A 144179-nucleotide genomic window follows, 5' to 3' on the forward strand; every position below is an offset into this window, starting at 1 on the left:
ATATATATGGTTTTAACCTCCTAAGCACTATGTCATGGCACCACCACATTGATTTTTCTTTAGGTGAAGAATGAGAATGTGTTGTTGTGTTATCCTGCTTTAATGAATGTGATTAGGAGATAATAAATGTGTATATTGGTCTGCACGAAGTCCCCTGTGAGTCTCATCGTTTATGCAGCGGCCTTTAAAGTCATGTCACTTCATTTACAGCCTCCCACTCCAGAACTGCCAACGTTTGCGTGCGAGTGCTAGAGACATCAGTAATGAAATGATTAATGGATATTCGTACTATCTCAGATTTCTTGCAACTTTACATAATTGTGTGAGCATTTGTGTTTAACACACACAAAACATAATCTAATGAATTTTGAATATAATCATAGGACGATTTAATTTTTTGTTAGTTTTTTGATATGTGATAACATTTTAGCTGAATGTGTGATAAAAGGTTGGATCATACTATTTGTTCAAAAGAAATGTTTCCAAGAGTTTATTTTGTGGGGGGGGTATGGTTCTATAAAGAACCTTTAAAGGAATATTCCATTTTCTTAAAAGAAAAATCCAGATAATTTACTCACCACCATGTCATCCAAAATGTTGATGTCTTTCTTTGTTCAGTCGAGATTAAATTATGTTTTTTGAGGAAAACATTGCAGGATTTTTCTAATTTTAATAGACTTTAATAGAGCCCAAAAATTAACACTTAACTCAACACGTAACAGTTTTTTCAACGGAGTTTCGAAAGACTATAAACGATCCCAAACGAGGCATAAGGGTCTTATCTAGCAAAACAATTGTCATTTTTGACAATAAAAATAAAAAATATACACTTTTAAAGCACAACTTCTCGTTTAAATCCGGTCGTGATGCACCAACGTGACCCCATGCAATACGTCATGACGTCAAGAGGTCACAGAGGACGAACGCGAAACTCCGCCCCAGTGTTTACAAGTGTTGAGAACGAGGACCGTTCCTACGTTGTTGTATGTCAACTGATACTAATTAATGTCTTTGTGTCAGTTTATTGTTTACAATGGTCCGCAAATATGCCTTTTATATATGTAACACGTGACCTCCCTACGTCACTACGCATTTACGTTAGGTCGCGCTGGACCGGATTTAGACGAGAAGTTGTGCTTTAAAAGTGTATATTTGTTATTTTTATTGTCAAAAATGACAATCGTTTTGCTAGATAAGACCCTTATGCCTCGTTTGGGATCGTTTATAATTCTTTTGAAACTCCGTTGAAAAAAACTGTTACGTGTTGCGTTAAGTGTTAATTGTTGGGCTCTATTAAAGTCCATTAAAATGAGAAAAATCCTGCAATGTTTTCCTCAAAAAACATAATTTCTTCTCGACTGAACAAAGAAAGACATCAACATTTTGGATGACATGGTGGTGAGTAAATTATCTGGATTTTTCTTTTAAGAAAATTGAATATTCCTTTAACTTTGTACACACAACCTTTCTTTTTCAACAAAAGGTTTCAAACAAACGGCTTTTGTGGTCATGTGTGTGGTTTGTAATTTCAAAATATGTGTTTTGCGCGTCAAGGGATCCTTTGTGCATCATGTGTGTTGTCAAAATACGTGCAAGCTGCAGACACGTCTAAAGGGTTTATGATAAAAGGGACGCTCGCGTTTGCCAGATACTCGCATAATCTCATGCGTAATCAGAGTTTACTGTTAAGTTCGTGTCTTGCATGTATTTTGTGAACGTGAGCGTCTCTTTCATCATTTACGGTTTTGACGCGTGTGTAGCCAGCACTTATATTGACAAAACACGTGATGCACATGATTCACATGACGCAACAAACACATATTTTAAAAAACACAAGCAACACACACATGACATTGCGAACACATATTTTGAAATTGCGCCACTCGAATGAGCAGTCAAGAGCCGCCCTTTCGAAAAGGTATTTGTTCCTGTGGCCTCATTTATAAAATGCTGCATAGTAATCATCCAAAATTTGATCTCACAATCAAGTGTGCAAGTGTGATTCATAAAACAAACGTAGGCACAGAAAACGCGCGTACCCCTTTTTTTAAGATGTGAAATTTATAAATGGCAAATGATCTTGAACTTGTGCGCAGCTGAGCAGTTTCAGATCTCTCCCTTAACGATGCCCAATAAATGTCATCAACATATGAAGAGCGATTGTCAAAGTACAAATCCTTTTCAAGCTGCAAGAATGGCTTGTATTCCCAAAAACCTGCAGCAATCAGACATACACAAAAGTGTGTATGTCTGCTCAGATCATGATGTGGCTTCACTTTTCCACGTCGAAGACAGTTAAATATGCACTTGATAAATGAGGCCCCAGATGTCCATTTAGCCACCACCCAGACCAAATAACCGGAAGTTAACTTCGGCAAGGTGCGTAACTGTGACAACACACGGCAATAATAGATTGCCGCAGGATGACATAGTTTTGTAGGCCAACCCGGAAGTTAGTGGGACACTAGTAGTCTCGCGTAGCCAGACCTTCAATACATTCTGTAGGCGTGACGTCTAAGGCTGAGACTAGCGGGACACTGGTTCCCTCATCAAAAAGACCATTGATTTTGGTTTATTTCAAAAAATAAGTTCTGTGTTTAACAAAGGTTTATGATACTTACATGTTTTGTCCGACAAAATAAACTTCACAGATTTTAAGACTAAATCTGTTTACTAGAAATAGAAAGCTAAACTATGTCAGCTGTCTCTCCAGATCAAAATCATCACCAGCAAGCTACTGATAGCTCTTTCAAATTTTATTAAAACATGTTCCCTGATAAGGAAATACTCTGTGGATAAATCTTTGTTGGGAATTGTGCCCATGATGTATGGTTTTGAGATCTTCATTCGTGATGACATTTAGTCCCATGTTGTTAGCCACTGCCCTTTTAAAGACACTTTAAAGCTTTAAAATGTCACATTTTATTTCTGGTGTGGTTTATGTTGTAAAATACAACATAAAAATATCTTGAGCTGATGCTAACCCAACATTTTATTTAAGGAGTTTGACCAAAACCCCTATTAAAAAAAACCCATTGATTTCTAGACAATGGAACTGGAATTGTGACCATGCTAATTCGCTTCCGGATTTGGCATACAAAAATACATCATCCCTTTGGCTTTCTATTCAAGAAATTGGTAGCTAACATTGTATACATTAATTTTACACAGTAATGTTAGCTTATTGTAGTAGTTGATACACTTTATTTATGATTTGAACTAAATTTACTTGTTGTTGGTTTTTTAGCTTGGTATCAGAAAGAATCTATTTCCACATTATTGAGGTCGCTTTAACTGGTGGACATGACAAACAGCCATGGGAACAGTGTTAAAGTAGCCCAATTCCGAGGGAAAACTACAGACTTGGCAACCCTGGCCCGAAAGCCGTATGTTTCCATATGCCAAAAAAATACATTTCTCTAGTCAAAAATATATTTTAAATATATGCTAAATACATTTTTAGAATGTTATGCTAATTCGAATATATTTTTATATTTAGTTTTAACCTATATATCAACATCTAAATGTATTTCAAGGGGAGGCAATAGAAGTTTTAAATAGAAGTTAATTTTATAAAGTATATATTTGCAGTTGAAATTATATTTAATTTTAACCTTTTTAAAACTGTTATGTTTACAGGTTCAAAACAGTTTTTCTTCCTTAGATTGAAATATATGGAGTTCTAAATATATTTTGAATGCTTTAAAATATATTTACTTTTAAAATATATTTCAAAATATGCAAAAAAGTGCCAAAAAATATATGGGTAAAAAATATATTTTGTAAACATATTCCAAAATATATTTTTAAAATTTTATTTTATTTTGAAACATATTTAGAAACATCTATTTTTTGCTGTATGGGTAACAGGTATGTTGTGTCTGCTGAAACTGTCTATACAAAGTATAAAAAACCTAACAAACCCTTGAATAAAGGTAGCATGAAGAAACAAAACAAAACAAAAAATTGGATCTTCTATGCCATCGTTGCAAGGAACCCTTTAAAGCAGATTCATTTTTAAGAGTGCCAATCAGTCAGAATGAAAACAAACAGTTGTCATCAAAATTTTCTGAATTTTGCCATCCAAACAAATTTTATAGCCACCATAAAACCGTATTGTATGTTAAACAACTTTCTTTAAAATTTTAGCTTTTTTAAATGAGTTATTGAATAAAGTTCAATCAAATAGAGAGAACAAAAACTATTGTTCTCTGAGTTATTAAAGAGTAACCCCAGGGCAATATAATTGTTCTCCACTGGATTGAGTTTTGCTTCATTTCTAAGAACATATTCAAACGTGCCTATAATTTCAACTTAAGTGAACTTTAAATGAATCCTTTTATTCTATTTAAATGGGTAATTTAGTGGAATAATAGCCTCATAAAGCCTTTGTAGACTACTTATCAGACATTTAAACACCAGTCACAGACGATCAATTCCTTAATGTCTGTTTGGAAATTGGTGGTCCATACTGTAGCAATGAGAATGAGATGCTTGCCTTTGGGCCTCTACTGCCTCCTTGTGTCACTAAAAGGTAATTAGAGACACACTAGAAAAAGGGATATCTGGTATCCAATTTCTAATTCGATAAAGCCTTACCCAATAAAATCTCATTGAACTATAAACTATAAATAACTGATTATTATTGTTATTAATAATAACAACTAATAGGCAAAGTAAGTTAAAGGTTTTTAAAGGTCCCGTTCTTTCTGTGTTTTTGAAGCTTTGATTGTGTTTACAGTGCGCAGTATAACGTGTTCATGTTTCACGTGTAAAAAACGCTGTATTTTTCACACAGTTTACTTATCTGTATACCGCTGTTTTCACTGTCCAAAAAACTGGCTGATGTCTTCCTTGTCCCTCCTTCTGAAATACAAAACAAGTTCTGATTGTGTAGTTTGTTTAGTCTGTTGTGATTCGATAGCAGCTTAGCTTGCCGTTATCTAAACTGGCGACTGACGTATTCATGTGGGCGGAGTTTAGTCAAAAAACTGTTCTAGTGACGTCATTAAAGTAGGAAGTAGAGGGCTGTAATCCAAACCTTGCTTTGATAGGCGAATTATGTAAAAGAAAATATATCGCCTGGCAGTGAACTTTGAACTTTATAATTTTACAGGTATTATTAATGCTATTATATCAACATTACAGTGCTGTTTCTATTTAATGTAGCATGTAAATACCATTTTATTTAATAAATACCACGTCCATGTCCCATGCTACCAAGCACAGTGGTAGAGTATTACGTCAGCAGTAAAAAAGGTTGTAGGTTTGGGGGGAAAAAAGTATACTTTGCAGTACACTGTAAGTCGCTTTGCCTTCACACTATCACCTTAAAAACTGAGTTGTCAGACGTCTATAAAAACATAAAAACTGCACATGTAGTTCTCCATTTTTATTCACTCAATCACATTTAGTAGAAAATAAAGCTCATTTAGGGCCAGCAAACTCTTAAACATTTATCCAGTTGCATAAACAATGCCGACTGAGACAACAGGAATACTGCTCATGATATTGTCAATAAAAACAATAAGAATAGGTTAGTCGTACACTACAAAACTTCACACGGTAACGTTAGACATGAGAGAAAATCAATTCCACCGAAAATAATGAACATAATTCAAGCGCTGATTAGTGCAAATATTTGTTCTGTTTATATATTATACTTTACAAAATATCATTCTATCGTTTTTAAAGATAAATAGCAAAAGTTATTTAAAGTCAAAGATTGTCAGCAGACTCGGAGAGCGAGCGAGAGAAATAAAAGGAGGAATGATAGTGCAGAATGTTAAGTAAAAATGGATATAGCAGGAAGGAAAGCAAAACAGGTCACTTGAGTAAGCAAGAATATGTGTGTGTGTGTATGTGTATGTAAAATAACAATATGAAATTGATTGACAGCTGGAAACAAGAGTCTTTATGAATTTTCTTTGAGGTTCAAGTTCATCTATTCAGTAGATCAAATCTGTCTCCGCTCTCTCGCCTCTCAGCATCACAATGACTCTCTGTCTTCACAAAGCTTTGGCTCAAATGGTTGTCGTGATGTCTCAGCGTTGCTTGGCTCCGAACTCTGATGACCTGTAGAGATTGATAGAAAAGGAGAGAGAGAGAGAAGTGAATGATGGCCTACTTCCATTAACCGTTTACTGATCTGGCTTTGTTAAAGGTCAGCTTACAGCCATCTGTCTAAGACACACAGGCAGGTGTACACACAATCAGTGACCTAATACATTCACATGTAAGACAGGAAAAACCTCACTAATTACTAAAACAGTTTTCCAGTCAGGCCATGCAATAACACTGCCTGACTTCCAAACTTTTCCAAGATTAATGGAAGGCTTTTCACATTACACTTAACCCTGGGTTAATCATTTTAATTTTTTAATCATTTTAAACTTGGGTTATAAACATTTTGTTTGAATTATGGTGGAAAGAATAAACTGAAATGGACTTCGGAAATTGGACAGCATACAAAAAGTCATTTCAGATAAAGAGAAAATGATATTGTTTTACACTGCTCCATTCACAAAGTGTATTTCCAAATAGCCACATTATAAAACACCAATTCATGACGTCCTAGTAGGGCATAGGGATGTTCACTTCTGGTTGAAATTCGCCTGAAGTATAATACAATGTTGTGTCTTGAATTGTATATAGTTAGCAATACAATAGTGATCAATCATACAATGCCTCATAGCTTACAACATTAAATATTCATATGCCATGATAAAGCGGGAATATTATTTTTAGGGCTGTCAAAAGATTAATCGCGATTAATCGCATACAAAATAAAAGTTTGTTTTTGCATAATATATGTGTGTGCACTGTGTGTATTATTTTGTGTATATATAAATGTATGTATGCATGTATTTTCACTATGTATGTAGTGAAAATGTATGTATTTAAGACACATTTACATGTACAGTAAAAAGTTGATTTATTTCACTAATTCCATTCAAAAAGTGAAACTTGTATATTATATTCATTTAATACATACAGACTGATATATTTAAAATGTTATTTTTTATTTTGATGATTATAACTGACAACTAAGGAAAATCCCAAAGTCAGTATCTCCAAAAAAATTGAATATTGTAAAAAGGTTTAATATTGAAGCCACCTGGTGACACACTCTAATCAGCTAATGAACTCAAAACACCGGCAAAGGCCTTTAAATGGTTTCTCAGTCTAGTTCTGTAGGCTACACAATCATGGGGAAGACTGCTGACTTGACAGTTGTCCAAAAGACGACCATTGACACCTTGCACAAGGAGGACAAGACACAAAAGGACATTGCAAAAGAGGCTGGCTATACACAGAGCTCTGTGTCCAAGCACATTAATAGAGAGGCGAAGGGAAGGAAAAGATGTGGTAGAAAAAAGAGGATTGTGAAACAAAACCCATTCAAAAATGTGGGGGAGATTCACATAGAGTGGACCTAAATAAAAATGTTCTTACATTTATGAATGTGTGTATTGTGTGTACACACAAATACATTTTGCAAAAACAAACTTTTATTTTGTATGCGATTAATCACATACAGCCTTAATTATTTTGTATTAAAACTTTGAAGGTCAGTTCATCCAAAAAAAATTATTTTGTGATTATTAACCACACCCTTCATACCATTGCAAACTGATATGACTTTCTTCCTTTGAAAACCAAAGATTATGTACTTTTTGTACAATTTTCGAAACTGACCGTATTAGTTGTATTCACTATTCTTATAAGAAAAATAAAACAAAGCAAACAAAAAAATTTTCCAGGAAAGAGTCATACAAGTCATACAACATGAGGTATATGAATGACACATTTTATTTTTAATTTTGGCTGAACTAACCCTTCAAAGACCCTTACAAAGGTTTTACATGCCATCATTTCCACCAATGGGCAAAAAGTTGTATGCCAGTTGCTGTACATGTCCAGTCAAATGTTTAAAAATGTTAAACAAGCCCAGGATTAATTAAAAACTCAGGATAAACTCTGAATGGCATGAAACATGGATTGAAACTCAGGATTAGGAATTTCATATGTAAAAAGCCCAAAAGAAAAACACAATACCAGGAAAATCCAAAGATTTATTTCGTTTTGGAGGGAGTCTGGGTTTTTTCACGGGGGGTTTGCGATCTGAAGATCTTTCCAGATCACATCTGATATCCTGTTCCATACCTACAGAAGAATTTTAAGGAGGAAAAACACACAGGGAGAGGCGCTATAAGAGGAACACATGTAACAGTATACAGTACTGTACATGACAGAGCAATAAACAATGAAAGCACGCGACATGCTCAAAATTTTCTCATGCAAAACGTTTACCTGTGTCACATGAGTTTGCTTTCCTGTTTCGGTATGGTTTCATGGGACCCACGGGGCTGCTTTTTACTTCCTCACCTGTTCTCCCCATCATCACCATCATCACCATGGCAACAAACATGATACATTCTCACATCATTCATAATCAATACATACTCTAATCTCTATTGGAAGAAATGCAATATAAATTGTAACATTCAATAAAAATTGAATTAAAAACTTTACTAGTTTAAAAAAAACTTTTTACTCAATTGTCTTCAAATTACCTTGAAGTACAGCAACATCTACTGAAGTGGAATAAAATCCAAGCTTGGCAGAAATGGGCGGATCAGGCGGTGCCTTGTTCTCACTGTCCGCTTCATGTGGTGGGGAGCCATTGGAAGATGTGTGTGGTGAATAATAACATGGCTGTAAAGAATGATATAAACAAATGCTTTGATGATGATACATCTTTGGTTTAAGAAAAAGGGCACACAGCTACTAACTGTAACAAATTACTCATGCACTTACTCATTTATTTACATTTGTCAGACGCTTTCATCCCAAGCAACTTATCTGTACATTTTTATTTTGTCATTGGTACCACCATGCACTTTAATTTGAGCTAAATGCATGCTTAGATCCACACACCTTTTCAGGGATGGGTGGAGTTTGTCTTTCTGATCTGTGATCTTTCAGCTCTACACATCTTCTCTCCTCTTTTTCCTCATCTTTTTCTCTCAGTTCTCCAGAATCTTCGGTGGATTTATCTATGGACAGTTAATAATGCTTTACATTACAATTATCATCCATCATTGTCACATCCTCATGTTTCTCTTCTATAATGTACAATTGCAATGTACTGTACCTGTCATCTAGAAAACACAAATCATTGTCATTTAAAAGACGCAGTCTTGCTCAGGAGCTCAATGATGAGAGCTAATGGATCATAAAGGCTTTGGAGCAGAGGCAGATGTCAATGTAATTTGCTTACTAAGTACCCCCTTTACATCACTTTGGTTTAATGGTGTATGTTAAATGCTATTTAATACAGTGTCATTGATAGACGCATTGATATCTACTAAAAAAGACATTTAGGGGTGTAATTTCTGGTGAGGGAGTGGTGGTAGGTACCCCCAATAATTAAAACCAGCAATTAAAACCTTTTCACTATTTATACAATGATTAATGAGACATTGGGGGGACTTTAACCACCACAATGTTCACACCAAATCTATGCTATGGCATTAGTGCAATTTAATACGCATGCAGTACCAGAGCTCTCCTCCAGATGTCGCTGCCGTGTTTTAGCCAAGCTCGGCTTTAAGCTCTGAGGTGGCGGCTCAGGTCTCTTTCTGGTTTCCACCAGCTGAGAGTCCGTTATGCTGTTTAATTTTTTCTGGCTGTCTGATTGTGACTCCTGTCTCATTGGTTCTGTCTGTCTGTCTGTGGACCCTTTAGTCATGATATCTGAATGTCGGTCTGAATCGTGTTCCGCGTATGCGATCTCTTCAGAAGAGCCAAACACCTCGCTGTAATCGGGGGACTGCATGAAAAAGAAAGATTGAGTATTAGAAACTGTGATGAATTATTTAGTTTTTAATCAATTGATTTAATGTCTAGTTTGCTCTCCAGTGGATTATAAAGAAGGGATGCAAACATGTACATTTTGTGCATGAGGCAGACGCTCTATCCAAATGAACTTACAGTGGATTCAAGGTATGAAACCCACACCTTTTTCGCTACTAACCTAATGCACAGGAGCCATTATCTTTTAATTCACTAATAAATAAATAACATCACCGTTAACTTGCTTATTTATTCACCATTCAAAACTTTATTTCACTATAAAGTAATAGTTCACAGGCCTGCCGTTTAGGCGATTGGAGGATAATGTAATGTTTTGTAATGTACCTGTCTCTGTGAGAAGCAAGAGGGGCTCATTCCCATCATTCCAGGCAGGGGTATGCCCTGAACGACCCGTCCTGACAGCTGAGGAGTTCTCTGGAGACCGTGCCCTACCAGCCTCCCATTGGTGCCCTCAGGGTCTAATCTCCCACGATCCTTGGGATGCTGAATCAGGGAGTACACATTCTCAGTGGCAATGCTGAAAAAAGTGAGACAGAGAGAGAAAAGGGCAGGGTTTAACTTATATTATATATAAAAATGCCATTGTTCTATAAACAGAAAGCACAGAAAAGTATCCCATGCAAAATTTCTACCAAATTCATACATACGTTTAAAATCCTACCCTTGTTTTAATGTTTAATAAACCCCACAGTTAGTAATTAGCATTATACAAAGCCAAATGATTTTAATATACAGGTTTCCTGACTGCATATGTAGGTACAAACATTTCCTTATGCTCCCTAAATTAGTTGTGGACCATATGGGTTTTTAATGGCTGATATTGATCTTTAGTGTAAAAAGCAATGTGCTTAATTGGCTTAATATGAGGCAGATATAACACAAATGCTATTACAGTAAATAAGAGACGCACAGAAAATTGGTGAAACTAAATGAACATTTAGTTAGCAGTATGTAGTATCAAAACAGACTTAAACGCATGAATAAGATATGAATTTGGCATTGCTGCAAGCAGGAGTGTTTTATACGTTAACTATTTCCCCTCCGGCATTTTTAAAAAGAGTTGCCAGCCAGCGCCTGCATTTTTTATGATTTTCACAAAAGTTTAATGCCTTCCAGCAAAAAGTACTTCTTTAAATATATAAACAAACAATATATCAAATGAAAGAACAGACCCTTTGCTTTAAAAAAAAAAAACATTTCATCTTCATTTGTTCTCTTTTCATTACTTCTTAAATATGGGTAGGTTTCTTAAAAAATAAACTGAAATAATTGCATTTTTGTAAAGAACTTTTGTTAGAGATCAGATTTAGAACGATGATCAAAACATACATAGAGTTGTTTTTGGATCAGTGGATGCTTCAGTGTTTTATAAGTTGGGTAAGAGGACCACTTAGAATAATAGTAAAAAAAAATTCTTCTTTAAATATATAAACATACAAATCTGTTTCATTCTACCTTGATTAGTTCTCTTCTTATCACCTATGGGTAGGTTGAGTAGGTTTCTTCAAAAACACCACATTTTGAGCAAAAAGCTGAAATAATTCCATTTTTGTGAAGGACTTTTGATAGAGATCAGATTCAGAGCGATCCTCGAAGCATACATGGACATACAGCTGTTTGCTCTAGGACGATAATTCTGGGTTTTATAAGTTGCGGAAGAGCGGATATTTGACCAGTTAACTCGTCAATGGCGGGGAAAGAGTTAAAATGGTAATTGGTTATTATAGTGTCTGCCAGACACTGGCTTAACAGTATATCACAGTATTTCACTATATGGCTTTCCTTAAAGGGGACATATCATGAAAATCTGACTTTTTCCATGTTCAAGTGCTATAATTGGGTCTCCAGTGCTTCTATCAACCTAAAAAATGTGAAAAAGATCAACCCAGTAACTTAGTTTTGGTAAACCATTTTCTGAAAGCATGTGAAAAAATAGGTCATTGAAATGTTGATCCCCTTGTGATGTCAGAAGGGGATAATACTGCCCCTTAATCTACACCAGGGGTTCTCAAAGTTTACATTCAAAGGTCCAAATCTGAATTCTCATCATTTACATAGGTCCGGAAAAACTTTATGTTAATCATTTGTTTATATAACAAATCAAAACAAATAGTTTGGGAAAAACATAAGTGTATTTTGCATTTAAAGTAAAAATAATGTTTTAAACATAAACACAAGAAATATGCCAAAAGTAACCAGGTGCAAAATACAGAGCAACCTAATTAGAGAAATGGCACAGTTTGATCTCCATCAGATGCATAAACCATGGCAAATAAAAGTGTGGGTGGTAGGCAGAGACACAGACCTAAATTAGGGGTGCACTTATAAATTGGCTGATAATGCTTACTATCCTTTTCAATGAATTACTGTGAAATGCCGCTACATCCAAAAGCCAGGGGGCGTTCTCGGGCAGAAACTTAATATGCGCTGCAGACGAAGAACCAGACACACGGAGCTCCAGGAAATGTCTTAAGGATATATTTATATTACTGTTCTTCAAACCTTTTCAGGTATTTTCATGATAATAAAGAATATGTATAAGATTATGTTTGATGAGTGTTGCTTTTTAAATGCATGTTTTAAACGAATCAAACCAACAGTGATTGGTAAGGACTGATCAAAAGCCGTAGTACATGAAGTAGCTGTGCATAATATCTTCGTGTGATGACTACAGCGTCACACAGGAAATTTTTAAATAACTCGTTTTATTTTCGGACCAGGAATACTCTTAAATCTAAAAAGAAAAAAACGAAACGAATGTTTTACAAGTTTAATATGCATTTGTAAAGTAGCAAATGCACACATTTAGCAATCACATAGAAATTAATGCACTTGTAATATGAAGTGGACGCGGGTCCGGATCAAGTTCCCGTCGGGTCCGGATCCGGACCGGAGTCCGGACTTTGAGAACCCCTGATCTACACTATCCAACCACGGCACTGCCATTTAGTGCAGAGATCAGCTCATTTGCATTTAAAAGGACACAACCAAAAACTGTAAATTTTTGCTCAAACCTAAAAAGTGGCAATTTTATCATGTTATAATATTTTGAGCTAGAACAAACGCACTTGGGGACACCATAGATTTATTTTACATCTTAAAAAAAGTCTTGTGAAGTGCCCTCTTTAAAGAACAAACTGCTAATGTGTTATATGGTGGCCAAATGTAAAGATTTACAGGATGATGCCAACTAATAAATCATTTTAAAATTGTTAAATAATAAAAAAAATTAAATATCGGTCAATTGCTACTCTAAACATAGCAAGATCTTTAAGTAAAACCAAGTATGCAATAAAAAAAACACAACAAACATCTTTTTTTCCAGACCTAAATTACACATCAGACCTTTCCAGTTATGCATTTTTCTTCACAGGCTGCATTTGTTACACAGAATCATCTCAGATCAAACAATAATTCACATTTACATTTTTCCTTTAGTGTAACTCATTGCAGGGTCACTTTGTTCTCTAATTTCTAATGATAATAATAGAATTAATGTTTTTTTAAAACCAACTATAAGTGATTTTTGTAGATGTCTGATTTCAAGTTCAACATTTTAGTAAACTTTTAGTAAATATTTAATAAAGTTTTTTGCACAAACACATACTGGTTAATAAAACACAGTGGTTAATAAAAAATAAAAATGGCATACTTAGTGCGACATTCGTCCCCGCAGGCCCCGCCCCTTTCTGTGAGTTCTGGCTCCTGATAGGATATGGTAGAGTTACGGTTCTTCCTGAATCCTGAAAAGATGGATAGCACGCTACGTCTTTTCTTCCTCCTCAAAGCCTGAGCGTGATGGTGAGAAGAGAGCTGACTGCTGAAAGAAAGCGAGAGTGTCGGAGAGAAGATAACACCGTACCGAGAAGAGTATGCCCACATCCTTTTAACCTTTAAAACTGAAGCAACTGTGACATAAACGTCATTTTAAGAGTCATTATTTAACAAAAGCATTCAGCACCTGTCTGCTAAAACTCTCTTGGTGTAGAAATCAGGCAGTCCATCGTCCAATAGAGATACTCCTCCGTTCTCGGAGCAGTGCTACAAGATGACAAGAAATAGATAATGATGATTACGTTTTATTTTGAGGACTAGGGAGTTTGGAGGAGATCATCTCTCTAAATTTGCATTAGTGCATGATGCTTTTATGCTCCTTTATTTTGTCATCTGGGTTTTGTTCCAGTCAATTATGTCAATCCATTAGTTTGATCAACAAGGATGAGAAAACAAAGGCACAGCTTGCAGGCACTTAGAAGTGATTCACAAGAAGAGAGGCTTTGATATTTTATTTCTGAAGTCACGACAGAAAACATCTGGGTCCCTGTTTAGACTAAATTCTGTAAATTTGATATGGAACAAAGATACATAAAGTTAACAAAGAAAACAACCACAACCTTCCCCTACTCTAATTATTAGATTTTTGTTTCATTTAAATGCATTTTTGACAAATAACATAATAGTCATTACGAGGTTTTCGCTGAATGCAGCTCAACTCTGTAATTGATGGCTCCTCATTTCCTTTATCCTCCAGGCCGTGAATCACAAATCGATCACTGTCCACCATATTATGAGATCAATTCTTTAAATGCTTTGTGTGAAGGCGAAAACTGAAGAGAGCTACATACAGTATGAGTTTGGCCTATGCAGAATCATCTTTGTTGAAACACCTGACGTGTGCATACTTTTGCTGTATAAATAAACATTAATTCCCATAATTCAATAGTGCATCTTGCTATTAGTAAGATATTTAAGAATGTCATAAATAATCAAGCTCCAGTACCATTATGCCAATTCCCAACAAACGTAATGCCAGAGTAAGCAAGAACATGTGATTCTATTTTTTTTGCTTTGATATCTCGATCCTCATACTTTTCTTCCTAAAAACTAATTATGCGAGAAAAGGAAATGTTGCATAATAAAAAAAAGAAAAGCACCCACTGTCTCAAAGGGAGCGTGTGCTGTTCTGTGTTTCCGTGGTGGGCGGGGTCTGACGTGGGTCACGTGACGCAGAGGTGAGCCCTGGGTAGGCAGTGTGGAGAGACCTTCCCATGATGTCGAGCGTGAGATGGGAGCAGATGTCTGAGGAGTGGAGACTAATGGTGAGGAGTTAGGGTCGTCACCTAGACCTGGAGAAAAGTGAAAAATAAGTGTTAGTGGAAGAATAAATATATTTTTTTTTTATAAATGATGAACGGGTTGAGTTTGCTGGGGAAATTGAATAACTAAAGCTCATAATTAAGAATAAATGATTTAAAAGCACTGAATGAGCATCTGTTAAACAAATAAATGACAGCCCTGGTTTCATCCCGCAGAAGGTCTGCGTGTGACTCACTGAGTCTGTTGGACACGGGACGGATGCGTCTGGTCCTGGAGCTGCGTTTCTTAATGGCAATTGTGTCCTGCGAGCAGAATGACAGAAGCCAGTGAGAACATCGCATATGGAGCAGATGATGAAGACGCTGAGTTACGTGAGATGACAGATACTGTAAATACCAGCAAACACAGCGATGAGTCAGTCGTGAGTACAGCTGGGATGATTCAAGCAAACACACTCACTATGCTGATGCCGAAGTCGTCCTCCACCACGTCCAGTATGTCGACGTGTCTGTGCGCGCGCCTGGCCGTTCCGCCGTCTTCCAGCCTTCGCATCTGAGAAACTTGCCGGAGCTGTGACGTCGAGCAGATGGGTGAACAACGGCATTGCATGCACACGCTCAGAATGAATGAGATAAATGAGAGAAATTGCTTCGTAGTAGAGTAATGGTTGCATTACCGATAATCTCCGTTATTTTGATTTGTTAAAATTTGTATCATGTTGTGTAATCTATTATATTTTAAATTTTCAGATAATAATTGCATAACACCATTGCTTTGTGGAAAGCAAAATACGTTTGTTAATACGTTTTAACATTGGCACTTGGCTGAGAGCATCTTTCTCTCACACTTGCGCATGCACGCAAGAAAACAAAGCAGCACAGACCGACATGCCTCATTAAGGTAAATAAAATAGCAAAATGGTGACGTAAATTGACATAAAATGGGTGAACGCATTTGAAATTATCTGTCAATGTTTAGGTAAATGACAGACAATTTCTGGTTAACACAAATTCTGTTTTGACGTACCAGGGTTTTGTGCGTGGCATAGAGTTCCTGTAAGATCTGGTCCACTATAGAGTTGGTGAGATAGGACACCACAGATAACTTGACCTCCCTAAGATGAGAAAGATAAGAAACCATGTTAGAAAAAGATATGAGATTAGGCTTTTCTCTTAAACTCCCGGCCCGCTTAACAAATAAATCAAAACAGAAATAATAGGTGGCAAAAAGTATAATGGTTAATAAATGTATTCAGGAATTGAATTTGTCAATTTAGTGCAAGGTTTAAATAGAAAAAATTATTTAAGATAGAACAGTTTGTAAAACATGCCGGCACTACATGGTGAATTCCAAGTAAGGGGACCAGCGGTTTATGTAAATAAGACTACATAATGTTGTATTTTATATTGCAGTTCTGTCAAGAGATCCTTCTTACAGTAAAGTTACACAATGCACCTTTAATCCAAAATGATCTACAATAATTTGAAGGCATACATTTATCATTTCATTTTTTTTTGTTCAGCATATATAGTTAATAATATACAGATGACTTTAATGTTACTGGACATGAATAAGATAATAAAACCTCTAATTTTATAGAGTCAACCAATCACTTAGCAAAGGCATTAACTGCTCTTTATGACCTGGGTTTTACAGTAACTCCAGTATGTGTTTTTGGAGCCAAAAAAATTTGATGAGGAATTTGTCAGATTTATTAGTGATTTGATTTATGCTTTTCCATCATCAGCTTGCAAAACAGTTTTTAGAGTTTTTCTGCCTTTCCCATTTAGGTGTCACATTACTGGAAATTGCTGACGGGAGGCATAACAGATTAATATCAAAGTCTCTTTAGGAAAGTCGGGCCACTTGGCACCCAAGTTTGCAACACCTCCCGCCTCCTGGACTCCTAATTGATCTTAGCAATTAAAATGAATAACACTCTAAAAAATGCTGGGGGTTTTTCAACTCGGCGTTGGATCAGAGCCTAGCCATTGGGTTAAATTAACCAGAATTTTTTTATACTTGACCCAACAATGGGTGTAAACAACCCAGCATATGTTGTATTACAGGGGTCTTCAACTACTCTTCTGCGAGGGCCAGATTTTAAAATTGTAAATATAATGCGGGGCAAACTTTTACCCCTATTTTTACCTCTTATATATTTTTTACCTTTATATATATATATATATAAACTTATGTTGTTTTTGTTACGTTTTGTTATAAGTCATAAATTACAAAAAAACACGCATTTTCAAAAAAGATGCACACTTCTTGTATCCAGTATTTTTCCTTTTAATGACTGAAAACTCATCTTTTCTAATATTTTAAAAACAATTGCAGTTTAACATGGCAATTACCAAATTTTACTATAAACTATAAACTAGTGATGCACCGATGTATCGGCCGCCGATATTTATAGGCCGATTTTTGATGAATTTGAAACCATCGGCATATCGGCAATAGCACGAGAAAGGCAGATACCGATTGTTTATTAATTAAATGCATAAAGAAATACATTATATGTAAAAAATGAGTTAATGTTGTTAATAAAATAAATGCTGAATAGCAAAAACCACCTTTGAAGGTTGTCATGCTGTCTTATTATATTTGTTTTAGCTTAATTTGTGTCTCTCTTATTATGTTGGTCAGTTGAATGTTATTTAGATCCAATCCATGTTCAGTAAAAATAATTTGATGCAGAAATAAACTAGCTAATAGACCAACTGTATAGTATTGTATACAAGTGTTTAATATCGGTATCTGCATCGGTATCGGCCAGAAGTTGTCTGTTTAAATTCGTATCGGCCTAAAAAAATCCTGTCGGTGCATCCCTACTATAAACATTGCACAAAAAAGTGCAAGTGTAAATAAACAGTTATTTTTGTATAGCACTAACGGTAATGTAGAGCTCTTAAACTGCTTTTGTTTATAACTGTTTAACTTGTTACAGTTCAACATATAGTCAGTCTTCTCCTAATGACTAAATTGCACTTCATGTTTTCTTTATTAATATTTTAAGGATATATGGGCAAGACTGCCTTTCCATTGTTCACTACATCTGGACACAACTGTCGGAGTTCGCCCCCTAGTGGCAATCGTAATAAAATTTAAGTTTAGTCATAAATCCATGTCAAGGCAAGAGCCTTTAATATACGTAATATACATATTTATACTTATTCAATTACTTATCAGTAATCAGTCATTTTTAAATGATTCAAGTGTCAAAAAATATTAATTATTTTCACCTTGCACACAGTGTTTTGATTGGAACACACACTTATATACATCACTTCTGGTCAGCGTGTCATGCGCTTTAGTCGCACAAGTTAATAATTTTATGCATTCAAAGCTCATACTGGATCCGATAATTACGCACCCTCAGCTGGCATCCCACGCATTACGCCCATTTCGGACTCTCTTTCTGGTTTTCGGATTTTGTCATGTACGGTGGAAAGGTTAAAGTAACCACTATGATTTTAAATCAGACAAAGATGACTGGCGGGCCAGATAAAGATAATTGGTGGGCCGCATTTTGCCCGCGGGCCAAAGTTGACTAGCCCTGTTGTATTACATTGTGTTAACATACAAAACAGCGAGCAGCACATTTATTTTTTCTGCATACTACCAGCAAAGAAAATATATTAATATTCCTATTGTGCCAGTATATAAAGCTTTATGGGGTAACAGCAGGGTACAATAATATCTCAGTAAAGCGTAAATCACAACCAAATAGACTCATTAAGCTCAAAGCTTGTGGGATCTGAGTGATAAAGAGATTTTAAAATGAATACCATCAGGAAGACAAAAATTCAATTGCTCCTTTATTCCTCCTGAGTTTATTGGATTGCTCAGTAAGAAAGGTTTTTATCTGTAATTACTGTATGTGACAGTTTAATGTACCTCTGTTTGTCCTATGTGTAAGATATTGTCATTTGTCCTATAAACAATTTTGCACATATTTTAAATTCTGATTATGACAAACTGTTAATTAACGCATCTGATAAGCACTGCTCTCTTACTCCAGAGCCCTGTTGATGTCCTGGGCCGCTCTCTCCATCAGTGCGGTGCGGATGGACGATCGAGGGATGGACACACGCTCTGAGATGGAGGAGAGGGGGGGAGAGAGACACTCGGCTGCAGCACAGGAGAGCGGACACAGTTCACGGCACAAAGACACCATGGAGTCCACGATTACCTGCGAAAATCCACCATCAATCATCCATCAATCTGTTCTTCGGCCAAATACGTCCCACAGATATAAATCAGACTGAGTGATGAGAAAGAAATATCACCTGCAGTTCTTTATCAGCAGCCTTGGCTAGTTCTCCAGCCAGAGAGTCCAATTTCTGTCTCACGGGTCCATCTACTGACAGCACATGGGCCAGTTCACAAAGAGATGGGTATAGCTGGAGAATGGTACAGAAAATAAGTATTTGACACATCAGCATTTTTATCAGTAAGGGGATTTCTAAGTGGGCTATTGACACAAAATTTCCACCAGATGTAGCCATCAAGCCAAATATTGAATTCATACAAAGAACATTTAGGTATACAAGTTGAGTCATAATAAATAAAGTGAAATAAAAGCTTCCTCGCTGTATACATGTCATTTTACATGAGATATGTACTGTACATTACTATGGACAGATGTGTTGTACCAGTGCAATCTGAGCAGTATTTTTGCTAGTTAAGCCAGTTTTCACCAACCCAGTATTTTGGAAACCACATATGCATTATTTATAGGCATGTCCAGGGTTACAATTTTTTGTATATTGAATGTACTATGAGACACATCTAACCAACCAGTCAAATGTCTCGGCACACTTGAGTCAATTTATGCTTTTCAAAATCTTAAAGATTTAAAGGCTACTTGTATCTATACAGGAATTTCTGTGCAAAAGTGTAGATACATTTAATCTGAGGATTTAAAGTGAAGGCAGGCAACCAGGGTCTGGCATACATGAGCACTCATTTATTAAAGTCCCCCTGTGGGGAAAATTATGTTTGTATTGTTGTTTATATATCTAGGTGGTGTTTTTAATATGTTTTAAGACAAACAATGTGCAAATTCATCATTCAGATTTAGAGTTTTATTCAAGCTGTTTTAAAGCATGAAGAAATTACTGTCCCAGGTAAAACTTTTACATATGCTATTATGATGCTTAAATATGGTCCCAGGTGGTAAAAAAGAATGGAGGTGGAGACAAATTTACATATTCATATCTATTGGCTGAGGTGGTGCGAAAGAGTGGAGGTGGAGACTAATTCCCATATTCATATCTATGGTTAGAGGTGGTGCTAAAGAGTGTAGGTGGAGACTAATTTGCATATTCATATCTATGGTCCGAGGTGGAGCGAAAGAGTGGAGGTGGAGACTAATTCGCATATTCATATCTATGGTCCGAGGTGGTGTGAAAGAGTGTAGGTGGAGACTAATTCCCATATTCATATCTATGGTCCGAGGTGGTGCAAAAGAGTGGAGGTGGAGACTTAAGGGGATTGCACACCGGCCGCGCAGCTCAGCGCCGCGCCGTTCTAAAAAAAATCGAACACATTGTTTTCTATGAGTATACGCACACCGGCGCCGCCAGGTGGCGCCTGTCCACGCCGCCCAGTTGTGACTCAGGAAGTTGCTCAAATCCCTATCGCCCCACACAGCACCACTCACATAGTTTATATTTATATTTGTCCCAAATCAATAAGGATTAACATTCCCAATATCTATGGTCTGAGGTGGTGCGAAAGATTGGAGGTGGAGGCTAATTACCACGTTCATAAATCTGCGTATATTAAAGAGGCAAGAGTGTAGAGCAGGTTTAGGCAACGTCGTTCCTGGAGTGCCGGGTTCCAACTGTTATCAAGCAAACCTAAACAAATAATTAAGATCTAAAGAGTCACCTTAAAAAACTATAGGTAGGCAAGGTTGGAGCTAAAATCTGCAGGACGTTGGCACTCCAGGATCGACATCTCCTATCCATGGTGTAGAGTTTTATTCAAGATGTTTTAAATAAATGAAGAAATTACTGTCCCAGGTAAAACTTTTATATGTTATTATGATGCTTAAAGATTAATTTGAACTGATAAAATGTATCTAAAGAACCTAAAGCTGTATTGATAGTACACAACTGAACTGCACACACGACCTTTGCGCTGCTATCGCAATGCACTACCAATTGAGCTGCAAACACATTCGTCTTTATTTATCTCACTAAACATTCTATACTTTTCAGTTTTAACGACTTACTTATCCTACAATGTGTAAAAGAGTAAAGATGCTCACAGCTCGTGAATTCCTGGCCTCTTTCAGGACCTGTCTGGCAGCCTGTAGCTCCTCTCCTTCACCTGATCCTCTCAACACACACACCTGCTGCTGCACACGGACACACAGACGCTCCATCACCTGCAAGAGAGAAAGATTGATCTCAAATGCAAAGCAAAGATCAGCCAGAATTCACATTAGCATGTGAAAGAGTTCTGAAGCTGATGTGTTTTTTATGTTTTAATACTTTTTATTAATTATAAGTGAGCCTTTTTGGGCTGATTTCTCTAAAATGTCTAAATACTGCAGCTCTGTCAAACTTTTGCCTCAACCAATGCCGTGAATTTGTGGCATGACTGAAGGCTAAGACGGTTACAGACATTCAGAGACACATTTCAACATCAGCATGTTCATATTCGATGCATTGGTGGAGAAAAAAACAGGCGGACACATACAGTGCAGAATGGGAAACATGTTTGGGACGTGCACCTGTTCTGCAGTACTTGTGACCAGACCCTGATGTAACCGGAGGGCTTGTTTCTGAGAAAAGCGTTGGGTTTGGTTATTCCTTAACAGAGCCCGCTGGATCTAAGTGAGACAAAGAGAGAAACAGAGAGATAGAGAGGGAACAAAAAAAAAGAGTACTCAATAATGACAACGAACTGTGATATTCAGATATGCAATGCAGTCATATGGAAAGTATTGTAATTGAATTCCTGATTAACAAAAGATAAATGTATGATCTGCTGCGAGTGCGTCCCTGTCTCGGCAGTGACTTTGTTAACTTTGACTCCTTTCGGGCTCATTGACTGTGTGCATAAACATTAGCTGTGGGACTCTAAATCTCATGAAATCTGCACACACAGCATTACTGAGATTTAAAGGGGTCAAACCACAGAAAAGCAGATTTCGCTTGTTCTTTTAAAATAAATGAGCTCTATGTACCATAAAAACACACTTTTGGAACTCAAATCTTCACCGTCTGCATATTAAAACTACAGTACATAACCATCTTGTATACAAATCTTGGTCAGGATGAACAACCCATATTAACATCTAGTAAGCAACTTACTTGCCTATAAAGTCACAGTAAAGTAAAAGGGGGGGGGGCATATAGGGGAGAGCGGGGCACAACCTAACGATTTTTGGTTTTGGTTCAATCATTCAAAAAATATTTGAGTTTGATTAATTAAATTTTTACACAAGCAACACACACATCTCTGCTACAAATGAACATTTGAAGTTTGTTTCTAGTACTTACCATTCTTGGACAACTCCCCCAAACGTGACAGAAGTGCAAACGTTACAACTTACCCCATAGGTGGGGTTCATTGTAACAGGCAGGGGGTTAGTTGTAACACTTGCTAAAAATTAAGTTTGCAGGCAAAAATAACCATACTATGGTTTCAAAATCTGGCACTTTTATTTTGTTGGCAGCCAGCAATCATTCGTGTGTAGCCTATTTAAAACAACAGCAAGAATTACGCTAACGTTAGCGTTTTTTATATTCTAAGTGCTGAGGGGTTAGTTGTAACACAGCGTTACAATTAACCCGCTGGGTCAAAATATTTTCAAGGCCACCAAAAAAGTTGCTAGCTGCAGACATATTTCAAAACGATGCTATGTTTAAGTCAACAAGACACAGATTAATATGACATATCATTGGATTGCTTCGTACACACGCAACTTAGAAACCGAAAAAAACTTATGATGAAAAGATTTACTTACATGCCACCAAAACAGTCGTTCATCAATAACTCTCTAGAGAAACATTATACATTTACAATAATTTGCGGGAGATCGTCTTTTGGTAGCGTGAAAAAATATATGTAAATAATCTGACTTTTCTATGCTATAATTGGGTTCCCAGGGCTTTTTTCAACCTAGAAAATGTGAAAAAGATCAACCCAGTAACTTAGTTTTGGTGAACCATTCTCTGCAAGCATGTGAAAAAATAGGTCATTGAAATTCGGCTCTCCTTGTGATGTCAGAAGGGGATAATACCGCCCCATAATCTGCACTATCCAACCACGGCACTGCCATTTAGTGCAGAGATCAGCTCATTTGCATGTTAAAGGACAGACACAAAATGGCACACTTTTGCTCACACCTACAAAGTGTCAGTTTTAACATGCTATAATATATTATCTGTGGGGTATTTTGAGCTTAAACTTCACATATGTACTCTGGGGACACCAAAGATTTATTTAACATCTTAAAAAAGTCTTGCGAAATGTCCCCTTTAATAAATTAAAATAATCTATATCGTTTTCGTTTTAATGTACAGTGACACGTGATTGACTCGAACCCATTAACTCTTTCCCCGCCATTGACGAGATATCTCGTCAATTAAGAGAAAACGCTTCCCCGCCAATGACGAGATTTTCCGTCTTTCCGCAATACCGCTATTATCCACCAGGTGGCGCCCTTCCGCAACTTTTTAAAACCGGAAGTATTGCCCTATGGCAAGCTGCTGCATGTCCGTGTCTGTTTTAAAGATCGCTCTGAATGGGATCTCTATGAAAAGTCCGTCACAAAAATGGAATTATTTTTGCTTTTTGCTCAAAATATGGTGTTTTTGCAAAAACCTACCCATATTCAAAAGCTGATTGCAAAAGAACCACTAAAGGCAGGATGAAACGATTTTTTTTGTTTGAAAGCAGAGGGTCTGTTCTTTCATTTGGTATATGTATGTTTATTTATTTAAAGAAGAACATTTTCTGGAAGGCATTAAACTTAGGTGAAAATCATGAAAAACGCTGGCGCTGGCAACTTTTTTTAAAAACGCTGGCGGTGAAAGAGTTAAGATCGTAAGTAGAACATAATAACCGAAATTCGAGTTGTCTGGAACCTGAGTTGTACTTAATGGTGCCTTTAAAGAGCTTCGTTTTTTTCCGTTTTTTGACAGCCTGTGTTTAACTATGAACTTATTTTTGCTTCATGGAAATAAAATAACAGCATACAGGTATGGAATGACACTGTGTAGTATCACAACTGTCACACAACGTAGCACTAACATTATTAAAAAAATAGTAACGGGGTGTTGGATATGTATGAGCCCTTAAAATAAAGATACAGCATTCTTACCTTAGTTAAAGCCTGTTCGGTCTTTTCGGGGGCACTACGGTACGCCTGTGTGACATCACTGAGAGGGATGGGCATGTATTGCAGAGTGAAGTTACTGAAGAGACAGAAAAAACTTAGATAAAAGCTAAGAATAAAAGCTTTCCCTTAACGCCCGAACACAACAGAGAAGCAGATCAATTCGTAAAACTGTGCTTTTGTGTCACAAAAAACAAGTGGTTTTGTGTTAATTCTTCTTTTTTATGTTATTTAAAGTGTTTTCAAAGCATTTTGTACTCAAAACAACTTTCTCAAGATTACAATTCTCCAAGTTCACGTTTGCTGAAAAGTTTCAACATTTAATAGCAAAAAGCATAGATCTCCAGGGAACAAGGGTGCGTTTTGAACAATAGTCTAATTGTGCATCACTGGCAGGTCAGGTAGGTGATGAAAGACTGTGCAATCACAAGCACACAGTTTTACGTAGACAAGGATTGGAAAGTTTACTGTATGAGTAAAGTTTGGGGTATGACTCATTTGGGGTATGAGTCAAATGCGTGTGTATACTCTGAGAAGTATGCATGACATAAATATGGAAGCGTGTGAGCCATACTGTTCTAGGGCTCGGGCCACATCTTGGAAACCTGTAGCAGTTGTGTTATTTCGATCCCATGTTACGCTTCTGTAAGAGAGAAACCAAGAAAATTTTGTTAATTTGCATTTTTTTGTATTTAGTGTGACCTTCCTTTATACTTGAGCAATAGCAAGAACCAGCAGGTACCTGAGTGTGGTGTTGATCTGGATGGCTTTGCTGAGCATCCTTGCTCCTGTGTCCTCCAGTCCATTTCCGCTCAGATCCACCTTCTTCAGGCAAGCGTTGCTGCCGAGAGCGTTCACAAGCACCGTCCCACGTGAACGCAGCCGGGAGTCAACCAGAGAAAGGCTCTGCAGGGCCTGGAAGAGAAACAAGAAAGTGTGTATGTGCGACCTGTAAGAACAGCACTTAATAATTGATCAAGCACTTGATGATATCTGCAGTGAGAAATAGCCTGTGTGCCCAAAAGAAGAGAGATAAAAAGAGAAAGAGAGAGAGAGATGGGTGGATAAATCACTGGTGCTGTAAAGCACACCTGTGTAGGTGCAGTAGGAACAACGTTTGGGTGTGTGTTTGAACTTAGGATAAAGGGGGACGAAAATGTTTATTCATGTAATATCACTTTATTATCATTATAAAAAAAAATTGTCTAGTCTTTTTTCATTGACCAATCAAAACCTTTGTGAACAATAAAAAAGATGCATTGTTTATTTGTGACCCTACCTGTTAAAGAGCCCCTATTTTTGTTTTTCATGATTTTACATTTCTTTTGGTGTGCAAGTGTGTGTACATGTTACAAATCCAAAAGTCTACAATAATGCCAGTTATCGTCTCCAACGGAAATCTCTTTTCTTTTCTAGGACTACAATGAACACAAGAATCGTAGACAACGGTTACTTCTGCAGCGGGTTGACGTGGACTCGATGCATATCATCATAATTCCACCTGCTTTTTACTCACAGCTTGTAAGTAGCTGTATGTTTTAGCCTGAAAATGTAAAGAATTTGCTACTAACTATTCAAAACACGAGTTTTGAGCAGTGTAGAGTAGCACTTGTAGTTTGTCGTTTCTACGATCACAAATGCAGATTTTAAGCCCGGGATACACTGCACGATTTTCGGCTGTCCTAGACGAAAGATTACTATTGTGAAACAATCATGCTGATTTCTGTGATCGTGGCTCTTTATCGGTGGTCTTATGTAGTACGTGAGAGAGGTGTCCAAAAGATAGCCTACGATAGTTTTCTGACAGTGTCAGAAATTCAGGATGATCAACGCAGTGTTTGCTGCTACGACCTGCGTACTAGTATCTGGTGACATTGCGCTAATGTGTGTAGCAGCCGCCGAAGCCTCCGATTCAATAGGTGTCCTCAATGGACAGTCTACATGCTTGTCGTACGCAAGTTTATAGGTCATGTTCTTCCTGATCCCATTTTTCAAACTTAAGTTAGTGTGTAATGTTGCTTTAAAAGAATAAATAATACCTGCAAAATGATAAAGCTCAAAGTTCACTGCCAGACGATATATTTTCTTTAACAGAATTCCCTTTTCAAAGCCTACAGTGAATGGCCAGTTTGGACTACAGCCCTCTACTTCCCGGTAAATGATGTCAAAGTAAGAGTGTTCGACTAAACTCCGCCCACAGGAATATGTCTGTCGCCAGCTAAGCTCAATCAGCTCAGGCTAAGCTAAGCTGCTGTTGAATCACAACACACTAAACAAAACTACACAATCAGAACACTTTATGTATTTCTGAAGGAGGGACTTCATAAAACAAGGAAGACATCAGCCCGTTTTTAGGACAGTGAAAACAGTGGCATACAGATAAGTAAACTGTGTGAAAAATACCGTGTTTTTTAACATGAACACATGTTACTTTGCGCACTGTAAACACAATCCAAAACACATAAAGAACAGGCCCTTCAAACGATCCATGTCTCACAGTGTGATAAGGTACTCAAGCCGCGCTGGCAAAGTTGATTGATCAGCTTTATCACCTGCTTTTCTGGATCAGATTCGTCTCATATTGATAAGGTAGTAAGGTCCTGTTGGAAGCTGATCTTCCAGATAAGGTTATTAAGAGTGCCACATTTCCACCAGACACTTGTGGTATTCGGCCAATCACAATGCACTGGATAGCTGGCCAATTGGAGCATTTCAGAACGATGATTTTCGTACAAATTGACGCGTTTTAGAAATGCAGGGCATAGAGAAGCAACAATAATGTCTGGAATGTGGAAAAACAATGTGTTTTTGAACCATAAACCACATTGCATTACACCAAATACACAAAATTTGTTTTTTTAAAGGGGACAGAGAATGAAAAACCATTTTTACCTTGTCTTTGTTGAATAATGGTAGTCTACTCTTTTGTAAAACTGAAATTCCTCTTTTAGAAATGTCAGCCAGAAAACGGCCCAATCTGAAAAACTGATGCTTATGACTTCACAGGCATCTAACTGCCCCTCCACTTTAAAATAATTGGCTACATTTTTTGAGTGGCAGCAAAGTCAGCCAATCAGTAATGAGATTGCAAGTTAAACCAGTAGGGGGAGCCAAATAGGTGCAAAACCACTTGTTTAAAATCCCCCACCCTAATAGAGCTATCTGAGAGAGGTTTTTAGGAAGCTTCTAAGGCATTACAGACCCAAACAAAAATTTTTTTGTCTACATGTCACATCACAGAACAAGAATAAATACCCTGTTCAATCATTCTATGTCACCTTTAAATTTTAGAGACGTACCTGTAAAAAGGTAAACCCAGCTAAAATGATTTAGTGATTATTTGCATAAAGTCCATCTTTGAAAAATAACCTCTATATCTTATATATAACCTTGGCATTAAATTTTTTAACTCAAAATTTGTTTATAAGACTTTAACCTGGATTTCACAGGCAGGGCCACATTTGACAATTTTAATAAAAGCAAAAGAAATACTCAAACGTACTTCATGGTATTTTGAGTGTTGCCTCACTTAACCTGCACAGTTAAACACTTAAACACAGTTAACTGAACTTTAGTTTTACTAGCAGGTTAATAAACTCAATCAAACACATTTTGTTCAATATTTAGTTTGTTACATGTATATCAAATACTTATTATTCATTATCTGGAATTTTTTATAGTTCCAAGCAATGTAATGGTAACCAAAACTGGGAAATGGCCAAAACTGGATAAAATGGGATTCTAATGAAAAATATCCTAAGTCTATTTTTATCAAAAGAAAAAAACTTTGAATTAAATTAAAACTGTGTACTGTATTTTCTGGACTATAAGTCCCTTTCACACATGCAGTTTTTACTGGTAATTTACTGGTAAATTGCAGTTAACATGTCATGTGTGAACAGAACCTTTCCGGTAAATCAGTGCTCTCAATTTAGCAGTAAGACAGGTTGTAAGATTACCAGTAATTTACCGGTAAGCGCTATGTGTGAACGAAAAATATAGAATTACCGGCATTTAGAACGGACGACGTCAGACCGCGCTGACAGATCGGGCCAATCAGAACGTTTTTAAACAGATGACGCGTTTACCACCGCACTGTTTATGTTCGTTTCCACACCCATGCTGCTTAAAAGTCAAGCACAACTGAAGTTAACATCCACATTTCTTCAAAGTTGTTTAAAACAGCTTACCATATATTTGCCAAATTGCCGACGTCCTTACCACACCCTTGGTGAAGCCTAATGTGCAAACACAGGTTCTGTTTGACTCTGCCTAACGCAATGTTGTTTGGTCACGAGCAACTTCGGGACTGTTTGCCACAGATGTGAAAACAACAAAATACGGACCGACGATATTAAGTCATAACCCGCCATTGTGTACAAATACGACACGGAGCTCGCGGCCGCGCGCCACAGATTACTTCCGCTTTCTCTCCGAGTTTACCGGTATTTTGATACTAATGTGTGAATGATGTCTTACTGGTAAAAAGACGGAACGTCACTGCATGTGTGAACAGCACATTTTTGTATTTACTGGTAAATTCATTCTGGTAAATTCATGGTAATTTACTAGAATTACTGTGTGAAAGAGGCTTATAAGTCACACTTTTTTCATAGTTTTGCGGGTCCTGGAACCTATCGTCAGGTGCGACTTATATGTCAAAATTATTTCATATGAACCAAGAGAAACCATAACCGTCTACATCTGCGAGAGTCCACTCTATGCTGCTCCTGTATTTATGTAATTCAATGGATTCAGTGATACAGAATGACTTGATTTGGCTTGATTAAATGTCTGTTCTAAAATCATTTTCTAAATAAACGTGACGTATAGTCCAGTGCGACATATGTTTATATGTTTTTTATGTCTTCAAATGCACTTTTGACTGATGCGAGAATACGGTAAATATGGAAAAAACGATAAAATGTCACACTAGAAAATAAAGAATGATGTGCATGAGTATGTATCTATTGTGTATGCACAATGTTTGTAAAACACTCACACATTCTTCCTCCTGCACTAGATGCACTAGTTTCTGCAAAACCTCATCCAGAACCCTGCAAACACAGAAAACACACACACTTACTCTCCATCATCTCAAAGATTAATGACACTTCACACACCTGCCCCCAGTCTCCTCCTCTGCCCTATGCTTTCATGAGAACCGCCTACTGTGAGCTCCCATTCGATTTGCGATTGCAAACTATTTCACAGACTTTTCTAACATGTTTACCTCATCTGCCTGTACCAGATTGTATATCTGTTGTATCTGTGCTCCTTTAGTCTCTGAGTGTTGTGGTTTAGTGCAGTTACTCTTTTTAAAAGACCTATAGCAACATCAGTTTGATTTGCCTTTAATGCAATGTAAGGCACCTTGGATAATATTTTTGCCAAATGTAAAAATCAATTGTCTGTGCAATGTTATAATGTCCTGACATCACCCACATTGAACACAAAACCAGACGTTCATTCTCCTAGAATACAATTACAGTCATACTTCAAAAAGACTTCACAGATCAAACAAACAATTGAACTTAATGTTCAAGGGCCACAGAATCATCCTGAAAGACAAACTTCACATTTCTGCTTTTAAACCCCTCAGCACACTTGCCTACTTGGCCTCCAACGTTAGTTCATTACTGTAAATGCTTTTTGTTCACTCGTACAAATTGAAGGCCAAATATAAATTCTTTTCTTGGATAACTGACAATAAGCCACAGCCGCTGTTGATGTCTACCAGGATTGTTTCTTTGAATTAGGAGTCACCGATTTCAAAACTGCAACAAAATGTTTATTTGTAAAGTCACTTCAGAAAAATCATCTATCGGTTTCACAGACAAAGATCAAGTACCTGCCCTTGATGTTAAAGTTTTTGCCCAGCAGCAGATGTTTGAGAGATGGGTGTCGGGAGAATGCAGGAATGACAGAGAGGAGATCAGCATCCAGCCCTGAAACAACCAAAGAAATGTGCAGGAAAGAGTCAATGGGGAATGGAGAAAAAGTTGCAGGGAGAAAGGGAGAGAGACAGGTTGAAGGTCAGTGAGAGAAGAGTTGGACAAAAGCTTTCTTTGATTTCTGCTCTTGGATGTCTCACCATTGTCTGAGATGTCCAGTGTGCTGATGCAGGAGACTCTAGGGAACAGATCCTGTATTATTCCTGCTCCTGCGGACCTGAGCTGAAAGACAGACAAACAGAGCGAGAGACACACACACAGAGAATGAAAAAGAGATAGGGGAAGACAGAGCACATGGGGCGGAGAAAGAACACTCAAAGACTCAAAAATGTTTAATTTATAGGTGCAAGCGCTCATACTTCTACAACAGTTTAACTATTATAGTTATACTGTCGTATTGCCAAGGTCGTGGGTTTGATACCCAGGGAGCACTCATATTGATAAAATACATAATGCACCTTGAATGCATAAAGTATCTGTCAAATGAAATAAATTAATGTGTTTAAAAACTAAAAGCACTTTACATTTATTTATTATAGATGTGGCCAGCCATTTATTTATATAAAATTAGTTCAGAAGCAAAAGCCGCTAAAAGCCACCTTCTTCAAAAATGAGATGATATTAACCGAATGCTCTTGACACGTAGTATATGTTCATCAAAACTTTCGCTTCAAATCATTGCCACAGGCCATTCAGAAATACTGTTTGTTGGCTGAATCTGTTAAATGTAAATTTTTCAAAGTAGTTTTGCACGACTTTAATGTGGAGGCGCATGCATCACAGCGCCCTCTAATGTGTAGTTCAGATTCTTCATTTTTACCTTTTGAATTCGGACTTGCAACATTTGCAGTGTTTCTAGTTGCACCTTTAACCCTTTCTTCACCATTGGCGAAGATTAAGAGAAAACACAATACCTGCCAATGAGAGTTTTTGCGGCAATCCATATTTCCGCTTTTACACTTATAAAAGACTCAACTATTTATTCTGTTAAAAGTAAAAACTCTGTGTGTTTTAATCATCTGGTGTCTAACAAAAATGCATTTATTTCACCTTTTTGCTAAATTTTGTATTTTTGAAGAAACCTACTCATATTTGACAGGTGATAAAACAAAACAAATTAAAGCAATACTATGTAGTTTCCATGTAAAATTGACTTACAGCTCCCCCATGTGGTTGAAAAGTGCAACAGTGCCTGGTATCAGACACTCTTCTGCAGGCAGGGGGAGGGGCAGGGCTGTGTGCTCTACCCTCCACCTCGACTTTCAGAGTGTGCTTGTAGCAGCTAGGAGGCTGCTTAGGTTGCAGCAGCAGTAGAATTAGTCCAGTTAAGAGTTGTTCTATCACTGAAATCATTTTAGAGACATTATTTAAAGGTTGAAAAACTACATAGTGTTGCTTTAAGATAGGATGAAATGGTTTTTGTTTGAAAGCAGATGGTCTGTTCTTTAATTTGATATATTGTTTGTTTATATATTTAAAGAAGAACATTTTCTGGAAGGCATTGAACTTTCGTGAAAATCATAAAAATGCTGGCACTGGCTTCTAAAAACTTTTTTTTTAAACGCTGGCTGGGAAAGAGTTACCGTATTTTCCGGACTATAAGTTGCACTTTTTTAATATTTTGGCGGGTCCTGGAACTTGAAGTCAGGTGCGACTTATACGTCAAAATAATTTCATATGAACCAAGAGAAACCATTACCGTCTACAGCCGCGAGAGTCCGCTCTATGCTGCTCTTGTTTTATGTAATTCAATGGATTCAGTGATGCAGAATGACTTGGGGACCTTTTTGAACTTGATTAGGCTTGTCGTGTTAATATAGCCTATTCAGCCTCTCAGGTATGTTCAGTATGCTATTGTGTATCGTGTAAATAACTGTTTATATTACTTTAACATGTATGGAAACCTATTCAGCCTGCTGTTCTGTGTTATTGTTTAGTTGAATAACTTGCCTTTCCAGATTAAATGTCTGTTCTTCGGCTTGGATTTTGTGAAATCATTTTCTAAATAAACGCGACTTATAGTCCTACTTACATATGTTTTTGACTCTTCAAAACGCATTTTTGACTGATGCGACTTATACTTCGGAGCGACTTATAGTCTGGAAAATACGGTAATGATTTTGCAACTACACTTAGAGGGTTTTGCAGAGAAAGACAGTCAAATTTGTTAAATACAGACTTAACAATGAAATGTTACAAAAGTGTATAATAAGGCATTTCAATTACTGACTAATAACATTTTCAATGGTATTTAAGTGATATTACTGAACCTAAACACAAGAGCCTGATAAAAAAATGCTTATTTAGAAAACATTTCAGATGCATTTATAGGATTTTATAGGAACTCTTCATATGCACTCTAAAAAATGCTGGGTTATTTTCAACCCAGCGTTAGGTCAAAAAGGGACAAACCGAGCCAGTTAAATTAACTCATTGGGTTGTAATGCAACCTATGTTGGGTTGTTTCATCCCATTGCTGCGTCAAATATAAACAATGTAACTGAGTTATATATTGTTTATATTTGACGCAGCAATGGGATGAAACAACCCAGAATAGGTTGCACTACAACCCAACGGTTGGGTTTGTCCCATATCGACCCAACACTGGATTGAAAATAACCCAGCATTTTTTTGGAGTATGAATGTGAGAGTGGAACTAGTGTTAAACTTTTTTTCTCAAGATTTATTTTGTAAAGTCGGTTTCTCTACAGGCATACCTTGACATCTTGGCTACAAAAAATGAATACCTTTAATAACATTTTCACTGTTATTCCACAGGGATAAAAATGATGTTTACTAAACATAGGCTGACCTTTTAAAGGATGACACTATGTAATAGAATAGAAACATGTTATAATATCAACACTTACAGGAAAAATTTTACAGTAGAGCTATAAAAACAATACAATAAAACAACACAATTTAGTTTTATATAAACAGATTACCTTTAATTAGAGACATGAAGGACATACGAGTTAGATTTCATAATAAATGTTTTCAACGAGGTCAAATCAAGGCAATTGTGTCCCTGCAGGGATGAATGCACACTAAACTCTCTAAAGACACCTTATAAATCTTTCAGCGTGACTAATTCGATTGCAGAGATATCTCAAAAGGATTGGTGGCCATAGCCACAGAAAGCAGGATAGGCATTTAGAGATAAAGGCAGATTTAAGGCAACGAGGGGGGTGGGAGTACCTCACAGCCACTGATGTCCAGGTTCAGGTCGGTGATGTGAGGATTGGAAGAAAGCCCAAGAAAGAGAGCCCTGGGGGATGAGACAGTAAAGAGATGCAAAAAAGCACCGTTACTGACAATATTACATGGCTCATTAAAATACGTTTATTTTATTGTCATAGCTGATCTCTATAATAAATCAAATTATAAAAGGTCTATATGGGCAACATCCAAACATTATGCAGGTCTTAAAGGATTAAGAGCTTAACGATTAGTTTGACTTCTCCTGTGTGGGATCGTGGTGTTAACAGAATAGAGCTGAAATCAGGTGTTTGACCAGTGTTCGAATTATGTCAAAGCTTATGGGGGGTCCCCTAGCTAAGCCCCACCCCCCGGCCAAGCCCCACCCCCCTCATTATAGGGTCGCTGTGATTTCACAACGTAAGATGTGATCGTCCTTGATCAACAATCATCTGATCCTGGTTTTAATCAAAGAAACCCCAAATTACCCTTAACTCAAACTCTAAAAAAAGTTTACCCCTCAAATTAGTGTGAAACACCGGCAAGGGCAGAACTTTAAAACAGAATAGGGGTGAAATAGGGTGGACTCATTCTTAAATTACATAATTTTACTATATAGTAGTGGTAAAATGAATGATTACATTGCGTTTTTTGAGTCATAGATTGAATCATTTTCGGATCAGCAAAACTTATGAGCATATAAAAATAGAAAAGAACAAAGTTACAAATAAAGCAAGATCTAACAGTAGTATTTAGGTACATAAATAGAATCAAATGAATAATAACACTGTCTTCTTCACTGTATAAATTACATATAATTAATCTTTTTAAAGATACATAATTTTAAAGATAGTTATCATGCCACCAGGTTGAAGGTTGCTGTCCCCAGCACTCACAGCAGCCCCATTCGCGTAATTTGCGGGTGGTATACGTCCCCACCGCTTTATGACCAAGTTGATTGTGCCCCAGCTTCCGACCACGAAGTAATTCTTGCGTTCATAATCATAATTAGGGTCCATATTCATTTAAAACGCATGTACAACGCATGACGCGCCGCCGCCTTCTGCTTTTCAAAGCGGTCGCCTGTGAACACAAGTTTTGTTTTAGACGCGTCTATTTGAGTGCACTTGCTGCACGTTTAGATTTAAAATAAACTTGAGCGCAACTTGATACCTTGATAAAAGGTAAATGTAAAAAAAAGGTAAAAATCTACCGGTAAGTTATATATGTAACAATGATTAATCTATTAATAGTTATTCTTCATCTATTTCATGCAAACGCTAGGGGAAAAAATATAGGGGAAAACATTTGTTCCTTTTCAGCAGTTGATAACTTGATAAAAGGTAAATGTCGTATTTTTTATATCTACCGGTAAGTTATATATGTAACAATGATTAATCTATTAATAGTTATTCTTCATCTATTTCATGCAAAACGCTAGGGGAAAAAGTATAGGGGAAAACATTTGATCCTTTTCAGCAGTTTTTGAATAAGTTTAATTGAATAATATTAAAATACCTTATGGTAGGGCTGCATGATTATGGCAAAAACATAACTGTTTTTAGACTATTTGCATTGAATTGGAAACAATATTTTTGGAAAATATATTAATTGCAAGGCTGCAAAGAATAGTGCACTGAGGATTTAATTATATTATTTTAATATAGTCAGTGGTGAACTAAAGTGGGCCGGTCTAAGACATGAAACCCCAGGGCTGAAAATGAGTCCCACTTCGGCCCTGCATGTTACATTTTTCCAAGGTTTAAAAAAACACATGCAAAAGATACTTTCTACAAATAATTATTTATTTCTGAAAGATGCGTAGTTGAGTGATAGGCTAAGTATTAAAGAGACTATCATTTATTATCATTTAAGCGTGATTTCTTCTGCTTTCCTAATAAAATATTTTGTGTGACTGGGTTGACCAGCCGTCAGTCTGAGTGGATAGCTTTGCCACTGTTATAAAATAATTGTTTGCGAAGATTTTTAAAAAAAACCCTTTAACCTAAAGATTACTAAAGATTCTCACCGCAACTGAGGTAAAAAATACTCCACATGCAGATAGAGACACTCGTCTGTCAATTCCTCCAGAAAACAGCATGAGGCGCACTTGCGAGTTTCTTTATTTCGGACAGAAGTCATTTGAATTATTTTATTGCGAAATTGGGACAAATAATGGACAGTATCGCTTTGTGACACGCAAAATGAGGATTTTAAATTTATGTAGTATTTTAATTTTAATAAAAACCAGGGGACCCCCCTAATTTATATTTTTGTGCTTTATGGGGGGTCCCTTAAGGCTTATAGGAGGTCCGGGACCCCCCCAGACCCCCTTCAATTCGAACACTGTGTTTGACTGGGAGTGAAGATGTGTTTGTGAGCTATGAGGAAGTATGGCCGTGACTGAAACAATTCTTTCAATCATTACAGCTCCCCAAAATAGCATCTGCGTGAGCGTCTCGATTCTGACCCCAGTAAGAGCCGCAGAGCTCTCAAAAGTGGAAATGAATCACCGGAGCGTTGTTCTAATGGGCTTGAAATTGTTTCCCAAGAGGCATCTGACACTCGAGTTAATGTAATCCTGGGTTATATATTTCCATATTTTACACTTTTCTTATTTTACCCAGGGTTAAGAATTAATTATGTGCAGCCTGGTTAAGAGATTTCTGAGTCATTTTAAAGTAGAGAGAATGTGACGTGTAAGGAATAATGTATAGCCAGCAAGTTGTTTTTGCAGAATAAATCCAAACAGGCCTTCCACCACCCTGAATGGATTTATTTGCAATAACAATTGAATGGCTGTATGTTATCCCGCTTATTACAGGCCTACTTTCCACATGAGTACATGTACATAAAAAAATTATTTGATACTCTCTATGTGTTATTATTACACGGCTTGTTGGCAGTGTTGGGGAAAGTTACTTTTAAAAGTAATGCATTACAATATTAAGTTATTTGCCAAAAAAGTAACTAATTGCGTTACTTAGTTACTTTTAATGGAAAGTAATACTTACGTTACTTTTTTTACTTGGCTAAGGTCTTGGGCTTGATCTCTTTCAGGCCTTGCAGGTGTTTTTATGACTGAGAAGTTCTGCATTCAGAAATTGCATATTTCCATCGCAAAAATGTCAAGCTCTGGCCTGCCATCTGCGTTTCTGACTCCAACTGTTCCCACTCAGTCGCGCACACATAGCGTGTGTAATTGAACGTGACTACATTCAGTTTAATTGAGAAAATTATTATAATTTTTTTTAATCAAATTAACTCTTTCCCCGCCATTGACGAGATATCTTGTCAATCAAGAGAAAACGCTTCCCCGCCAATGACGAGTTTTTCCGTCTTTCCGCAATACCGCTATTATCCACTAGGTGGCGCCCTTCCGCAACTTTTTAAACCCGGAAGTATTGCCCTATGGCAAGCTGCTGCATGTGCGTGTCTGTTTTAAAGATCGCTCTGAATGGGATCTCTATGAAAAGTCCGTCACAAAAATGGAATTATCTCTGCTTTTTGCTCAAAATGTGGTGTTTTTGCAGAAACCTACCCATATTCAAAAGCTGATTAAAAAAGAACTACTAAAGGAAGGATGAAACGTTTTTTTTGTTTGAAAGCAGAGAGTCTGTTCTTTCATTTGGTATATTGTATGTTTATATATTTGAAGAAGAACATTTTCTGGAAGACATTAAACTTTTGTGAAAATCATGAAAAACGCTGGCGCTGGCTGGCAACTTTTTTTAAAAACGCTGGCGGTGAAAGAGTTAATTAAACTGAAAAGTTACTTGAATTATTTTTTTTAAGTAACTCTAATATTAATGTGTGCATTTATAAAGTAATGTGTTACTTTACTCATTACTTCAGAAAAGTAATAATATTACGTAATGCACGTTACTTGTAATGCGTTACCCCCAACACTGCTTGTTGGAATGCTAGATTCTGATTGGTCAGTTGCGAAACTTGCAGGTTTGTTATTCTCAGATAACGACCGCTCAAAACTAAATAACAAATGGTAACCCGGATGCTGCAAATAATTTTAACAGGTAGTTTAATATCACACAAAAATTAAATATAAATGTCTTTAAATAACATACATAACATTATATGAAAAAAATTATAAAAAGCATGTTTGTGACATTATCTTAAAAAAAAAAAATTATTAAAAAAAGTTTTATTTTGAATTTGTGCTGTCTTTAAATGTGTTTGGTGGCCTCTAAATTCATCCCTGTTTGGATCCTAATGAATTAATGGTGCTAGGCTAAATGCTAACACATTCATGACACGCTGTACAAGATTAATTGCATGTATTGAAAAAGGATATGTATGAATTAATTAATCCAAGTTGATGTAAGAACATAGTAAAATATTGAAAAACAGTGGTGTTTTCCTTTAAGTTAAAGGTGGGGGGTGCATTATTTTTGAAAAATACTTTGGAAAAGGGAATCGGGCTGAGTAACAAAACACACTTGTAGCCAATTAGCAGTAAGTAGCGTGTATACTAACCAACATTGCTCCCTGGGTTGCATTTGGGGCAGGTCTATCAAAAGTAGGTCCAGATTCTATTTGGGATGGGGTTGTGTTTTTTTTAGGTGATCAACATTGGCTTTCAGAGATCATGCACCTCGCCTTTAAATGTAAAAGCCAAATTTGTGGGGATTACAACCACACTAACCAGGTTACAACCAAATCAGCGCAGGCTCACCTCAGCACATCCGGGGGCATCTTCATCGAAGCCAGACTGATGTGAGTTAGGCTGAAAGCTGAACTGAAGAACTGACGAAAAGAAGGAATAGTCTCTCTCACTTTCCTAAAATGAAATGAAGGGGGAATTTTATTCATGAAACATAAAAAGTAAAACACTTCACAAGCCCCGAGCAACACTGCAGAAGGGCTCCAAAGAATACCCTGAGGCTTCTTAGAAACCGAATTGTTTGTAATTCAATTACGTGTTAAACATTTTAACAACGTTCAACATTTGAACACGCCGTCTTGGTTTGTGGCATAAAAAGCTGGCCCAAACAAATAATTCATCCAGGTGAGACAAAGCTATACAAGGAAAATGAGCCAGAAAAGAGACGGAGAGAGAGAAACATGACAGCTCATGATAACATTTCTGTGTTTCACAGTATGTCCATGACAGAGAGGAGTATATGCAGAATGTGTTATGGGAACATTCCCATTCAATATTCATGAGCTCTACTGTCTTCACATAGCGCTGGTGTAACCAGATTTCTTACATGCCCACATGTTGAGTCACTCATAGGAAGGTGCCTGAATGCTAAAGCGTGTGCAGTGGTTATGTGTGTGGGTGTTCATGTATAAGATTTCCTCTTTTAGTAGTATGTCAAGATGGGGCATTTATAGTTTTCAGTTTCCTGCCATCACAAATAAATGTGTAATAATCTTAATATCATGCAGGTGTTTACTACTGTATTAGCTCAATGACAACATATAATATGTTATCTCTCATTTGTGCATCACTTTAAATAACCACATCTGCTAAATAAGTAAATATGCTGTAGCTTTACCGGTTGAGCATGGCGCTAACAATGATTAATACAATGGTTTTATCTAAAAAGGGCAAAATATTATCTTATCTCATCTTCCTCTACATTTCTGCACATGTGCACTCACGAGTGTGGGAGTATGGGTGGGTGTTGATGAAATTAGCACTGCGAGAGGGAGACCGTGTTTGTGTTTGTAAAAGAAGAAACGGAGAAGAGTTCAATATGCAGACACCCAATCATCTTCAAAAGCTTATCCCTCTGCAAATTCAAACTCAATTAAAAACAAATGAATTTGAAGGAACAATGCATGCAGCAACCTTTGAATCTGAACAATAAGCCTGCTAAAATTAGCCTCATCTTTCATATTATGAGTTCCTCAAAATGCCGTTAGCGTGGTGAGAGGAAAGATGGAATTGCTGCGTGGTTCCAGAGGGAGTTGGGTACAAAGATGGATCGTTGTGTTTCTGTATCTGATCAGCCTACAGCTACGTACGCACGCGCATGCATACACACGCACACACACATTGGTCCAGCCATCAAGGACTTTCCATTAACTTGGTTTTTATACTAATGGTATGTTTTTAGTGCATTTTAAACTAATATATACTAATGGTAAGTTTTGCATTAAAGTCCCCATGAAATCAAAATTATTTTTTGCTTATTAAGTGTAAATATGCTTGGTTATAGCTATATTGAAACTGGTATGGTCCAAAACGCTGAGAAAATATCCATTCAGAAAATACAAGCATTTAAAACACATAGTTAAGCTAGGTACACAACGATTTTTTAAATCTTATCAGATTTTCAAAATGTGAGAGACCACGAGCATGATGAAAAAAACTGACGATTTAACACGTTTGTTCCTATAGTGTGTAGATTTCTGCTATGTGGTCATGACAGCACACCACGCACCATCAGATTAACTTCACTAACAACTTCACGAGTCTCAGCTGAGAACACAGGAAATCTCGCGAAAATCTTTCAATGCTTCTCGTGTCCAAACGTGATGTCACAGTAAACAAACATGGCAAATAACGGGCATAAAGTAATGTCATTAATACAATGGACTGCTTTTATACATCTCTGATGTCCATCTCACTTTGGGCTGTGCATGTTGCTTCATGTAGTTTTTATGGTTGTATCTTTCATCTGCTCGCTTTCTGATTGGGTATCGTTTCGTTTCACGTGACAATCTACAGCGAGTGTGTACGTATGTCCTCGAGGCTTCCTCCACACAAAAGGATTTATGCTCGTAAATATTCAACATGTTGAATATTTATGATTTGCGATCGGAGCGTCCCCGACGTGTTTCAGAACAGATTAAGACGCTCTTAATGCACCGTGGACCAAAGGAAAATCTGATAAGATAATTGGCATAACCACGAAGATGATCGGGACTGTACTGTACCTAGGATTGTCGTAAAGGGAAAATCGGCACAAATTTAGCCCGAATATCTTGTGGTGTGTACCCAGCTTAAGTCACACACGCCAAAAAAAGTTGTTAAATTTCATTAAAGTCATTAAATTTCTTGTCCAACCAAATTCTCTCTAGATGCTGAAGCATCCCACCCCCATGTAAAGTCATTCTTGGCTAACCTTCTTAAACTGGTACTTGGATGTACTGTCAAACTGTTTCTGAGCAGATCACTTGAGCCATAAATGCCATGATGTGACTAATTATTTACATCAGTGTTTCTCAACTCCAGTCCCCGGGCTAGGGGGGCCATTCGTGCCAGTTCCGCCGGACACGTCCCGAACATGTTTTCGGGTTCGTTCTCCGGAAGTCGCGTTGGTCGACCGCATACGTAATCAAAGTTTAATATTTCGGGGTTTAATTTCAGAAAAGCAACTGTTACATTTCAAGGTAAGAATGAAACTACAATGATTGTTTGTCTTTAAAGAAATAAATCGTAATGTATTTTAACTGAAACGTGAGAACCTCGATGACGTATGCGGTCGAGCCACGCAACTTCCGGAGAACGAACCCAAAAACATGTTCAGAACGTGTCCGGTGGAACTGGCACGAATGGCCACCCTACCCCGGGCCCCGCCTCCTAGAATATTTGAGATGTCTTCCTATATAAAGCACCTGATAATTAAAGGAAGACACTACCATTTTTCAATATTTTACTATGTTCTTCTCTCAACTTAGACAAATAAATACATCCCTATCTATTTTTCAATGCGTGCACTTCATCTTTGCACAGCGCGTTGTGAATGTGTTAGCATTTAGCCTAGCCCCATTCATTCCTTAAGATCCAAACAGGGATGAATTTAGAAGCCACCAAACACTTCCATGTTTTCCTTATTCAAAGACTGTTACATGAGAAGTGACACGAGTAAGTAGGGTGGCACAAAATTATGATGTTGCTGCGCCCGAGGTTGAAGTGCTGCAAACTAAGTGCTCTTCCGCCATACAATATAGTTGTCATTTTTTATCCTCTAAGAAAATCGCATCACATTTTATTTTGTGCCACCATATTTACTCGTGTAACTACTCGTGTAACAGTCTTTAAATAGGGAAAACATGGAAGTGTTTGGTGGCTTTTAAATTCATCCCTGTTTGGATCCTAAGGAATGAATAGGGCTAGGCTAAATGCTAACACATTCACGATGCGCTGTACAAAGATTAAGTGCACGCATTGAAAAAAGAGAATTATGTATTCATTAGTCTAAGTTGAGGGAAGAACATAGTAAAATATTGAAAAATTGTGGTGTTTTCCTTTAAACTCATCAGCCTCCTAAACATTCTGGAGGGGACTGGAGTTGAGAAACACTGATTTACATCATGCTGTAATTTGCATTGCTGATTCCTATGATAACCAGATAACTGGTCTTTCCAGAAGGACCCTGTCTTCTTTGATTAAACCCACAGATGACAAGTCAAACCGACTCACAATGATTTGTCTGTGAATTGTGGAAGGCAACCTCACCCATGAGGCTGTCTTAAAAGTGACAGATTACCTCAGGGGAGGCAGTCTAGCTTACCTGTGAGAGAAGGAGTTTTTGGAGAGGTTTAAGTACGAGAGATCAGCACAGCAGCCTCGCAGCAGGGCTCCAAATAACTGAGCAAGATAACGGAAGAAGGAAGAAAGAGAGGAGCAAAATAGCGGTTTGTATAATTCTGCAATTTATAACCACTAAATATGATAGGAAAATTAATCTGAAATCAATGATAAATTGTTTTGTTCATGTCTAGGGTACAATTACATTAATCACAGTGAGAAAAAGCAGTTTGGCAGTAACAAATTCAGACTGTCAACTCACAGAGTCTACGGTACAGTCAGTGCCTGACAGATCCAAATGCACCAGGCAGTTCGGCTGTGCCAGGAACAGGTACAGATTCTATGAAGGGGGAGATATTTGGCTGTTAATAGGGGTGTGTGTGTATGTTTGTGTACCTGTCTCTGTGTGAACGTGAGTCATTTTCAGCATCTGTTTGTTTGTGTGGGTGGTGAAGACAGGTCTGATGGTGTGAGGAGAGCAAAACCACAAACACCTACATTGTGAGGATCCAGATCATGGTTTAGGCAAAATTAACTAAATAATGTATTTCTTATTTTACATATAATTACTGGGGTGTTCACTTGGAAGAGCAATGTGTGCACAGCGCATAGGTCATGGGTTCAAACATACACTCACTTAAAGGATTATTAGGAACACCATACTAATACCGTGTTTGACCCCCTTTCGCCTTCAGAACTGCCTTAATTCTATGTGGCATTGATTTAACAAAGTGCTGAAAGCAATCTTTAGAAATGTTGTCCCATATTGTTAGGATAGCATCTTGCAATTGATGAGGATTTTTGGGATCCACATCCATGGCACGTAGCTCCCGTTTCACCACATCCCAAAGATGCTCTATTGGATTGAGATCTGGTGATTGTGGGGGCCATTTTAGTACAGTGAACTCATTGTCATGTTCAAGAAAACAATTTGAAATGTTTCGAGCTTTGTGACATGGTGCATTATCCTGCTGAAAGTAGCCATCAGAGGATGGGTACATGGTGGTCATAAAGGGATGGACATGGTCAGAAACAATGCTCAGGTAGGCCGTGGCATTTAAACGTTGCCCAATTGGCACTAAGGGGCCTGAAGTATGCCAAGAAAACATCCCCCACACCATTACACCACAACCACCACCACCCTACACAGTGGTAACAAGGCATGATGGATCCATGTTCTTATTCTGTTTACGCTAAATTCTGACTCTACCATCTGAATGTCTCAACAGAGATCGAGACTCAATAGACCAGGCAACATTTTTCCAGTCTTCAACTGTCCAATTTTGGTGAGCTTGTGCAAATTTTAGCCTCTTTTTCCTATTTATAGTGGAGATGAGTGGTACCCGGTGCGGTTTTTTGCTGTTGTAGTCCATCCGCCTCAAGGTTGTGCATGTTGTGGCTTCACAAATGCTTTGCTGCATACCTCGGTTGTAATAAGTGGTTATTTCAGTCAAAGTTGCTCTTCTATCAGCTTGAATCAGTCGGCCCATTCTCCTCTGACCTCTAGCATCAACAAGGCATTTTCGCCCACAGGACTGCCGCACACTGGATGTGTTTCCCTTTTCACACCATTCTTTGTAAACCCTAGAAATGGTTGTGCGTGAAAATCCCAGTAACTGAGCAGATTGTGAAATGATGCTATCCTATCAATATGGGCCAACATTTCTAAAAAATGCTTTCAGCACCTTGTTGAATCAATGCCACGTAGAATTAAGGCAGTTGTGAAGGCGAAAGGGGGTTAAATACAGTATTGGTATGGTGTTCCTAATAATCCTTGTGTGTGTGTGTATATAAGCATATATAAGCCTATATGAATTAATGCGAGCATGCACATACAAGAACTATATCCTGCAAAGGCTGCTGTCCACATGTCCTCTTCACAAGGTAGGATCTTATCATATAAATTCTTTTATTATTTGGAACCGGAATCGGAACCGGGAATCGTTAGGCAGAATTAGAACCGGAATCTGAAAATTTCTTACGATACCCAACCCTATTTATAAGGATGGTAATGTACCAATAAACGCTGCAAGACTGGTGACAGAGTGGTGTGATGAAAGTAAAAGTCAACAGATCACTAGGCTACGGTGTTTGGAGGAGCGAGCATAACATAGTGACTATAATAATACATTTTTGTAGTCTAAAACCAGGTGTTTAGTTTCATTGTCCAACTCCTGTAAAGCAATGTGTTTAAAGTGGTTTCTTATGCTAACTGCAGTCTAAGAAGTCTCCATGACAGTAATTAAAACTAACTTAATTTAAGAAATGAACATGTGTGCATGTGTTTCTGCTCTAACCGTCGCATCTTCTCCAGACAGGATTCCAGGATTCTTGCTGAGATCCAGATGAAGAAGCGAGTTGGAGTAGTCGTCACTGGAGCAAAGTGCCTGAGAAAGAGACGTGACACCTGGAAAGAATGACATTTAGATGATGAATGACACACAGAATGACACAGTACCAGCGAGCACAACAACTCCCTATAATAAATTCAGTAAGCGGGCCAGGTTTTCCTCTTCACTGAATACAAGAGCAAAATGGCAGTGATTGCCTTTTATATCTCAAGACAATAGACAGCCCGGCATATTTTGCTAGATGGAAGCTTGCCAATGAACTCCAGTACATTTCCTCACTGGGGAATAACACAAACGCCCAGCTGTGCTCTGCGAAAGGATGAATTTACTCATCAAAATATTACCAATGCAACCTTTTGCGAATATCAGTTCTTGGCTCTGGCTTTCACGGCTGCCGCGGCTTATTTTGATGTATACATTTGTTTCTTCACTCCGTGGGACGACACTCACATCAGGGTTAACAAGAAATCCGAACAATGTGTCAGATGTCGAAATGGAATTTTTACAAAGTGTACATTTTCTCGAAGTTCACGTAACTTCTATATTCAATTCAAAACTTTTGTAATGAAGTTGTCACAATTTATATTACAAATAAGGATTAATGATGAAACAACAATGAGTGGCGGTTGATTCATGGGCTGTGTTGGATGGCTATCCATCTATCCACTCGGTTTAAAATTGTATCGATTGAAAGAGAAAACCAGGAGTTAGCAGACCCTGGAAGCAGCCAAGGATACAGATAATTGAGTCTGGGCTTTCCAAGTGGAGACGGACATTTGGGTTCACTTGTGTCTGTAGTCAGGTGCAAATAATGCAGCAGTGATCTCGCTCATTTAAGTGAAAACAAAAAGCAGATTGTAGATCAGTGGAGTGAGAAACGTTATATTATGTCCTGAAATGTCACTGAAACGTGTAACTGGGTAAGCTACTGTAGATTTAAGGAGTTCCGATGCAAAACCCTCTAAGTGCACCATTTTTTATCAGATCTTTAATAGATTCTGCCAACAAAGGTGTATTTTTGAATGGCCTGAGGCTGGGATTAAGTGGATTTTAAGTGAATGTATTTGATAAACACGTTTAATAAAGGGTAATATCATTATCTCATTCTTTAAAGGAGGTGCCGTTTAGCAGCTTTTGCATACATGCTCCTGACAAAGAATTGCATTGCTGATAGAGTTTTTAAATAATGATAAATTTAGTGAATTACTGATTCCTATACAAATTTGTTACTTTCAAGATGGTGTTTTGGGCCGTATTCACTTAGTTTTAGAGTCAGCACTATAAAAATCTGCAAAGTTAGTCATGAAAGAGCTATAAAAAACTGCACTTTCAGTTTTGGCTCAGATTCGGTGTTAATATTTAGAAATACGACCAGTATTGTGCAGATCTTTGGTGTGTGGTGATTGTTGTAGATTTGTTAAAGACCAGCAGAGGGCGCTCGATCACTAAAGACATTAGTTCTGCACACACCCTTAGAAGAGAGCGACGTCTTGGAGAGGTTAAGCAGACGCAAGCCTTTACTCAGCCGACACACCTGCTGGATGAGATTAGACACACCTGTTGGGAAATACACATACACAAATACTTTGGATCAGCGGCTAAACCAATTTACAAGTAGCATACTAACACATACCTTTAGGCAAACACTGACACTGTTGCTGTACAGATAAATATACACACAGACACATGCACACTTGTGATGTAATGGGGAATGACATGTGTCAGGCATATGATGGCATAAAGAAAGTCTGACCCTGACACATGAGGACATGCATCCAGTATATAAAAATGCCTAAAACACAGCACACTAATAAAATAATAGATAAACAAATCTCTTTAATAATTAAACTTTTGTATTTTAGTGACAAAATGTATAATTTTATGTTGCCCAGCATTCACTATTAAAGGACCACTAGCCATTAAATCATTCCCCACCAGGTTTTTTTTTTTTAAAGTTGCCCGGCAGGATTTTTTGTGATTTTCACAAAAGGTTCACAAAATGCCTTCCAGTAAAATTTTCTTCTAAAAATATATATGCATATATATCAAATGAAAGAACAGACCCTTGCCTTCAAACAAACAATAAAAAAGATAGAAAAAAACATTTCATACTATTTAATTTTTTTTTCTCTGCTTATAAACTCTTAAATATGGGTATTTTTCTTCAAAGATATTTTTTAGCAAAAAGCTGAAAAAATTGCATTTTTGTGAAGGAGTTTTGTTAGAGATCAGATTCAGAACAATTATCAAAACATCCACGGAGTGTAAAATTAATAAAAAATAATTACTTCAGTTTTTTATAAATTGGGTGAGTTGCTGTTCAAACGTGCTGAAAATCCTCCTTTTCGAAATGTACGTTTTAAACGGAAGTAAAGATAACAACCATGCATTAGGAAAATTAATAATTGCTTTATTTAGGCTATAGTATATTTTCTATAGACGTGTAAAACCATATTTTTTAGCGGATTGTTTTTTACTTAAATGCAGTGAAGGAGGAGAGATGCCAGAAGAATTGCGGCTAGGCGCAGAGGCACGGAGACTCATGTTTACCATGATTAATGATGATTGACAAGTTTATAGGTTCCTTTCAAACCTACGTTAAAAGTGTAGCCGTTAAAATAGTATTAGCCTAATAGTTTATTTTGATCATGGTGCTACGATCGAAGGATAATTCTGAAGTTGTTTTAAAGAAGAATAAAATAATTACTTTTCAGTCATTTGCGCTGTCACACATTTGAACGTCTCCGCATATGTACATCATTGCGACGTACATTTGCAAATGATTCATAAAGTCATACCCTTCGCAATTCTTTGATCGATTGTGTTTTAGAAGTACTGTATGCTCAAACTCTAATGACTTAAGTGTGTTCGCTGATGCGCTGGTAGAGAGAGAGACGCGGGAAAAAGAGAGAGAGCTCTCTGTTCAAAAGTGGAAATGATTGATGTTATTAGAAGTCGGCTCTTAAAGTACAAAATACCCGATTAAGCGATTACGTGGCTATTATACACATTTTTTCGGGACGTTCTTGCGACCCGGTGGCAACTTGTCCACGACCCAGTCCTGGGTCGCAACCCGTAGGTTGGGGACCTCAGCTCTAAATGGTCATTAAACAACTAAAATGATCCTTATCTGTATGTTTCCTGAGAGGTGTACCATCCCAAATCCATAATCTAAAGCAAAGATGCGTCTTCATTCACTTGGTCGCATTTTGGTTTCGCTTTTAAAGCATGCAGAAATGATAGAAAATATACTGCAGGCTTGCTTGATGTTAAAATAATTATTAAGAGAGATAAAGTCCGGGACCTGATTGATGTTAAAAGAGTTATTAAGAGTGACAAGACTCAAAAGCGATCTTCCTGACGCTGACATCTGAAGCGCATGCACACAAACGCGCGAGTGCGCGACCCCGATATATATAAACATCTACACAAAATTACAGTTTTAAAAATATCTGTTTTCACAAGAATTCACAAAGGTATGACCCATAGGGCTCTATCTTACACCCGGCCCAATGCAGCGCAATGCGCGACGCAAGTGTCTTTTGCTAGTTTCCACCCTGCACAATTATCATTTTCACGTTTAGCGCCACGTTGTTTAAATATCAAATGCATTTGCGCCCCCTTTTGCACCCATGGGCGTTCTGGTCTGAAAACGAAGTGTGTTCAGGCGCATTGTTGGCGCGTTGCTATTTTGAGGCAATATGTTTTTTGTTATTTAAATAGCGCATTAGTAATATGCGCCTATAAACGGGACGACACCGCGAGTTTGCTTATCACAAACATAAATGCGCAGCAGCACAAAAAACGCTTTTAAATATGAAAGATTAAAGGAATGAATGTAAAAGATTATTATTGAGTCTTGGACATATGTACAACCCTTTTCGACCCTGCGCTCGGTGCACAAACCATTTTTCCCGTCGTTAAATTAGCAAAAGTGGCATCGGACACGCCCATTTGGACCGTTCGTCGTGCACCTTATACGATGCGCTTAAATCGTTAAAATAGGGCCCATAATCTGTTATATCTGAAGTGAATGTTTGGTTAACTGTTGAGGAAAAGTATCTGTTGTGTATCATTATATTAAACCCTAGCATTAGCTTACAGTATCTTAAAGCGGTCTGTCTCAATGTAAAAAAATTAAACAATGAAAGAAAAACATATATTTAACATATATTTATATTGTTTTTGCTTTGCGTAAACAGGTGTAGTTCTGGCATGTTTTGTCAGATTCCAACAAATCATGCATTGTTTTGAAGTTTTTTAATAGATAATGTTACAATTTAAATAACTAATATTTAAAAATAAAAACTCAATTTGCCAGCACAGGTCACAAATGATGCAGTAGCAAACAGAAATGGAGAAAGAACAAGGTCTTCTGAAGGGAAAAATCATATATAAAACTATGAATGATGGTTCTGTTAAAACTGTAAACAGGCTGTTGTAAACATACATTTGCATATAGCATATATACTTGTCCAAATCCATGTTGATTAGAGCATTAAAAACTTGAAAAGTGTTAAATTTAGGTAAATTTAGAACAGATAAAAATTTGCGATTAATTTGCGATTAATCGTGAGTTAACTCATGAAATCGGATACACACACCTATCCCATACAGACGGATAACATTTCTATTTACATTCATTTAGCAGACACTTTTATCAAGTGCCATTAATACTTTAGTTTCACTCATAGATAGTATAAGCCACTACACAGAGAGATAAGGAAAGAGAGACAAATTTACACACACGCATACACACGCACGTGCATGCACACACACACACACACACACACACATGCATGTGCATGCACACGCACACCCAAAGCTCATTTTCAAATAACCAACACAAACTAGCACAAAACAGCAAAATAGTGCTACAAAAAACACCTATTATAGACAGAAATAGCAGATGCACACACTCATACAGAAACTGTAACTCAGACCAAGGCAGGTCTGTGAGAGAGCGAAAGAGAAAGGGAGAGAGGACAGACGTTGATGCATATACCTTGGTTGTCCAGTGAATTGTGGGCCAGGTTAATGGAGTGTATGACTGATGCTGGGTTTTCTGACAGGGCAGTGGCCATTTTCTGTGGGAAATCTCTAAATGACAGAAAGAAAGCGAGTTGAAATGGAACCGAAAAAAAGCACTGCATTCTGGGACCGAGATGAAAAATGACAGCAGAGATATGTCAAGGGAATAAGACCGGCTTCAGTACAGAGGTAAAACGATAATGACAGAACTTTTTAGATAAAAAGAAGCGGTCCGAGTGATAGATAACAGCAGAAAAGTGAGACAGGGATTTATAACTCACGCTTTAAGACCTGCATTTTCCAACGTGATCTCCTCCAAGCTGCTCGATTTACTGACAGTGTGCAAAATCTGCTCCGCGACCTCTGAACTCTGGGAATTGAGAGAAAAACCGTGTGTGTGAGGTGTGTAAAAGATGGGAAGAAGAAAAGCACCGGAATTAGAGTCTCCATAATGACTTTAATCTCATGCACAAAGACAGCTTTAACACCAGATGTCACAAAGATATCAGATCTAAAAGACATGTGGCCACACAGCCCTTCTTTAAAACGTGCTATAATGGCACCACACTACAGAGATGTTATCAGAAGGTAATACCATAGTGCTTTCTGTATTGGGCCAAAGATATGAACAACAAAACATCATACTCATCTGTGCATTTATTTCAAAGTAAAAGACATTATATTGTTGTTCTAAATGAGATCAGGCACATAATGAGTGATGATGGTCTGCCTCACACGAATAGACATGCATTTATAGTTACATGTATGCACCTTTATGCCACTTCTCATTCTATTGACTTCTATTCATATGCATACGAATGGTGCAGACAGGAAGCAGAAACTTATGTTAAAAATGTTGCATGGTGGCATGCTCCAAAGTTCAAGTTTGTTGAGTTCTGATCTGCAAATTTGAATCACTAACTACATTAAGGGCACACTCACATTATCCAAACCAAACCAAACCATGCCCCAGCGTGATTGTCACCCCTCCCTACTCCCCCAGATGAACGCAGTCACACTGTACTTTTATCGATTCCGAGTCCGGGGGCGCTTTTCGTCATTAAGATGCGATTGTTTTGAAAAAAGCAAGAAGTAAAGCGCTCTCTAAACACTGGAACCCACCGTAATGATAAGTCTGTGTTTTTTATTCGGAGTCTTTTGGTCCGCGATTACAGACAGCCCTCTCACATGTCATCATATTGCTTAGTTGATCTGTCATGTGTGCAGCTCAGACATTCACGTTACCCCGATGCGCACATCAAAAGGTTTTTACGGAGGCAGATGAAGGTGAGTGGTCGCGCAATTGACGTAATTAACCTTTTGAATCGCGCTCAGGCGCGATTGCGCTCACACCACAGCCTTCCGCGCCTGAGCCCAAGTGAACCGCGCTCCGGCCCACCTCTGTAACCCGGCCCCTCTGCGATTAACCAATCCACGCCCGGGCGCGGAACAGAGCGATCACACTAGTCAAACAAACCAGGCTTTGGGGGTCAAATGCGCCCGAGCGCGGTTTGGTTTGGATAGTGTGAGTGCGCCCTAAATAATGTTATCCCTAGAATATCAAAAGTGTCTTAAGGTGGTAAATCCTTTTCATATCAAGCCCCTAAGCTCTGGAATGATTTACCAAATAATGTTCGAGTATCAGACACAGTCTAAACTTAAGACATTCTTCTTTAACAAAGCATTCACATAAAATGTCAAGTAAATGTACCTATCCCACAATATCTAGTTTGTCCAGAACAAAGCATTTAAATAACTCATCTTGAGAATATACTTATGCCGCAATAGGTAGCCTGTCTGGAACTGAACGGATTTTAAATCACAATACTGTATGACACTTGCATTACATGCAAACTGCCCCTACGCTAATAGGATTCTGTTTTTCTCTCCCTGTCTCGTCCTCGACCCCTGGTTTTTCAAATGTTGCTTTGAAACAATCATCAATTGTGAAAAGCGCTAAATTGAATTGAATTCATGCAACAATCACTGTGCATGTCAAAATCCATAATGTGTGAATAAAATGCAACATACTTCGTGATCTGGTTGCTGTAGATAAGCAGGGGTCTTTACATATATTTTGCATGCTAAAAGTCAAGTGTGATCACAGCATTAATAGAAGTGAGCTTAAATAGGCACTCGTTTACTAAAAGGTACTCTGGTTTCCACATACAGTACAGTACTTGTGTCTATGCATTGTTCTTTGATATGTAGTACACCATGGCACTATAGACCTTTTGCGTGTTTGCAAACAGAAATTATGTTTTATTAACTGGTGGCACAAAGTGACAGCTCTGCAATAGCGGTGTGAAGTGTTTTAGCGTTAAACTGTGATTTTTATGGATCTGGTGTTCTGTCGAAAGTCTGTTTCCCCTATGTTTCTCTTTAGTGTAATGTTTCTTATGTTCTAATGTTTCTTTTTTAGATTAATTAAAAGTTTAATACAGTTTTAGTACATATAAGAGCAATACTATTATGTTTTCTATTATTTCTTCCTTATATTTATAGCCTACATGTTTGCTTTAAAACTATTATAAAACTACTACACCAATTAATTTTGATAGGACTGTTTATATATTAATAACACTTTACATCATGTGTGTGTGTGTGTGTGTGTGTGTGTGTGTGTGTGTGTGTGTGTGTGCTATATTTATATATTTTTATTCAGTATATTTTATTAATAATAATTTTAGAACAAACAGGAAAGAGACAAAGGCTAAGATATAAGGTAAAAAATAAGTAATAGAAAACAGAAAAATTATAAAATATTTAATGGTGATATTATTGATATTATGAAGTCATTCAAATCTTTAATCCTTCTAAATAAATTATAAACCTAACGTGATGAAAACGCTATAAGAAAAACATAGAGGGGGATTTCCAAATGATTTCATCACTCCAGTCTGTGCGTTTAAGGGCTTATTGCAACCATAAACACCTACGTTTATCTTCAAATGGTGTTAACGACGACAGTATTTTATAAAAATGAAGGTTATCTTTTTTGGCATTCCTATTCTGACACTCAACATCACAACAAGACATTTCTATTGAGTTATATGTTTTTCTGCCACCACATGTGCATGCAGCTTGCAGTGATGTAACTGTGACATCTACTCACAAAATATCTATAAGAATACCATATACCACAGTAATTACATGGTAATCCCATGCAATTCACATAATACTATGGTAGAACTATCATGGCAGTGTCCAAACATAGCATTACCATGGTGGCATGTCTAATAACCTACTACACTACTATTTTTAGACATCAACAACAGTACATGACCAGACAGAACAAGTTCACAGTGAAGATCAAGGATATAAAAATACTTACAACGCGCAAGTCTTTGCAATAAAGTTTGGTGAACCATGAGTTATAAGCCATGGCTGCCACAATCACGGCAAGGTCCCTGTAACAGAAAACAGACACCGAAAGGACAAAAATCAAAACAGATGGTCTCTCACATACAGTAGGTGGTGCGAATTATGGAAGGCCCTGTTGCATTTCATATGCAATTGCCCTTAAGATGGTATGATTTCCCCAAAACTACAACTTTCATTTGAGAAAAATGATGGATTCAGCAGTAAAAGCTCCTTGAGAGCCAAGCCAAGAGAGGAAAGAGAACAGCGTGGATCGATGGGAAAACTGATGCCAGGTCAGTGGATTACTCAGTGCAATGTGTCTATGATACAGCTTTTAATATTGGCAACGTGCCTAAAACCATTTTAGCCGGCAGACGTTACCGCACTTGCAGGAAGAGAAAGAAAAGCAGAGGATTCCTCCATTAAAGCATACAACTGATGGCTGCGGTTCATCATTGCAATGTTTGGATGCTTTAGTTTAGCAGCGTATGCTTAGTTGTTCCCTACGTCTTTTTAAAGCACCTGCTTGTCTCACTCTTTCTCTCTCCCTGTAGATATCTAATGGAACAAATGCTTTGAAATCAATTACATAACATCCTCAAGACAGATGCAGGGCGTGCGGACGGTAATGTCTAAGTGCTCCTGTCAGTGAGATACCAAGAGAGACATGAAACAGAAACGTTGATATTGTACTGTATCTAACCTCAGGCTAAGAAACACTGAGTCACCGAACACCAGTAGTATAAAATATCCTTCTTTTTCTTGTCGATGTTCAGTTCACAAGGTGATGAGAAATGGTGTGCATTTCTTTTATTGAAAACTGGCACCGATCACGGTTTACAGTGTGACATGTACGGATGTTGGAATATTCATGTATACAGAATATTGCAAATCAATGCACGCTCTTTTCATGCTATTCCTCATTTACATTATTTTGTAGTAAAACTGCACTATTTTAGTGAGCTCATTCAATCTCATTCATGTCCTTGAAAGCACACAAGAGTGTGACGTATTGCAAAATGTAGGTCAGACGATTCTTACCCATCTCTATGTTTGTTTTCCCAAATAAGGATCTGAATTCTTCTGATTTTCAAATAATGCGTCTTTGATAGACTGGCTTAACTGCCCATGACTTTTATCACACATAATTACTTCTACATTTGAAATCTGAACACAGAATACTGATTTATACAGACATAGAGTATAACACAGAAAAAAATGGTACAAAAGCTGTCACTGTACTCTTTAAAATATCCTAATATGTATTTAGGCACAGATATGCATTGGGTACCAGAAGCATTTAAATAGCAAATATGGCGTGGCATGCGCTCTAAAAATGGCTGGGTTATTTTTGACCCATAATGGGTAAATATTGGATAGAACACCCTGCTGAGTTAATATTGACCCAATGCTGGGTTGTTTTAACCCAACTGCTGGGTTATAATACCCCATGGTTGCATAACAACAACCCAACATTGGGTCATTTTTAACCCAACATGGGGTAATTTTTAATTAAACATGTGTTCTGTCCAATATTTACCCATTATGGGTCCAAAATAACCCAGACATTTTTAGAGTGTGTTAATCTATGTTTATCTTTGGCTTGGAGGACATGAAGAAGAGGTGTGTTTGACTTTAAGGAAAAATCCACCCACTCCTCCTTTTTAATCTCCATTAAACCAGAGCAGTCTCATTAGCAGTGGCGGCTGGTGACTGTTCTTCCAAGGGTCGCGAATTTCAAATATGTGTTATGTGTGTTGCTCGTGTTTTTAAAATATGTGTTTGTTGCGTATTGTGAACCATGTGCATCACGTGTTTTGTTAAAATAAGTGCCTGTTGCACACACGTCGCAACCGTTTATAAAAGAGACGCTCGCGTTCACAAAATACTCGCAAGACACTCACTTAACAGTAAATGCATTAGATAATGCGAGTATCTGTCCCATTCACTTTTAATGGGTGACGCCATGCATTGCCGAACTGAATTGCGGCAGAAGTTGAATATTTCTCAACTTTTCAAGCGGCAATGGGTGCATCAGCCAATCAGTTCACCTTATGCAAATAACCTAGGCAGAGCCAGCCAATAACGTTTATGGAAGACCGGGGCATGTGTTACGGCCACTATGATTGGCTTTTGGCCACGCTATTGACAAGCCTTCCTTCAAGCACTAACGTTTTCGTCCCGTGTACATGTACCGTTAGATGCGTGTGCAGGAGGCACTTATTTGTACAAGACACATGATGCACATGTTCACTTGACGCGCTGAACACAAACCACCCACATGACGGACTACATACATGTTGTGATGAAAAAAGTCAATAAAAATGTCACCGGCCGCCACTACTCATTAGACATGCTGTTTGATTCTTTTATTAATGTGATGTCACACAAGCAAAGCTCCGCCCACGGCCACTGACTTTCTGGTTAATTTTACCCAAAAGCTTTTCTAAATGTGTTTTTTGCACGTTGTAGCACAAATGTAGCTTAAGATACTTTTGTCCCAGGCAATGTCCTATATTCACAGGAATCAGATCCGTTTTTAAGGAATGAGGAGCTAGATACGGATTCCAAATATTCAGAGTGTCGTGTGTGGCTCGTGTTTTCAAAATATATGTTTGTTGCTTAATGTTAACCATGTGCATCACGTGTTTTGTTAAAATAAGTGCCTGTTGCACACGCGTCGAAACCGTTTATAAAAGAGACGCTCGCGTTCACAAAATACTCGCAAGACACTCACTCAACAGTAAATGCATGAGATTATGCGAGTATCTGGCAAACGTGGGCATCTTTTTTATCATAAACCCTTTACGGTATGTTCACTCTTGGCGTAAGCGTTAACGCTTCCCATTGACTTTTAATGGGTGACGTCATTTATTGCCGAACTGAATTGTGGATCCGTCGGCGCCGCATCACTGCCATTGCTCGTGGCAGAAGCTGAATATTTCTCAACTTTTCAAGCGGCAATGGGTGCGTCAGTCAATCAGTTCACCTTATGCAAATAACCTAGGCAGAGCCAGCCAATAACGTTTATGAAAGACCGGGGCATGTGCTACGGCCACTATGATTGGCTGTTGGCCACGCTATAGACAAGCCTTCCTTCAAGCGCTAACACTTTCGTCCCGTGTACATGTACCGTTAGATGCAAGTGCAGGAGGCACTTATTTTGACAAGACACGTGATGTTCACTTGACGCGCCGAACACAAACCACCCACATGATGGACTACATACATGTTGTGATGAAAAAAGTCCTCGAAAAAAAAGATTCAGAGGCCGCCACTGCTCATTACACATGCTGTTTGATTCTTTTGTTAATGTGATGTCACACAAGCAAAGCTCCGCCCACAGCCACTGACTTTCTGGTTAATTTTCCCCAAAAGCTTTTCTAAATGTGTTTTTTGCACGTTGTAGCACAAATGTGGCTTAAGATACTTTTTGTCCCAGGCAATGTCCTATATTTACAGAAATCAGATCTGTTTTTAAGGAATGAGGAGCTTGCATTTGCATTTAAAGGCGTTCTAAGCGAATCTGTGAGACGTTAGTTATTGTTGACGTTTGAATTGTTTTCAAACAGACGGAGCGTAGCTAACTCCTCCCCCTCCCTTCCGTGCTTTCATGAACGCGCCAACCCCCACCCCCAAATCCTTCTTGTCGTTTATTGTCTGGAACACTTTTTTATGGTTTCTGTTTGTAGGTTTGGCCACTGTTTTGTTATTGCCGTTTGTGAAGCCTGGGCTGTCTACAGAGATCGCGTTTTTTTACAGTTTGATCAGCGGACAGGCAGCAAGCAGATAGTGAGGAGATGTTTGCTGTATGTAACAAAAAAATGTTATGGTCTAAAACGCGTCAATTCGCTTAGAGCACCTTTAAAGGTACAAACATGAAACATGAAAACAGAGATTTCCCGCCTCAAATAGGGCCATTTTGGACATGTTATAGAAAATGATCTGTGGGTGGTTTCAGCTGAAACTTTATAGACACAATCGAGGCACACCTGAGACTGTTACATTTGCATGATATCGAAATACTGCAAGATTGATGTTTCACTATATTTTCATTTTATCAGCATGTCAGTCTGCGCAGCAGTCGAATACACCTGGTTTTTCAAATTACTTTTTGCAAGAAAATGAAATTACGCTTAAGTCGCATAACAGCGGTTAATGAAAACGCTGTCATTTCACAATAGTTTTTAGTGACGTTAGGGAAAAGTTTTGCACAGATTTTTAATGGAACTAATATTCACTATTTAGGTACAAAGGTGTATCTTTCAAAGGGGTGACAGCGTTTGTAACATTTTTTTCTGAGATTTTAAATCATCCTATTTAAACCACTCAAACCTGTTCATATCTGAAATGACAAGCTCTATTTCTTGTAACGCAAAAGCTCTTTTTGAATACATTGAAATATAAAAATCTACACATTTTACATTTGGCCCATTAGAGTTTCATCATCTCACTGCCAAAAAATCCTCTTTCTGCAGATAACTAAAACTGGCCCTGAGCAACGTGCCCAACGAACCGTATCACATTTTAAAGTCAGAGTATAAATATTAAGTGCATTTTCTTTCTTAAGGGTTAAACGCAGCGGGGCAAAAGCCAAGCAGCTGAGGCGTGCAGAGCTGAAGCTGATTTCTACAGGTCATGTGTATGTACCAGCTTAACTATAATCCTGTTTTAACAGAAAGAGAGATCTGCATCAGACTTTAGACTCAAACACAGACTGACATCAACAGAAAATCCAAACAATCTGATCTGGAATCAGTAAGGGTGGGGGGCAACTTGACACCGATTGGGCGGATGCAAAAGGACACTAGTGCGACTCCAACACCATGACTCCCAACAGACAGGAAGTCAGCAGGGATGCCACAGGAAGGAGCCAAAATGTATAATTACTGTGGCAATTCAGCACATACAGTATTGGAAGCAGTGGCAGGCATCAGTTTGTCTGTCAATGAGTATTTAAATCCCTGTCAATACGATGCAATTAACAAAGCACATGGTTTAGATTAGATGAATCTTTTGAAAATGAAGCAGCAGTTAAACCACTGATCTGAGCGATGTAGAGATAGAAATGAGACTGCTGGCTAATTAGAGATGATTCATCAGTGCCGATAAATACACAGACATCAAGCACATCAAGAAGTGAACGTGAGTGTGTTTTCTGGCTACCCGCTTTCCAGGTGACTGAAGTCCAACAGGTTAAACTCTCTGTTGTCTTGTGAATGATAGATGGTATCCACATCCTTAAAAAGAGACAGAGGAAGATGATAAACCCAGAAAGAGGAAGAAAACAGATTTAGAGCACTGCATCGTTGACACGCATAGATATTTTTGTGATCGACAGGAAATAAGCTGCTCTTACCCACTGCACTTCCTCCTTACAAGATATGCCATTGTAGTCACACAATGCTGCATATGTCTCAGAGAAACCCCCTTAAAGAGACAAGAGACAAATGTATTTGAACGACAACTTTAGGGAGCAAACCAAAATGATGTGTACTAGCAACACTGTGAGAGATGTTACTGTTACTGTACGAAGGGCAGTGAAAAATCTGCCTAGACTTTATCAGATTCACTTTTTATCACAGCATGTTATTAAAAATGATATTTTTACTTTTATCACCACAGTTTGAACTTTAGTAACATATCTAATTGATCACAGTCTGCAAGCAGATACTGGACTGGGGCAACACGTTGCACAATTTTTTAATTTGAGAAATTAATCTGTCATACCGGCAAAGACACAGCATATGCAAAAAAGTACACTTAGGCTACAGTGTGGTCAGCGCATGTGGTCAAATCAACCTAAATGTGTAGACGCGCATGGGGTCAAATGCGTTTAAGCAGCCACAAAAGACCCTCTACTCTCCGCCTATTGATCTAATGTGTAATTTTTTGAGAACAATGTTTTAACATAGGACACGACTTCTAGCACAAACGCACAGTGTACAGCGCAATCTTTAGGCTTACATTGATCAAACTGAAGTGGCTGCTCTCCACCTGTTTCATTTTTGTTTCATTTTGCAAGCGTGTAAAGTTGCACAAGCTTATTTTATCAATTGCTCTGAAATATCAGAGAAAGCTCTTACATACTCATGTACAAAACATTGTGCAGCATTTTTACTAACAACACAAGCAGCGTACTCTGACCTAATATTAGTTTGTATCATGTTAAACCCGTCACTCACCCAAAGACCACCCCCTCAAAGTAATCAAGACAGAGGTGGTCGAAAGTGGAAAAAAGAGACGGATTAAAGCACTAGGTGTAAACGTAAAATGTGTCTTCCTTGTCCACTTGTGATCCGATCAACCAAAACCCAACTTAATGCCAGGTGTAAACAGCCCCTTTTTTTGCTCAACTTTGGGTAACACTTTACTTGAAGGGGTGTTTATAAGACTGACATGACACCTTCATAATCATGGCATGACACATTTCATGAACATGAAGGAGATTTTATGCATTAAGTGTCATTTGTTCAATTATGTCGTTTTTAATGCAAAGATGACATTGTTTGAAATGTCTTTGTTATGACAACTTGACATAAACCAATACATCATAACTTGTCATAAATCTGTCATAAACATGACATAGCAGAATAATTATCAAACTTAAGAAACTACCTAACTTTATGGGTTAACATTACATTAAACTGTCATTTAAATATTATTAAGTGTTTAGCATCATGAATATTTTTCTTGACCTCATCTACAGTGGTACAAATTGAACTTGTCATTAAAATGTCAATAAATGTTAATACCATGTCAAATAATTTTAAATACCTTAACAAAATGCAACAGACACGTCAAAAGATTAGACTTAACTTTTTTTACATGCACAATACATAAAAAACTGACAACTAACAGAACTTGTTCTTCTTCACACAGAGGGTTCTGAAATTGTCTGACATAGAAGAAAAAACTAACAAAACATTTAATTTATTTAATGTAATAAACTTTTTTTGCGTGATATGTTTTTGCGCGATTTGTTTTTGCGCAATATGTTTTCAGGGATATGGACCCAATGCTGCATGGCTTAGCCCATCATTTTACTGTTTTTATTTAATGTTAGGTGAATCGGTTTCCAAAAGAAATAAAACATAATTTTATCAATTTTAATTATTATTATTGGATGATTGACTTTATTTCTCGAACACCTTTAGGAAACGTTAAAAACATTATGAAGAATATTCATGACACTGTTATAAAACTATATGACAGAGTATTAGCACTAAATGACATTTGAATGACAAATGATATTTTTACCACTGTAGTTGAGGTAAAGAAAAATATTTATGATGCTGTTATAAAACTATTTAACAGAGTATTAATACTTAATGACATTTTATTCAATTCAATTTAATTTGTATCACTAGTAAAAAGTGGTCAGTTATGTTGTCTTGGTAATGTCAAGTTGTCATTACAAAGACATCAATATCATCTTTGCATTAAAAATGACAACTGAAAAAATGACACTTAATGACAGTAGTCATAAACGTGTATAAAATCTCCTTCATGTTCATGACACGTGTTACCCAATTTTGTACTTATACCTGAAAACATCAAGCACATTCAAGTAAACAAAATCACCTGAAATGTCTTACTCGCTTAGTATTAAAATCTTTCGGTTGTTGCAACCTATTGCGATATGAATACAGTATTTGCGATATTTCTCACATTTACATCTTGCAGTGCTAATATGTGTATCAGTGTATCAAAATACATGTCTGCTGCAGACGCATTGTAGGGGTTTATAATAAAAGAGTCTCTTTCATTATAAACCCTTGCAAAGCGTGCACAGCAGGCACATAATTTGACAAGACGCATGATGCACATGGCTCATATGATGCAATAAACACATATTTTGACATGATGAGCAACAAACGACACATCTAACATATATTTTGAATTTGCGCCCCTCTGAAGAGAAGTCACAGGTTGCCACTGATGTGTATGATATATGAAATATAAGGTTTTATATGTGTCAACTATATATGTTCAGTTATGTTTCTCTCACCGCATGCCTTTTGGGTCTCTACCGAACTTTCAGAGCTAGGAGAGAATTTACGACTTCCGTTGGTAACGTCTCCATCTGCATGAAAGATAGAGGGACTGAGAAGTACAAAAGAGAAAAAGAAAGAGAGAGTATTTGTCAGTATCAGTATCTAAGTTATTCTGACCCAGCATGTGAACACCTGGCCAAAGAGCGTTTTTATGCATTGTACTAATCTCTTTCTTTTCTGAATATGAGAAAAGCTCTCAATTAACTGCTCAGCAGTACCACACACCCCTGCTGGTCTAGCAGATACTGGGTCATATACACAGCATATACTGCACATAAAAAATTATATTAACACTACACAATACATTGCAAAAATGACAGAATTTAGATGTCTATCTTTGTTTAGAAGTCTTTTTTTATCATTTTATGTTTTCTACATAAAATCATCCTACACAACTGTGAAGATTATCCAAAGTGACTAACAGTGCATTCAAGGTATACATTTTATAAATCAGTTTGTGTTTGGGAATCAATTGCATGATCTTGGAGTTGCTTATGCCATGCTCTTACAAAGTCATACGTTCTCCCATTTTTATAAAATGAGTGCTTTCTTTATAAAATAATCATTAGATTTGCCAAAGTGCGCAAGTGGAGGCATCACATCTGATTTTCGGTTTAATCTGAAGCATTGGTAGCAAGTAAACCACTGCATATTCCTCCTTGTTTTCTGACTGAGTTACATCAGTAAAATAATAACTAATTTATATTTATGTATTTGCTTTTATCCAAAGTAATTTAAAGTGCAAGTACCTTTTATTTCATGACTATGCGCTGCACTATTTTTTTGCACATATAAGATTGAGGTCTGAACTTACTATAACCATTATTTTTAGAGGATTTAAAAAATATTTCCTATAGAATTATTTACATTTTTAAGATTATCATTATCAAAAATAATCATTACCGCCACATGATATTACATTAAATATATGCATTTACAAACTCATGTTTCAGTAATGAGAACTAAAAAGTTGTCTAGGTACTATGACAAACAAAATTTCAACTTTTATCTGGAGAGAAAAAATACTAACTGCTTACCTGGCAGCCATCTTGTGTGTCACAGTCAATTATGTCCCTTCCAACTTTTTTTTTTTAAATGTTAGTTCCCTGAGGGCTTTATCAATGATTGAAAATTGTTGCGGAGGATGAGAAAATTGGTCTTGGACACATTTATATTCTTATTATTGTCTCTACATTTACCAATGATCACCAAATACCACATGTTTCTTTACTATAAATGTTTCAACAGTAGTATAACATGCACTGAAGCGTTTTATTTTTTAGATTTTTTAATTATAAATATTTTCATGTCAAATAATGTCATGGACACCTTGCGGTAATGAAAAATTTCCCATTAAATGTGGAAAAAACAACAAAATTAATTTGTATGATGTCATTTGAAATCATGTGCAAAATAGTACATGAAGAGATGTTTGTAACTGTATGCTTCTTATTTTGATACCATTTACTTTTTTATCAAAATGTTTCATGACACCTCATAAGTCTAATTTCGCGAGAATCTACCGGTTGCTTTCCCTCCATGTATGTGATTTAACAAAAGCGTCAACGTGGACCAGACTTTATGCCAATGGGCATATGGACCTTACGTGTATATGGAGTTGTTGAAGATCCGAGAGAGAGCAAAGTTGATGTGGCTAATCAGCTGATCCAGATGTTCATTAGACTGCAGTCTTAAAGAATACGTGGACTTGTCTGTTTCTATGACAACCTGTGAAGGAAAGCACACGCTTTAGTGAAGCAAAACGATGGACAGCCAAGCAAGAACTGAGGGAGGCATTCTGGAAACAAAAATCTAAACACTGGAGATCTCCAACTCATACCTGATTGTCTGGATGGGTGTTCATTGCCCGAATCTCCAGGAAGTTGAACGTTTGTTCCACCTGGAGCGAAAATGAGCATCATGCTACTACATAAGTCATGCTAAATAAGATTACTGCCGTGGTTTGGGACAGAGCAGCCAGGTGGCTTGTAATTGCTTACCGTACCTTGGTTGGTATCTTGGGGGACATGAGGTACAGCCGCCATGTTGCCAGAACCTGAAAGACAAAACAAGTGCCAATTCACAGTTAATAAAGGACAAAATTATGGCACATAATTATACAATTCTCAGTTCAGCTCCCCCCTCCTAAAAATGGGTGATGTTTTAAAATATTAAAGTATAAAAAATGTTATGTGTCATCATTTTTTCACCTTCCTGATGTTCTGGGATCTGTATACAGTCCCAAAGACAATTATATTTACAGTTAATGTCGCTAACATCTTTCACTAAATGTCACACATTTACTTAACAGGGCTGTGAATATAACAGTATTAAAGCAACACTATGTAGTTTCCATGTAAAAATGATTTACAGCTGCCCCATGTGGTTGAAAAGCGCAACAGTGCCTGGTATCAGACACTCTTCTGCAGGCAGGGGGAGGGGCGGGGCTGTGTTTCCTACCCTCCACCGCCACTTTCAAAGTGTGCTTGTAGCAGCTAGGAGGCTGCTCAGGTTGCAGCAACAGTACAATTTGTCCAGTTAAAAGTTGTTCTATCACTGAAATAATTTTAGAGACATTATTTAAAGGTAAAAAAACTACATAGTGTTGCTTTAAAGGGAAAGGTCACTCAAAAATTTAAATTCTGTTATAATTTTCTCACCCTCATGTTGTTTCAAACCTGTAAAAAAATTCTATGTTCTGATGAACACAAATGAAGATATTTTGAGGAATGACTAATAAGGAATGTTTGTAACCAAACCATTCATGAGCCTCAGTTACTTCAATATTATCCTTTTTTTCCTACTATGGAAGCGAATGGGGCTCATGATCTGTTTCAATACAAACATTCCACAAAAGATCTTTCTTCTGTTTATCAGAATACATAATACATTTATACATGTTTGTAACAACATGAGGGTGTGAACATGATGACAGAATATTTGGGTGAACTATCCCTTTTTTAAAATGCTACAGTTTTGGAAGATTTGCAATAATACCAAATATTCTAAAACACCATGGGCCCTATCTTGCACCCAGCGCAATTGACTTTGTCAGTGACGCATGTATCATTCGTATTTTGCACCAGCGCACAGCAGGCTTTTCCCTCCACAGACGCACGTCGGCAAACTAGGGAATGAACTTGCGCTCCCTGGGCGGTTCAGCGCAAAAAAGGAGGCGTGTTGCGGCGCAAACCATCCCTGATGCTATTTTGCAGTTTCAAAAAACAATTGCGCCACTGACCAGAAAAAACTAGTCTAAAGTCAGTGGTGCGTTGCGCGTTGTTCATTATGCTATTTTAAGGGCGCATGCTTGACCATAATGTATAGCGTGCACAACGCGTACACACTTTGCTTATCTAATCTACACAGATGCAACATATTTTTTTTATATAAGTTATTTTTGCAAATCATAAATTGTTACTATAAAAAATAGTTTTTATTTGTGTGGCTGCGTTAAAAATTCTCATGCAAATAACGATTAAAATATTTTCATAAGTTTGTTGTGTGGCTGTATTACGTTTATTTTATGTAAATAATAATTAAAAATTTTCATAAGAAACCTTAATGTATGTGAACTTGATTTGTAAGTGTACTTTGGGGTTGGACTGCTTGTGTTTCTTGGCTTTCAGCGGTGAGGGGGACGCAGCGATGTCCTCTGTTGGCATCTGTGTAGAGGCAGATCCACCTCCCGTTACACGGCGTGCCCGATTTATGCTGGCAAGCTTTGGATTCCCCCGTCTCCTGACATCATTGTAGCGCTTGCGGCACAACGTCCTGGGCATGCCAGCTGATGAGACTGTGGCTATTTCCTCCCACGCCTGTTTAACCGACGCTGATTTGGGCGGGTTTCTCTCAGTCTTTGACTGCTCTTACAAGAACGTCGGTCTCCTCGGCTGTGAACTGCTCCTGGCGTGCGCCTGGTAAATCCGTTATAATAATAGCAACCCGCCATGGAACTTGCGCACTTGCGTTTAAAGGTAATGTTGGATGACGTTCTGATTGGTTTATTTGACGTTACGCCCAAACCACACCTATGAATAATGAACCTACTTCAGACCAACACCTTATTGATTTGCGCCTGGCGCAAGAGTTATTTCTCCTGCTGGGAAAATAGCAACAGCACCCAAGATCCACCCACAAAGTCACTTGCGCTTTGCGCTTCACACTTGCGTTTTAGATCGTTAAAATATGGCCCCATGTATGGTATCATAAAATTTTTTACATTTTTAATTATTATCTATTTGAAGAGCTCAGATGCAAAACTCACTAAGTGCATCTGACCTTTTCTTGTAAATAAGCATTTTAATCAGGCTGTTATGTTTAAGATCAATAATTTCACTTTAACAGCAATGAAAATGTTATAAGTCAGTAACTGAACTGAAATGCTTTACTTTTACAAATATCACTAAAGTCATTTTATTGGTATTTAACAATTTTACTGTCTTTCACTGCAAAACCCTCTAAACAACATGCAAAAATGTCCACTTGTAAAAAAATGTCGCTGGCACTCTTCACTGTCCTTTGTGAATAAAGATAAAATGATACAACCTTTAACGGAGTAAATAACTCATGCACTTTGATGTACACGTGCTGTCGTTCATCCAATTTGTCTTCCAGGTACTTAAATGATTTCGCTGAAAAATGGACTTTAAGTGATTCTTCCAAAAAAATTCTGAATGGCCTAAGGCCATGATTAAGCGGATTTAAAGTGAAAGTATTTGATAAATGTATAATACTTGCCGAGCGCATTCGATACATAACATTACCGTATTTTCCGGACTATAAGTCGCAACATTCAAAAATGCATTGTGTCCAACATCATCTTATGTGTACCCAGGAGAAATAATCAATTAAGGGTTTTTATCACAAAAATAAAAACAAAGTAATCGACAAAACGTTCTGTCCCTATAGCAGTCACAGCTTATGACAAAAAAATCTGATTTCCATAAAAAGTATTTTAATATAGTAAATAAACATCTACTATTATTTGTTGTCATCCATAGCAAGAACACAGTGTAAGATTCCTCCAGACAATACAAAGTGTTTACCAGCAATAACAGAAAATAATGGCGTAGCTGTCTTTTCAACCGAACCAAAAAGCGTAGCAGACATTATATAACAGCAACTGAAGACGTATAAAGTAACAATTTCTTCGGACCCAATGGCAAATCTACACTTTCACTAACAAGACTCAACATGACTAGTTTTTTGTTTGCTTACTTAAATATTACGTAACACAAATGGATTTATAAGAGCAGCTTTCTAAATAATGACTCTTTATTGAGTGCTATAACAAAGTACTGAGGCAACATGGTGATTTAACCGGTGTTGTGTACTAGACATGGAGAGAAAGATGGAAAAGTGTGAAGTCTGGGGACTTCATATAAAAAGCAGGGTTCCCACAGGACCTTGAAATGCTGGAAAGTTTGTGAATCTGGAGGAAAAAATTCAAGGCCCTGGGAAGTTTTTGAAAATATAAATACATAGATACAGGTCATTGAAGTGCTTGAATTTATTTTATGCAAAAAGTTTTCTGGGGAAAAATCCATATAATTCTATGTAGTGTAGGATAATATCATAATTTTTTTTAGCCTTTTAAGCACACATGCTAAACTGTAAATGCTTATATCTTCTGTTCTGTATGCGAATGTTTATTCATAACAAAATGCTTTTTTGCACAGTTGTGTTTGACTCATGAAAACGTCTCTGGTTATGCATGTAACTGTTGTTCCCTGAGAAGGGAACGAGACACTACGTCTCCCTTGCCAACTTCCTGCGTCCCTGTAATGCCGTCTTTGGCAATATTTCAGATAGCGATATACTTCCTGGCTCCCGCGTCACCCTGTCTTTGTCGTTAAGCCTCACTATTGGTTGAATTTGATATACACCTTCAGACGCACTTACCCCTGGAGGCATCCCTAAAGTGTCGGCGCAGTGACGCAGCGTGAGTTCCCTGGAAAGGGAACTGTAACAATGTATCTTAAAAGGTAACACAATGTAACCTTGCTCTTACTTGAAATGTGTCCCCACATTTAGTCCTTGAATTTGAGGGTATTAGACCTGGAAACTCCTTGAAAGGTCTTTGAATTTGAAGTTAACTAAGGTGTGGGAATCCTAAAAAAGGAGCACAGTTGTACTACATGTTAAGGGAGAGGATTACGAAAATTAAGTGTGTGAGAAATAGCACGGGCAAGTCAGGAGAGCCTCTTAATCTCATTCATAATTTAATATCTACATTAGCATATCTTCACACAGCTGTTGTGACTCACCTCACACCCTCAAAGCACCATCAAAAACACCTCCCTCCATCTAAACATCTCTCGCTCCATCTCACTTTTCTTTTTTCTCCAACATTCTCATGCTGTTCTGCTTTATTGTCCAATCTACTATGTATCCACTGAAATTCACTCGATTTCGTCATCTCCAACTTTTGTTTCTTTTTCATCCATTGTGGCCTTCCATCTTTGCAGCCCCCATTTATTGTAGGCCCCCTGCTTTCTAATTCTCTTTGCTTATTTAATTCTTTTTCGGCCCTGTCGCTTTCGATTCCTCAAGATCTCCTCGAATGTATTACTAATGGCACCCCACCAAGGAGAAACAAGAGAGATGGAGATCCCAGGTTTCTCCTTGATAAAGGACTCTCTTGTCTATTTTTGAGGTCCAAAGCTTAGAAGAAAGTTACTGATGCTTTGTTAGGGCAAAGAGAGCTAATCGTTGACCGAGAGCTACGCAGAGGCCTGTCTCAGAGACTGTTAGTCACATCATATCTCCATAACAGGTTGGATAAACTTCATTATACAAATACTTCCCTCAAGAAGAAGATGATGCAAGTGCGTGCAGAATAAAAACAGGCAGGAAAAGTCAGTTTGTGAGACAGAAAGCAGCTACTGTTCATCAAAGGAAGCAGACACAAAAGATCAGCATGCGAACACATTAATTATTAAAGCCCGCTGCTGTGTTCGGACCTGACCGACTTAGATTAACTGTGCCTGGATGTATTGGAGAGGGGGTACCCCTCAATTAAGGAGAAGCTGAAATAGATCAAAGATTGCCTAACACATTGCATGGGTGGGGCCCGTGGCTGATTTCATGGTAATGAATGCAGCCGTTAGGCTACGATGCACATTGCTCACCCTGCTGTCTAACGCAGACGGAAAACATCGTCCAGCATATAATGATATCAACATTAGTATTCGCTTTTGGATCCGAGCCCTGTTGATCAAGCATTTTTATAACTAAAAGCTATGGAGAGACAAAGCCGAATGTGCCTGGGTTTGGCTAGCATCCTCAAGTAGGGAGTCAGAGGTCATCCATGAGTAAGATGGCCACCCACCACATTCACTCATTACAGAGGAAAAATACACTTTCATCCGGTGATAACAGACAGCCAATCATAGGAGGAAAGAGAGGGTATGACTTTACTCTGTGGCTTTCATAGACCATTCAAGCCCGGAGAGATCAGACCTTCAACACTTGCTCTCAAAATCATCCGCTACCTCACTGCAGACATCAAAGAACGACAGATATGAGGATGTGTGTGAGGGAGGGCTGGGTTGTGTGTGTGTGGAAGGTTTATATTAATCGTAAGATGTCAGGGATCTGGCTTGACACTTCAAACACGGCCCATAATTCAAAGGATTGTTGGGGACAAGTCAACATCGTGCCCAGGAGACTCAAAAGGACCAGCGGTTTGCTCCAAATATGCCTCCTGCCTCTCCTTTTAGACATATCACATGCACAGGCTGCCCAAACCGTCTGCCTGCACACTGGTATCATTGCCTAAGACGGACCCAGTTCGCCTGTCAGGCTGTGCAAGGGGAAGGAAGAGCATGCGTCTATTCCCGCTGCGAATCTGCATCTTAACTTGACTGAACTTGAGATACGGACAGATCAGAGGAATAAAGAGTGAGAAACTGAAGCATATGGGAGGATAGAAAAAAGATGTATAAGGACTAAAATGCTGTATGACTGAGATTTACTAATGATTAAAAGGCACTGCCAGAAATGAAAGGCACTCATGAAATCTTTAAAGAAAGCAAAAGAAAGAAAGCATTTGGGGTAACTTTTTCTAATAAGAAAATATATTTGTTATTTATCTATTAAACCATGGGGCTGTTGAATGCTTTATTCTGATTGGTTGAGAAATCCTGATAACATTTGCATTCCAAACTATGAGAGCATCTTAAGCATGCAACCCTTGACAGAGCTGACAAATATCGCGTTATTTCCTAAGGGTTTGTGTACACCAAAACTTTTAAACGCGGCTGAAATCGCCTGGACAACGCCGAATGCCAGCTGTTTTTCAGCTGAGTGGCCGTTTTCTTCAGCTAAGCGCTTTGGTAGCTCTGATACGTCAGCTGTGAGCCGGTTGGTTCCTGTGATACTTGTCCCGCCCCTCCTCCACTGTGATTGGACGGCCACGTGAGAACTGACATTGACGAGCGGTGCTTTTCATCCAAAGTTGAACATTTTTCAACTCTCGGTGCCCTTAGGGGCTGGACACACCAAAGCTTTTATGCCCGCGGCCGGCGCATGTTTTCAATAGTTTCCAATGGAAGCTCTGCGTTTTTCAAATAGGCCAGCAGCTAGCGGTTTTCTTCCGCGCTGAAAACCGGCGCCCGGCGGTTTTTCCACGCTCAGCGCTGAGCACCGAGAGTTGAAAAATTTTCAACTTTGGAAGAAAATCTCTGCTCGTCAATGTCAGTTCTCACGCGGCCGTCCAATCACAGTGGAGGTGGGGCGGGACAAGTATCACAACAACCAACCGTCTCACAGCTGACGTATCAGAGCTACCAAAGCGCTTAGCTGAAGAAAGCTGGCACTCAGCTGAAAAACAGCTGGCATTTGGCGTTGTCCAGGCGTTTTCAGCCGCGTTTAAAAGTTTTGGTGTACACAACCCCTTACCGTTTTGCGCGTATAGGTCCGGAAAGCTGTTTTCAACCATGATAAGTAAATTCCTAAATCAGCCTTTTTTTTCTAATAACACCTTGTGTTTCTCTTTTCATTTGTTAAAATACTAACAAACTACAGGTTATTTAGTGCTCTAACACATCCTGAAATTTGACTTCTCAGAGTTTTTCAAAATAAATAAATCGGATTGAAATGTCAGGAGTTCCTGTCGGGACGAAAGTAACACTTGTTAATTTTGTCCCACTGCTAATACTGTTGTATATGTTGAAAATTTATATTATTCTAATTTAATTTGATTTATTTTATAGTGTTCAAACTGTTGAATTTGAATTTTGAACAACAATTCAAGTTTGTACTGTCAGGTTCCTTTTAAAACATTTGATAAAACAGAAATTTAAAATGAAAACGTAATTTCTTTTGTTTGCAAAGATAAATGACAAAATATGTTTGCAGTTACATATAAACAAGGTCATAGTCATGTATGTTTACTAAAAACAAGTATAACACAAAAATCTATTTGTTATGTTGTGTTACGTTTGACACAACTTTGTGTTACTTTCGTCCCAGCTGACAGGGTCAAAAGTAACAATGTGCTACTTATGTTTGAAGTAAAATTATATTGAAGTCGTTTAACATTTGTTCAAACTTTCACCTGGTATTGATAGACCACACTTGTGAGTTTTTGACCACAGCAAAAATATATCTCTGTCTAAAACAGTATCTTTTAAAATTATTTTTTTCTGAAAAATTGTACTTTCGCCCCTGCACTCCCCTACATACTGCTTTGACGGACCAAACTTGAGCAAATATTAGCAAATATTTTGAGCATAAAGTCAACTAACCTAAATACATATATGGCTTTTAGTTCTTAAATGATTTTGTTCCTAGGGCTGGGTATTGGCAAGGGCCTCACGGTACGATACATGGTTCATGGTGCAATTTGTCATGATACAATACGATGCATTGCATGTTGCGATACATTGCAATACTTTTTCTTTTTTCATATCAAAAATGTAAAAAAATAGAGCTGACTTTTTTAAAAACTTTTTTTAAAAGCCAAAGTGCTTCCACACGTCGAATTTTAAAAGCTGCAGGTGTTTTTAAATTTTCTGGCATTTTCTCACTCCCGCTAACTTCTGAGACATTGGCCGAATGGCCGTATATGACAGACAACTGGACAGCGACAACTACAGCAGTGGCGGAGGAGGTCGTTTGAAGCACACAGAGGGATTTGATGGGTTTTTAAAAATATCAATTGTAGAGATTGAAATATCGAGTGAAAAAATGTATCACGATAGTTAACTGTATTGATATTTTTGCACAGCCGTATTTGTTCCTAAAGGTGGACACAAATCAAAGAGACAGTGCACTTTTTGTATGGCTTATAATTTTATATAATTTATCACACTACATGTTATGAAAATAATTCCAGATCTTAGTGATTTTGAGTCATTTTGCTTTTGTTATTGCGGTTATATTACTGTGGAGGTTTATTGAGGATCGTCTGTAACCACCTTGCTACCTTGGGTGTGCATTATTTTGTAATTATTTAATGGCCATCATCAATTATTCCTTACATACAACTTTTAAACTTTTTTGAGATTCATGAGATATTTATCCTGTTTTTAGTTTAAAAGCTTAATTTAGTCTATCAACAGACCACATTACAACCATTTACAATCTTTTTTATGTCAAAATAATAAAAAAACAGCTGAGCACAGCCAACGCTATCTCTTGGCAATTCGTATGTATTCATTCATACATTTTTGTACAGTTTGCCTTGACTCCTGTGACTTTGGGGTAAGGAGCGGGTCATTATTGTTTTTTTATGATAATCGTACTTTTTTGAACGATTAACTTTGTACAAATTCATACGAATTAGCCATTTGTAAAATATTGGAAAATACAAGAACTCCTGTGAGATCAGGCTGGCACAGCAGGCATAATGATGGTCACAGATGGATACCTTTAATATAACTGAGCTGAATGCTTAATAAAACGGTAATATAATGATTCAAGCAATTGCAAGTTAATCTCGATTCGCACGTTAACTATGAACCGCCACAGAGAAACTTATCACGACCATATCTGATTACTTTCTTGCCAACTCCTGTATCTCACTCTTTCCCAAATTCGATCTGGATTAGTCTTGGCAGCCACATTACCTCTGCCTGACTGCAGTGACCCCCTCCAACAATCATTGGCTTTGAATGTCTCTACAGGTTATGCCAGCATTGCTGACTTCCCTTAAGCAACTCGACTTACATGTCCTAACATTATTCTAGCTCTAGTATCAGGATGCAGTAATTGTACAATTTTTAGATACTTTTGAGACCATAACATCATGTGATGCATTCATAATTCTTGTTAGTTTAACAGTTTGAGCTCATTACTGCAAGCAATGCATCCATAATTCTTATTCGGTTTTTAATTAAACAGAACTAAAGAGACTGAATAACGATGAGTCATATCCAAAAACAGTCAGAAACTTATTCACAATACTACTGCACATTCACCACGTTTGCAAAATGCATCGCCTGCAACTAAACAACGAATAGAGGGCACAAGTCAGTCTTAATGTATTCTCAAACAATCTTTAACGAAACGTCTATAAAAATACTTAATCTGAATCTAAGTATGCCATTTTTGCAAAGAAAAGAATGGTTCTGCTTGGGTAAGGTCACCTCTCCGCCCCAATAAAGCCATTCGGCTTTGGTTCAACAAAGTGATCACGTCAGTCACAGCGGCGATCATAGGCGTAATTGGCCTATTATTCTACTGGAGACGTAAAACTGAAGCGACAGGCTGAGGTAAATAATTGAAGTGAAAGAAAAGGCGACATTTGTGGCTTCAAAACAACCGATTTCCTCTTCTGCCCCCAACCCCCTTTCAGTGCCCCCTCTCATGAGCCTCTCCCTGGTGTGTTCTTGTTCACCAAGTCAAGCTTTTATCCTCTCCTCTATTCCTACATCACACAATCCTTCTCTGCTGTGGGGCCGCAAAATATTTGTGTGAGTGTGCGTGTGTGTTTATGTACACAAGGCAAGGTAGTGTGATCTCTGAGTGGATGTGTATGAAAGGTAGTGTGTTTTGAGCAATATTTGAAGCACTGTGGCTTGGGGCTTTGCACTGATGTCTTGCTGAGAGTCCCATACAGCGGGGCCAGTGATGTGCATGCATTTGTGAGTCTGGATTGATGTGCAGATGAGGGAGGGTGTGTTAGTAGGCTGGTATGCAGTTGGCATACCACCACACACACACAAAGACCCCTGGGGTAAAAGAGCAAAAAGTGACAGACCGTGAGCAAAAATCCCAACACATAGAAAAAAAGGCCTGAAGGTGTGTGTATATGTTAGTATCTATGAAAATCTTTGCACTGCAAATGTCTGAATTTAAAACAATTTAACTAAATTAAATACATTTATACAAACTGCTTATTGGTGCACGTGACAGAAGTGCATTTAGAAAAAAATTTCATACAGTAGTGGTCATAAATGATGTCCAGGGTGGACATTTGGACAATATTTGCTTTAAATGTCCCCTCAGATTAGATTATACGATTAAAATATGCGGTGTATGGTACAAAATGTACATTTAAGGAATTAAATAGACAAGTTAATTTTGCAAAAAAACCTAATCAGAATATTAGGAAATCTGGGTTTTAATCGAATAAAAAATGCGTACAAAAATAAAAAGCAAACATTGACAAAGTTTCATCTGTTATTAATATTTATTATACGGCTCTTTGGAATGTTTGATTCTGATTGGCCATTCGGGACATTTGCAGATTTGTTATTCCTAGATTAAAACAGCTTAAAACTCACACAGTAACCTGGATGCTGGAAATCATTTTGATTTACCAAAAAATGTTTGAGTATCGTCTGAACCAGTTTAATCCGCTTACCCGCTTCCTATCCCTACCGTGTCTATATATATAAATATTAATTTCTCCCTAGGGTTTTTTGTCCTTCTAGGAGTTTTTCCCACCGGGTTTTCTCCTAGGGGGTTTTTTAGTCCCAGGGAGAGTCAGACAACTTTGGCTTAACTTAGCACTTTATTGTATAAGTTACATTATTAATACGCTCGCTTGTACGGTTTATCCTTAGCCGCTATATTCTACTTCTTATACTATCTATTGATTTTCAGTGTTCTCCTCTACATCTACTCATGTAAAGCTGCTTTGCAACAATTAACAATTGTGAAAAGCGCTATATAAATAAAATTGAATTGAATTGAACAGATACAGTTTAATATTACACAAAAATGTAATATAATTATCCCTGTGTCCCAATCTGTAAACAAAACACACAACCTAAAAGGGTTGTTCCTATTCTTGTAATGAGTAATAGGTGTGTTTTCGGCGTAACGTGCAATAAACCAACAAGAGTCTCATCTCCCATCCCCTTTAAAAGCCAGTTGCGCTGGCGCCATGCCGATTCCCTATCTAGATGGCGGAATTTGTAAATTGAAAAACTAAACCGAAGAAGAAGACCCATACTTTAAGATTAATGTTAAAAATCTGTGTTGTTTTAATTTGTATTGAAATTGTTATTTTTTGTATTAAAATCTTTAAAAGTAATTTTCTTTCAGTCATGGAAGTAAAAATAGCAGGTTAATTGCAAATGTATAGCCTACATGATCAGTGTAATCTCAAAAAATAATAAATATTTAAGAAAAGGTTTGTAGTCTAAAAATACTTTATTTGTAACAAACAAAAAAAAAAGAATTTACAAGTGTGTAAAGAGACGAAACCTTTCAGCACTCGTACAGCGACATTAGTGAAAAGCATTACTTAAAAAGGTTCTCTTCTAACGTCTCGTAATCGGTCCTTGTTTATGTCCAAGAGACTCGATAATAATATTTTACATTTCAAAAACACATTTGTGTGCTGCTGCGCATCCATGTGTGTGATAAGCAAACGTTTCCGTTTACAGGCGCATAACACTGATTCGCTCACTAAATAACAAAAACAATATTGTGGCATTGACTTTAGCCTATGTTTTAGTTGGTCAAAGACATAGTCTATTTTAGTTGCCTTAAAACGCACCTCGTTTTCAGACCACCATTTGCTATTTAAACAACGTGGCGCTAAACGTGAAAGTGCTAATTGCGCCAGGTTGAAATTAGCAAAGGACACTTGTGTCGCGCATTGCGCCGGGTGTATGATAGAGCCCCACAGCATTGTCTAGGCAACATTCGTCACTTCCGTTTCGCATAAGCATGTCCCAGTGTCCAAACTGGGTTGTTTTGCACTCAAAAGTAGGACTTTCCCAGGGCAAATGCAGTACATACTATTAGCTTTAAGCTTTTATAAACATATATGACATTATATTTACAAATGATTCAACCAAATAGCATCTGAATGACCGAAAATAAACAGTTTTTCTCAAGTAAGTTCTGCAAAATGTAATGTTCCTTACCTTACTTAGGAGGTAAAAACTGTGTAATAAGCAGGATAATGTAAAGGCAGTCGGTTGTAGTCATAAATAGGCAAATTCAGTGTGATATAAGACCCTCCGCTTCGCATCAGGTCCTGATCACACTGTCAGGATTGTTTCTGCGATAACAACTGGCTGCCTATACATTATCCCTTACTTACTGATCCCCTTTTGTGGTAATGTTTTATAGTCATTGTCCGGGGCAATGTCTTTATAAAATCGTGTTGTGTGTTTTTTTTTGCCGAGCCTCCTTAAAGTCTCCTCAAAGCTGAGCTTCAGTTATACTTCAAACACAGCATCCAAAATGTTTAACGAATAATTTATAAAACATTTTGGATAAAGAGCGAAACATTTCACTTGTTCAAAGTTGGACGCAACTTTTGGCCACTACTGTACATGACTAAAACAACTCTAACATTTGCAATTCTGTTTGGTGATGCTAGAAATTACAACAGATTTAAATATGTTTTGGTCAACCAATCAACAGTCACAAGCACATTAAACTACAAAAAAAACTTGACACAATCTGACAGATCGAAGAAGCAGATCTGAGCAATGCAAGAAGTGCCAAGTACAGAATGGTTACAGAAAAAGCTAAAGGAAAGAGGGGTCTAAAAGAGACGAGAGACCGGAGGGGGAGGGCTGAATAAGACGCTAATAGATATGGACAGACTCGAAAAGAGGAAGAGAAACATAAAAGCGAAAGACAGAAAAAGACACATGAAGTGGCAGAAAGGTGTAGAGGTTAGAAACGGGTCAACTATTCCATTAAACAGAAGCAGAGAATTGAGTTTGTCTAACTCTTTGTCAACACTGGTCCGTTGACACTCACAGGAAATAAGTTGGATGCCCCTTCTAAGAGTCTGTCACCTTCCCGACTCTCTTTTAGTGCCTGTGTGAATGCATCTTGATCTTGATGATTAATTGTGTTTTGTGGCTCCCTGGCATTTTAAGTCTCCGGCTCCTTTCAGTGCTCTAAGAGTGGCACACACAAACAGGCATTCGCATGCCACCTTTGCTCTCGCCCATCTCACACACTACCTTCAAAGTCTGTCTCACACTGTCATTCCCACAACGCTGAGATACAATGGCCACAGTAATGCACACAGCTCAGCAGGGGTCTAGTCTTCAACAATTTGTGTTTGTGTGTGTGCGCGCACCGTAACACTTACATTGCTTTTATTATTGATTCCATGGCCCATTCTCCAAATGGACTTGGCAAAAACAACCCAAGCAGCAGGCAGTAAACACAGCACACCATTACAACCGAGGAAAGGTTAAAGTCTTAGGCTCATTGTTTTTGTTATCGATGCATAATAGTAGCCCAAGGTAAAGGGGCAAAGTGGATGCACACATTTGCCCAACGCTGATGGATTTTTAAGGATGAACCACAACAAACATGATAGCTGGAGGGTGTGTTGTCCTTTTCACTATACACATTAACCCCCCACTTATGGGAAAAAGATTGTATCCATCACTTATTAAGAAATAATCATTTGTTATGCTTTGCCAGGGTTAGGTGACGGGGTAAACTTATAACTTTAGGACCAAGTGGAAGCCTGTGCTGATGGGATGCTTGGACTGAACAGGCATATCTGACTCCAGCTTGCACCTGCTTAAATCAGCCAGGTCTACTGGGCCAGTGTTACATCATCTAATTAATATTCATGAGCAGAGCTCATAATGACGCCACCCTCTTTTCACCGGGGTAAGACAGTGAAGATAAATATAATGTCTTACCAGAATTCGATCTTCGGACTTGCCACTCTTGTTCTCTACTTTGATAGCTCTCACTAACTTGATTGACGTTTTATCAATGATTCGTCTGATGCTGTCTGCAAAATAGAAAGACAAGCCATTAACAACCAGAGACTCTCTCTCTCTCTCTCTCTCTCTCTCTCTCTCTCTCACACACACACACACACACACACACAAGAATATTTTCATTCCCATATGCTTATTTTTACACCTTGTCCACTTGTGTAGGTGGTCTCTGCGTGAGCATCCCTTATATACAAACAGCAAAGCAGCACACAAACAAAAAGCATCTCAAGGTGTCCTTTAAACAAACATGTGAAATAAAATCGAAACTCTAATGCTGTTTCTGTGGCTTCACATCTGATCTCGTTCCAAGAATTTCCACTTTATACTTTTACCAAGAGAAATGACAGAGTGAGCAAAGGAAAGATCAAAGTAAGACAAACAAGCAGACAGTTAATTCAGTCGCAATCAACTTTAATCTGCATAAGACCCGATCACGAAATCCTGGCATGTCCGACTGATGCTAAGAAGAGCGCAGGGCCAAACCAAAGCACATGTTTCCATTACAGTGAGTCACAGAGGGATAAATCAATGGGTAAAAGGGGTAGGCATATGCAAATGTTAACGAGGATAGAAGAGATGAAAAGAAAGAAAAACTAATGGTGTAGGAGTGAGATCGAGATCAGATGAAAGACGTGTTGCTGAGAAAGAGAAAGAGAGAGAGAGTGCAACACATATACCACACTTGAGATTTTGCCAAACTCCCCTTTTTATTGGGGATGCAAAGCTGGCTGTGTTCTAGCAGCACAGCATGTCTCCACCTACCACATAACATAACAAGGCACAATGAGTTATGTGCACTCATGATAGGGTTAAGTCAAGTATATAGCAAATTAAATGTAACCATGCTGTATGGTAGAAAGTTATTTTAGGTGCTTTAACAGTGTACATGTGTTAAAAAGTATGTAATATAGTCTTTCTCTTTATGAGGTCTGCATGACAGTTTTTGGCATTACAAATTAAATACTCGAACATTATTATTATTAATGTAACAATGTACAATATTATTATATTGTAACTAAACGCAATTATAGAGACAGACAGACAGATAGAGAGAGAGAGAGAGAGAGAGAGAGAGAGAGAGAGAGAGAGAGAGAGAGAGACGCGAGGGGGGAGAAAGCGGGACAGTAAATACTGGGTTAGTAATAGGGATTAATTACCAAAGGAAGATAATAATGTGTGAGGGTAATTAACTCTGAGAGAGCTCCAAATGTCAAACTGCTAGTGTGCTCAGTCAGTGTGTGTCAGTAAGTGCGAGGATGCATCACCGTGGGCAAAAATGATGACGGTCTCTAAGTGTGTAGCACGCGTGTGTTCAGTCAGCCTCACAAACACAAATCGCGAATGTGACTGATGTGTATCAGTCTTTCTGCGAACTTGCGTCAGCAGCAATACTTAAATGTGACAAATGCTGAAAGTAAGTCATATATATCTGAGACACATCAAAGAGGAGACACTAGCTAGCCCCCATACACACGCGCCCGTGCGCACGCAAACACCGCAAACGCGCACGCACAGGATATCAACGGATCGATTAGCACAGATTTGGTTCTGAGATGTAAACGGGCGACAACAAAACCGCCATAAGCACAAATATGTATTTTCACCGTTAATATTATTTACATATTCAAAAATCAACCAGCATATTAAACAATTCATGTTGATTTCAAACCACTAAACGCACAGCGACGGACGCGAGCACAAACGCGCTGAACAAATCACACGATGCGCGAACAGAATGTCAGGTACGAGTACAAAAAAACGAGCTTTCGGGTTTTATTCACCTGTCATTTCCCGGCTCACTGTGACAAAAGCAGCCGCGATGGTGTCTTTCGATGCCATGCCGTCCAGCGCCCCTCTCCTCTTCCTTATCCTTATCAAGCAGGAGCGGCTGTAACGCGCGCGCTCTCTCTCTCCCCCAGCCGATGCCTATAAACATATCATACTGAAGAGAGCCAGCGAGGGGAGGAGGGCATCCGAGAGGAGTTCACACACAAACTGTGCATACATGTAAAGTCATGAATAAATAATGAAAGATAACAAACATGAGTCAACCATTTGATCTTGACCACCACCAAATAAAAATCTAGCAATGCACGTGATGACGATATATATATATGCAACATATCATGTCAGTGTGTAGTGGCGACGTATAGTATATCCTATGTTGTAAAGTTGTACTTTGCAGTATTTTTTAAAGTATTATACAATATAAACACAATGGCAGACAAATATAGTTATAATCATGGGCTAAGGAACATCAAAGTTTTTTTAATTTGATTTAAAAGCATTGATTTCAATCATAGTCAGTCAATATTAAATATATCATGGTTATATTCACAGAATCTTCTTTATATGTAGGATGATTTCATGTAGAAAACAGTAAATCACAATAAAATGACTTAAGCTGGGTTTTCAGATTGGGTCACATATATTAGAACCAACGTAACGACATCTAACTATTGTACCCTGTTGCTGAAAACATTTTGGTTTCACATACAGAAAACCAGCAGATGCAAGAAAGTCTTGCACCTTGTTAGCAGAGTGAGACATCTAAGCATCTGCCTCCTGGGAAGAATCCTTTTCTCCTGTTTTTATTCCGTACAGTGACTCAGTTTTAAAAATCAGTATTTATAGAGACCAGTGACAGCATCCTTGGAAGGGAGTGAAACGTTTCATACATAATAGGGTATTTTAAAATTCTTGTCACTCATAAAAGGATGACACAGGCAGCAAATGGTGTCTGTGATTGGATAGAACTGTAAGTGGGTTATTGCCATCCTTCCATCTACACACATCTCATGTGTTTTTCTATTGCAGTGCCAATGCTTGCTCTGGTTAAAATCGTGTCTGCCCTACACTTACCCCTAGGATACTTCTGAGAGTGCAGGGGGAAGGGCAGGAGATAACTGGCTTTTGTGCTGTCCCATACCTCAAGGGCCTGCATATCTACTCAATGAAATTGTGTATTAAGAGAGTTGGTGCATTTGTGTATCTTCAAGAGATTCAAGTTTTTTGGAGATCCACCCTAGCGAAGAGTTTTGTTTGACTGCAAGTTTTTAGTGAACCCAAAACTTGTGATTAGCTGGTTCAGGTGTGCTTTATTAGGGTTAGATCTATATCAGCACTGTAAAAAAAACTTGCAACATGAAGTTAAAGCATCTTGGTTAGTCAATTCAACCTACTATTTTAAGTTATGACCTGTGATCAGCTATTACACTGCAAAAAATGATTTTCAATAAAAAAATCTTAGTATTTATGTCTTGTTTTCAGTAAAAATATCTTAAAATTCTTACATTAAGATGTTTTTTTTTCATGAGCAAAACGACCCAAGAAAATAAGTCTAGGTTTTAGACCAAAAAATTTCAAATTTAAGTGATTTTGTGCGAAAAAAAAATCTGCCAATGTGGTAAGCAAAAAATCTTGGAACATTTTTCCTAAACACTAAATTCAAGAAAAAATAAAAATCACTTAAATTTGATATTTTTGGTCTAAAAACTAGACTTATTTCCTTGGGTCGTTTTGCTCATCAAGGAAAAGCATCTTAATTTAAGAATTTTTTGATATTTTTACCAAAAACAAGACAAAAATACTAAGACATTTTTTTCTTGAAAATATTTTTTTGCCGTGTACCTTTTAAATTTTTGGCATAAACATCTTATTCCAGTCAAAAGAGTGCACACTAAAGAGACAATAATGGCAAAAATATACAGCATAAAGCAGGAGCGGTGGTTAACAGGAATAGGGCATACACAGTGTGTGCATGCTTTACACAGATTAGACAAGATGACAGATTTCACCTCAGACTGGAAGCTGTGAAACATCTGCCCAATAAACATATTAAAAATTACAAATCAGAAACATCTTAAATTGTTTATTTAATAATATATCACCCAAAATAAAATACATTATATAATGTATTATGATAAAAAATGTACAAACCTTTTTGACTGAGATCCTGCATATTGAATATTTATCCAGTTTTTGCTGACCATACCTACCTTTGGTCTTAAATACAGTAATCATTGATCTTAACTACAGACAGAGATATAAAATCACAGGTATTAAAACTAATGTAGTGCTGCCACCAAGTGTGTGCATGTGAAAACTACACCCTTCCTTCAATGCCAAATAATGTCTTTGCAAATCTTTTTAATCTGAAAAAAGTATTTAAATACCTTAGATACTTATATTCACATGTAAAATATCAAAAGAATAGAATACATAAGAAATAATTGACACGGAATAATTGACTCCGGTCCTTTGAATATTTTGAAAATAATGCACACCCTTACCACCTTGGGTGTGCCTTATTTTTTAAGAATTCAACGGCCCGTCGTCAATTATTCCTCGTATACCACAGTTACCACAAACATGGCTCTGGTGGTTACTTTAAGACATTTAACACGTTAGGTGTGCATTTCTCAACCAATCAGAATAAAGCATTCAACAGGCCCATGGTATAATACATCCTAACTTTTCACTTGATCACAAAGTCTCAGATAGCATCCTTTCCCTGACATTCCAAACCCAGGATAAACAGGCTCACTAAACATAGTTTGAGTCTTATAAATAAGACCCATGTTGTCTGAAACACTGTAAAATGCTAGAATTCCAGCATTGTGGTGCAAATAGACTCCTATTCTGGAATACCAAGACTGACTCTTACAATCAATCATCTTATTGTTATGCCAGAACTCAGATGTCGACCCATAAGAACGTAGTCCCCATGAATATGAGTTCCTCCCAAAGAGTGGTCCTCGCTTTCCTTTCCTACAAATCCCTTTGTAAGACACGGCAATGCAGACCCAGCCCCCACCACCACCAAACTCCACCTCCCAATAATGCGGTGACCCTTTGAGGGCTTCATTGCACAGAATTTGTGCTCTGCAGTCAAACCTCTCAGTGTGTTCAGGATAGTCCTTGTTCAGATGTGAGGCAGTCACCTTCCTGTCCTCATCTGACAAGCGGAGGCTTGTGTGTGCTGTGTTGGTATTAAAAGTGAGTTTGGTTGCATCTGTGGTAGATAGATAAAAAGGTTTGGAAGTTAGACACATTACTCCTGCAGTCAGAAAAGAAGAAAGAGTCTAAATATATAAGAAACTTACACTGTAAAAAGTCCTGTCGTGTCTGTGGTGGCGGTGATGTCACAATTCCAGTGGTTTTCACTGGATGGATAAATAGTTGAGTTAAACAAGATTTGTAGATATGCACTGATGCAACCATAATTTCAATCAAATGGGCTGTCAGGCGATTACAATTTTGAGTCAAATATTACATGCCAATGTAATGAATAGGTCTATTATATAATAATATTTAGTAAGAAAAAATATTTTAAGATTAGCTTGACAGGCAAGAGCATTGAATACACAAAAATTGTTAATTTAAAGGAACAGTATATAGGATTGTGGCCAAAACTGGTACTGCAATCACAAAACTTGTGGCTAAAACTGGTACTGCAATCACACAACTGGTGGCCAATACACAACATGACAACATAAACATCAGTTGAGGGCTGCAACTCCACTTTTTAAATGACAATATCCTGGCCAGACCACTGTTGTCAGTGATATAAGTATTTGAAATGAAAATGATTTTAAGCTGATCTCTGCACTAAATGGCACTGCCGTGGTTGGATAATGCAGATTAAGGGGCGGTATTATCCCCTTCTGACATCACAGGGGGAGCCTATGTCCCCTTTAACATAATGCGTTACATTGACAGCCCTACAAAAATAAGTTATATAATATAATCTCCTCCTACTTACCTCTTCCAGAGATTGTTAATAAACTCCACTTGCTGATTATATTTAACTTCGTTATTAATTCAGCGACTGCTTCAGTGGCACGGTCAAATGAACAGTATGGATGCTCGAGTAGGATGAAACATTTTTTATATGCATTCAAGGAGGGCATTTGCATTGTGTTCTGTAGGGGGTAACGGAGACATTAAATGCAGTTTGAATTGGAGTCACTTATTTCTAAAAGTTTTATTATGCTATATGGAGTTAGTTTGCATATCTGCTTTACATCTGTACCTCAAGAAATCGGACATCATTGTTTGAATGAGAGAGCAACTCCAGGTATTTTAGTTTATCATCTATGTCCTTCAGTTTATTGATCTCCTGCTGTAATGTCTCTGCGAATTCTTCCGCTTGCCTTTCAGCAGCATCTGTCTGACCTTGGATCAGCTCTGTCACTTTTCTCCTATTGTCCTTCATGGATTGAATCAGCCCAGTGAAGCTTCCCTCGCTCTTCTTCAGTGCCTCCTGAACTGAGGTCTTAAAAATAAGCGGGAACAGAATGAATGTTCTAAAATGAATGAGACAACTAATATCATGCCATAAAAAATGAACGTAGTTACAGTTTAAACTAAAACAGAAGTCTTCCAACCCTGAAAACCTCAACAGCTTGTCTCAGCTCCTGCACGTCTTTCTCCATTGCTTGGATTGTATCAGTGGTTTGCCTCTGCAACTCTCCCAACTTAAGCTTTAAAAGAAACAATCACATTCAGTATGAATTCCAATGGCATCATTTTTGTTTTGGCAGAGATGATTAGATAAGAAACCAAAGAGAGAAGAATGATGGTCAAACTCTCACCACCCACACAAGAAATGTGTCGAAGCACGTGAATAAACCACTAGTGAAAGTCTAATATATTATCTAGACTAATAAACAGACTGATAAGCAGCCATTTTGAGATTTATATCTCAATGGACAATTAAAGGGGCACTCCACTTTTTTGAAACTCTGCTCATTTTCCAGCTCCCCTAGAGTTAAACATTTGATTCTTACCGTTTTGGAATCCATTCAGCGGATCTCTGGGTCTGGCGGTACCACTTTTAGCATAGCTTAGCACAATCTATTGAATCTGATTAGACCATTAGCATAGCGCAAAAAAAACCCAAAGAGTTTTGATATTTTTCCTATTTAAAGCTTGACTCTTCTGTAGTTACATTTTGTACTAAGACCGACAGAAAATTAAAAGTTGCAATTAGGCCGATATGGCTAACTATACTCTCAACTGGCGTAATAATAATCAAGGACTTTGCTGCTGTACCATGGCTGCAGCAGGCATAGTGATATTACGCACTGCCCACCTTGGTTACTTTCAATAGCAGGGGACTATTCGGGCACTGCGTAATATCACTACGCCTGCTGCCACCATGGTACAGCAGCAAAGTCCTTGATTTTTACGCCAGTTTGAGAGTATAGTTCCTAACCATATCGGCCTAGAAAATAGCAACTTTAAATTTTCTGTCTGTCTTAGTACACGATGTAACTACAGAAGAGTCAAGTTTTAAATAGGAAAAATATCAAAACTTTTTTTTTGCGCGATGCTAATGGTCTAATCAGATTCAATGGATTGTGCTATGCTATGCTAAAAGTGCTAGCGCCAGACCCGGAGATCAACTGAATGGATTCCAGAATGGTAAGAATCAAAATGTTTAACTCTAGGGGAGCTGGAAAATGAGCCTATTTTCAAAAAAAGTGGAATGTCCCTTTAACAGAAGCATCCCTTTTAAGTTCCAACCATGAACAAAAGCACTATTAAATATAACAAATATTTTATTAATAAGTACTATATTTATCATGTTTTATATTGCAATATTTTCTTTCGATTAAAGTATTTGTGGTTACTGTAAACCACAAGTGCAATAAGTTAAGTATTAAAGGTGCAATGTGGGACTTTTAGCGGCATTAGGGGTTGTGTACGCCCACGGCCGGCGCATGTTTTCAATTGTTTCCAATGGAAGCTCTGCATTTTTCTAATAAGCCAGCAGCTAGCGTTTTTTTTTCGCGCTGAAAACCGGCGCTGGGTGGTTTTTCCGCGCTCGGCGCTGAGCGTTCAGAGAGATTCAACTTTGGGAGAAAAGCTCCGCTCGTCAATGTCAGTTCTCACACGGCCGCCCAATCACAGTGGAGGAGGGGCGGGACATTACCACAGCAACAAACCGTCTCGCAGCTGAAGTATCACAGCTACCAAAGCACTCAGCTGAAGAAAGCTGGCACTCAGCTGAAAAACAGCTGGCATTCTGCGTCCTCAAGGCGTTTTCAGCCGCGTTTAAAAGTTTTGGTGTGTCCAGCCCCTTAGCGGTGAGACCAACGGATCAGTCCACAGCTCACCCCTCTTTTTCGAAACGCATAGTAAAGATATGGTAGCTGCCACAGGACACACATGCCATTGTCTGAGACGACGTAGTAAAAAACGGACCCTTTCGAACGGTTTGTCCGTTAAGGGCTACTGTAGAAACATGACAGCGCAAAATGGTGAGACCTGCTCTGTATGTAGATAAAACGGTTCTTTCTAAGGTAATAAAAACAATAGATTTCATTTTGTAAAGTTTTTTTACACCACTGATAATTTAGTTTTGTATATAATATTCCATTCCTGTCAAGAGATTTTTGAAACCTAGGGTTCACACCAGCCGCGTTTGAGGCGTTAAATTCACGTCTACCGCGTCTACTTTGCCGCTTGAACATTTTGAGTTTACTTGCTTCAAATTCTAGTCATTGAGACATTCACGGGGATATTCAGGTCATGGGAGAGGATTCTGCGACACAGCTAAGCTTCATGTAATCATGTCACTACTAGAGCAAGCTCCCGATTGGTTAACGCAGCGCGTTATTCCGCCAAATTTTTCAACTCATGCTTTTCCCGTGGCAACACTCAATTTGCGCCATTCGCGATGAGGCGGAATCGTGTCTACCGGAGACCTCCAGACGCGCATCAACGCGTCTTTACATTGACTTAACATTGAAATCACTTGCGCTTGCCGCCTCTACCGCGGCTGGTCTGAACGCAGCATAAAAGTCCCACATTGCACCGTTAACTATAGTACTACTACTAATCACATAAACGTATCACATTGCCCACCAAAAATAGGTAACTTATGCAACACTTATAATATTTAAACGCATTTGATAACAAATGCTCAAAGCAAGTGGCATCTATTAATACACTTTTTCAAGCTTTTCTCTGAACTAACTTTTACTTATTTAGGTATATGTATAAAGTAAGTTCCCTTTAAGTTGTTGCAGCAGTAACAAGTGTGTAGTTCATCGCATTTGCCTTTATTTTAAAGAATATAGCCCAAGTTTTATCATTTGACAAATCTGCCACTTAACAAAATTCGACTTTGTTTGATATAATGTAATCTAATGCAATGACACTTTTGGGGCCACTGTATATAAACATCATATTATATAAGCCCACACCCACACTGCTTGCTATAAAAATTATCAATATTATCATTATCAAAACCAATAAGTCAACATCTACCAAACACAGCCAAGGCATATTTACTCCAGTGCGACATCTATCTGTAAAAAATGACATTTGACATTAACATATTCCTGTAGCTCAATATTAGAGCATTGCATTAACAGCGCAAAAGGTCATGGTGGGTTCAAACACAGGGAACACACATACTGTTATAAGAAATATATACCTTGTAATGCACTGTAAATACTGTGCTTTGGATAAAAGCGTCTGGCAAACGCGTAAATGTAAATTACATTTCTGACCTGTTTATCAATCACTTCTTTCTCCAGTGCAATGACATCATGACCCCTGTGATTATCAGTAATGCACAGGTGACAGATGCACTGCTGGTCTGTGCGACAGTAGACCTCTTGTAGCTTTTCATGATGAGGGCAGATTTTCTCCCGCAGGGTTTCATTTGCCTCAACTAGTCTGTGCCTTTTCCCGACATGCAGTGTGTTGTGCAGGTCAAGATGAATCTCACAGTATGAAGACACACACTCCAGACAGGCCTGTTCTGCTTTGCGCTTCAACCCGATGCACACATCACATTTCACATCTGTGGATCCACTCGAAGCTGTTTCCTCCATGACGGCAAAGTTTCAGTTCTCAGAAAATATGACTGTGGCACAGAAAATCCGGAATTAAAATAAGGGTGTGGCTTTAGACAGGCAGCCAGGGGCAAACAATGACTCAGAGGACTTCTGTTGGCAAAAAGCAATAAATAAATGTTTATATTATCTTTTTCAACAAACCTATAAAAAATATTTTTAAAAGTGAGTTTTTATGTAGGAGAATAAAATAAATTGTTTTTAGGCCTTGCGTCTTGCCTACCGTGTTCATGGTGTCATCCAACAGGTAAGATTAATGTAATTTTACTACATTTTTATGTATTTGTTGTAGCACTGATGTTCAATGCCACAAACAATCGAAATGTAGTAGTGTATTTTAAAAAAAGGTCACATTTTATATGGGGTAAATTTCCATATCAACGTGTAATTTCACATGTACATCCATAGTCTTACAGGCATTTAATATTAGTAGCATTCATAGTATTTACGGCCACCTAATATAAAGTGTGACCAAAATTTCAAATCAAAATAAAAAAAATTCAATATACTTTATACAAAAACAAGGTCAGTGCTGCCTTATGCAGTCAGGGATTTCCCCATATAATCCTTGCCGATTGATTTTACTGTTGTAAACTGTAATGCAGATCCGAGGATCTGCTGACTGAGTTACTGAATAAAAAAGGACAAAGTTGTTTATTTAGGTTGACATGCAATTCATTTGATCAAGGAAAGAAAGTGATCACTGTGAAGTTGGCACTTGTAATTGCCATGATAACATTTTACCATGCATGTTTGAATCAAGCTTTACTGTAATTTTAAACATAAAGCTTGCAATTTGGTTTTACTGTAGTTGTGACTCGAATAAGCTTTTTCACATACTGTAACACACTTTCATATAGCCCATAACATACAACATCTACATTTACAAAAAGGTTACATTTGGTTCCTAATACAGTGCAGTGTTACCTGGATGAGCAACATATGGGTCAAAACCAAGGGGCAACCATCCGATCTCTATCGTGAAGCCAACACAGTTACTTAAACTGCAATTCATCGACTGGACGCTAGACCCCCATGTTAAAATGTGCCCAACTTTACAGCAGAAATAGATGCGTTTACAGCCTGGTACAAAAAGTGTTTTTTGGTCTATATAGCTAATTTTGCCCTTCAGGAAAACTGTGAGGGGGTGACTTTTTTGTACTTCATCTGTTTTAATTATATTAATCCTTATAGTTCTGCATAATTAAGGGCGTGGCCACTTGAGTGACGGGTTAACTGCCACAGCTGTCACTACCTTCGAGCTAGGCGGGTGTGGTTTCAGCAACCAGCCACTTCAGCTTTACCCACGTCCTGCCTTTTTACCCTATATTTCTGGTTAGCCACCAGTGAGGCGCGGTGATGTGATGCCAAGACCGCAACGACAGGCACCTCCAACATTTGGCATCAAAAAAGGCCCTTCACCAACCTATGGGTGGTGTCCATGGTCAAAACACAATACTGATTTAAAATCACATTCCTGCCTTTGAATGTTGAAAAATGTATTTATCACAAGTTAGGTCAGTGAATATTTTTCATACTATAAGTGCAAGTAATAGTGAGCTTTGAATGTATGCATGCATGTACTTGTATCCTGTAAAAAAATCTAGCGGTCCAACTTCAAAAACTCAAATATCAAAGTAAACTCTATGAAAAGCATGTTTTAGTACCAAAAAATGCAAAAGCAAAGTCAATGAGGGTATTATTTGAAGCAAAAAGTGAGAGAGCAAAAGAAGGTAGGTTAACGTAAATGCCCTGCGCTCCCCGCTCATATACCTTCTGTGGTATGTCAGTATTGATTGACAACACAACTCACCTATCACACCACGGGTCAGTCGGAATAATATAATATAACTCATAATATACATATACTCATCCTTATCTACCACCTCTCCCTCATACTCTGACTCTCAGATTGTTGGTATAAACACACCTGTAGACTCTGAGATGGTTTATATTGTGTACAATTGTTAAAAAACATCAATAGAACCATTTTAAGTTGTTTTGTCCAATCACTAACAAATGTGTTTTAATATGTGTGGTTAACCTTTGCTGCCTGTGTAGGATGTTGCAACAGTGAATTGCAGTGTAAATGTGAGTAAGAAGATTGTGTTTAAGGTTTTGTGACTAATCTTACATGTGTTTAGGCCACTTTGCTTACAATCAATACAAAATAATTTAGACCAATACATCTGAATGTACAGAAATGCATGTCAAGAGTAAGACAGGAGGAGTACAAATCACAGCTAAATGAACATGCCTTACCTTTATTGTTAAAATCTGGTAAACTTCTGTGTAATGTGTAACTTCTAAATGTGCACATTTGAAGAAAAACTGAGGGACTCTGATTCTATTCCAGGATCTGACGAAAATTTGATGATGTAACGATATTCTTCGTTTAATGGTATTATAAACCAACGTAAATGTGCATGGCGCCATAGAGATGCCGCTGGCGTAGAAGACGCTGCGTGCGTCACTGTCACCGCCATATTGGACCGGTCCGGGCGTCCTGACTGTAGTATTCAGGGGATCTGCAAGCTTCTTCCCTTTAAATTGTTAACAGATTTCAAAGATCTATGAACTATAAACAATGATTTCTGCACGCGGTGTACAAATAGGTTTTGTCTTAATATAAAATGCGTCGTGAAACTATGCCGCCACCTGTGTAATAGACTGTACTCTCACCTAATAAAAAAAACTGTACTGTCACCTAAGTAGCCTATATACATTATATATATATTACGGCTTTCATTTTCTAAAGTGTATTTACACAAACTGTTTAATAAGGTTTAAGAGATTTGCACAATAATTACAATTTCATAAAATATTATGAAATCATTATTTCAAATAGAAAGTTATAACAAATAGGCTATCAACATTCATAACTTATTTATTAAAAATATTTTTGTTATCTGGAGAAAAGTCAATGCTAGCAGATGAATGATATTTAAATTATTATTTTGCTACTACGTTTATTAATGCTTAACAAACTGAAAGTATCCATCCATATTCATAACCACATCAGCTGCAGTTCTACTCGATCACCAACAGATGTCAATCGTCCCCCTGCTGTCTTTTGGCCTTTGATACAGAATGTATTAGTTTTTAAAGATTCACATTTACTTTTACACATTTACTTATTTTTGGTATGAGAAGTCAATTTGCTATTTTGGTAACTGAGAAAACTCCCAGCCCTTTGGGGTGTAGTAGCCTGTGTTGTTTTTTGATGGGTCTCTTTTTTAATATTTTTAATTTTGCCTACTCAACAAAATGTATATATATATATATATATATATATATATATATATATATATATATATATATATATATATATATATATATATATATATATATATATATATATATATATATATATATATATATATATATATATTAATATTACAACCAATATTTTAGGTGTTTTTTAACACATGTATTGTCCTAAACCACAGAATTTAGTATTTCCCATATTTTTGCCACAAAGCACATTAGGATAAATCATGCAATGTCATGCTTTGATCTCCATTTAAAGACCTCTGCTTTAGATGGTTGCACTGCTGTTTTTTCCACTCACTTTACATTGCACTTTACAATACATTTAGGCACCCACATATACATTACAGTCACATATGTAAAGTTATATTATACAAAATGCATGATAAATAGATTTGTTTGTAACTGGGTCTTGAATGCACTCACGGATGAGGTAGTACATAGTGTAATAATTCCATAATTGGGGATTATTAATACTAAAAGATCTTCAACCTACATTGGAAAATGAGGGATGGACAATAAACCCAGTTCAGCTGATCATAAGGGACCGGGCATGGCGGTAAGGGTAGAGCAAGTCAGACAGGACTAGGGGAGCAAGACCATTTAATGCTTTGAACATTAGAAGCAATACTTTAAAGTGGATACGTGATGCCTGCTAAAGATGTTAGCAATCTGTTATTTGATAGTTACATTTCCAGTGTATGTCATACAGCATTCTTCCATCTTGTAAATATTTCAAAAATGTGGTACGGGTATGTGCTGTCTGCTTCAGGTGCCAAGAAGCTCATTCATGCCTTTATGACCTCACAAATAGATTTTTGTAGTTTTTTGCTTGGTAGGTAAATCAAGTTTATTTGTATATAGCCCATTCCCTACACAGAGGTAATTCAAAATGCTTTACACATCCACGTCCATCCTTTTTTTTACGAACACATATCCGATATTTTTGAAAATGTCCTTGTTCTTAACTAACCCTGCTGTGTAAAAATGTTTTCAATCCCAGCTTGCTGGAGTTGCTGACATGTTTCAAAATTACGTTATGTTTTAGGTAACAAGACAGTGATTAAAATAAAATAAGGTTGGAAGGACTTACACACCCACACTGTAAAACCTAAAAGTTAACTCAACTCAAACCATTTAAGTAAAGCGATTGCATTAGTTTTAAAACACATACATTTGAGTACTGTGAGTGTGAACTTAAACAAATTGAGTCATATGCAGTTATGCACTTATATTTAAGTTAACACTACTTAAATATAAGTGCATAATTGCACATGACTCAAGTTCACAGTACTTAAATGTTTGTGTTTTAAAACTTAAATGGTCTAATGCAACCGGTTTACTTAAATGGTTTGAGTTAAGTTAACTGTTAGGTTTTACGGTGCAACTCATAAATTAAAAACATAAGATAAAGAAATTTACATCCATGCTCAAAACCACTCTTTGTTCAATATTTTAAAGGTCCTGTTCTTTCTGTGTTTTTGAAGCTTTGATTGTGTTTATAGTGTGCAATATAACACATGTTCATGTTTTATGTGTAAAAACGTGGTATTTTTCACACAATTTACTTATCTCTATACCGCCGTTTTAATAAATAACACAATATTGACAGCAGAGGAGGAAAGCCACTAAATTGAAGTGTGGTGATAGATGTGGTAAGGTTATAGGGCTACAGAGATATTAGACTGAGTCTTTTTTTCACTGAGAGCAAGCAAAATTCATTTATAGTTATTTTATTAATACACATGGCCGGTTGAAATCACGAAGCTGATTTCTTTACTCCAAACATTACTTCACATACAACTGAACAAATTTGCCAAATGTTTCAAGCTCATGCACTTAGTGTGACAATAAATCTTGAAATTTCCCTGTAAATGAAATATGGATATCTATAGAAAGTAACAACTTAGGGTGTGTTCCACTCCAGTTTTAGACACGCACTCGCGAACTTCCCTAAACACTTCCCCTCGGGGGAATCCCTGTCGCCATTTTGAAGTGCGTTCCACTTTGTCAAGTGAACGAGGGAAGTTTGAATTGACAGACCCTCGCTCCCTCGATTTCTACTTTATATGTACACTTCAGGCAGCTCCATATCCCACAATGCATCACGATTGTGACGTCACTTCAGCAACTTGCGCTTTGCACATGGAGGGGCGGTCTCCACTTTCCATGTGATCAAGGGCTTAGGGCGATCCATTTGAACCTACTTCAAGTGTTTCAGCAGTAGTGGGCACTCGTACAACGTAAGCAATCAGGGGCGTCATGCACCAATTTTTTTTGAGGGGGCACAGTGTGCACAGCTTACAAAAATGTGTGCATACATAGTGATGGTCGTTTTCGAAGCACTGCTTCATGAGGCTTCGAAACATTTATGAATCTTTTGTTTCGAATCAGTGGTTCGGAGCGTGTTTCAAACTGGCCGAAGTCACGTGATTTTAGCAAACAAGGCTTCATTACGTCATAACTGTTTCGAAACGTTTCGAAAATCCGATGGTTTACAACTAGGGGAGTTGATCACAAATGACCAGTGTCTAATATGTTTAGGTGAACTCGGGTCAGTTTTATAATGCAAGTTCATAAAACATTTATCCGATCTGACTAATAACACATTTTGTCTACTTTGTTTTGTTTATAGACAGATTTAATGACAAAAATGTTCATAATTAAAAGGGTAGTTAGTTTTAATGATTTGTTTGCCCCAAATTAAACTAAAAAAACATAATACACTTTTAACTAGTATGTCTTAATAAAGTTGAATATTTTTTAAAACATATTTTAATCAAAATCTTCCTATTATTTTGTAAAAAAAATGTAAAATGTTTCGACATATCTGCTTTTACACTCTTTTGACCAGCAGGGGGCGCCAGCGTGTCGTGTTTCGAACTGCTTTGAAAAACTGAATAAATTTTCGAAGCAATTCGTTCAATTGATTCGAAGCTTCGAAAAGCTTCGTTTCTCCTATCGCTATGCATACACGGACATCAAACGAAATATTATAGAGGTTTTTTAGTCTTTTCCATGGCACTATTTTGAGCCTTTCTGCCTTCATGACAAAAACCTCCAGAATAAAAGTGTTGACTAACTTTCATATCAAATACTATTCAATCGGAATAATGACATATTGGCATCATATTTACATCTGGAACGGCATGTTTTGTTTATTTACGTTTTGTTTAATGACTTGTTTAATTGTGTCAATGCATTTTGCACAACAACTGCATAATCCTATACAATTAATGTAATTTTAAATCCATGAAGTTTATAAACAACGAAACTCACATAAGCCATAGCCACGTGATTGAGTTCAGTGTTCAATAATGATTCAAAAAATGTTTAGATAAAAATTATTAGAGGAACGGATTTTTGCATTCAACTTTTCCTCATATGTGAACGTGTGATTCCGCGTCCCCGTGAACTTTGGCGAGGTACCAAGAAGATGAATCTAGAAATCTCTACTAATATAACGTTGAGACGGTCACATTTGTAACCATACATTTTCTACACAGAGGAGGTTAACTGCACATTACCGTACTGGGGTTTGGAAATGTTGTGAGCGTTTCTTACACATTTTAATTCCTCACATAGCAAAATGCAGCAGCAACAGCAAAGAGCTCGTGAGCGCGCTAAGACGTTGATGACATTGATGACGTCAGCGACTGCGCTGAATGCAGCGCCTGCAGCCAGAAGTAATGTAACACGATCAAAACACTATCAAAACGGGGAAAATCTCCGAAAAGTGACAAGGATGCAGCACAGAATTAATAATATTGTGCATAGTAAACAGATTAAAAGACAAATAACAGATTAATGGGCGCTTCTTTGATTTTGAGGCTCAAAAAACCAAGCGGGCAACTGCCCCCTCAGATTGAATGGGCATGACGCCTCTGTAAGCAATGACGTACATCCGAGTGAACGAGACTGAGGGAAGTTAGCGTTCATAAAGTTCATAAGTTCATAAAAAAAACGAACTGGAACGCAGGGATAAAAAAGCGGCTGTCGCGGTCCACACGTAACTTCTGGTAAACTCCGCTAATAATAAATAACCACAAAGTACTTTAAACGTAGTTTATTTATATAACAAGCAAAAAAACAAATTACCTAGGAAACCAAAACATTTGTTATTTTCGACGAGGCATTTGTTCAAGAGATCAGTTTAGCAACTAGTCAGACCATTAAAAACACGAAACCGGAAGTAAAGTTTGGATCCAGACGTGTATCATGTACGTCCGATGAAACCGTCTATAGAAAATAGAAATGAACACTTCCACAAATGACAATAAATAGACAGCAAATCAATAGACAGTCTGTGGAATGATGATTCACACTGTGAATAGTAAATTACAGTCAAAATAATCTATTGCGTAAATAATAAATTTGTAGACTTTTATGATTTAATTTCCCCTAAAGAATAAGGCCATGGAAACTGCAGTTTAGCTATAGACTAACTAAAAGCATTTAGAGATATGGAGATTTTCAAAGATTTGTGCATCCACAGCTTCCTCTTCACAAAAAAAAAAAAACATAAAGTTCCTTACTCAGAGAGCTAAGGGAAGTGGTCTTAGGCTGTGCTTAAAAACTGGAGATCCCCATAAATACTATCAGTGAGCGTATCTCTGGATGGACAAGTCATGGAGCACATATCACACACATATGATACCTTATTTCATGCGAGAGACAACCAGCATGTCATTTTAAATCAGCCCGCAGTAAGAAACAATTCTGGACATCACAACCAAGGTAAAACACAATTGAAACAGATGACTTTGATGTTGTTAGTGCCATGTTTGCTAAATTGTGTTGGAAAAGCGATAATTAAAAATGACAACATTATAATATAACATTAAGCTTTAACACTTAAAGGTTCTCACTGCATTATTATTTAAGGGACAACTAAGTAGTTTAGCAAGAAAGGCAGAAAAATAGTAAAGCACTTTGTTATTTTTCTTCAGTTATTTACTAACAGTTCATAATAAAAAAATAAGATTTAGGGGCGGTTTCCCAGAAAGCACTTAAGCCTAGTCCCAGACTAACTTAAATGTTGGTGTTGTCTTGATCACAAACAACTTGCTCTGAACATATCTTAAAATATATCAGTGTGAGTATTGTGTCTTGAGAACTAATGTAATGTTTATTTATAAAATATGCTTTAAACAATGACTTAAATATCCTAATTTAACTAAAACGTAGTCCTGGCTTAAGCTAATAACACATTATAGATGTTAGAAATGTATTGCTGAAATATGTACTGAATTGTAGAGTTACACCGTTAAACTATTTTTCCTCATTTCTAAGTTAAGGATTAAGCTATTCAGGCGGGGTTAAAGGGATAGTTCATCCAAAAATGAAAATTCTGTCATCATTCACTGACTCTCATGTTGAGGAACCTGAAGGAAGATATTTTCATGAATGTTCGTAACCAAACCGTTGGTGAGTCCCATTCACTTAAATGATGACAGAATTTTCCTTTTTGGGTAAACTATCCCTTTAAGAAGGTGGCTCCGCCACCTCCCTTGTTGGTGTTTGCTATTTATATTAACTTCCACCCACCAATGTCTGGTTATCTTACACAAACATCATCAATTTTAACTCATAGGAAAAATATTACTATTCTCTATGATGGTAGAGAAAACGCATCTTTAAAATATATATTAGAAAAAATGCAATTTACTATTACATAAATGCAATAACACAACACATATTGATATGCAACTATTATATTTATTGTAAAACATCCCCAAAATATCCCTAATTCTTTATTGGACTCACCTTATAATTTATTCAAATACAACAGCCAATGGCAAGTCTCAGCTTTCAGTATGTTTGTTTTAGACATAGTTCTGTTATTAAAATTAAAATATGTAGTTTGGTTGTAGCATGATATATAGTAGATATAATAATATAAGATGTTATACAGTAAATATACCGCAGTACTGTAACATCGGTTGCAGTTTTAAAATCAAATTTTGGCGGTTGTCACTACAGTAACTAGCCATTTTTTGGATGGTAACTGTAATATTATTACACATTTTTTACTAATTGTTTATACTATATACTATAATATTATTACAGTAACTATTAACTAGTTACAGTCCAACAGAAGGCAGCTTTCCCGCAAGTGGGTGTGGTTTTTAGCACCAACAGCAAACACGCTCCCACCATTTGAAACCTGCCAAGATTTTAATAAGTTATATTATTTACTTGCCGTTTTCTTTTGTCATTCAAATTTGGTTGAGTAAGTAAATAACAAATTTTTCTGTAGTGTGATAAACTGAGAAAACATTTAAAGGCAGGGTGCATGATCATTGAAAGCCAATGTTGACATTTGAAATCACCTAAACAAACACGCCCCTACCCCAATAGAATCTGGACCTTCTTTTGATAGACCCTCCCCACACATTCGCAATCCAGGCAACAATTTCAGTTAGTAGACACGCCCCTTACTGCTGATTGGCTACAAGTGTGTTTTGGTACTCGGCCCGACTCCCTTTTCCAAAGTGTTTTTCAAAAATCATGCACTTTAAACACTGTTTAAAAACATTAAATTAGAAAAATGATAACAACAATTAAATTTTAGCATTAGAAATACTATGTGACTACAGAGCTTACACATATTTCTAAATGAACCATGTGAACCAATATTGTTTGTTAGTTTAAAACACACTTTACATTGGGTGGTGCGTATGTGTACTCTGTTTAACTTTAGGATGTCTGTGCTGGAATGGGAGGTCTAATGGGATGGCTTCTCTGTGTCTGGGACTACTCTGTGTTCTTCTGCTGGCCTGCATCATTACACAACACCTCATATACTATTCAGGACACAAACAGCTAGAAAGCGTTCAAAATCTGACCTTACAAAGAGACAATTTACTTAAAGGTCTCTCAGAAGTGGGTAAGCAATCTAAAAAATTTTCAATTGCACAAACTACAGGGGTATCCTAACTTACATGTTTTAATCATTGCATGTCATGAGCCCAAAATCCAATCTTTAACCATCTAATTGACATTGCACACAAAAACTGGAGGTAACTTAAGGGACAAGTTTGGTATTTTACACTTAAAGCCCTGTTTTCAGATTGTTTATGATGAAATAGAACGGTTTTGACTGAAATTTGGACATATGATGCTGGCCCGAGAATTTTCGGGTGTTTGTTGTACTAACGTACGTAACCCCCCACCTCTATAATGGCTGCATAGGTGCACTGGAGCAATCCTTCCTAAAATGCATTAAACTTTCGTTTACAAAGACCTGAAACTCACCGAGTGGTCAGGGGTGTTCACTGATATGCTCACACAAAAATTGCTGCAAAAGATGCTTTCCAACAGGTTTTATCATAGTTTTTGTCCATCTCCATTGACTTGTTTTAGATGTGCTGTGAGGTACGGTATTAGTCCGCGCCGGGAACTTTGTTTCTATTCTTGCAATTGGCAAAGGTGGATTATCGCCACCAACTGGGCTGGAGTGTCTATTATTCAAGCTCTCAACAGAAGAATGTTCGGGTGTGAGGCGTTTAGAAAAATAGTTCCACAAGTTTACAACAAATGCATAAACACCTGTTGGAAAGCATCTTTTGCAGTGATTTTTGTGTGAGCTTATCAGTGAACACCCCTGATCACTCGGTGAGTTTCACGTCTTTGTAAACGAAAGTTTAATGCATTCCAGTGCACATGCAGCCATTGTAGAGGTGGTGGGGTGATACAACAGAAACCGAAAATTCTCGGGCCAGCATCACATGTCCAAATTTCAGTCAAAACCATTCTATTTCATCATAAACAATCTGAAAACAGTGCTTTAAGTGTAAAATACCGAACTTGTCCTTTAAGAATATAATCATCTCACAGGTTTTAGTCCATAAAAGGTCTGTCAATGTAAGTCTATAAAGACCCATGCCATGATCAATCTTATTCTTTTAGCTCTTTCAGTATAGGGAATAATAAAATACTCAAGTCAACTCCTTGTCTCCCGTTCATTCCTAAAAATAAAGATGTTATATATGATGAAAATAAACTTTAACATAAAAAGAGCCTTTCTGCTGCACAAAAGGTTAATTGTTATGGAGAAAGGTTCAAATATAAGTAAAAAAAGGTTACTTAGAACCTTTGACTGAATGTTTTCTTGAGGAACCAAAATGGTTTCTCTGTAATAGTGGTGTGAAGACCTTTTGTAGTACTTTTCAGTGGCGGCCGGTGACTTCTTTTTTCGAAGGGCACTCGAAATGTATGTAGCCCATATGTGTGGTTCCTTTTTTCAAAATATGTTTTCTGCGTTTTGAGAGATCCTGTGTGCATCACGTGTCTTGTCAAGATAAGTGCCTGCTGCAGACGTGTCTAAAGGTTTTATGATAAAAGAGACGTTCGCGTTTGCCAGATACTCGCATAATCTCATGTGTAATCAGAGTTTACTGTTAAGGGAGTGTATTTTGTGAACGTGAGCTTCTATTTAACATAAACGGTTTTGACGCGTGTGCAGTAGGCACTTATTTTGACAAAACATGTGATGCGCACAGACAGGATCTCTTGAGGCGCAGAACACATATTTTGAAAAAAGGAACCACACACATGACACTCCAAACACTTATTTTGAATTATCGCCCCTAGGGTGAGCAGCCACAAGCTGCCACTGTTACCTTTAGTTTTTAATGCAGTCCCTGGGTGGAGTATGGTGGAGTGGGAGTCTTTGGATCAGTCCTTTCCTTTAAGGACAGCAAGCTAAGCTTGTTTACAATTAAACCTGAAAGGGCAAGTGAATTTGTGAATTTTTTTTTAGAAAAATTAATACATTAGTTGAGCAAATAGAATCACTCAATCTACTGTATAGAAGATGTTTATGTCCGTGTCACAATTACTTCTCGATACTCTTGGTTTGTAGATGAAAAAATACAAAAGGGCTGGTGGTACTACAACACGAGTGTTTACTACATTTCTGAATTGAATGTGAGGATGAAGTGGACTGAGAGCAGACAAAACTGTAAAATGAGAGGTGCAGATCTGGTGATCATAAACAGCTGGGCAGAGCAGGTGAGTAAGTCTAAGTTTGAATTTCACCAAGACATGTCAAATAATATATGGGCCATGTTTCAAACCGAGTAAAATCTTTACATTTTTTCCAAATTTTAAAAATAGGAAATTATATTTTGTATAAAAAAATGAAGCCAACAGTATATTTATGACCACTAAGATATTGTAATATATAAAACACATAATTTGTATTATCGCTGTACAGACAGCATTAATTGAAGATCGAAAGTTGTGATAATTTGAATTTGTTGGTGGGTTACTGAAAAATCGAAATGAATTTGAAATCAATCAGATAACATAATGTTTTGCCATCATTACAGAAATTTATTGAAAAATTATCCAATACATTTCAAATGGATGTGTGGATTGGATTGACGGACAGAGATCATTTAGGAGTGTGGAAGTGGGTGGATGGTTTTTCACTGACCTCTGGGTAAACATTTTTTACCTGTTGCTTACAGCTTATTTCTTTTGGTGTACTGCTCTGTTTGAAAAAGAAGAAAATGCCTTATGTTATTTTATAATATTTTCAGGTTCTGGGGTCCAAACCAACCTAGTACTGAGGGGTCTGAACTCTGTGTTGTTCAGCAAAAAAATATTAAAACACAACCTGGGATGATCACAGGACAATCATGGAAAACCTCTTGGTGCACTTACAATTTCAATTTCATTTGTGAGAAGAACATTTTTCAATGACTTTTGCTTGGGATTTTTTGTCCACTGTTTTACTGTTTTATTTCTACAGAGCAAGCATGTTTATCCTTTTGTTAATTGTCATCTAAGGAAAATCACATCAAATTATAAAAAAAACACATAAAACTGGCAAGACATTCCTAAATATATAAGACTGTGATCCATGACAATCAAACTCCCAAAAGTATGTCATACTGTAGCACACTATGCTACAGGAAATGTTACAAAAGTTGTTTTGGCTTGTATCCAAAGCATAATGTAAACCTAAACTAGTGGACACTTGTTTGATGGTTATGTTAGGCATATGCAGTTTGAACAGACATGATTGCCTACTACCAATAAACTGGATGACATTGTAAAGAAATGAGGTTTCTTATCTGAAAGTGCTTTAACTTCCACTACTGTTCCGTTCTTGACTCCACCTAACTAAAAATGAAAAGTGAAACCATTGCAATATACTGTATAAAAGGAAATGCATTTTTAAGAGGGTCATTTAGTGCCAAACTTTCTTCAGAAGGTAAGCTGTGTTCATTTACAGAAGATTCATTTTCAGTTTTTTATCAAGTTACCATAACTTTTAGATCGCAAACTCACATTTACTGTTTTACTAACTTAAATTAATTTACTTATTTTAAAATAATTGGAAACCCCGCAAAAGTGCCTTGAACTGTGAACACCATGGCAGATGGTTATGGCGCTGGACTTCAGGCTTTTCCTGGACGGAAATCTTTCATCATGTACCATGGCACAACGATGGCCATCGCTCAAGATATCATGCGTAACGGATTCAGACAGTCGGGTGATGGCATGCTCGGTCCAGGAGTCTATGTGAGTCGGAGTTTAGAGAAAGCCAGTCGTTACCCTATAGATTCAAAAGGACAACAGCTGGCAATTCTCAAATTAAGTGTTCGAGTGGGAAAAGTGAAGAAGATCGATTATCAGGGTCACCCCTTACAGAAATCCTGGCATCAGAACGGATATGACACTGCATGGGTGCCGCCTAACTGCGGCATGGTGCCGAGCGGTTTAGAAGAGGACTGCGTTTATGATCCACAGCGAATCAAAGTTATACAACTTTTGGAGAATCGTAAATGAAAACTTTGCCAATTGTATTTAGCACATTTTAAAACAACAACAAAAACTTGTTGTTAAATTATTGTTAAATAGCCTATATAGGCTATTCTTTGTTGTTTGTTTTTGTTTGTATTCGTTCACTAGCCAAATTGTTTACAGGTAAACAGACTTTTATTTGCTAGCACTGAATAAATAATTACATTTTTTTTATTATTGATCGTGGCTATTAGTAAACAATAAAATGTGTTTATATATATTTATATATTTGTTTTAAAATACATTTGTTAAAAAATGAAACATTTGTCTAACTCTGTCAAGTATCATTCAAAATACGTGAACAAATTAGCAATTTCTGAAATGTTTCTGAAATATTACAGCCTAGAAGTAGGCTATTTACTACTTTTTAAACCGTGTTGTTGTACATTTTTCATACTTACAGGTTGCGTGTTTCAGACACGGTTTAAAATAGACTAGCCTCGATATCATGATTTCGATTTGTAGACTAATGGCGCGCAAAAAAGGAAGAAAGTAACCTCAGTCACCATTCAAACTCTATGTGCGGAATAAAATGAAAGTAAAAAGTGACTGAAATCACCTACCAGATGTTTAAAGTTTGCCTATGACACAGTTACAGAGGTATCTTTTCCGGGAATACATTCTCTCTGCCTCCCCCTACAACAGTTGTTGAAACTTATCGTATTGCACTTCTTATAAAATGAATATTCATGGAGAAAGAAAGTGAAACGTCATAAACAGCTAGAATTTGCATTAAGAATTGGTTCATTTGTTTTTGTTTTTTTCCTCAGCATTTTTTTTTACAAACATCTGAGATAAAGATCCATAAAACACTACTGAGAATTTTATCAATTTATTTGTTGTTATAAAATAGGATATAAAAAGATGCAGATTGACATGAATCAGCATTCAAATTACAGCGTGATTCCTGAAAGTTGCTGATCACGTGTAAAGTGTAAGATCTGTACTCAATCCCTTAAAAGGTACACATTTTATAAAATTTCTCATGTTTTGCATGAATTGCTATAAGCTCCATATAATGTTCGCTAAACCGGCTTTACAGACAAGAAACAGACAGAAAGAAAAATTGACAGACAGAAGCCCCAGGCAACATGTAAAGTGTCTTGAGTTAAGTTTTAATGGTTCAGTGAAAAAAATAAAGGCTCTATGCTACAATTCTTTTCTTGGCGCTATTACAGAATATTTCATCAATTTAATCTTTAAAATTTAATATTTGAAGACATTTTACGTTGAGTGAATGAATAGTAAAACATTAGGCTACTTTCCTTATTCATGACAGTAACCCTCTGTGCCATGACTCATATGCTCCGTTTCGGTTTATTAATAATACATATGGGTGCCAGAATAAAACATGAATCTTTTTGCATTACAGAAGAAAATGGTTTGAAGACACAGCATTTAACTAAAAAGACTAAGATATACCAGTAAATCCACAAGGTGGCAGCATCATCCACTGTTTAACAGTATGATCGTTGCACTGTATTAAAGTTCTTTTTAGGACAGTTGGTTCCCAAATTTCAGGAAATACAGTACAGTGTTTCTCTCTCTCCTCTGCCTCACTGGCCCAGTTATTTAATGATATATTATTGCTAAGCATTTCTTGCTGTTGACAAGGAAGCGAAACAGAGCCAAACTGAGTAGCAGTAAAAATCACAGATTTGCATGAATAACACAACCACTATGCAAACCTCTTGTATAAACTGTAGCTTCATCCAAATGCAGGACTTTTTTATGAAATCCAGACATATGAGCAACGATTAAACGTACCGTATTAATAGTAAATCATTTCTATTCACATTTTTGATAGCTGTGCAAAGCATGCTGCTCTGATGTAGAAGTTATCCTGCATAAAAAATCCTAAAATATTGTGTTTCATTTCTTTTTTAAAGCATAATATAAAGGTAAAATAACTAAAAATCTACAATCTTACATACTGTACCCTCTAGTTCTGATATTGTCAGCCTGTTGTGATTATGCATGAATACCTTAATTGTCAAGTGGCATTAATGAGAAACTGTATGAATATAACTGAAGAGGATAAAAAGCACCGATCAGATTAGAGTGCTATTTTCTAATTCAAGGATAGTGCAGCTTCACTAGCACAATTCAGGGACTTAAACAAATATCACAGAACAGCTTAAAGGCTACTGACGTTTCAGTAGAAAACACATAACAACAGAAACCAGAAGTTTCTAAATGCTAGAAGAAAATAATTTGTTCAAAGTTAGTTTTTATACTGTATGCATATATCAGTTGTTAAATCAATGCAGTGCTACTGTACAGTAGGCTAAATTAATGTTAAAGGCGGGGTGCATGATTTTTGAAAAACACTTCAAAAAGTCAGGCCGAGTACCCAAAACACACTTCTAGCCAATCAGCAGTAAGGGGCGTGTCTACTAACCGTCATCGTTGCCTGGGTTGCTTATGTGTGGGGCAGGTCTGTCAAAAGAAGGTCCAGTTTCCATTGGGGTAGGGGCGTGTTTGTTTAGGTGATTTTTAAATATCAACATCGGCTTTCAGAGATCATGCACCCCGCCTTTAAAGGGATAGTTCAAACAAAAATGAAAATTCTGTCATCAATTACTGATGTTGTTACAAACCTGCATACATTTCTTTTGAAGGAAGATATTTTGTAGGAATGTTTGTAACCAAACCGATCACGAGCACCATTCACCTCCATAGTATTCTTTTTCCTACTGTAGAAGTGAATGGGGCTCATGATCGGTTTAGTTACAAACATTCCTGAAAATATCTTTATTCATGTTCATCCAATGCTATCTCACGAGAATTCGTACATAATTCGTATCAATTTATACAACCACAGTCGTAAGTTTTGGTATGATTTGGTTTTGACCCCTGTGACGTTGAGGTTAGGTGCGGCTTTAGGTTTCGTTATTTTTTTTATGAGAATCGAATGATTTTGCACGATAAACTTTGTATAAATTGTTACGAATTAGCAAACTGATAAAATATATACGATTTCTCGTGAGATTAGGCTGGTTCATCAGAACAAAAATAATGTATACATGTCTGTAACAACATAAGAATGAGAAAATGATGACAGAATTTTAATTTTTTTCCTATCTATCCCTTTAAACGTCTTGAAGATTGTGCAAAATTGTAACCATATAAAAACCAGGCATCTGAGGTTTGGAGCTTCAAGTTTGATTTAAACTATTAATTTCACATTGATTTGAATTTTTGACATGGCCCTAGTCAATATTAAAGATAAGGCCTAACAAGGTTATTTTCCACAGGATGTTCCTCACATTACATACAGTAGGACAATTTATGTAGAAAAAGCTGTAAAACTTTAGCTGTATTTTCACATTTATAAACAGAACTGCTTCTGCGGTAAATTCCCACATCCTGCCTGTGTAAAGCTACAGTGCATTGCATAATAACCTGCATATTAATTCATTACGTAACTCCGGTACGGAGTGTGCATTCATGATAATCTAACTCTTCTCAACTCATTTTCAATCCCTCTCCTTTCTCTAACTGAATTCTAAAGCAATCACATTTTCTTTTACTTCGTCCTTCCTATTTCCTTACTCAAGCTTTGTGTGCATAATTAAGTTTAATCTAACAAGACATTCTTTTGCGTTCATGAATAATTACTTAATCATCTTAATCAAGGAAAATGTGGGTGCAACTTGTTTGGGAGCACTTGTACACCAGTTCAAAGGCAATCAGACACATACGGTAGGCTATGCGATAAGGGTTGACTCAGAGGTGCACTGGTTTTCCCAACATAATTAATTTTTCACATGTTAATCCAGACTTTAAAAAAAGGTTGAACTGTGATAACTTACTCTGCCCTTTTTATTAGTGACCTTACAGTTTGGTGTCTGTCGCATCACTTTGGAATAAGTGGACTGGACACAATGTTTACTTTTCTCAACTTTGTCCCTGATTGAAAACCTCTAGACATCTTCACAGCAAACCATTTCATTTGCTCAACAGCAGCAACAGAGATTAATGTGGCATTCCAAACAACTCCCAGAATTTGGATATTATGTCCAACCCCTGACCTTAATGCGCTTTAGTCAGTCATGGCACATTAAAGGAATTCACCCAAAAATGAAAATTCTGTCATCATTTTCTTATCCTTTGTTGAAACACAAAAAAAGATATTTTGATAACTGATAGCAAGCACACAGCTGATTGTATTGATCAGGGTTCCCACACCTTAGTTAACTTAAAATTCAAGGACCTTTCAAGGACTTTCCAGGTCCAATACCCTCAAATTCAAGGACTAAATTTCAAGTGAGAGCAAGGTTACATCGTGTTACCTTTTAAGATACATTGTTACAGTTCCCTTTTAAGGGAACTCACGCTGCGTCACTGCGGTGACACTTTGGGGACTCCTCCAGGGGTAAGTGCGTCTGAATGTGTATATCAAATTCAACCAATAGTGAGGCTTAACGACAAAGACAGGGTGACGTGAGAGCCAGGAAGTATATCGCTATCTGAAATATTGCCAAAGACGGCGTTACAGGGACGCAGGAAGTATGGCAAGGGAGACGAAGCGTCTCGTTCCCTTCTCAGGGAACAACAGTTACATACGTAACCAGAGACGTTTTCATGTGTCAAACACAACTATGCAAAAAAGCATTTTGGTATGAATCAACATTCGCATACAAAAGATATAAGCATTAAAAGCGAACAGTTTAGCACGTGTCCTTAAAAAGTTTTTGCATACATTTAAAATAAATTTTAGTGCGAAAGTTTTTGTTGAATCATAAGTTAAAACGTCCATACGCACATTTTACGAACAAATTTGTGCGTATGCATGCTCAGTGAATGAGACCCTTTTGTTATTTCGTGCTGTAAAATACTTTAAAGTTTGTTTTTCACATCATGTACTGTAGCTGACTGTAATCTCACTGGAAGCATCTTGGGTGTGAGGACAAATAACGCATCTCCCTCAGGTCAGTGTAGATCGATCTGCCCCAAGTTCAGACACCAAATATCCGACTTCGCCGTTCCAGACAAACTTCCGAGTTTGAGGTGGGGAATATCCAAAATCCGAGTGGTCTGGAATGCAGCATGAATCATACACAGTCACAGAAGTAAATTCAGTAAGCAGTTGCTTTAAAAAAGAAGCATACACATCAGGTCGCGCACACAACACCTCAAAACATACTGTCTTTATTCAAATTTACAAAAAAGAAAAGGAAAAGTACAACAGAATAAATACATTTAGTACAAGCCATTGTGAGATCTTCATATCAACAGGGCCCACATGGGGCTGGAACAATGTAGTCCAAGAAGAAGAAGGCAGAAACAGTGATGACCTAAACTACCTTAAAAATGAAAAGGGTCTGCTGAGACAGTTTTGTGTGGGTGACCCTAATAAAAGATCATAAAAAGGGTTGAGTATTCATCCTGTAATTTCTTACACATCTTAGCATACAATAAAATTGTATTTTATATTCCCTAATAATTTTAGGAGCACACTAGGCAGTTCACACCTGAAACCGGGGTTATTCCTAACCCTGGATACATTTAATCCTGGGTTATCTTATTCCATGCTTCACACTGTTGCAAACTAACTGGTTAATAATTAATCCTGGAACATAATTAATGTTCTAATATGCATATCACGTCAATCAATGTATAGCACACGTTGACCAGCATTGATAAATTCTTGATCATCTCTAACACCACGCAAATCCAAGCTAGCTGTTTAATGCTACACATAAAAAATTTGATTTAAATTATTGTCTTTCACCTTTCAATTTTTCTCTTAGACGCTTGCATGAAACACCATGTGGAATGTTCTACAATTGCATTAATATTAATGAGGTAAGCTCTGAGGCAGTTTATGATTGGCTATCCACTGCTAAACAATTCGCTCTAGCAAAATACTTCACACCAAAAGAAGTGCTAACTCTGTAGCAGGGTTTTGTAAGCCAGATGCTAACACTTTTCTCAAATTTATGCACGAAACATCACTTCACCCATTATTAAAATTGGTGTATGGAAGGAAGATACCCCAGGGTTATGCACAATGTGAAAAGCTCTATATCTACATTACATTTGTCGAAGTTGGATTGGGAAAAGTCTGTGCGCATGATTGTGAGGTGAGACAGTGGTTCTGGTTCATTCCAGTCACAGTGAGAGTCCTTGAAGCCACAAACAGCAAAATCAGTCAGGACATCAAGGTGTGAATGTCTGCTCAACCCAGAATGAAGAATGGATAAAGGTCTATTTCACTTTGTTTTAGGCCCTCTTTCGTGTTTCATTCAGTACATTTTTTTCATTATTTAAATTAATATCATTGAATTTGGGAAGAATACATTTATATCCGATATCCGAAGTCCTTCCAGTTCAAACCAGCATTTTCCAGTTCCATCCAGTTGCACACAGTCCACTCAGTGATCTAGGCCTACAGGATTTTACAAAATCTTCTCCTTCATTTCTGTTCATTTAGATTGTATATTGTTTTTTTGTTACTTGAAGACTACAGTACTGTTGTCACTTTTCACAATGGCATTCAGTGATATTTACATTTAAGTGCATTTACATTTAACATCATATTTGTTTTCTTTACAATAAAAAAACAACGACAACATTTTTCATATATTTTTAGACATCATGTATAAAAGTGCACTGTAGCAGCCTGTCAGCTATTATAGATCATCATTACTTTCAAATGATTAACCACATTAAGGGGTTTTGGGTTTACATATACAGTGCCCTCCTTAAGTATCGGGACAGTAAAGACAAAATTGACCAGTTTGCTGTGGAGACAATACAATTTTGGAAATTAATATAATAAGGCAAAAGTACAGAATGTAACATTTGATTATGTTTCACATACAACACATACAACAAAAAACAAAAAACTTTTATCCTGACTTAGTACATGGCTCCTTAGATGCTCGATTCTGATTGGGCAGGCGTGACATTCGCAGGTATGTTATTCCCGGATAATAACCGCTCAAAACTAATAACAGACGGTAACCAAATCAATCATCAAGTTTTACAAAAATATATAAACATTTCTTTTAATAACATGCATGACTTTATATTTACAAATGGTTTAACCAAATCTTAAAACTGAAAGCTAATGGGTTTCATCACAGAAGGTTTGCATTCTGTAAATGAGCAAATCAAATATTTAAATCAATATTTAATAATCCTTATCTTATTTATGAGGTAAATAGCCGTGTAATAAGAGGGATAATGTATAGGCAGTTGGTTGTTATCGCAGAAATAAACCCCGACAGTGTGATCTTATATGTGTTGAAATATGTAGTAGTGGATCAAAATATCCGAATTTTCCAGCTCCCCTAGAGTTAAACATTTGATTTTTACCGTTTTGGAATCCATTCAGACGATCTCAGGATCTGGCGGTACCACTCTAAGCATAGCTTAGCACAATCCATTGAATCTGATTACCTTTAGCATTGCGCTAAAAGAATTATTCATTCAATTTACTCACATTTTTAAGGTAAGTGGTCGCAATCAATTTATTAAAGCTACATTAAAAAAAAAGAAAAACAAAACAAAAACCTTTTGTTTAAATGTAGCTTAAATAAATTGATTGCAACCACTTACCTTAAAAAATTGAGTAAATTGAATTAATCTTTTTTAAAGGTGCAATGTGTAATTTCTAGAAGGATCTCTTGACCAAAATGCAAAATAATATACAAAACTATATTTTCAGGGGTGTATAAAGACCTTTCATAATGAACCCTTACTGCGCATTCACACGGGGCGTAAGCGTTGACGCTTTCCCATTCACTTTTAATGGGTGACGTCAAGCGTTGGCGAACTGAATTGTGGATCCGTCGGCGCTGCGTCAGTGCCGTTGCTCGCGGCAGAAGTTGAACATTTCTCAACTTTTTAAGCGGCAACACGTGTGTCAGCCAATCATATCGACTTATGCTAATAACCTAGGCACAGCCAGCCAATTGCGTTTATGGAAGACCGGAGCTTGTGTTGCGGCCACAGTGATTGGCTGTTGGCCACGCTTCAGACAAGTCTTCCGTTAAGCGTTAACGCTTACGCCCCGTGTGAATGTACCGTTATGTTTTTATTACCTTAGAATGAGAAGTTTTTATTTACATACCGAGGGTCCCCTTACATGGAAGTCGCCATTTTGTGCCACCATGTTTCTACAGAAGCCCTTATAAGACAACATTTTTTTACGAAGCTGTCTCCGAAGATGACATGTTTGTCTGGTGGTGACTACCATAGCTTCTCTATGCGTTTTAAAAGCAAGGGGTGAGCAGTTAACTGAGCCATTGGTTGCAATTCCCAACCTCACCACTAGATGCCACTCAAATTTACACACTGCACCTTTAAGTGTAAAGAGTTCCGATATTTTTTCTATTGAAAACTTGACTCTTCTGTAGTTACATCGTGTACTAAGACCGACAGAAAATTAAAAGTTGTGCTTTTCTAGGCTGATATGGCTAGAAACTATACTTTATTCTGGCGGAATAATCAAGGACTTTGCTGCTGTAACATGGCTGCAGCAGGCGCAATGATATTACGCAGCGCCCAAAAATAGTCCCCTTGGTTACTTTCAATAACAGGGGACTATTTTCGAGCACTGTGTGATATCATTTCGCCTGCTGCAACAAAGTCCTTGATTTTTACGTCGGAATGAGAGTATATATTCTAGCCATATTGGCCTAGAAAATTGAAACTCGTTGATTATTTTTTAGCGCAATGCTAATGGTCTAATCAGATTCAATGGGTTATGCTAAGGTATGCTAAAAGTGGTAGTGCCAGAACCAGAGATCAGCTGAATGGATTCCAAAACGGTAAAACTCAAATGTTTAACTCTAGGGGAGCTGGAAAATGAACCTATTTTCAAAATGGAAGTGGAGTGTTCCTTTAAATTGCGTTTGCCTTTATTGTCTCAATCCTTATGGAGGACACTGTATGCTTTAAAACTCTTTGAATTTCGTGATGTTTTTGCAACTTTCTATACAGTCTGTTCCTGACAAAATGTTTGAACCCCAATGACAGCTACATTAAAAAGTCAAAGCAGAATTTTTAAGCGGGGTCTGAAATTGTATGTTTGTTTTTGTTTGCCAAAATGTGTGTGCGTGTGTGTGTGTAAACACCATGAATCTTTGTGCAGACACTTATCCAGGACTCTACTGTAATATTCAATGCTTTTCTTCTGAAACAGCCTGAATAATTCAGTTCTCTTGTTTTGTGAATGTATAAACAATTTTTGTACAAATATGAATTTCCTATGAGAAGCAATGACACACATGAGCAAGTCTCATCTGTATTATTTCATCCTTGTGTTACTCACTGTGGTGACATTGCACATTGCCACAAAAATACAAGTTAAACGCTGTCCTTCTCTCTTGTAATTAAATGGCATCTAGAATACAGTTAACTTCACTTGTCTCTTTGCCCAACACACTTGAGGAATGTTAAATGCTGGATGAAGACACAGCTCTGAGAGTCTCTCTACTCACACGTCAGCTTTTCAACACTTATTGCTTCAAATTACATCAATCACTCCCTCCACTGCCTTCTCTCTCTCTCTCTCTCTCTCTCTCTCTCTCTCTCTCTCTCTCTCTCTCTCTCTCCCTATCCTGCATTCATTTTTCCTTGTCTTCCCTTATTACCTTTCCACTTCATCTCTTCCTCCTTACCTTTCTCTTTCCATTATTCTTCCTCTTGTTGCCTTTTAATCACTGTCCCACCCCAGCCTCCCTCTCCCTCTTTGTCTCTCTCGCTCAGACATTCGCCAGATCCTCGTCTCCAGACTGCTCCTCCTTCTCCTCCCGTTCTCTCTCCTTGTGCTTTTTGCTTGCCTCTGCATCTCCCTCTTTATCTTCTTCACTCTCTTTCTCCCTTTCGCTAAAAAGCTGGGCTAATTTCTGAAACTGTGGACCCCAATCCTCCAGCCCTGCTCCCCAAACATCCTTCTCTGCCTCCTTTCCTCCCTCGCTGTCCAGAGAGCTAAGCGACCCTGCGCGTGATCCGGTGCCCTCCAGCCCGTACACCTGCACGGAATCGTAAGGAGGCTGCGAGGGGTCAAAGGTGACCTGTGCCAGGCGCAGACGCAGGAATTCGCCGACCCTCAGGGCTAGAGAGTGAGCCCCTCCTATTGGGGCACCTCGTCCCGATGCCTCAGGTGCTGAGGGCCAAACTCCGCCATAACCCAGGATGCCCCCGAAAGCCCCCCGGCCCTGTCCGGGGTAAGGAAGCAGCTGGGGAGTCATATCCCGTCTGCCCACCGAGTACCCCGTCATGCCCACCCGTTCGTGCCAGTCTCCCATAAAGCCTCCACCCTCTGGGTACATCCCTGCGCATGTGTTCCCACTTATCGGAATGCTGCCTTCTCTCTCTGGCCGCCCCACTACAAAACCACTCCCTCCCCGACCCAGGGTCCCTGGGTAGTCCCTCTGCTGCTCCCCCTGCAGGATGGTGGCGTAATTGCCACTGACGGACTGCATTTGGATATCCGTGTTTCCGTCCATCCCGACGTGGCCGGACTCTCCAGGCCCGGTACCGTTTCTGTTGAGGGTGAGACTGGACCGCGATGGGTGTCGCCCAACTCTAGGAAGCGTGGCGGAGTCACACACCCATCCAACAGTGGGGCCCTGCCCTGCAACCGAGCCGGATCGCGTCAACACCAACTCTCGTTCGCGGGGGGTCGTGTCCGCCTGGACCTGTAGGGGGCGGGGAGGAGCAGGAAAGTTAGAGTGGGAGGTAAGGATGAGTTTATTCTTCTGTTATTCAAGAAAAGGGGGTGTGAAAGCGAAAGGATAAAAGAGAAACGAGAGAAGAAACGAGAGCAGAGTGATAATTCAGACACAATGAACAGGTGCAAACAGTGAAAGCGTGTGATTAAGATGAAGTGAGACGGAAGAAAGTGTGAGCAGAGGAAGAAAGCGACAATCAGGTGCATGGATGACATATGGAGAGAAAAACAGACGTAGAGTTGGCTGAAGCTGATTGAGGTTAATTGGGCTCTAAAAGGAGCTAACACTGCACTGTGAGATGAGGATGAGGAGGGAGAGATGAAAAACAACACATAAAAACACATTTTCATTATAAACCTGCTTATAGATCCTGATTTAGTACGATATAGCCAAAGTAGCAATTGCTAAATGAGTTCAATAATGACTATTTATATTAATCTGTATTATCTATATATGCCAATATGAATTTATAGTATACATAAAATCGTCCTACGTAATTTAAAGAACATTCTGTGAAAATATAACCATGATATCTTTTATATTGACTGAGTAAGATCATATCAATATTGAAATCAATGTTTAAGGACAAAGCCAACTTCCGGCTAAGAAAAATGAAAATGTAAAGTCAATAAAGTCATTATTTTACTATTATAAGTGAAATTACTATAAGTAGTAAACACATTTTCTAATAGACTTATTTTATCACTACTTTAATGCTCCTAATCTTATAAATTAGATATGAGACTGGATTTGACAGGCAGGCTAAGTTTTATTGTCTGGAATTATTATTAACTATAAATATTTAGGCTATTTATTTAAATAAAAATATGATCATGATCATCATACAGAAATACAAACTTATAAAATATATTTGAAACAATTAAAACAGGATAAATAAATCAAATTTAATTTAAATACATAATTGTTCAGTATTTTTTCTTAGTGTTATATAACAGTGAAATGTGTATTTTATTTAAATTTGACAATGAATTAATTTTAGGTATCACATTGTGTCTAAATATGATCTTCAATGAAGCAAGAATGCCCACAACAAAAAAATGTATTAGCCCATGACTGCAAATCATCAATCTGGCAACATTGGATGTGTTTTCTGTATTATGCAACAGTGCGGATCCAATTTGTACCTGCCTTTCAATCTTATTAATTTGCTCTTAGTAACCGCTTCAAACATTATTTTCAGAATCAATAAATCACTTTGCGCTTGCAATTTAATGCACTAACCCATTATTTTGCACACCACAAAGTGCATATTAATTAAAGGAAATCCACAAAAACTGATGTGTTATTTTGCTTAATTCTTTATATGCTTAACGTTAGTATGTCGGCTCAGACATTTTTTCACATGCTATACAGTTCTATAAGTTTTCAACTGTTTTTTTTGCATGCAACTTTAGTAGATCAGTTCCTTTCCATTCCAACAATAAAGCAAGCAAGAGCTACCTTGTTTACTAAGTAGAAATGCATTTAATTAGGCATGTTTATTTACATCAAAGTATGATGGGTTCATTTGGACAGAGTGCAAAAAAAAAACAGACTGCAACTATCTCAAGACGTTTTTAAAGTATTTAACTCAAGTGTATTTGACTAACCATGGCTTAAAGGAAAACACCACCATTTTTCAATATTTTGCTATGTTCTTACCTCAACTTAGATGAATTAATACATACCTATCTTTAGTCAGTGCGTGCACTTAATCTTTGTACAGCGCGTTGTGAATGTGTTAGCATTTAGCCTAGCCCCATTCATTCCTTAGGATCCAAACAAGGATGAATTAAAAAGCCACCAAACACTTCTATGTTTTCCCTATATAAACTGTTACATGAGTAGTTACATGAGTAAGTATGGTGGCACAAAATAAAACGTGGCGATTTTTTAAGCAAATAAAAAATGAGATCTATATTGTATGGCGGAAGAGCACTTAGTTTGCAGAACTTCGATCTCAGGTGCAGTAATATTGAATTGGGGAAGTAGTCAGGAGGGATGATGTTACTGCGCGCCGAGGTCAAAGTGCTGCAAACTATGTGCTCTTCCGCCATACAATATAGTTCTCATTTTTAATCCGCTTAAAAATCGCCATGTTTTATTTTGTGCCACCATACTTACTTGTGTAACTACTCATGTAACAGTCTTTAAATAGGGAAAACATGGAAGTGTTTGGTGGCTTCTAAATTCATCCCTGTTTGGATCCTAATGAATGAATGGGGCTAGGCTAAATGCTAACACATTCAAAACACGCTGTACAAAGATTAAGTGCATGCATTGAAAAAAAAGGTATGCATTAATTTGTCTAGGTTGAGGTAAGAACATAGTAAAATATTGAAAAACAGTTGTGTTTTCCTTTAAATTTAACCTACTGTACATGATGCAAAAGAATGAAAAACAGCAAGACAGCACGCAATGCCCACATAAATGGATAGCATGTAATCCTCAAATAAACAGATGTAGATTATTGAATATAAAAATAAAACCATTGCTCAGACAACACAATGTGAAATCCAACATGATTGACTTAAAATGTATCTCTGAAATACGGGAATTTGTGAAACAAGCTCTGTTTTGATGTTATAATGGTGCTTTAATGGAGCTAAGTTTAGTCTCTCAAAGAAAATGTATCATGCTGAAAACCTAGATCTTAGATAAAGCTATGATGATAAATGTTGCACTGATGTAGAAGTTTTTAGTAGATGTGCAAATGTTTTCATGAAATTCCTTTGATTGAATAGCTCATGTTTTTACATACATTTTCAATCATTTTTACATTTCTACATGCAATACGTTGCCGTACTTATACATTTTCAACTTTACTCATCAGCTGGCACGCAACTCAACTTTTTTATTCAGCAAAGTTCATTTGTATTCATGCTTCAGTGTTATTTTTGGACATTGTCTACCACTAGCAAACAAAATCTACAACTTTCTGACTGTCCTACTGAATAACAACTCTATCTAAATCTAAACAGCAACAAAGAAAGTAGAATTTTGTTTTACCCAGTCCAGATCCTGGCTTTGACTCTGCTGGGCATCACTGCTCGAGTCCTCTTTTGAGTCGTTTCTTTGTGGTGTTCCTCCATCAGATGTGACAGCTCCATCCTGAGATACCCCCGGCCCTTCTTTAGAGCTGTGTCCGGCCTCTGTCGGGGCAGCGTAAATGGCCCCGGGCTCCAGAGGCCCTACCACAGCTGTCTGGTTCTGAATGACAAGCGAATGGTCCGGCTGACCTGTGGGGTAGCGGTAAGCCAGTTCTGACAATCCGGGTTCATATGGACCCTGCGAGCGTCGCAGCACGGGGAGGGTGTGGCTGCTGTAACACAGCCGTCCATACAGAGCAGCCCCTTGACTGTTGTATTGCCCGGGCTCCAATGGTGCACCTTGAGCCCAGCTGCCATAGGCACGAGCTTTGTCGTGAATGTGTTGTGAGTAGCGTCTGGGAAAACAGAGAATATGACATGAACTGTGACTTATTTACCATTACCTGCGTAAGTTCACTAATATAGTCCACTTGAATGAGTAAATGAAAATGGGTGAGTGAATTCGGACACTTATATTTTACAGAATGTTCTGGGTCACATATTACTGCCCCTGATGCGTGACACTTACATGTTCCTGCTGTCCAGGGTGCGATACCCCCTGCGTGCATTATGTGGGGCGTTCTGCAGCGCTGTGATGTCAAACGCTGCCGTGTCCGCCTCGCCCCCTCCTTCATCATCGTAAGTGATGATGTTTTCTCTTACATCATCCTCTTCTAATGGCGAGAGAGAGTCTCTTTTCTGCCTGCGCAGGGACAGAGACAAAGCACTGACAGCTAGGGAAAGGGGTGGGGGGATAGAGAGGGATGGAGAGAGAAAACGAGTTAATGTTTTGCCATATATAAAAAAGAGAGGACTGTGTTTGTGCTGGGTGACAAATTTCTGCAATAAAATTGCAGGATGCTACTGAAAGACAGACACATCAGAACAGCTGGCAAATTGCGGCCTGTTTCACACATCCTGCGTCTGCGGCGCATATTCATTCAAGCAGTCATATTAACAGGTTACAGCATTGACAACGCACGCACAACACCAGGAGCACCACTGAAGTTAGAGTTCAGGCACTTAAGCTAATTTTGCTGCATGTTGCATGCTAATCTCAGGGAATAATAATGCATTAAAATGCATTAAAAACTTTTTAATGCTTACAGCCGACAGTCTTGGGAAAGTTACTTTAGTTATTAATTATGTAAGGAATAATTGATGAGGGGCCTTTGAATTATTCGAAAATAATGCACACCCAAGGTGATAATGCGGCATATCACAAAGTGAAGTAATTTTCAAAGAATTTTAAAGGACCGGAGTCAATTATTACGCTTATACCATGGTTACCACAAACACTGCTTTGATGGTTAATTAAAGACTTTTGACAGGTTAGGTGTGCGCTTTACAGAAAAATTATCAACACCCATTCTCAACCAATCAGAATAAAGCATTTAACTTCACTTTAAGACAGGGTGCATGATCCTTGAAAGCCAATGTTGACATTTGAAATCACCTAAACAAACACGCCCCTACCCCAATAGAAGCTGGACCTTCTTTTGATAGATCCGCCCCACACATACGCAACCCAGGCAACAATGTCAGTTATAAGACATGTACTGCTTATTGGCTATAAGTGTGATTTGGTAGTCGGCCCGACTTCCTTTTCCAAAGTGTTTTTCAAAAATCATGCACCCCACCTTTAAAGGTGACATAGAATGATTGAACGGAGCATTTATCCTTGTTCTGTGATGTGACATGTAGACAAAAATTTTTTTGTTTGGGTCTGTAATGCCTTAGAAGCTTCCTAAAAACCTCTCTCAGATAGCTCTATTAGGGTAGGGGATTTTAAACAAGTGGTTTTGCACCTATTTGGCTCCCCCTACTGGCTTAACTTGCAATTTCATTACTGATTGGCTGACTTTGCTGCCACTCAAAAAATGTAGCCAATTATTTTAAAGTGGAGGGGCAGTGAGATGCCTGTGATGTCATAAGCATCAGTTTTTCAGATCGGGCCGTTTTCTGGCTGACATTTCTAAAAGTGGAATTTCTATGAGACTGAGATGTTTAGCATGTCTAGCACTTTTTGTATGTTTGTGAATGTGGGTAGACTACCAATATTCAACAAAGACAAGGTAAAAAAAAATGTCATTCTCTGTCCCCTTTAAACATTGCCTGTAACAAGTTACAAACATTTCACTTTGCATAAATTAAGAATTTTAATTCAATATTGTTTTATACAGAATTGTTGAAAGTATACAAAGTATGCAGTGCAAGTACACTCTAATAAAAATGGTTCAAAAATTGTCACTGGGGCAATAGCTTTTAAAAAAGTCTTAATATGTACCATTTTGGTACAGATATGTACTTTTGAGGTACCAACGTGCACCTTTTAGGTAGGGCTGGGACGATTCCACTTTTTCATTTCAGATACCGATGTGAATACCACAATCTTGAGTATCTTTCGATACCGAAACCGATCCAATACCATCTCTATCGCCCTTTTAATCAATTAAACTGCAAATAACACATTTGTTAGCCCTACAAAAAGGTTAAACAGAGCTACAGATCTCAAACGTTTTACTGTGCAACAAATTTAAAACTCAATGAAACATTGTGCAATACTGCTGCTTCATTTTATTTAAATGTTTCAGATTAGTGGCAACATTTTTAGTTAGTCAGCACAAAAATTCTAAATGAAATTTTAGGGGTAACTTTGGACAATTTAAAGTGCAACTTTGTGCAAATTCATGTTGCTCAGCAAGTCACGCTTTATTGAAAGTTGCCATGACAAGGTCCATGTTGGTATCTACAGTATTCGATCCGGCCATTTTCGCCAATATCAGACTAATATCGATACTGAATATCGGATTGGCCCACCCCTACTTTTAGGTACAAAGTGTATGGTATGGTATGTTAAGTGTATGGGTGTGCATAAAACTGACATTACACCTTCATAATCATGACATGAAACGTGTCATAAATATGAGGGATTTTTTGTCTTTCGTTCAATTATGTAATCTCAAACAATGTTATCTCTGCATGAAAAATGTCTTTGTTATGACAACTTGACATAATACAATACATCATAACTTGACATTAAAAAATTTTGACATTACCAAGACAACATAACTTTTCATAAATCTGTCATAAACATGACATTTAAAGATTTAAAGTGTTAATTAAAGATTAATTAACACTTAATGACATTTTAATGACAAATTCTATTTGTATTACTGGTAAAAGTGGTCAGAAAAATATTCTTGGTGCAATTATAATGGCCTTACCTGTATGACAGCCAATGTCAAAACCAACCATATGACAGTTTACTGTAATGTTAATCTGTAAAGCTAGGTAGTTTCTTAAATTTGATATATAATCTGCTATTTCATGTTTATGACAGATTTATGACAACAAGTTATGTTGTCTTGATAATCTCAAACAATGTTATCTTTGCATTAAAAATTACATAACTGAGCGAATGACACTTAATGACAGTTGTCATAAACGTGCTTAAAATCTCCTTCATGTTCATGACACGTGTCATCTCATGATGGAGACACATTTCAGGTGAGAGCAAGGTTACATCGTGTTACCTTTTAAGACACATTGTTACAGTTCCTTTTCAAGGGAACTCGCACTGCGTCACTGTGGTGACACTTGGGGACGCCTCCAGGGGTAAGTGCGCCTGAATGTGTATATCAAATTCAACCAATGGTGAGGCTTAACGACAAAGACAGGGTGACGGGGGAGCCAGGAAGTATATCGCTTCTGAAATATTGCCAAAGACAGCGTTACAGGGACGCAGAAAGTATGGAAAGAGAGACGCAGCGTCTCGTTCCCTTTTCATGGAACAACAGTTACATACGTAACCCAAGACATTTTCATGTGTCAAACACAACTATGCAAAAAACATTTTGGTATGAATCAACATTCGCATACAACAGATAAAGCATTTAAAGCGAACAGTATGGATTACTTTTCAGAAAACTTCTTGAATATACAATAGATTCAAGAATTTTAAATGACCTGTATCTATGTATGTATATTTTCAAAAACTTCCCAGGGCCTTGAATTCTTTATACCAGATTCACAAACTTTGAAGGATTTCAAGGACCCGTGGGAACCCCGTACACTTAACACTGACAGCTTCACTATGGGTTTAGGTCCATGTTCCTCCTCACGTAAATGAGATTATCTCAGGCCCAATCCCACAAACACTTTAGGATTTATGGTTGTTATTAAAGAAAATATTCAAAATAGCAACCCCAAAATCACTTTTTATTCTGTGTGGAAGCGCAGCTCCTTTAATGCCACAGAAATGCCGTCAGTGTAAAAGCACGATGTAAGCCAGCTATAATTTCCCTGTCACTGCATTTATTTTGTCCCTGTGCAGCATTAAACAGCTAGTGTACAGGCACCTTTCATGCTACATAAGGCACTTCTGGGGCGTCTTTGCTTTGTAGAGGCAGCATACACTTAAACAGACACGTATTAATGACTGACTGTTAATGGGATAGTTTTCTCACTGCCATTTTGTTCCAAACCTGTATAAATTTCTTTGTGAACACATAGGAAAATATGTTTGTAACTACCATTATGAAGGTACACTGATCTTACCCAGGAGAGTCGCTGCACAGGCTAAAATAGCCAGCAGGGCGGCAGTGCTGAGTCCAGGGGAGGGCAGGGAGGAATGCTGAGGCAAACAAACTGTCTCTTTATCCCACTCCGCCTCACTCTGTTTCTCTTTTTCTCCGGCACGTGCTCCCCCTCTCAGACAGGGACAGACAGAAACAGTGACTGTCCCCGTACTGGTCAACCCAGAGACCCCGTCTCTCAAAACCAGAGGGACGTAGAGTGTGAGAGAGGAGGAGGAGGAGCGAGACATGGTCTGCAAAGGTGATGTCAACACAAGACTTGCAGTGGGGCCTAAAAACAGAGAGAGATGGAGAATAGTAGTAAGAGTAAGAGTAAGAAAAGAGCTGTTAGAGTTTATTCGATTTTTAAATTATCCGAACTCAATCGAGTGTAATGTAATTCCATTGCTTGTGGTATAACATTTATATAGACCAATGATTCTGAATGCAGCGGGAATGTCGGGCATATTTTTATTCTGTTCGAAATCTACCGTAGGTGTGCTCACAGTGTGAAGGCTGTTCCAAAAGGCAGGTAAATTAATTATGCAGCTTCCTCATTAAATACCTTGCTTTAGCCAGATCTGGAGGCAGCACTGCATGAATTCTTCACAGAGACAGCAATCCCTGTGCATTACAATGAGTTCAGACAATAAATAAATCCCAGATGGCGGACAAAGTGGAGGAAATCTTGATTGCACTACTGCTAAAGGGTTTAGGGTCACTTACTCAGTAGTAAACTATAAGGGCCCTCTAGGCAATACCGATCAGCGCAAGTACCAACGAGAGCGATGTTATCTCGCATCACTTCATATGGCCACTGATTGGTCTGTGCAGCATCACAATAAGTCCAGCACACAATGGTATTGGTGGTCAAGCTATTAAATTACAGTGGGCCAGGCAGTGGTGTAGGGGGGTAGAGGTGTATTTGGCTCCCCTTGTGATGTCAGAAGGGGATAATACCACCTCTTAATCTGCACAGCACTGCCATTTACTACAAAGATCAGCTCATTTGCATTTAAAAGGACACACCCCAAAACGGCACATTTTTGCTCACACCTACAAAGTGACAATTTTAACATGCTATGATAAATTATCTATGGGGTATTTTAGGCTAGAACTTCACATATGTACTCTGGGGACACCAAAGATTTATTTGACATATGTCAAATAATGATTCATTCACAAATTAAGCACTGGTTATAAGATGGCTGACTACATAGGCTGCAAGTCTACGTTTTGGAACAGAGCATCTATCCCTGCACGCAGAAAGAAGATGGATGTGACACAAAACCAAAAGCAAACAATGAAGAAAACAAAAGGGCAGACAACACATAATATAATCCCAGACACCGACTAACGGATCCAGAGAGGGGCTGATGCGCACGGGTGGATGGGAAAGCAAATTAAAGCAGCGAGACATTGTGAATGAGGAGACCGCAGACCTCCACTTTCCCTGATGCTGAAGTTGAGGGCAGCGCCGGAGTCCGGAGGGATGTTAAAATGGACGGCACTGTCATTTCCTCCCTCGTCTCTATCAATCGCCCGCAACACCTGCACCACCTGAGAAAATGAGATAGGAGGAAGATGGAAAGAGAGGGTGAAAATAAGGGACAGAGCCGAAAGGAAGGGAGAGAGGAGAGTGAAAGAATAATAGTTTGAAGGGTGCAGAGAGAAGAAATTCATTTAAAGAAACCCGATCCACGTTTTAATCTGGGATATCAGCATTAACCTCGCTGGCACCTCTGCAAATAGGTGACTGGAGACTGATTAGCCCACAAACCTCTCAAACAATAATTACCTCTGACCGAGTAGCAAGCCTTGGGGAATACCCAAACATAGACCAAGCTTAGCATGTGCTCTAAAACTCAAGCACTGACTCTGGAGATCTAGTTAGTCTAGAAATAATCACACACTCTGGGCCTCCTTCAGCAATGCTCCTCCACCCTCAAAACTAAACCAAGCTATGTGATACAGGGAGTTATACATAGTTTTTACTCCTCGGTTTTCAATGCTGCGTCAAGACTGTAAAGTCACATAGTTTGCTAAGTCATGAGAGACACCAAACCAATGTGACTCGCAGTAGGAAGTTATGCAAGCTTCTTATGAAATTAAATTTAGGCTTTTATGCACAATGACCTACAGGGCATTCAGTGTAAACATTTTATTAGTATTTGATTTCCCTTAGAATCAAACCCACGACCTTTACGCTTGTAATGCAATTGTCACCAATTGCAAGTAGATATGCAGACTGGATTTCTCCGAATGTGGGCGGGGCATAAACAACATTGTAGTGCCTCCAATATGAAGCGGGTACACTGCAAAAAATTATTTTCAAGAAAAACTTTCCTTACTATTTGTGTCTTGTTCTCAGTAAAAATATCAAAAAATTCTTAAATTAAGATGCTTTTTCTTGATGAGCAAAACGACCCAAGAAAATAAGTCTAGTTTGTAGACCAAAAATATAAAATTTAAGTGATTTTGTGAATAAAACAAGCAAAACAATCTGCCAATGGGGTAAGCAAAAAAAATCTTGAACAATACATTCAAGAAAAATTCAAGAAAAATTTGCTTACCCCATAAGCAGATTTTTTTTGTTTGTTTTATCCACAAATTAACTAGAATTATTTTTTATGTCATTTTGCTCATCAAGAAAAACATCTTGATTTAAGAATTTTTAGATATTTTTACTGAAAACAAGACAAAAATACTGAGATTTTTTTTCTTGAAAATTATTTTTGCAGTGTAGGGTTAGGGTTTCGTTTTTGGTTACACTGCAAAAACTGATTTTCAAGAAAAAAATTCTTAGTATTTTTGTATTGTTTTCAGTAAAAATATTAAAAAATTCTTAAATTAAGATGCTTTTTCCTGATGAGCAAAATGACCAAGAAAATAAGTCTAGTTTTTAGACCAAAAATATAAAATTTAAGTAATTTTGTGCATAAAACAAGCAAAAAAATCGTCCAATGGGGTCGAAAAAAAATCTTAAACATTTTTCTGAAACACTAAATTCAAGTTAAATTTGCTTACCCCATTGAAAGATTTTTTTGCTTGTTTTATGCATAAAATCACTTAAATTTTATATTTTTGGTCTAGAAACTAGACTTATTTTTTAGGTTGTCTTGCTCATCAAAAAAAGCATCTTAATTAAAGAATTTTTAGATATTTTTACTGAAAACAAGACAAAAATACTTAGAAAAGATTTTCTTGAAAATCATTTCTGAGGTGTAGGGTTATGGTTACGTTTTTGGTTACACTGCAAAAAATTATTTTCAAGAAAAAAAATTCTTAGTATTTTTGTCTTGTTTTCAGTAAAAATATCTAAAAATTCTTTAATTAAGATAGTTTTTCCTGATGAGCAAAACAACCCAATGGGATAAGCAAAAAAAAATCTTGAAAATGTTTCTTAAGCACTAAATTCAAGAAAAATTCAAGTAAAATTTGCTTACCCCATTAGCAGATTTTTTGCTTGTTTTATGCACAAAATCACTTAAATTTGATATTTTTGGTCTAGAAACTAGACTTATTTCTTGGGTCGTTTTGCTCACAAGGAAACAGCATCTTAATTTAAGAATTTTTAGATATTTTTAATGAAAACAAGACAAAACTACTAAGAAATGTTTTTCTTGAAAAATGGGGTAAGCAAAATAAATCTTGAAAATTTTTCTTAAACACTAAATTCAAGTAAAATTTGCTTACCATATTGGCAGATTTTGTTTGCTTGTTTTATCCACAAATTAACTAGAATTATTTTTTATGTCATTTTGCTCATCAAGAAAAACATCTTGATTGAAGAATTTTTAGATATTTGTACTGAAAACAAGACAAAAATACTAAGTAAGAAAGTAATTTTTTGCAGTGTAGGCATGTCCTGTCTATCCATCAATAGAAGGAAGCCACTCCCATTGGGGCTACCACACCCGTGTTTCCGTGTTTCCCACCTCCATTTGGTGATCTCCAAGCTGCAGTTTCAACCTTTTCACTAACTGAGTAAGTGCAACTATATTAAGTAAGGTACTGTAAGGAAATATGTAGGTAGTCATTTTTACAGTACACTCATTATAGAGTGAAACACAGAATGAAAACCTGCGATTAAGTACTCAATAGCACAATCATGACAGCTTATAGTTAGGTCCAGACAGAAGCTTCTTTTTTGTAATGACTTTAAAAAACATGAATTTGTATCCAAGATTTAAATCATGGATTTAAACTTGCAGCCAGTAGGTGTAGTGACACAATCTACCATTAGATGCAATCATGGCATAGCACGAACCAGGAACTGTCAGAGCACCTTTCACACCCACCTAAAACACTTCATGCTGAGCCGTTAAATAAAACATAATGATGTGGATGTGAAAAAACAGACACAAACCGGTGCACAATAAACAGATGGGGACCACCTAATTAAGAATGACAGAGAAAACATAAGTCGGGCAAAAACCACATAAACCTGGAAAAGACAAGCGCTCAAAATAAATGAGAGAAACGTAAGCACGACGACAGACGGAAAAGGATGAGCAGATTTTAAAAGATATCTATGGAGAAAATAAAGATGCGAGCAGAATCCTTTAAGTGGGAACAGCAGTGATTCAGCTGCAGGGCAGAGGCAAAACTAATCAATCAACAAGCGGTGTGTATAAACGGACACATTCACAGATGTGCACAAAGAAATGAGATTGCACCCCAAAAAGTGCATGCAGCACCGAACTCATAAAAACACAAAGAGCATTAGTCAGTGAGTCTGAAGGGCCGAAGTCTTGATAGGTAATTAATCACCCATAATTCGTCTGTGACAATTACTTAATTGCATCGCTTAACGGTAGGACTCTCATTAGTGCACATCGTGCACAGTTTTGTAACAAATGAAGACAGCAGGTATAACTTTAATAGTCTCCAGAATGTAAAGAGTTGCCAAATCACACATCTCATAAACCTTTTGTTCTCTTACCTGTCCGGTGGAGGCGGAGTCACACATGGCTGTGTTGTACTGCCTGTCCAGCTCTGGAGCATTGTCATTTAAGTCCAGTGTTTCTATGGCGACCACCACTCTGGACACCTGGTTGGGATTATCTGAGAGAGAAGAGAAAGTCACAAAACACACTAAAGCTCTTTCAGATGGAAAAAGTGGGAACTGCACTGCAAAAAAAAAAAAAAAAAACTTTCTTACATAGTATTTTTATCTTGTTTTCAGTACAAATATCTAAACAATTTAAAATTAAGATGCATTTTCTTGATGAGCAAAATAACCTATGAAAATAAATCTACTTTTTAGAACAAAAATAAATAAAAAAGTGAATTTGTGCTTAAACAAGCAAAAAAATAAAAAAATCTGACAATGGGGTAAAAAATGAATCTTCAAATAAATTTACTTTGTTCTTTAACAACTAATTCAAGAAAAAATGTATTATCCCATTGGCAGAAATTTTTTGCTTATTTTAAGCACAAATTCACTTAATATTATATTTTTAGTATAAAACTAGACTTATTTTCTTAATTTTGCTTATCAAGAAAATGTATCTTGATTTAAGAATTTTAGATATTTCTGCTGAAAACAAAACAAAAAATCTAGTAAGAAAGACGTTTTTTCCAGTGTGATATAAATTACAAAAACATTTATAAAGGCTATTATTAGCAGCCAGCAACAAGCGCTAAATACTATTTTAAAATGTATTAAGTTATACATACAATATTCCATATACATACTTATTACACGGCTCTCTAAAATGCTAGATTCTGATTGGCCAGTCGCGTCATTCCAAGGTTTGTTCTTTTCAGATAACAACCGCTCAAAACACACACGTTAACCTGCATGCTGCAAACAATTTGACAGGTACAGTTTAATATTACACGAAATTAAATATAAATGTTTTTAATAACATATCCGGTATTATATTTTCAAATGATTAAACCAAATAGTGTGTTCATGACATCTGAATGTCTTATCTTAATACCAATTTTTTTTTTTAAACGAGCAAATAAAATATTTCAAATCAATATTTAATGCTCCTTACCTAACTTATCAGTCCCTTCAGAAAATTTTGATTATGTGATTGCATGATTCAACGCATAATCAGTCAAAGTCCGCATATTTTTGCGGGGGCCACCTTTTTTCAGATACGACGCACTTTTGCAGCATAAATTGCAGATTTCCGTGCACAAAATATAGCAAAAATCACATATATCAAAGTTAAAAAATGTTGCATTTACTTCACACAAGCGCAGCCATGTCCCCTATTGCCATGGTAATGTTAGGAAGTGATGTCAATGGGCCCTATTGTAACGATCTGAAACACAAGTGTGAAGCGCAAAACGCAAGTGACTTTGTGGGTGGATCTTGGCGCTGTTGCTACTGTATTTTCCCGGTGGGAGAAATAACTCTTGCGCCAGGCGCAAATCAATAAGGGGTTGGTCTGAAGTAGGTTCATTATTCATAGGTGTGGTTTGGGCGTAACCTCAAATAAACCAATCAGAACGCTATCCAACATTCCCTTTAAACGCAAGGGCGCAAGTTCCATGGCGGGTTGCTATTATTATGACGGATTTACCAGGCGCACGCCAGGAGCGGTTCACAGCCGAGGGGACCGACGTTCTTGTAAGAGCAGTCAAAGACAGAGAAGTTGTTTTGTATGGGGATGGGAGAAACCCACCCAAATCAGCGTCGGTCAAACAGGCGTGGGAGGAAAAAGCCACAATTGTCTCATCAGCTGGCATCCCTATCGTTGTGCCAAGCGCTACAATGATGTCAGGAGACGGGGGAATCCCAAGCTTTCCAGCATAAATCGGGCACGCCGTGTAACGGGGGTGGATCTGCCTCAGGACCTGACGCCAGCAGAGGACATCGCTGCATCCACCCTCACCGCTGAAAGGGTTTGGGGGCTTTGAAATCGGACCCAAGAAACGCAAGCAAGGTCCAACCCCAAAGAACACTTACAAATCAAGTTCATATACATTAAGGTTTCTTATGAAAACATTTTAATTATTATTTACATAAAATAAACGTAAAGCAGCCACACAACAAACGTATGAAAATATTTGTATCGTTATTTGCATGATAATTTATTAACGCAGCCACACAATAAATGAAAACTATCACCACAATGCTCACCACTATGATTTCTCTTATCTCATGTGTTAATATTTTTTATTGTAACAATTTATGATTTGCAAAAATAGCTGTTGCATCTGTGTAGATTAGAAAAGCAAAGTGTGTGCGCGTTGTGCACGCTATACATTATGGTCAAGCGTGCGCCCTTAAAATAGCATAATGAACAACGCGCAACGCGCCACTGACTTTAGACTAGTTTTTTTTGGTCAGTGGCGCAATTGTTTTTTGAAACTGGAAAATAGCATCAGGGATGGTTTGCGCCGGAACACGCCTTCTTTTTTGCGCTGAACCGCCCAGGGAGCGCAAGTTCATTCCCTAGTTTGCCGACGTGCGTTTGTGGAGGGAAAAACCCGCTGTGCGCCGGTGAAAAATACGAATGATACATGCGTCACTGACAAAGTCAATTGCGCTGGGTGCAAGATAGGGCCCATTATGTGACGTGAACATCACTGAAAATCTGCAAACAGTTTTTGCAAGTTCCCGCAGTTTTTGTAAATTCCCGCAATTTTATATTATATAAATTGCATAAATATCCCGCATATTCCATCGCATTTTTTAAGGAAACGTGCCGCAAAATCAAGGATTTTTGCCCGCAACAATCACAAAAAACTTTTTCTGGAACTTATGAGGTAAAGAGCTGTTTACTAAGCTTGGCATCGGGTCCTGATCACACTGTCAGGGCTGATTTCTGCGATAACAACCTGATGCCTATACATTATCCCTTACTTATATAAACCAAGTATCCGGGACATATAACTAACCATGCGCTGTCCAGGTGTTTAAAGTTATAAACTCACATACATTCATTCATACAAATCACACACACACACACACAGTTTGAGAAAAAAAATCCCCAAAAATCTATGCATTTTTAACCCATAGCTGAGTTAAATGTAGACAAACTCAACAGTTTGTTTAAATTAAGTTTAAAATTGACCCAACCATCGGTTGAAACAACCCAGCATAGATTACCTTGAATCCAACAGTTGGGTCTGTCCATATTCTACCCAACATTTTTTAAAAGCAGGAATGGAGATGTTTTACACGTTAATCTTTTCATAAAAACATATTGAGCTGCCTACATACAGTAGGCAGCCTTCAGACGCATCAGACACGCTCCTGACACTAAATGGTAGTTAACTTAATTATGTTGCACCCTTGTCTTGGCTGAATTGCAATGTAACATCACATCTACAATGTACAGAGAAGCCAATCCCAAAATGCATTCCAACCATGTTAATAAAAAAGTAAATTAAAAATGTCAGACATGATGTATGTTTTGTTCGACTCTAATCCATTTAACATTTATTATCTTGCTAATTCATTTAACATTTAATATCTTAAAAATATCTGCTTGTTCTGTATTGATATGCTTCTAACATGTATACAGGTAGTTTAGTTGCTACACTACAAGTATTGTGCTTATAGTTTAGCAACACGCTATGGCCAGAATCCATGTGATTCAATTGTGAGGCGAGCAATGTCTGCAGAATGCTTTTCGTGTGACGTGTGGAGAGACCGGTTTTGGGGTTTCATCACATTTAGGCTATGCAGACAGCAGGTAGCACACAAGGGGTCCTATTTTAATAATCTAAGCGCATTGTCTAAAGCAGTGGTTCCCAAACTTTTTCAGCCTGCGGCCCCCCTTGTGTACAGTGCATTCCTTCGCGGCCCCCCAAAGAAAATCTGTGACAAAAAACTGTTCTAAAACTCAACATTTTAATAAAAAAACATTAAATTATACAAAAAATAGTGCTTTTGGTTAGTAGCCTTATTTTTTTTTTAGATTTAATTACACAGAATTCACGATAAATTAATATATTTCATAAAACTGGGGCCCCCCTGGCACCATCTCGCGGCCCCCAGTTTGAAAACCACTGGTCTAAAGCGCACAGTCTAAATGGGCATAAAACTTTTGCTAATTTAACTACGGGAAAATGGTTTGTGCGTCAAGCGCACAACATAAAAGGGTTCTCGCAATGGGTGTGTTTTGGGCATAACGTGCAATAAACCAATTAAAAAAGTCTCAGCTCTCATCCCCTATAAAAACCAGCTGCACTCACGGCATGCTGAGTCCCTATTTAGATGGCAGAATTTGTAAACTGAAAAACTAAGCGGAGGAAAAAGACCAACAGTTTAAGATTGATGTTAAAAAATTGTGTTGTTTTCATTTGTATTGAAATAGTTTTTTTTTTATTAAAACCTTTAGAAGTCGTTTTCTGTCTGTCACTGAAGTAAAATTAGCAGGCTTTTAAATGCTGTAAATGTATGAGTAGCCTACATGATCAGTGTAATCTCAAAGAATAATTTACAAATATGCAAGAAAAGGTTTGTGCTTTAAAAATAAAAACAAGAGATAAAGAATTTACAAACGTGTGGAGAGCCGAAACGTTTCAGCACTTGGACAGCGCCGTGAGGGTTTTGAAAAGCATTACTTAAAAAAGGTTCTCATCTCACCATACCCACGGGTACAAAGTCATCATTTACAATAAATCCGTGGGGTATCATTTACATTTTTTTTTAATAAATGCAATATTTGCATTTGTTTAAAGAAAAACATTTAATTACTAACCAGGCTACAGCCCTTTAGGCCTTCTAACATCTCGTTATCGGTTCTCATTTATGTCCAAGAGACTCAATAATAATCTTTTACATATTAATCCTTTAGTTTTTTCTATTTAAAAACGTTTGTGTGATGCTGCGCATCCATGTGTGTGATAAGCAAACGCGCATTGTTGTCCTCTTTATAGGCGCATATCACTAACGCAATAAATAACAAAAACAATATTGCGCCATTGAATTTTGCCTTTAGACCAGGTTTTAGTTGGTCAATGACGTAGTCTATTTTAGTTGCCTCAAAATAGCAATGCACAAAAAATGCACCTCGTTTTCAGACCAGAACGCCAATAGGCGCAAAAATGCATTTGCTTTTTAAACAACGTGGTGCTAAACGTGAAAATGATAATTGCGCCGGTTTGAAACTAGCAAAAGACACTTGCGTCACGCATTGCGCCGCCAGGTGTATGATAGGGCCCTAGGTTTATGGGCAGAGCTTCAGGTCACTTTTCAAATTCTCAAGTAATGGCATGTCATGGCAAATAAATAGCTTTCACCGTAGTATATCGGTACAGTATAGATTGCACCTGAAGACAATCCTAATGGATGGGTGAGTCTGAAATGAAATTGATGCTTTCTTCTCTAGTTAGAATGCATTCCCACACACTGCCTGTGGTTTGGACAGATTTCACACGAATGTTGGACTGCATCCATACACATAAACACACGGAGAGCTCCAACATGATGTTGTGGATTACTGCCCACTGCTTCCCATTATTGGGAAGAAGAGTTGCCTACAATAGCCATCAGCCTCCCTGAAGCTCCTTATAGACCTACTTTCCAAAGCACGGATCTTTAACTAAAATCTCTAAGGCTGCAGATACAATGTACTGCATTTAAACCATGTTTAATCCATGCATGGAAAATATAAATTTGATATCTTTATATTGACTGAGTAAGGCCATGCCAAATATTCAAATGATTGTGAAAGCAATACGTGAAATCAAACTTTGATGCTCCAAATCTCAAGACTTAAGCCTGTAGACAGGGTCACATTTACACATATAGATGGAAATGTTATGTCTCACTATGTTTCAGCCTTCACATACATAATAAGTGGATTCAAACTTAGGCCTTTTGTCAAATTAATGTTGTCCATCGTTTCAAACGTACAGCTAATTCAAAACAATGAGTAAAATTAACTTAAAAGAAAAGTTTTTTGCAAATACTGAGTTGAGTACCAACGCTCAATTTGTCAGTATAAACAGTACAATATGTGCTTAACCATAGGCCTTACTATATTACATCATGTTTGACCAAAATTACTTCACCAGGCATTGTTGGCCTAATGAACAGCACTGTGCTGTATGTTGACTGATGATCACGTCAACCCATGACGGTTTTTAAGTGTTTTGTGCAAATGTTTACCTCTTTGTGTGGCAATGATGGTGATATTATGCCACTGCTCATGCTCCCGGTCCAGCTCGGTCGCCGTAGTGATGAGCCCAGTGTCTGGGGTGATGCGGAACAGAGCCTCCGGGTCCGATTGAGGATCGATGGAGAACCTGAGGGAGACATAAGGCAGAGAAGAAAAAAAAAGATAAAGTTGAAATGGAGATGAAGACCTGGTTATTAGAAAATCACTCATTTAAAGCCCAGTGAATGGAAACAAATGAGATGCAAAATGAGAATCTCAAAGCCCTAACTAGGCACTAATGAAACAACCCCAGACCATTGGGATGAAGTATGATCAATATCATTGAGCTTTTCCATATGGAAAGCACCAAATACATTTTCTAACATAATTACCCTCATGTTTGTGATATTATTCAAGTGTTGAACAGAGAGCCATACAACCAATAGTTAATCAGTTACATAATGGCGCTTTTCCAGGCCCTAATGAGCTGCCTAACTAGACAGTGTTGTTAGGCATCACAAAGCTCCTAATATAAAGACAATTTCAAACAAAAGGCAGTAACCTTAATTTGAGCAATTTCTAAGGCTATCAGCTGTACTGTAAAAGCAGACATGAAATGAGATTTAACACTCACAACATTTCTGTAACAAACCCATTTCTCAGTTACTACAAAGAATTTTTCATTTAATAATGGCTATACATTTTAAAACTGATATCTGGAGTGGGTCATTGAGAATTATAACGTGACAGTCATGTAATCTAATTTACATGAGAAGTGGGATCACATTTAAATTCAAATGGTAATTAATCTACACAGACCAGAACCCAAGCTACAAACTGCATAAATCACCTGAATTCATTTACATTATATTTAGCAGATAATCCAGACATGGCCGTAGCCAGGGTTTGAAAATTAGAAAGGTCCAGGGTGGGGTGTTTTGCACTAAAATAGATTTTAAGTCTACTAAGTAAAATAGATTTTTACTTTTAATTAGTTGTAGCATAACTTTACAACTTAATATAACTTACAAATGTACTTGCTAGTATTTAAGTGTAGTTTTAGTACATTCAAGTATACTTTAGTTTTTAGATGGGATCTAATGTAGTCTTAAAGGAATATTCCATTTTCTTAAAAGAAAAATCCAGATAATTTACTCACCATGTCATCCAAAATGTTGATGTCTTTCTTTGTTCAGTCGAGAAGAAATTATGTTTTTTGAGGAAAACATTGCAGGACTTTAATAGAGCCCAACATTTAATACTTAACTCAACACTTAACAGTTTTTTTCAACTGAGTTTCAAAGGACCCTAAATGATCCCAAACGAGGCATAAGGGTCTTATCTAGCAAAACGATTGTCATTTTTGACAAGAAAAATAAAAAATATGCTCTTTTAAACCACAACGTTTCGTCTAGATCCGGTCGTGATGTGTCAGCGTGACCCCACGCAATACGTCATGACGTCAAGAGGTCACAGAGGACGAACGCGAAACTCCGCCCCAGTGTTTACAAGCGTCTTGAAAGAGGACCGTTCCTACGTTGTTGTATGTCAACTGATACTAATTAATGTCTTTGTGTCAGTTTATTGTTTACAAATAATGTGCGTTTTATATATGTAATACGTGACCTCCCTACGTCACTACGCATTTACGTTAGGTCACGGTGGACCGGACCTAGACGAGAAGTTGTGCTTTAAAAGTGTATATTTGTTATTTTTCTTGTCAGAAATGACAATCGCTAGATAAGACCCTTATGCCTCGTTTGGGATTGTTTATAGTCCTTTGAAACTCTGTTGAAAAAAAACTGTTAAGTGTTGAGTTAAGTATTAAATGTTGGGCTCTACTAAAGTCCATTAAAATGAGAAAAATCCTGCAATGTTTTCCTCAAAAAACAAAATTTCTTCTCGACTGAACAAAGAAAGACATCAACATTTTGGATGACATGGTGTTGAGTAAATTATCTGGATTTTTCTTTTAAGAAAATTGACAATTCATTTAACCTTTTTTTTTTGTCATTTTACACTTTGGGTACACACTCTGCCTGTCGGTTTTGGGGGACGGACTGGGATTGTTGACTAATGGTGGATTATTTATTTATTTTTCATGCAACAATGTTTATACTATTATTATTGCAATTTAATAAGCAATATTATATAAACAAGAACTTTGTTTAGTGCTCTTATGAATGTTTTCAGGATGACTTTGTTAAAGGTTAACTCCTAAATTGATAAGTACTATTTTTGTCTTTCCGAACGTGGTATCCTGTCACCAATAACCAGCCTGCCCTGAATGATGCGCCTTATTTGATAACTGTCAAGTTTTGGTGCTGGTCACCCAGTGTTGCCAGATATTTGTACAAAAAACAAGCAAAAACAGTAGGCCATAAAGAACAAAGTAAGTTCAAACCTTGTCTTTCAGAAATAAATCATAGATATTGCTAACAATAACCTACACTTAATCCTTATTTAATAAATATCCCAAAGTGACATTGATTACTAAAACACTATTTGTAAAGAGGATTTTTAACAATGGGATCCGGCAACACTGCAAATTCTGCAAGCTTGAGTCAATCTCCATCATTTTCATTAAAATGTACAGGAAAGTTAGCCTGGGTACCAGCCAAATTTAGCCCCGCCCACAACACTTCAGGTCGGAAAGTTCGGTCTGGTGTCGCTCAGTTGTGGCGCAACTAGCTCGAACCAAAGCTGGTCGAACCAATTAAATTGTCAGAGAGGGCTTTATATGATGATGGACTGATGATCAACAGTAATGTTATCAACCACGTCACCAAAGAACACTTGTGTTGAATCCGTTAACAACAATGACGGCTGCCGTTGGAGACTTGAGATGTGAATATTCTGCCATCTAGTCTCTTCTAGAAGATATCAACAGCGCATTGATTTTAAAAGAGGAACAGAGAAACGAGATCAAGGCATTTGTTGATCGGAATAATGTTTTTGCCGTCCCTCCTACGGGATTCGACAAATATAAATTTTATCAGCTGGCTCCGATGGTCACTAAGAAGATGGGACACAATAAAAATGGGCAACTTGGCATACATGACAACATGGATATAACTAGCGGTCTTTGCCAGCTCCTTTTCGGAAGCCCATGGATGAAGTTCATCTAACTTATGAATGGTAAGAGATAGTCGGACTGTATGACTTAGTAAATAACTCACAATGTCCTGATATGAATGAAATGTTGTAAACATGGTAGGTGTCGATGTACGTTCGCTAACTCAGACTTAGTACAATCATAATGTTAGTCAGCGAAATAACTAGCAGTTCAGGTCAGGCTGCAAAAGGACAGACGCCATTTCAACATACGTCACACACTCGTGCAGAGGCATTTTTTGTCCTGGTTGCATTTTTTGGTCCTGGTTTGGTTAAAACACGCCCCACAATCACAGCCCAATGGAGCGGTATAAGACTCAAATTCTGACTAGAATTGAGTATGACAACTTCAGTCTACATTAAACTGAGCATACTTAAATTTATATGCAGATGACAATATGAGTTGTTTTGAAAAACTAATTAGTCATTCAGAGAACTTCAAATTTTATTTTTTAATATGAAACATTTATCGAGATCCGAACCTCTGTGACCTCCTAGCTGGCTACGGCCATGAATTCAGAGTGACTTGGAGTGCACTGCAAGCTATACATTGGATCCTATGTGATCCTGTACCACAAAACACATCATAACTAGCACAGGTCTATTTGCAGCAATAGCCAACAATACATTGTATGGGTCAAAATTATAATTTTTTAATGCAAACATATGTTATAAATTCTCTACCATAAATATATAAAAAATGTATTTATCATTATTAATGTGTGTTGCTAAGGACTTCATTTGGACAACTTCAAAGGCAATTTTCTCAATATTTAGATTTTTGCACCCTAAGATGGCCAACTTTTAAAGGTGCAGTGTGTAAATTTTAGCGACATCTAGTGGTGAGGTGCTGGTGAATTGCGACCAATGGCTCAGTCCACTGCTTACCCCTGGTTTTTTAAATCACATAGAGAAGCTACGGTAGACGCCACCGGACAAACATGTCATCGGAGACAACTTAGTTAAAAAAAGTTTGTCCATTAAGGGTTTCTGTAGAAACATGGCGGCACAAAATGGCGACTTCCATGTAAGGGGACCCTCGGTATATGTAGTTAAAAGCGTCTCATTCTAAGGTAATAAACACAAAATGGTTCATTATGAAAGGTCTTTTATACACCACTGATAATATAGTTTTGTTTATTATTTTGCATTTCTGTCAAGAGATTCTTCTAAAAATTACACACTGCACCTTTAAACCATACATCAATTAAAAGCTTATTTATACCGCGTTCAGATGATGTATTACGACCCTTTTGTGCTTCAGGGTCACATATGTGAGAATTGAACCCATGACCTTTTGCACTGCTAACACAACTGAGCTACAGGAACAGTAAATATATGTTTGTGTTTCTTTCACTGCACGTATAACTTACATCAAAAACAACAGATGTATTTTTCAAAAACGATGGATTAGTTTCTCTGTCGCATCATAAAAGCCTTTACTGCAAATGACTCTGTTGATAAATAGGTTCACAGTGCATTTTCAATGTGTGAGACGTGCAACAAAAATAAGTTTGGTGTCAAAAACGTACTTTTAGCACTCGTTTTGCAAAACAGTGCCATGATGTGACCTGATAATTTATTTACTGAAAATAAATACACTATATTGCCAAAAGTTTTGGGACACCCTTCCAAATCATTGAATTCAGATGTTACAATCACTTCCAGTGAAAGGACAGAGACTATGAGCAAGGTCCAACATCAGTGTCTGACCTTACAAATGTGCTTTTAGAATAATGGTCAAAAATTCCCATAACACACTCCTAAACTCTGTAGAAAGTCTTGCAAGAAGAGTTGAAGCTGTAATAGCTGCAAATGGTGGGCCAACTCCATATTAACTCTTTCACCGCCAGCGTTTTTAAAAAAAGTTGCCAGCCAGCGCCAGCGTTTTTCATGATTTTCACCAAAGTTTAATGCCTTCCAGAAAATGTTCTTCTTTAAATATATAAACATACAATATACCAAATGAAAGAACAGACCCTCTGCTTTCAAACAAAAAAAACCGTTTCATCCTACCTTTAGTGGTTCTTTTGCAATCAGCTTTTGAATATGGGTAGGTTTTTGCAAAAACACCATATTTTGAGCAAAAAGCAATGATAATTCCATTTTTATGACGGACTTTTCATAGAGATCCAATTCAGAGAGATCTTTAAAACAGACACGGACATGCAGCAGCTTGCCATAGGGCAATACTTCCGGTTTTAAAAAGTTGTGGAAGGGCGCCACCTGGTGGATAATAGCGGTATTGCGGAAAGACGGAAAATCTCGTCATTGGCGGGGAAGCGTTTTTTCTTAATTGACGAGATATCTCGTCAATGGCGGGGAAAGAGTTAAACCCTATGGATTAAGAATGGGGTATCATTCAGGTTCATTGGCATATAAAGGCAGGTATCCCAAAATGTTTGGCAATATGTTTGGTAGTGTACATGCAGGTCTAATGGAGCATCACATGTATCCTTTACATGTAAGGCAATATAAGGACGCTTTGCAACAAGCTCATGAAACATTTTCATTCAAAATATAGTGTACAGATTTTATTCAGAACTCAAAATTATTGATAAGTAATGTCAGCTTATTCAAATCTAATTAGTTCCATTTAATTTAGATCCATTTAACTTAGCAGTTCAGGCAATGCTTGAGTGCAACTATATAAACATTTCAGCCAATATTTCTGTCTGCATGTATTTATTTTTAGTCTCTCAGTCAATAAAACCCCACTATAAAAACATAGATTTTTTTGGTAACACTTAATAGGAACTTTATTTAATAACTTTAGCCTTTTTTCCCATTATACTTCACAGATCATAAATGTAGCACAAATTAGAAACACATTGTTAAATATAGTACTGATTCATTCTGAATAAACCCAAGCTCCTGAAGGCGTACCGCGGGCGGAGCGAGTCACAAGCAAGCAATACACACAACACATTATCCCACTATCTCTGGAGAACTTCCAGTATGATTCACTACATGTTCATGTTGTTTACATTGTATACACTTACGCACCGATTGCCAATAAAACACATATGATGCAGTGTCACTTACAGCCTGTGACTCATGATCTGGTTGGGACTGCCCCATTTCAACTAAATATAGCATTAAACAAATACACACATACACACACAACTTCGCTGCTACCTCGGATAAACAAACTATATCCATTGTTTCCATAAGGCTGGGTTGTTTAGGAAGCAGAACAAGCTTAAATTTACCTCACGGTTGTAAGTGCCCATATAAGGACTTCCACTGTACTTCCTGCACTGAAATTGCTCATAAAATAAATAAAGCAAGACTGTAACGTATGAATCTTTGAATGTTCGAAAAAACTCTGTGCATTCGGCACAGAAATACTCAATCACACGTCCAACCGCTTTTTCGACACTTTGCCTATGTTTAGCATAAGGAATCAAACTCTTAAAATGTGTTGATAAGACAAAATGCATGAAATACTGTAGCTTTAAACCCCCCTTTAATGTATTCTTCGTCAGCAGCATTCTCTGCATCAAAGGCTGCAACCTACCTGATATTGTTTGTGAGCCCTGTGTCTGGGTCCACAGCACTGACCCTCCCCACCGTGCATGCCGGCGGGCAGTTCTCCGACACATCCATTCTGTATCGTGCCCTCGAGAACCGAGGGGGCTCATCTGCATCCAGCACAGCAACTCTGATGGAGGCACGGTCTTTAAAAGGCCCACGGCGCAGGAATCGAGGGTCAACAATGGGGTTCAAAACCTCCACTGAGAAAGAGTAGGAGCTACGGCTCTCATAGTCCACCGCCTGCAGCACAAACAAAGAGACGTGTGACATCGGTTTGAACATGAGCCTAGTAACATCACAGCATGTTGATAAAACCTCAAACATATTAACATACTTATTAATATACATCACTTAAAACTGAATGTTATGCATATTAATGACAAGTATAACCTGAATGATTGATCCTAAGGATGCAATAACATTACAAGTGTGGGCACACGCTAGGCTCTAACAATAAGTGATATTTGAACTGCATACTGTTTGGTATGCCAAGAATGGTATAATCTGCCACACTTTAATTGTTGAGTTTTTTTTATTGTTACCGTCTTAAAATGCAATCAAGCACTTTCATGAGTTGGCAATAGGTAATAGCAGAAGAGCCCAGCTTTTATTGTATTGTGAGGTCTCATGAGGTCTAAATCTGGCACTAGTCAATGGTTGTGCAGGACGCTGGCACAGCAGGAGCAGGTAATGGGTTGGTTTTGGCAAGTGAAGTTGGACTGGGGCTGAATAAGTCGAAAATGACTGGCACGTTATGAGATCTGCACCATGTGGGTAGGAGTCACTTTTGTCATTAGCTCTGTTCATCTGCGCCTTACAATAATACACATACAGGTGTTCATACACACAAATCTCACACACTCTTTAATGTAAGACCAGACTGAGATTGGATCAGTGGGGCACTCAAAGTGTTCTGTGGCGGAAACTAAAGAACAGGCTAAAATCAGCCAAATTCAACTGCTGGCTGGCTGGACGACATCTGGCAACTGTGTATCTGTACCACTTCCTGTGTCGAACTGACATGCTTCCAGTCGCTGCCGAAATGCCCACATACTAGAGGTGTCTTGATCTTGTGGCCTTGGTCTTAATCATGGCCTTATTCTCAGTGCCTCGACCTATGTTTTAAATGAAAATCTTGGTCTATTTTAAAAGAACTTACCCTTACCAACAGGCTGTTTTGGTATTGGTCTGGTTCTTAGGAGGTCTAGTACTGAGGTCTTGGGGTTTCTGCTAATGGTTTACGTCTTAATAAGACTGGTGGATATTGCTTTGGGTACTAAGTATTGGTCTTTAATTGGGACTCAGCAGGCTGAAAATTGTTTAGGTCTTATTGGGTCTGTTATCCCTTTGTTTATTAAGTATTGGTTTTGATTTGGGATTAGGTAGGTCTTGGATTGGTCTGGGTCTTACTGAGTCTGGTTTTGCTTTTGGTACTTAGTATTGGTACTAATTTTGGGACTTATGAGGTCTGGTATTGGTTTGGGACTTGATGAATCTGGCTTTGCTCTGGGTATTGGTCAAGTATTGGTCTTGGTTTCGGACTCAGAATTGTTTGGTATTGGTTTGGTTCTTTTTAGGTCTGGATTTGTACCTGGCACTAAGTATCTGTTTGGATTTGGGAGTTTGGAGATCTGGGTCTGATTTTGCTTCGGGTATTAATTATTGGTCTTGATTTGGAACTCAAGAGGTCGGTATTAGTGTTGGTCTCACTGGGTCTGGTTTCGCTCTGGGTATTAAGTATTGGTCCTGATTTGGGACTCATGAGGGCAGGTATTGGTTTGGTCTTACTGAGTCTAATTTTGCTCTGGGTACTAAGTATTTGTCTTGATTTGGAATTAAGGATTGTTAGGTATTGATTTGGGTCTAGGTGGGTGTAATTTTTCTTTTGGTATTAAATATTGGTCTTGATTTGTGACTCAGGAGGTCTGCAATTGGTTTGGGTCATACAGAGTCTGGTTTTGCTCTGAGTATTAAGTATTGGTCTTGATTTGGAACTCAGGAGGTCGGTATTAGTTTGGGGCTCACTGGGTCTGGTTTCGCTCTGCGTATTAGGTATTGGTCCTGATTTGGGACTCATGAGGGCTGGAATTGTTTTGGGTCTCACTGGGTCTGGGTTTTCTCTGAGTATTAAGTACTGGTATTGATTTGGGGGCTGAATTGGTTTGGGTTTTACTGGATCTGGCTTCACTCTAAGTATTGGTATTAATCTGGGACCCAGGATTCTTTGGTATTGATTTGGGTCTAGCTGGAAGTGATTTTGCTCTTGGTATTAAATATTGGTCTTGATTTGGGACTCAGGAGGTCTGCAATTGGTTTAGGTCATACAGAGTCTGGTTTTGCTCTAGGTATTAAGTTTTGGTCTTGATTTGGGACTTTGGAGGTCTGTAATTGGTTTGGGTCTTACTGGATCTGTTTTTGCTCTGGGTAATAAGTATTGGTCTTGATTTGGGACTTAGGAGGTCTGCAATTGGTTTGGGTCATACTGAGTCTGGTTTTGCTTTTGGTACTTAGTATTGGTACTAATTTTGGGACTTATGAGGTCTGGTATTGGTTTGGGACTTGATGAATCTGGCTTTGCTCTGGGTATTGGTCAAATATTGGTCTTGGTTTCGGACTCAGAATTGTTTGGTATTGGTTTGGTTCTTTTTAGGTCTGGATTTGTACCTGGCACTAAGTATCTGTTTGGATTTGGGAGTTTGGAGATCTGGGTCTGATTTTGCTTCGGGTATTAATTATTGGTCTTGACTTCACTCTAAGTATTGGTATTAATCTGGGACCCAGGATTGTTTGGTATTGATTTGGGTCCAAAGTCAGATTTTACTCTGGGAATTAAGTATTGGTATTGATTTGGGACTTTGGAGGTCTGGAATTGGTTTGGGTCTTACTGAATCTGATTCTGCTCTGGGTACTAAGTATTGGTCCTGATTTAGGAGGTCTGCAATTGGTTTGGGTCATAAAAAGTCTGATTTTACTCTGGGTATTAAGCATTGAATTTGGACTTTGTAGGTCTGGAACTGGTTTGGGTCTTACTGAATCTGATTCTGCTCTGGGTACTAAGCATTGGTCTTGATTTGTGACTCAAAAGGTCTGGAAATAGTTTGGGTCAAACCGAGTCTGATTTTGCTCTGGGTTTTAAGTATTGGTCAGACTTAGGACTTAGGAGGTCTGGAATTGGTTTAGGTCTTACTAGATTTGGTTTCCCTCTGGGTACAATGGTCTTGATTCAAGCACTCAAGAGGTTTGGTATTGGTTTGATTCTTTCTAGGTATGGATTTGTTCTGGGTACTAAGTATCTGTTTTGATTTGGGACTCAGGAGGTCTGCAATTGGTTGGGGTCAAACCGAGTCTGGTTTTGCTCTATGTATTATGTACTGGTCCTGATTTAGGACTTAGGAGGTCTGGAATTGGTTTAGGTCTTTCTGGATTTGGTTTCACTCTGGGTGCACTGGTCTTGATTCAAAATGTTTGGTTCTTTCTAGGTCTGGATTTGTTCTGGGTACTAAGTATCTGTTTTGATTTGAGGCTTGCAAAGTCTGGAACTGGTCCAGGCCTTATTGGGTTTGATATTTCACTGATATACTTACATATACAATTGCCCACTCTTACAGTATTGCACACTCTGTTAAAAAGCCAACACCTGTGTCATGAAAGAAAGATTAGTCATTACTCAGTAGGTAGAGGGGCGGTTGAAGGGCATAAGCACTGAAATAAAAGCACAACAGGGACATTTGTATGCAAGAAAAGCGCAAAAACGAGAATGAGCGAGTGAGAGAAATAGACCGGGCAGAGGACAAGAGAGATTGAAGCCAAGAGAGGAGGATGGATAAATGGAGAGAAAAGGTTCCTAACAGGATCCCATTAGAAGCAGAGAGAGACAATCTGTCTGAGGAGGAGAGATGTCACTTACACTGTGAGCGCACACTCATCACCCGTCCCTCTCTCTCTTGTGTACTCAATCACTCTCTCTCTCTCGTTCTCTCTCTCTTTCAGCATCACTCCATCACATGCTCCATGCCCTTCCTAGTAAGCAGAGGTCTGGCGCTGACACCTAGATTACACACTCCTTTCTCTCTCACATTCTTGTTTATAACAAGACTCTACCTTTTTCTCTCTTGTGCTACTTCCTAGACTTTCTTTAGAATTGATCCGCAGTCAACTATTTTAGCTTTAAATTAAGCCATATAGCAGATTATTGTCTTTCTGTGACCTGATCCAAATTCAACTCTCTCTCTCGCTCTCTCATTTTAATAAGACTTTGCCAAAACGTTAAGCCCAGATTATCCTAGCAATTCACACACTATATCCTAACACACTATATTCCCTGTCTTCTCTCTTCGGTGTCCCTTCTTCATTTGTTGTTTTCTAACCCAACAAGCTCAAAAGCAGGTTTATTTCAAAATCTTGTTTGGCAGTCTCTCCTCTCTATAAGAACACAAGCACAGTCTGGACAGCACAGCAGGTGAATGACGTTTAAAGCAAAAACATACGAAAATATCTGAACATATTTTTCCCAGTTGGAGCCAATATTCCATTTTGCAGAGCAGACATTTACATCACAAAAACCCCATACTAACATGTCCACACACCAGTGTATAATTCACAGCCAAACACGATTTTACTGAACAACACTGCATCCTGAAAATTAATTTGAAACAGCAAGAAAACGTCACCCACGAAGCTCAAACCCCAAACTACTTTGTGCAGACGCACCACTGGGTGGCACTGTTGGAGAGCCATGTAGCGTCATAGCAACTAGTGTTCTGAAGAAAAAAAAAACTAGGGTTTTGAACGCCGCTTTAACATCAGTCACTTAAAGGACAGTTGGTTGTACAACACTGTCACTGTCAAAAGATTACAGATGTGGATCTGTTGCCAGCACATTAAATATTTAAATGCGCACAGTGCTCTTCCATCATAGTAGCTTAATGCAGCTCAGAGATGCACAAACACACAAACACAGACTTGCAGCAATCTGCATACGCTTAATCAGAGCAGCATGCCACCCACCAACCCACACAAACACACACATGCACCACTCGGTCTGGAAAATAATGCCTGTGAATATTCACTTTGTGTTGATTGGTCTATCAACAGTGAATAATGCGGTCTATGGCGGCGTGAGGACAAAATATTAAACGCCCACCGAACTCATACGCAGAAGGCCTGAAAAAATCGGAAGTCATTTTTTACATTTCTCTTTACCCTGGTACCTATACGCTTTTTTCTGAAGGACACAGTGTCTTGGGGCTTTTAAAGAATCAATGACTTTCCAAAGCGGAGGGTTTTTGAAGCTCAGCAGGACTGTGGCACATAAGTAAGACCCCTCAGGGGAGAGAGAGGAGCGAGAGAGACTCGGCAGACAGAAGCGAGCACCGTCTGACCGATGTGGAAATAAAATGAGAGAGAGGTCGCGGGGTAGCTTTACAGAAAGCGGCAGGCATGACCCAGCTTACCAAAAAGGGACCCGACTGACCTATTCACTCGAACGTACTGACCTCTTATATTTTTTGCCTTAGGCTGTTCTCTTTGTCTGGAACCAAAGGTCTCTTTTTATGTCTGCAAGAAGCTTCACTACCTTTCATTTTTATAATAGCCTTCATTTTGTCATTGCATATTTTGTAATTCAGAGCAACATTAACGGAAAGCGTGGAAAGGTCAAGTGAAGGAGGTCACTATGTCTGAGAAAGGGATGGGTTGTACATGTCCATGCTGAAATGATCAGCATACTAGTTTATACCGGTTTGTCTAGATCAGTCCTTCTCAAACTTCTTCGGCATGCGGCCCCCCTCGTATATGGTGCATCCCTTCGTGGCCCACCCAAAAGGAAATTTATGACATAAAACATTTCAAAACTTAATATTTGAATTAAACAAAACATATTTAATTATACAATGTAGTGCTGTTGGTTAGTAGCCTTATTTTCCTGAGATTTAATTGCACAGACCTTATGATAAATTATTTATTTAAAAAATTGTCATAAAAAAATGTCATAAAACTGGGGCCCCCTGGCACCATCTCCAGGGTTCCCACATCTTAGTTAACTTCAAATTCAAGGACATTTCAAGGACTTTCCAGGTCCAATACCCTCAATTTCAAGGACTTAATGTGGGGACACATTTCAAGTGAGAACAAGGTTACATTGCGTTACCTTTTAAGATCCATTGTTACAGTTCCTTTTCGAGGGAACTCACGCTGCGTCACTGCGGTGACACTCTGGGGACGCCTCCAGGGGTAAGTGCGTCTGAATGTGTATATCAAATTCAACCAATGGTGAGGCTTAACAACAAAGATAGGGTGACGCGGGAGCCAGAAAGTATATCGCTATCTGAAATATTGACAAAGTGGCGTTACAGGGATGCAGGGAGTATGGCAAGGGAGACGCAGCGCCTCGTTCCCTTCTCATGGAACAACAGTTACATACGTAACCCGAGACGTTTTCATGTGTCAAACACAAATATGCAAAACAGCATTTTGGTATGAATCAACATTCGCATAAAGAAGATATAAGCATTTAAAGTGAACAGTTTAGCAAAGGTGCTTAAAAAGTCTAGAATTTTTATGATATTATCTTACACTACACAGGAAATTATATAGATTTTTTCCAGAAAACTTCTTGCATAAAATAGATTCACCTGTATCTATGTATGTATATTTTCAAAAACTTCTCAGGGCCTTGAATTTCCCCCCCTTTACTCACAAACTTTCAAGGATTTCAAGAACCTGTGGAAACCCTGCATCTCAGGACCCCCAGTTTGAGAACCAATGGTGTAGATGGACCAGCAGGGCCTGTTTAAAGAAACTGAAAAGCCAAAAAAAAAATGTACTATTGTTGTCCCAAACTTTTATGAGTTTCTTTTTTGTGTAATATTCTTTCAGAGTGTCCAAGCTGTTCTTTTTATACCATGAAAATAATGGAGACTGGGGCATAAAAATGAACCATGTGATGGCTTGACATTTTTGGTGCCCATTCATTTCTTTGGATGGAAAAAGCAGCTTTGACACAATGTCTTTGTTGTCCTGCCTCAGAAGAAAGAAAGTAATACAGGTTCGTGATATAAATAAATAACAGAATTTTCTACATCAACTATTCCCAGCCTGGTAGAGATATCAGCATTTAAACCACATATGGTGGTGACCAGCTGTCCTTTCAACATGTGAAGATGTTGATAT

The 144179-nt window shown here is 37.7% G+C and overlaps 4 protein-coding genes across 14 annotated transcripts in view; 1 reads left to right on the plus strand and 3 right to left on the minus strand.

Annotated features, from left to right (window-relative positions):
- Positions 1-5377: 5377 nt before the first annotated feature.
- Positions 5378-78898, minus strand: carmil3 (capping protein regulator and myosin 1 linker 3). Of its 7 annotated transcripts, none has more exons than XM_065267408.1 (40): positions 78748-78898; positions 76883-76977; positions 62800-62850; positions 62635-62694; positions 62401-62522; positions 60749-60843; positions 58097-58167; positions 57904-57977; positions 52709-52784; positions 49656-49744; positions 49349-49443; positions 45814-45900; positions 44290-44399; positions 42255-42332; positions 41976-42052; positions 38183-38287; positions 33490-33559; positions 30432-30513; positions 30189-30285; positions 29340-29394; positions 25080-25252; positions 24912-24980; positions 24323-24416; positions 21725-21823; positions 21257-21376; positions 19269-19382; positions 18996-19171; positions 16003-16090; positions 15436-15546; positions 15212-15278; positions 14818-15005; positions 13841-13920; positions 13532-13696; positions 10204-10396; positions 9565-9835; positions 8941-9059; positions 8577-8718; positions 8314-8388; positions 8059-8166; positions 5378-6075 (listed from the first exon to the last, which is right to left on the minus strand). In XM_065267408.1, the coding sequence occupies exons 1-40, from the start codon at positions 78803-78805 to the stop codon at positions 5990-5992; spliced, it is 4185 nt and encodes a 1394-aa protein (XP_065123480.1). In that variant the 5' UTR covers positions 78806-78898; the 3' UTR covers positions 5378-5989. The 7 variants fall into 7 exon arrangements, 5 of the variants coding, with proteins under 5 accessions (XP_065123480.1, XP_065123473.1, XP_065123506.1 ...); XM_065267401.1 differs by having other exon boundaries at positions 13532-13699; XM_065267434.2 differs by having other exon boundaries at positions 13532-13699; positions 62795-62850; positions 78748-78785.
- A 1963-nt stretch (positions 78899-80861) lies between these two features.
- LOC135749059 (tripartite motif-containing protein 16) lies at positions 80862-101717 on the minus strand. 3 transcript variants are annotated; one of them, XM_065267468.1, is made up of 7 exons: positions 101490-101717; positions 86491-86931; positions 83356-83451; positions 83001-83243; positions 82731-82890; positions 82072-82131; positions 80862-81980 (listed from the first exon to the last, which is right to left on the minus strand). In XM_065267468.1, exons 2-7 carry the CDS (start codon positions 86815-86817, stop codon positions 81436-81438), a joined length of 1431 nt encoding a protein of 476 aa, XP_065123540.1. In that variant the 5' UTR covers positions 86818-86931; positions 101490-101717; the 3' UTR covers positions 80862-81435. The 3 variants fall into 3 exon arrangements, with proteins under 3 accessions (XP_065123540.1, XP_065123526.1, XP_065123532.1); XM_065267454.1 differs by lacking the exon at positions 101490-101717 and adding an exon at positions 89101-89232 and having other exon boundaries at positions 86491-86849; XM_065267460.2 differs by lacking the exon at positions 101490-101717 and adding an exon at positions 89101-89229.
- LOC135749078 (asialoglycoprotein receptor 2-like) lies at positions 86813-100325 on the plus strand. 2 transcript variants are annotated; one of them, XM_065267484.1, is made up of 5 exons: positions 86813-87085; positions 96812-96997; positions 98975-99123; positions 99444-99556; positions 99657-100325. In XM_065267484.1, the coding sequence occupies exons 2-5, from the start codon at positions 96844-96846 to the stop codon at positions 99817-99819; spliced, it is 579 nt and encodes a 192-aa protein (XP_065123556.1). In that variant the 5' UTR covers positions 86813-87085; positions 96812-96843; the 3' UTR covers positions 99820-100325. The 2 variants fall into 2 exon arrangements, with proteins under 2 accessions (XP_065123556.1, XP_065123548.1); XM_065267476.2 differs by lacking the exon at positions 86813-87085 and adding an exon at positions 94727-94845.
- Positions 101718-108474: 6757 nt separating the features above from the next.
- Positions 108475-144179, minus strand: part of cdh24b (cadherin 24, type 2b) — a 192877-nt gene continuing 157172 nt past the window's right edge. The window contains exons 8-15 of one of the 2 annotated variants that reach the window (XM_065267495.2): positions 136993-137249; positions 130370-130506; positions 124229-124350; positions 120726-120843; positions 119267-119575; positions 115236-115440; positions 114627-115062; positions 108475-111584 (exon numbers count right to left, since the gene is read on the minus strand). In XM_065267495.2, the coding sequence (XP_065123567.1) occupies positions 110646-111584; positions 114627-115062; positions 115236-115440; positions 119267-119575; positions 120726-120843; positions 124229-124350; positions 130370-130506; positions 136993-137249 (2523 nt within the window). In that variant the 3' untranslated portion in view covers positions 108475-110645. The other variant, XM_065267504.1, reaches the window with a different exon arrangement.

The sequence above is a fragment of the Paramisgurnus dabryanus genome, chromosome 6, assembly GCF_030506205.2.
Source record: "Paramisgurnus dabryanus chromosome 6, PD_genome_1.1, whole genome shotgun sequence".
Lineage (NCBI taxonomy): Eukaryota > Metazoa > Chordata > Actinopteri > Cypriniformes > Cobitidae > Paramisgurnus > Paramisgurnus dabryanus.

What these genes read in the sequence shown, in the direction of transcription:
- LOC135749078 (XM_065267476.2), top strand. Translation starts at nt 94,737, where the DNA reads ATGGAGCACATATCACACACATATGATACCTTATTTCATGCGAGAGAC. An exon ending in TTCTGGACATCACAACCAAG is followed by an intron (nt 94,846 to 96,811) that starts GTAAAACACAAT and finishes GTTTAACTTTAG; the next exon opens with GATGTCTGTGCTGGAATGGG. An exon ending in GGTTTTTCACTGACCTCTGG is followed by an intron (nt 99,557 to 99,656) that starts GTAAACATTTTT and finishes TAATATTTTCAG; the next exon opens with GTTCTGGGGTCCAAACCAAC.
- carmil3 (XM_065267401.1), bottom strand. Translation starts at nt 78,805, where the DNA reads ATGGCATCGAAAGACACCATCGCGGCTGCTTTTGTCACAGTGAGCCGG. An exon ending in TGTCTGGAGAAGATGCGACG is followed by an intron (nt 42,333 to 44,289) that starts GTTAGAGCAGAA and finishes CCCCCTTCATAG; the next exon opens with AATCTGTACCTGTTCCTGGC. An exon ending in GTGGCCCGAGCCCTAGAACA is followed by an intron (nt 24,417 to 24,911) that starts GTATGGCTCACA and finishes CTGTCTCTTCAG; the next exon opens with TAACTTCACTCTGCAATACA.
- LOC135749059 (XM_065267468.1), bottom strand. Translation starts at nt 86,817, where the DNA reads ATGGAGGAAACAGCTTCGAGTGGATCCACAGATGTGAAATGTGATGTG. An exon ending in AAGAAGTGATTGATAAACAG is followed by an intron (nt 83,452 to 86,490) that starts GTCAGAAATGTA and finishes TTTCTTTTAAAG; the next exon opens with CTTAAGTTGGGAGAGTTGCA. An exon ending in AAGCTGTTGAGGTTTTCAGG is followed by an intron (nt 83,244 to 83,355) that starts GTTGGAAGACTT and finishes CTTATTTTTAAG; the next exon opens with ACCTCAGTTCAGGAGGCACT.